Source organism: Nelumbo lutea, chromosome 3 (assembly GCF_056320005.1).
Source record: "Nelumbo lutea isolate HS-2025 chromosome 3, American lotus-T2T, whole genome shotgun sequence".
Lineage (NCBI taxonomy): Eukaryota > Viridiplantae > Streptophyta > Magnoliopsida > Proteales > Nelumbonaceae > Nelumbo > Nelumbo lutea.
Genome location: NC_142686.1, coordinates 111,024,489 through 111,168,667, shown reverse-complemented (window position 1 = coordinate 111,168,667; position 144,179 = coordinate 111,024,489). Strand labels below are relative to the sequence as shown.

At 36.3% G+C, this 144,179-nt stretch overlaps 6 protein-coding genes, 1 long non-coding RNA gene, 8 other non-coding genes and 3 pseudogenes across 23 annotated transcripts; 7 read left to right on the top strand and 11 right to left on the bottom strand.

Annotated features, from left to right (window-relative positions):
• The first annotated feature begins 26,089 nt into the window (after positions 1–26,089).
• LOC148867634 (kinesin-like protein KIN-14I) lies at positions 26,090–41,761 on the top strand. Its single transcript, XM_088979435.1, has 20 exons — positions 26,090–26,620; positions 30,436–30,602; positions 30,696–30,839; positions 31,031–31,279; positions 31,367–31,438; positions 32,170–32,238; positions 32,591–32,668; positions 32,871–33,011; positions 33,302–33,442; positions 33,585–33,666; positions 33,765–33,860; positions 33,953–34,129; positions 34,218–34,324; positions 35,012–35,192; positions 35,283–35,442; positions 35,532–35,785; positions 35,887–36,050; positions 36,167–36,346; positions 40,799–41,223; positions 41,375–41,761. The coding sequence occupies exons 1-20, from the start codon at positions 26,503–26,505 to the stop codon at positions 41,493–41,495; spliced, it is 3,126 nt and encodes a 1,041-aa protein (XP_088835561.1). The 5' UTR covers positions 26,090–26,502; the 3' UTR covers positions 41,496–41,761.
• Positions 41,762–53,900: 12,139 nt separating this feature from the next.
• On the top strand, positions 53,901–61,083 carry LOC148867633 (putative protein phosphatase 2C 5; annotated as a pseudogene). The gene is made up of 8 exons (XR_016109893.1): positions 53,901–54,240; positions 54,446–54,738; positions 54,846–55,017; positions 55,114–55,331; positions 55,453–55,560; positions 55,672–55,797; positions 55,898–56,130; positions 60,678–61,083. The product of XR_016109893.1 is annotated as a putative protein phosphatase 2C 5 (transcript).
• A 3,550-nt stretch (positions 61,084–64,633) lies between these two features.
• On the top strand, positions 64,634–65,888 carry LOC148867632 (uncharacterized). Its single transcript, XR_016108958.1, has 2 exons — positions 64,634–64,918; positions 65,072–65,888. It is a non-coding gene; the product is annotated as an uncharacterized LOC148867632 (long non-coding RNA).
• Positions 65,889–67,654: 1,766 nt separating this feature from the next.
• On the top strand, positions 67,655–68,869 carry LOC148867631 (uncharacterized; annotated as a pseudogene). The gene is made up of 5 exons (XR_016108957.1): positions 67,655–67,963; positions 68,099–68,186; positions 68,272–68,342; positions 68,423–68,479; positions 68,580–68,869. The product of XR_016108957.1 is annotated as an uncharacterized LOC148867631 (transcript).
• A 6,303-nt stretch (positions 68,870–75,172) lies between these two features.
• Positions 75,173–76,749, top strand: LOC148867630 (major allergen Pru ar 1-like). Its single transcript, XM_088979259.1, has 2 exons — positions 75,173–75,885; positions 76,208–76,749. Exons 1-2 carry the CDS (start codon positions 75,705–75,707, stop codon positions 76,504–76,506), a joined length of 480 nt encoding a protein of 159 aa, XP_088835385.1. The 5' UTR covers positions 75,173–75,704; the 3' UTR covers positions 76,507–76,749.
• A 1,383-nt stretch (positions 76,750–78,132) lies between these two features.
• Positions 78,133–85,506, top strand: LOC148867629 (ammonium transporter 3 member 1 pseudogene; annotated as a pseudogene). Its single transcript, XR_016109599.1, has 3 exons — positions 78,133–79,188; positions 79,282–79,414; positions 85,349–85,506. The product of XR_016109599.1 is annotated as an ammonium transporter 3 member 1 pseudogene (transcript).
• Positions 85,507–87,763: 2,257 nt separating this feature from the next.
• Positions 87,764–88,906, bottom strand: LOC148867628 (major strawberry allergen Fra a 1-2-like). The gene is made up of 2 exons (XM_088974179.1): positions 88,632–88,906; positions 87,764–88,270 (listed from the first exon to the last, which is right to left on the bottom strand). Exons 1-2 carry the CDS (start codon positions 88,813–88,815, stop codon positions 87,972–87,974), a joined length of 483 nt encoding a protein of 160 aa, XP_088830305.1. The 5' UTR covers positions 88,816–88,906; the 3' UTR covers positions 87,764–87,971.
• Positions 88,907–103,972: 15,066 nt separating this feature from the next.
• On the top strand, positions 103,973–106,284 carry LOC148867627 (uncharacterized). 3 transcript variants are annotated; one of them, XM_088974220.1, is made up of 4 exons: positions 103,973–104,236; positions 104,369–104,453; positions 104,577–105,283; positions 106,000–106,284. In XM_088974220.1, exons 1-3 carry the CDS (start codon positions 104,060–104,062, stop codon positions 105,257–105,259), a joined length of 945 nt encoding a protein of 314 aa, XP_088830346.1. In that variant the 5' UTR covers positions 103,973–104,059; the 3' UTR covers positions 105,260–105,283; positions 106,000–106,284. The 3 variants fall into 3 exon arrangements, with proteins under 3 accessions (XP_088830346.1, XP_088830345.1, XP_088830344.1); XM_088974219.1 differs by lacking the exon at positions 106,000–106,284 and adding an exon at positions 105,374–105,638; XM_088974218.1 differs by lacking the exon at positions 106,000–106,284 and having other exon boundaries at positions 104,577–105,638.
• Positions 106,285–110,251: 3,967 nt separating this feature from the next.
• Positions 110,252–115,703, bottom strand: LOC148867618 (pre-mRNA-processing factor 19-like). Of its 3 annotated transcripts, none has more exons than XM_088980648.1 (5): positions 114,326–115,703; positions 111,503–111,657; positions 111,251–111,304; positions 110,737–110,825; positions 110,252–110,633 (listed from the first exon to the last, which is right to left on the bottom strand). In XM_088980648.1, exons 2-5 carry the CDS (start codon positions 111,591–111,593, stop codon positions 110,502–110,504), a joined length of 366 nt encoding a protein of 121 aa, XP_088836774.1. In that variant the 5' UTR covers positions 111,594–111,657; positions 114,326–115,703; the 3' UTR covers positions 110,252–110,501. The 3 variants fall into 3 exon arrangements, with proteins under 3 accessions (XP_088836774.1, XP_088836775.1, XP_088836776.1); XM_088980649.1 differs by lacking the exon at positions 114,326–115,703 and adding an exon at positions 113,700–113,862; XM_088980650.1 differs by lacking the exon at positions 111,251–111,304 and having other exon boundaries at positions 114,326–115,583.
• Positions 111,900–111,996, bottom strand: LOC148867626 (small nucleolar RNA R64/Z200 family). The gene has a single exon (XR_016111749.1). It is a non-coding gene; the product is annotated as a small nucleolar RNA R64/Z200 family (small nucleolar RNA).
• Positions 112,069–112,165, bottom strand: LOC148867625 (small nucleolar RNA R64/Z200 family). Its single transcript, XR_016111751.1, has one exon. It is a non-coding gene; the product is annotated as a small nucleolar RNA R64/Z200 family (small nucleolar RNA).
• LOC148867624 (small nucleolar RNA U54) lies at positions 112,227–112,310 on the bottom strand. The gene has a single exon (XR_016111733.1). It is a non-coding gene; the product is annotated as a small nucleolar RNA U54 (small nucleolar RNA).
• On the bottom strand, positions 112,844–112,918 carry LOC148867623 (small nucleolar RNA SNORD18). The gene has a single exon (XR_016112061.1). It is a non-coding gene; the product is annotated as a small nucleolar RNA SNORD18 (small nucleolar RNA).
• Positions 112,983–113,052, bottom strand: LOC148867622 (small nucleolar RNA Z199). Its single transcript, XR_016111739.1, has one exon. It is a non-coding gene; the product is annotated as a small nucleolar RNA Z199 (small nucleolar RNA).
• On the bottom strand, positions 113,287–113,360 carry LOC148867621 (small nucleolar RNA U18). The gene has a single exon (XR_016111746.1). It is a non-coding gene; the product is annotated as a small nucleolar RNA U18 (small nucleolar RNA).
• On the bottom strand, positions 113,412–113,481 carry LOC148867620 (small nucleolar RNA Z199). The gene has a single exon (XR_016111738.1). It is a non-coding gene; the product is annotated as a small nucleolar RNA Z199 (small nucleolar RNA).
• Positions 113,802–113,871, bottom strand: LOC148867619 (small nucleolar RNA Z199). Its single transcript, XR_016111735.1, has one exon. It is a non-coding gene; the product is annotated as a small nucleolar RNA Z199 (small nucleolar RNA).
• Positions 115,704–125,365: 9,662 nt separating the features above from the next.
• On the bottom strand, positions 125,366–132,239 carry LOC148867617 (putative polygalacturonase). 2 transcript variants are annotated; one of them, XM_088980183.1, is made up of 7 exons: positions 131,938–132,239; positions 131,625–131,701; positions 130,114–130,431; positions 128,377–128,497; positions 128,111–128,285; positions 127,920–127,990; positions 125,366–126,556 (listed from the first exon to the last, which is right to left on the bottom strand). In XM_088980183.1, the coding sequence occupies exons 2-7, from the start codon at positions 131,634–131,636 to the stop codon at positions 125,877–125,879; spliced, it is 1,377 nt and encodes a 458-aa protein (XP_088836309.1). In that variant the 5' UTR covers positions 131,637–131,701; positions 131,938–132,239; the 3' UTR covers positions 125,366–125,876. The 2 variants fall into 2 exon arrangements, with proteins under 2 accessions (XP_088836309.1, XP_088836310.1); XM_088980184.1 differs by lacking the exon at positions 131,938–132,239 and having other exon boundaries at positions 131,625–131,770.
• Between the last annotated feature and the right edge of the window lie 11,940 nt (positions 132,240–144,179).

The following is a 144,179-nucleotide window of genomic DNA, read 5'->3' as shown; positions in this document are numbered from 1 at the left end:
TTAGGGAGGGTTTGGTTTGCCTAATACTATTCCTTACCTGTACCCGCAAGGGTTGTAGAATCCCAAAACCCATACCCGCCCCAAACCCGCCATTTAAGCAAAAAAACCCGCCTTGTCGGGGAGGGTGAAAATTGCCATCCGTAGTCATTTGATTGAACCAGTTTGGTTTGGTTCGACCGAACTAATCCAAATTCAAATGGTTCAACTACTCTTGAAGTGATTAGCTCAAAGACAAATTGAACCAGTTAGATAGTTCAAGTTGGTCCGACCAATTTGAACCTGAGTGGTTCATTCAAACCCAAAACCCTAACATAGTTAAATGACTTCAAGTGATTAATTGCCTTTTATTCTCCTTGTAAATATAATATGCATGCAATGTGATTTGAACCTTCACCACTTATATAAATAACAATTACTATTACCACCAAATTATAACCAACTCATTTGTTTAAAGGAAGTTAGTTTTTAGTTTTAATTACATATACAAGGTTTATTGGTTGGGTGGGTTGGATTGGGTCAAAGCAGATTTGGGTTGATCTCAGATAATTTTATATAACTGAGTCATTAATGGATTGGCGAGTTAGATGGGTTGGGTTGAAGCTCAACCCAAACCAAACCCAACTGAACCCACCCAATTGCCACTGCTACTAGAGGCCACAAATTTGCCTCCAACCAGCAACGAAGCCGACCATACTGGAGGGCTCCTCCAAACATCATCTAAACTAGATCTTCCTTTTTCTGCTAATTCATGAGCTGCACTATTTTCAGCTCTATTAAAAAGAGGACAACCTGGGAAACAAACCATCTAGGCTATACAAATCTTGCAACAACGGCCACATTGAAGGCGGACAAGGAAAGGATCTCTGATTAATAGCATTCACTATATTAGCAGAATCACAATCCAAGGAAATGAACTTGAAGCCCAAGTTTAAGCATAAATACAACACTCCAAAATAGCAGTAACTTCAGCATAGTTACCAGACACAGCCCTGCAAGGTCCACACTTTTACCAACAAAAAAAGACCATAGGAATTTGTAATCCAAAAAACATAACCACTATGAATTACAAAAGCCACCATATGTTTTCGCTTTATAAAAAGTTACATTTGCAGGAAATTCCTCAGAATTCTTAATAGCTAAAGGATTGGTCGGAGAACATTCGGTTGATTCTTGTATGGAAGCTTTCCTCACTTCTCTCATCCATTTGTTCACATAGAACACAGAGACAATGGGATTAGGCAATACCCCCTAAAAAATAAAGCCATTTCTGCCTTTCCAATTAGTCCACAAAACATAGGCATATAATTCAAAAACTGAATCAGCCATATCAGCAAAGGAGAAATCTTGGCTTAACCACCAAGACCACCAATCTGCAAAAGAATCAAAGGATTCAATATTAGAAAAAGTAAAACTCGAGCTATAGCCAAACCAAGTTGCCCTTGCATGGTCATAGGAGAACAGGGCATAGGGCATCAATGATACTTTCATCATCACTATCACATATGGGACAATTTGCATCTGCCTTAATTCCCCTCCTTTGCAGATTTTGATTCACTGCTATGCTTTTTATGAAGCATTTTCATATGAAAAGCTTCAACTTTGCAGGGACCCTGATTGCCTAGGTTTCTTCCAAAGATTGGAGGGCAGAAGGGATGTGCTAGCTTTGTTCAGATGAGCCACTTTTTCCTTTTTACAGATACCTGATAAGTAGGTTTAGGCTTAGTTTGGAAGGAGTACAAATATAAATATGTAGAGTGCAAATTCTTATATTTTATATGTATTTGTACTGTGCATATTTGTATTTATAATCCTTCCAAACTGAACTTTAACAGAAAATTTGCCATTTGAACCCGGAGTCCCAATCAGCTTGTCTTCACCCCTAGAAAGTAGGACTAGGACTAGGTCATGGGCCTATAGGCTTGAAATTTGGGAGACCCACTATCCAAGGATCATCCCAAATATCAACCTTATCCCCTTTTGCAATACTCCAACAAGACCCCTCTTTTAGTCAAGTCCCTACTTGCCAATCACAGTCGGTTATTGGTTAGGAATAATCAAAACCAATCCTAATCTACTGTAATTGGGATACATAATGCAAACAAAGACCATATACGTGTTCGAATCGAGTCTCTTGGATCTGTTGGATAGATTACCCCTAGATGCCCTTTAAAAGAACATGATATGACAATTTTTGGTGTCAATTTGGATTAAAGCTAAGGTCCATATTTAGAGTAGGGCACAAACTAGGTTTTGGTTGACAATTTTTGTTTTGTTTTGTTTTTTGTGTGTCAGTTTAGGATTAGGCTAAGGTCCATATTTAGAGTTGAGTAAAAGTTAGATTTTGGTTGGCAGATTTAGGTTTTTGGCATCAATTAGTATGGTGTTGTACATTTCAAATAGCCCCTATGGGGGATTTAGACAAAAGTTAGGTTTTGCGTTTTGGTTGGCAAATTTAGTTTTTTGTCATGAATTTTGCTTTAGGCTAAGGTCTAGAGTTGGGCACATATTAGGTTTTTGGCATCAATTTGAGTTTGGACTAAGGTTCATATTTAGAGTTGGTCATGGATTGGCCCTTAACTTGATTCAATCCATCTAATTAATGGAGAGCAAAAGGGGTTGAGAAGTGTGTGTGAGAGAGATAGAGTTAAGTATGATCTTATTGAAGAGAATCAATGATACCTAAAAGTCCGCAGCCCGATCCGACATCCAATCTGATTATCTTGGATTCAGATTTTGCAATTTTCATTTGATTAATAATCGGATTAATTTCAGATTTGAATCCATTTGATCCAATTAGAATCCGAATCCTATTATACTATAATATTTATTGATTTAAATATGTAATTTTATATAATTATATTTAAAAATAAAAATATTATATTATATATATATATAATAAATTCAGTATGTATATTTATATTAATTTATTATATAAAATTTGAAAAGTAATTGGGATTTTTAGTTTTTTGTAATTTAAAAAGTTAAAGCAGAATCAGATTAAGGTCGTGTTCGATAGCACTGAATACACCACCAAACACCGAAAAACTTTCTTTTGTAGCGCTCGATGGTGTTCAGCTGCACATCTGAATAGAGGAACCAAAATCTGAAAACTCCTCCAATTTATTTGGAGGTAGCACACGAAATTTTTGTTCTAGGGGTGCCCATGTAAAAACTCAAAAAACCCCAAATTACCCTGCACCTTAAATCATCCCAAACACACACAAACCCATCTTTCTTCTAAGGACCGTTCTCCCACTCCACAGCAGCAGCACCGACAATCTTCATCACACAGAGGTGAAGTTCGTTTGTTTATTTTTACACCACTGTTCTTCCTTCATTCTCCCATCCCTTTTTTTTGTTTTCGTTTTTCATTATTTCCCATGGTTATTGTTTTACAAATGATATTGGGCTGCGCTTGAAAGAGGTGTAAAACGTCATCAGTGTAAAAATACACTGATGACGTTTTACACTGAATCTTAAATATATATGACCATTATATTTTGAAAATGATGTAAAAAATGGTTTAAGTTTTACATCAATTTTATTGATATGGTTTTTACATCGATTATCGATATAAAACTTTAAATGTGATGAGATTTTACATTTATAATCGACATAAAACTATACTCCATCCAAACGCATGCAAAACTGAATCAGAGTATAGTTTTACATCGATAATGATTACACTTGTTTACCAAATGAGTACAAAAGTGAACCGATGTAAATTTTATATCGTTTTTCGATTTACATGACATCCAAATACAGCCTTGAAGACAAACACATTTTCTTCAACCTTATTGAACAAAGGTGTGTTCTTCCATGTACAATCTTGGCTTTTGATTTTGATTTTGTCACTTGTTCTTAGAAATCAGTGCTGGGTTTTTATGTTTACTACCATTATTGTTTTATTTTTTACATCTTATTGTATTTATAATAGTTTTTACTATTTTATCATTTTTACATTATTTTTCTTTTTTATTAATACTATTTATTGATTTTTATCATATTTTCTATTTTGTATTATTGTTGTAATATTTTTATAATATCCTATTACTTTAATCGCTTTCATTTACTTTTATTTACATAATGACTTTAAGGGGTAAATTTGTAAAATATAAACTTCTTAAACGTTACAGCATTCAAATTTCCGAACAACCTCGCTATATTTAGATGTCTGCAAAAGCAAAAAAGCGAAATTTCCTCTAAATGCTTTCAAAGTTTTTTTGGAGTTTTTTTTTTTTGTTTTTTTCAAACTTCAGACTCCAGGTTTACCGAACACCACCTAAATCCGAATACAATCCGAATTTGATCCGGTTACAACCCTACTAAGAGATTCTGTCCACTACACATCATCAAAAAAGGAACCCGCTGTATATACATTGAAAGCATTCATGATGAAACCTAAACCTATCCCTATGTAATCCTGATTTGCCCTGTATTAGAAACATCTCCCCATAAATGACAACATGCAATTATGCAAATACTAGATATGTTTTCAATGTGTGGCTGCAACATCTGCGTGGTTGATGTGAGGAACAAATCCAGTCTCATCCATATGCTTTAGAGTGAGATTTGTTATACTGTCAGCATACATCGTTGGCTTCTCTGTTACAATGACTGATTTTGGATGGGACTGTCAATTAGTAGGGTCTGGTTTGAGTTAGGATTTTCTCCTCACACCCACCTCACATGTGTTGCAGCCATACACTAGAAACATCTCCTGAATTTGTATGTTTTCATTCATGGGGTTAAGAGTGTCAGTGGACCATCCAGTCCAAAATCAATTTAGACGGATTGGATGAACCAATCCAGTCCAAAATATTTATTAGATTGGATTGCATCCGGTCCGTCCATAATAAATTTATATTGGATTGGGTTGGATTAAGCCAACATCAGGTCCATTGATATAACTTATAAGATAAGAATATAGGTGATGATGACAGATTTGGCTCTCTAGTGAAATTGTGACATGTGGCACCTCATGACAACTAGGCAAACACTCAGGCAACAACTTACCAAGTTGGTGTCCCACCTGGGCACCGGTCTGGTTGGCTTGGCGCGGCCTGGCGTGACCTACACGCGGCCTGGCGCGGCCTGGCGACCTAGCCGGATCAACCTGGCACATGATCCGACCTGGCCGACCTGGCAACCCATAAGATGCCCACCGATGAACCTCACGAGCTCTGTAGCTTACCAAGGAGCTCGCCAAGGAGCTCGATAGCTCACCAAAGAGCTTGCCAAGGAGCTAGGCAGCTCTCCAAGGAGCTCGCCACTAAGGAGCAGGCAACTTGGCAAAGCTCGCCACAAGCAGCTTGGCAAAGCTCGCCACAAGCAGCTCGGCATAGCCCAAGGGGCTTGGCATAGCTCCCCCGAGCAGCTCACCACTTGTAGGGTAGCTCGATACAGAAGAGTAGTTTGGCGTATTGCAGGAAGATCTCCTGCCTGACAACCTGGCCCAGACACTGACCCGCCGACTGACACAGGCGTCGGCCTAACAACCTGGCCCAGACACCGACCCATCGACTGACACAGGCGCCGACCTGACAACCTGGCCCAGACACTGACCCGCCGACTGACACAGTCGCCGACCTGACAACCTGGCCCAAACACTGACCCGCCGACTGACACAGGCGCCGACCTGACAACCTGGCCCAGGCGCCGACCTGGCTGCCTGACACAAGCGCCAGCCTGACAACCTCGAGGAGTTCACCACCAGTCCAAAATCAATTTAGACGGATTGGATGAACCAATCCAGTCCAAAATATTTATTAGATTGGATTGCATCCGGTCCGTCCATAATAAATTTATATTGGATTGGGTTGGATTAAGCCAACATCAGGTCCATTGATATAACTTATAAGATAAGAATATAGGTGATGATGACAGATTTGGCTCTCTAGTGAAATTGTGACATGTGGCACCTCATGACAACTAGGCAAACACTCAGGCAACAACTTACCAAGTTGGTGTCCCACCTGGGCACCGGTCTGGTTGGCTTGGCGCGGCCTGGCGTGACCTACACGCGGCCTGGCGCGGCCTGGCGACCTAGCCGGATCAACCTGGCACATGATCCGACCTGGCCGACCTGGCAACCCATAAGATGCCCACCGATGAACCTCACGAGCTCTGTAGCTTACCAAGGAGCTCGCCAAGGAGCTCGATAGCTCACCAAAGAGCTTGCCAAGGAGCTAGGCAGCTCTCCAAGGAGCTCGCCACTAAGGAGCAGGCAACTTGGCAAAGCTCGCCACAAGCAGCTTGGCAAAGCTCGCCACAAGCAGCTCGGCATAGCCCAAGGGGCTTGGCATAGCTCCCCCGAGCAGCTCACCACTTGTAGGGTAGCTCGATACAGAAGAGTAGTTTGGCGTATTGCAGGAAGATCTCCTGCCTGACAACCTGGCCCAGACACTGACCCGCCGACTGACACAGGCGTCGGCCTAACAACCTGGCCCAGACACCGACCCATCGACTGACACAGGCGCCGACCTGACAACCTGGCCCAGACACTGACCCGCCGACTGACACAGTCGCCGACCTGACAACCTGGCCCAAACACTGACCCGCCGACTGACACAGGCGCCGACCTGACAACCTGGCCCAGGCGCCGACCTGGCTGCCTGACACAAGCGCCAGCCTGACAACCTCGAGGAGTTCACCACCATACCTCGGTTCTGACGGGATATGACGAGTCTTACCGTTTGAAGGCTTTTCACCCACCTAACCCGTGAGGACACCACTATATAAGGACTCCGACCCCCAAAGCCAAGGAGAGGGAAAAAAGGATGGTAACCCCTGCTCTCTAGCTCTCTCATTTCTCTCCAAGCTCTTTGTAATCAGAATGCTAACTTAGGCATCAGAGAGTCCCTGCCGGGAAAATACCCCCGGGTCCTCTGATTCAATTCTCGTAGGTCCCTTAGCTCCCGCCGCCTACAAAGGAGAGGAAATCACCTCATGCAGAGGGCAGTTGGGTTGCGCTGCACCAGGGAGCTCCACCATCCTCTGAGTTGCAGGCCACCTAGGAGCAGGTCAAATGACGAGTCCACCAGGCAATTCACCACTAGGGAGTTTGCCCCCAGGCAGTTCACCACCAAGAAGTTCGCCACCAGGGAGTTCGACCCCAGGCAGTTCACCACCAGGCAGTTCTTCCCTAGGGAGTTCGCCACCAAGTAGCTCTCCACTAGGGATCTCGCCACCAGGTAGTTTGCCACCAGGGAGCTCGCCACCAAGCAGTTTGCCACCAGGGAGCTCGTCACCAGGCAGTTCTCCACCAGGGAGTTCGCCACCAAGCAGTTCGTCACCAAGTAGCTCTCCACCAAGGAGCTCACCACCTGGGAGTTCTCTGCCAGGGAGTTCGCCACCAAGTAGCTCATCACCAAGGCACGTCACCAGGGTCAAATAACGAGGTACTTAGCCAAAAAAATTTATACATCACAAAAAATTGGTATGTGACCAGAAACAGTTACATCAATTGGCGTCGTTTGTGGGAATACGCTACAAAAAGCTAAGTTCTCATCCTACAAAAGCTAAGTTCTCATCTTACCAAAGCTAAGTCCTCACTTTTTAGAAATTGAAGCTATCACTTTATAGTTTACATTTTTTATGAACTCAAAGACTATGCAAGGAGCTAACAGACTAAGTAGCTCTACCAACCTTACTTTCAATTCAGATAATGCCTCATCAGTCCTCTCCCAAGGTCCACCCTACAAAGATGAGCTCTTCGTGGCTTCCGCGGGAGTTGGCGGACAACAGACTACATAGGCGTCCTTACTGGTCGAGCCTTCCAAGGCTCCCGTGTGAGCTGGCAACCTAAAGTTAGTAGTGCTGCCCCCGAAGGTCGAGCTCCTAATAGCTTCTTGTAGGAGTGGGTGACCAGCATTACGAAGCTGATGCAGCACAATCATAGCTCGACACCTCACAGGCAAAGCCTACGGGCCACATTACTGCTTAAGACCCGGTCGCCTCTCCAGCACGGGCAAAGTAAAAAAAGAGTAGACTACGAGTCACTCCCAAAGCCAACGAGCCACACTACTGCTTAAGACCCGATCGCCTCTCTGGCACGGGCAAAGTAAAAAAAGAGTAGACTACGAGTCACTCCCAAAGCCTACGGGCCACATTACTGCTTAAGACCCGGTCGCCTCTTCGACACGGGCAAAAGTAAAAAAAGAGTAGACTACGAGTCACTCCCAAAGCCTACGGGCCACACTATTGCTAAATATCCAGTCGCTTCCTCAGCAGGAGCAAAATCAGCAAAAGTGAACTATAAGTTGCCCCAAAGCCTAAGGGCTACACTACTGAACTAGCGGAGACCCCCTCGCCTTACTGGCAGCTCGCCACATACAGACAGCTCCCGAAGCCTAAGGAATTGGATCAGAACTTACTATCTCGTTGACTTACGGGCCAAAAGAAATCTACTCCCTTCGTTGAGTTACTCTCATCTCGGGAGTGGGGGGCAATTGATGAGGGAAGATTTGGCCCTCCAGTTAAATTGCGACACGTGGCACCTCGTGACAACTAGGCAAACATCCAAGCAACAATTTACCAAGTTGGTGTCCCACCCGGGCACCGGTCTGGCTGGCCTGGCACGCGGCCTACACGCGGCCTGCACGTGGGCTGCGTGGTCTGGCGCGGCCTGTGTGCGACTTGGCACGGCCTGTGCGGTTTGGCGCGGCTTGGCGTGGCCTATGCGACTTGGCCAGATCAGCCTGGCACATGATCTGACCTGGCCAACATGGCAACCCATAAGACGCCCACCGATGAACCATAACGGCATACCCCACGAGCTCAGTAGCTCACCAAGGAGCTCGGTAGCTCGCCAAAGGGCTTGCCAAGGAGCTAGGCAGCTCTCCAAGGAGCTCGCCACAAGCAGCTCGGCATAGCTCCCCCAGGCAGCTCGCCACTTGTAGGGTAGCTCGATACAGAAGAGTAGTTTGGCATATCGTAGGAAGATCTCCTGCCTGACAACCTGGCCCAGACACCGACCCGCCGACTGACACAAGCGCTGACCTGACAACCTAGCCCAAACACCGACCCACTGACTGACACAGGCGCCGACCTGACAACCTGGCCCAGGCGCCGACCTGGCCGCCTGACACAAGCGCCAGCCTGACAACCTCGAGGAGTTCACCACCGCACCCCGGTTCTGACAGGATATGACGAGTCTTACCGTTTGAAGGCTTTTCACCCACCTAACCCGCGAGGACACCACTATATAAGGACTCTAACCCCCAAAGCCAAGGAGAGGGAAAAAAAGGATGGTAACCCCTGCTCTCTAGCTCTCTCATTTCTCTCCAAGCTCTCTGTAATCAGAATGCTAACTTAGGCATCGGAGAGTCCCCACCGGGAAAATACCCCTGAGTCCTCTGATTCAGTTCTCGTAGGTCTCTTAGCTCCTGTTGCCTACAAAGGAGAGGAAATCACCTCATGCAAAGGGCAGCCGGGTTGCGCTGCACCAGAGAGCTCCACCATCCTCTGAGTTGCAGGCCGCCTAGGAGCAGGTCAAATGACGAGTCCACCAGGCAGTTCTCCCCCAAGCAGTTCGCCACCAGGGAGTTCGCCCCCAGGCAGTTCGCCACCAGGGAGTTCGCCCCCAGGCAGTTCGCCACTAGGCAGTTCGCCACCAAGTAGTTCGCCACTAGGTAGTTCTCCCCCAGGGAGTTTGCCACCAAGTAGTTCTCCACCAGGGATCTCGCCACCAGGCAGTTCGCCATCAGGGAGCTCGCCACCAAGCAGTTCGCCACCAGGGAGCTCGCCACCAAGCAGTTCGCCACCAGGGAGCTCGCCACCAGGCAGTTCTCTACCAAGCAGTTCGTCACCAAGTAGCTCTCCACTAGGGAGCTCGCCACCAGGGAGTTCGCCACCAAGCAGTTCGCCACCAAGTAGCTCTCCACCAGGGAGCTCGCCACCAGGGAGTTCGCCACCAAGTAGCTCATCACCAAGGCACGTCACCACCGGGTCAAATAACTAGGTACTTAGCCAAAAAAATTATACATCACAAAAAATTGGTACGTGACCAGAAACTGTTACATCAATAGGTGTCAATGAACTGGGTTTGAATTGAAACCAATCTAAATTAAAACAAATTTGAACAGATTGAACGGTCCAGATACTGAATTGGACCGGTCCAAAATAATCATTGAATTGAATTAGACTTGGTCCATTTATAATGGACTCGCATTGGACTGGATTGGATTGGACCAAATCCAGTTCAATTAACACCTCTACATGGGGAGATGCTCCCATTGTGCGGCTACAAGGTGGTGTGAGGAAGATTCTGTGAGAAATCTGGATTTGTTTGGTTCATGACAGGGTGTATCAGTCTGAACTCATCATTAATTGGGTTAGACCCATTCAAATCAAAATCAATTTAAACGGATTACAACGGACCAATAAGATCAATTGAATTGAACCAGTTCAAACTTAACGGTACAAAGTATTTATTGGATTGGATTTGGTCCATCCGTAATGAATTTATATTAAATTAGGTTGGATTGAACCAATATCCATTAATAGTAAAGAAGAACACTGGTATCAATGGATCAGATTTGCATTAGAACCAATCTTAATTAAAACCAATTTGAATAGATTGAACAGTCTGAACAATGAATTAAACTGGTCCAAAATGGTTTGAAGTATTCATCAGATTGGACTAGACCTAGTCCACCTATAATGGATTCATATTGGATCGAATTGGATTGTACTAAATCCATTCCAATTGACACTCCTAATAAATACTAACAACAGGCGGCAGCTTGCTACCTTAAGTTGGTTTTGGTAGGATGCTGTTTGTGAAAAACTGGTCCTACTTGCAACATATACAGGTTCATGCATGCAATGATGGCTGCCCATGTGACCCTAAAACCGTATGGTTGCAATTGTTCCTATGTCCTATAGACCATTTTTCCCCGCCTCCCCTGACCATTATGAACTTGCGAGTAGACCTCCTCTGTTAGAATCCTCTAAAAAGAGGCATAAAAGTATCAATACCCATACTATTATTATTGAGTTTGGGTTCTACAGAAAAAAAAAAAAAAAACAGAAAAAAAAAATTGGATAGGGATCCATATGGAGAAAAAACTTAGAAAATAAACATTTTGGTCAAAATAATTGCATTAGTATTTAGGGCATTTTCTTGCCTCTAAATTCACGCCTCTTTTTAGAGAATTCTAACTAAGGGGGTCCACTTACAACTATTTCAGAAAGTTCTGAAGAGATGATTGCAATTACCAAACTTTAAGGGATAAAGTTTCATTAATTTATCCAAAAAATCCCTCTCCTTTTATGTTGATAATTAGATTCCTTTTGAGCTGGACGAGAGAAGCAGCAGAGTTCTGGGTTTTATACTGAACCCAGAAATTGATCTTTGGAAGAAACATATTCCTTTTGCCAATTCATAAAGGAAACCGTAATTTGTAATGAAAAAAATAAATAAAAGAATCGGTTTGTAAGGTTTCTGGTACTATTAGTATGTCTGGTTATTAATTACAGACTTGGGTTGTTGGTAAGGGTGTCAATGGACCGGTTTTAGATTGAACCCCATTCAGTCCAAAATCAATTTGGACGGACCAATAAGACATATTGAATTGGACTAATTCAGCCTAAAATATTTATTAGATTGGATTGGACCTGGTCCGTTTGTAACAAATTTATATTGAATTGAGTTGGATTAAGCCAATATCTGGTCCATTGATATAAGATAAGAATATGTGTCAATGGACTAGGTTGGGGTTAAAACCAATCTAAATCAAAATGAATTTGAACAGATTGGACAGTCCAGACATTGAATTGGACCAATCCAAATTTGTCCAAAAAAATAATTGGATTGGATTGGACCTGATCCATTTATAATGGACTCATATTGGACTGGATCGGATTGGACCAAATCTAGTCCAATTGACACCCCTGATTATTGGAACCTATTCAGGAATTGTCTCCCTGCATCACAAGATTTGAATGGCAATCATGGTTCACTTTTTTCTTCTATCTAAGTTTACCCAATAAAGGGCTTTTAAACACACAATTAGATTGGAGGAAGTATACATCTAATATATATATAAAAGGAAGGTTTTTGGGCTACAATTCCCACCATCATTCAAACACGTGGTTTTTTCAAATTTAAACACATGGCATTTTTTGAAAAATTGTTGTTAAAACTCACAACCCACTACCATGATTTAGACACATGGCGTTTTCATTTTTCTGGAAAGCTAGACACGTGGAGAAGTTGCTACTAAAGCCCACAACCCACTACCATCGTTTTCAATCTATTCCTAAAAAATGCAAAAAATGCAAAAGTGATTATCCACAACTAATTCTGCCTACATTCTATCAATCTCAATTAATCATTCTCTCTCTACATATTATAACAAAAGAAAACTGTCCATATTTTAATAATTATTGAAAATCTATTTTTTAAAATAAATATTTCTTAAAATTTTAATAATTATTTAAAACATTAATAAATATAAATTTAATATTACTAATTCCCCGTACTTAATACGGGCTCATTCACTAGTTTATTAATTAAAGCATGGTCTACTTGAGTGGGTTATCAAGAACCAAGATGGACAGGAACTAATGACATTATACATTTTTGATCCCTTTCCCTACAACCTTTTGCCTTTCTATTATAATTTGCCGAAGCAAGGTATTATTCTTACATCTATTCCAATTTCCACAATGTAGGAACCAGCCAGGCATGATGACCCTAAAATTTTAGAGTTTGAGAAGCAAGACAACTCATCAATGGCTTCTTTTAGTTTTAGACCCTATATGGCTTTCAAGTTTCAAGTGAGTTGAGTTGTTTAATTCAATGGTTTTGTTGTAAATTGGACAACCACACGTCTGATGACCACTCTCAAACTTTACTATAGTTTATATAGCATAATGGCCAAATTAAGGGACCATATTAAGGAAGAGATGGAATAATGTCGGTTTGTTTCCCTCCATAGAATAGGACCTGTGCCCTAAAAAGGACATCCCCTCTCAACTCTCAAAAGCTCCTGGGGCTTTATCTCCTTTGTTAGATTATCCTCTCCCTTTGTTTCCCTCTCAATGTTAGATTAAAGCCAACCACTAAAAGGAAAAAGACTTATCAAAGTTTTATTTTTTCATCAATAGATTAAGCTAGAGAGCCTTTAATTGAGCCAACTGAGACACACTAATGATTGTGGTCTGTGATTCTCTTCTTTTTCTACATTTCATTGGATCAGTGATCAGAAACTAAACCTTTAAACAGTAAGCCACCTGGTTCAAACTATAAACTCTATAGACACTTTTTTTTTTTTAATGCAAGGAATAGAATTCCCAACTTTTGTATTCCTCCTGTTCCTCTGTTCGACTCTGTCAAATGGACCATGTGAAGTATGTTAAATAACAAATTTATGTGTCAACCATGATAACAGAATCCTTAGCAAAAATCCAATCATTCCATATACAACCTGGGCTACCCAAACTTGAAAAAGAAAGCCTCTAACTTTCCAATCTACCCAATTAAGGGCCTGTTTGGGAGGGCCGGATTCAGTGTTGATTGATCTGCATTGACTGAGCCGCTTTGGATAAACTGCCAAAAATAACTTCACCAAGAAATTGATTTCTCTGCTCATGTAAGCATAATTTTGGCTTTCCGGGTTTTCACACTTCACTGATTTCACTGGACTTTCCTTATTTTTCACCAAACACTACTTTTAGACTTTTTGGCTGGGCCAAATCTCATAAAGACAGATATTGTGTGAAAGCCCTCCCAAGTGACCATTTGAGAGGGTTGTGGCTTCTGACCTTCTGAGGTAAGCCCTACAGTGACAACCTATAAAGGTGAAAAATATAAAGAGGCACAGGCTGGTAAGCGTCCATCCACAAATTCTAATTGGAAACTAAAAATTTGGTTAGCTCCAGCCATTTGTGGGACAAAGATGTTTGAGACCTGCAAAATGATTGTTGGTTGATAAAATGCATTAAGAAATTTCCCCCATTCTTAGTTATATCATGGTTCTTTAATTATCGTTGATGCAAATGGTTGGACTATTCAGACCAAAAACCATCCAGGCAACTGGTTCTGTTTCATCAATGAATTGGAATTTTATCAAAACTATTGATTTGGTTAGCAATTCGCAAACTCAGGTGGTTGAATCATTGACTCATTCAACCTGAACAACAATTTTTATCCATTTTAATTTTATTAATTTTTAAATTACAACAGGCCATCCATTTAGATTGGACGGTTGAACTCCTGACCCAGAAATCGGTGGTCAAAACGGTTTCAATTATGAACCAGTTTTTAAAATATTGAGTTACATGACCCTTAGATCTTCCAGTGGCAATGCAATGTATATCAAGTATTTGATCTCAACCCTAAATATCTTCCATACCATTTTTCTTTATTTTATATAAATTTGTTAAATTATTAGTTGATTTAGTTAAGGGGGTGCAACTGGACTGCTGGATAATGGCTAAAGTGACTTAACTGAATCGATAAGTTATGAAGGAAGCTATGATCTCCTTAGCTGAAGCTGAAATAGGGTTGATTACTATATCTTTAAATATTTTATTATTTAATTATTTTATTCATTAAAACTAGGGGTGATCATGAGCCGAGCTCGAGCCTAATAGAGCTCGACTCGCGAGGCTCGTGAGCCTATACATATATATATATAATAAAATTATAGAAAATAATATATATAATAAAAATATTATAATTCTTAATTATTTAAATATCAAATAAAAATATTTTATATATATAATTTTTTATTTTTATAAAACATTTTTTCTCAAGTCGAGCTCGAGCTCACTGTTCTAGCTCGAACTCGAGCCTTATACAAATACAACCTTGGTGAGCCGAGCTCGAACCTCGTACTATTGGGCTCAACTCGGCTTGAATCCACCCCTCATTAAAACAAAAGGATAATAAGTCAAATGGCTACACTCTTACCAAAAGATCAAGCCTTCTTTACAATACTCTATATGTGCCTTCTTTACAATACTCTATATGCACATAATAATTTTATAAAGTGAGTGTAAGTATGGTGGTTAGGTTATGTTTGAGGTCTCCTTAAAGGACAGAGGAAGATTGGGTGTCGAAGGTAAGTTTTGGGGATTAGGGAAAATGGAAGTGATAGAGTAGCAGGATAGGATGATTGAATGAATGAATTCGTTATGAGATGGTCTCTCATTTATAAGGAGGGATCCTGACGTTCCAAAAGGAAGGCACTGAAAGAATTTGATTCCCATTAGGAAAGGGAATATTAGATTCGTTGTCGGTCATTAAGGAGCACTACTAGGGTTTCGCCACGTGTCTTATGAGATCTCTTAAGGACTAACTTCCTTTCATCCGAGGATTCTCATAATCCGTGTGTGCTACTTCCTTTTGTTATCTACTTAACCGACGTGGCACTAGTGACATCATCATTTAGTAGGCACATTTTCATTAAACCTATGTGGCACTTCATCATGCACGTAACTTAAGTTGCACATGCAGTCAATATTTAAGTCCAACTCACAGTGATTTGCGATTCTGTAATAGTCTTGGGTTCATCGCAAATCTGCATGCGACCGAAGTTCATTGTGGAATTATGCGCATTCGAGGTTTATCGCAGAACCGCGTGCATCCAAGGTTTATTGCAGAACTGTGCATGCCTAAACTTCATCGCATGTTGACATTAGGCAAAGTTTATCCCGACATGTATCAAGTACAAGTTTATCGCTAACGTTCGATGAGTTATAAGCTCATCGCAAATGACTGATGAGTTATGAACTCATCACGAGTGTTCATGTGGCAATTAGAAAGATTTTCTTAAATAGATCTCAAATCAATTAGAGAGATTTTCTCTAATCAATTTTAGTGGGGCCCAATTGATTGACAACCATTAACAATTTGGTTAAAAGGAAAATTTTGTTGGTTGATTCAAGGAGGATTAGCTTAATTCAATTAATGGATTTTCTTCCTAATGTGGGCCCTAATTTCTTGACAAGTGGCAAACCTCTTCCAATCAACCTTATTTATACAAAGATCACCAATTTGGTAATTGGAGATCTCAAACCAACAAACTTTCCAAAATAATACAAATTATAATTAAGAGAACCCAATTAAATGGCAATCAAACTTGAATGAAAATCTTCAGGGGTTGGTACCCTAACGATATAGGCATACGATCAATGCGCTCAGTGTATGGCTTAGCACACACCGAGGATGACTGTGGAACAACTCCATACTGAGCACACATCATGTCAGCTATTATGTTTTGGAGTTGTTGTATTGAGAGGGAGGCAACCGAAGCATGTTGGGCGTCCCGTATGTTAGTACATTTTGGCAACTCCTCTCAGGGAGGGTCTACTTGCGGGGTGAACCATGGCAGGTGTGAAGGCCCATGGCAGGATGCCATTGTTTGTATTTGTTCCATTCGGTTTATGAGAGAAGTAATTTGAAGGTCCTTCTCTTCCATCGTCTTTGTTAACTTAGCGATGGCCGCAACCATTTCAACAAGTTGTTCTTCCACTGTAGTAGCTCCTGCCATCATGGCGGGTGTAACTGAAGTGTAGGAGTGAGTCAGCATGTAATCAGACTCTCTAGTCTTAGGAGAGTTGGGATGGGAGCCAGACCTTGAGCCCGTACTTGATTCCACGTCCGACATGGGTATTCCTCCACTTGGATGCTTTAGTGGATTTGTCACGATGAACTCTTTCATCGGGGCTACCCCGCTTCGTATTAGTGTCATTTGTCGTCGGCAACCTTGAAGGTCCCACTTTGGCATTTCGGACTTTTGAAGGAACCCCTTGAGTTCCATAGAAGGCGAGAGGTGCAACTAGTTGTGAATCCTCGGACCTTGTCATAAGGTGGGTGGTTGGTCTCTCGTAGTTGGAGGATAAAAATGCACTTGAGCCGGATGAGATTTAGCTATATGTGGCACTTTTCTTGTTTCCAACGGAGCTTGAAACGGTTTTCTTTGGAGCCATGTGTCCAAATCGCTTACAAAAATAAACTTGATGTGTTGATTTAAGAGATGAGAGGAAAGAGATGTCCCATCAGGCGTGCTAAAAATTTGTCGACACAAATTTTGTGTGTAAATTTAGAGCACAAAAATTAATGCGAACAAATTCAAAGAAATTTAATTTTTTTTGCAGAAATTTAAATGGGATACAAACTCTCTCTCTCTCTCTCTCTCTCTCTCTCTCTCTCTCTCTCTCTCTCTCTCTCTCTCTCTCTCTCTCTGCAATGCAAACCCTCTAATTCTCTTGTCTTGGGTGAAAGCCGAAATCGTGACTGAAACTTGCAATTATGAGAAGCAAGTAATGCCCAACCTATTGTTAACGAAGATTTACTCATGCTCAATCAATGATTAGAACGTAAATAACTAAAAGCGATGTCCTCGCTTGTAAAATTGACAGAAGTCTTTTGGATCACGGGAGTTTGAAGATCAGAACTTCACGGGTTGATGTTGTAGCAATTTTGGTGTTTCGGTAGTTGAATAGTTAGAGCCTTTCTTCTTTCTTCCTTGATCTTAGTGCAACCCATTTCTTCTCCTTTTTAAAAGACAAAGGAAGCGGTTGGAGACGGATGGAAATGGTCGGAGATGAACGGAAGTGGTGGCTGAAAGGGGGGAGCCTAATTGGAGAAAGACCGCCATCACTCTTCATATCTATGGCCAGCCATTTTACTTTTTCTATAGATTTTCATTCAAGTTTGATTGCCATTTAATTGGGATTCTCTTAATTATAATTTGTATTATTTTGGAAAGCTTGTTAGTTTGAGATCTCTAATTACCAAATTGGTGATCTTTGTATAAATAAGGTTGATTGGAAGAGGTTTGTCACTTGTCAATAATTTAGGGCCCACATAAGGAAGGAAATCCATTAATTGAATTAAGCTAATCCTCCTTGAATCAGCCAACAAAATTTTCCTTTTAACTAAATTGTTAATGGTTGTCAATCAATTGGGCCCCACTAAAATTGATTAGAGAAAACCTCTCTAATTGATTTGAGATATATTTAAGAAAATCTTTCTAATTGCCACTAATGGTGGGCTTTGTTTCAAAATTCAAACATCTACGTGGTAGGTATTCATTGTTCTTATTCAATTTGACTTGTAGTAGGCCCTACCCAATACACTCTTGGGTTTGGATTTAATGGTCCCTCTCCACCCAATTCTTTTTGTGGTAATACATTAGGGGGCCCGTTTTCTAATTATACTTCACATTGGATCCCATCCAAATCTTTCTTAGACCCAAATTTTGTTATTCAATTCCATTTCATATTGGGCCAAAATTTACATATCAGCAAGTGAGACCCAAATGCATAAAATCATTCACAATTATGAAATTATTATTTTGCTAAATTGCCCATTTCTTGGTAGTTAAGCTTCACTAATTAAATAATATGGGTTATTTAAAAAATAGATTTTCATGAATATAATCATGTTTATAGAGAGTGACATTTCTTATAAGAAAATGGGGTTTTACGTACTTAATTTTAACATAAATTACATATACTATCCTGTACTTTAGGGGTAGTGACAATTATCCTCTGAATTTTTAGATTCCAATAAAGACCCCCTCTCCTTTAAGTTGAGTGATTTATCAAAGCACCCATTCAAAAAAATTCTATAAAATGAAAATTTCAACAAAGGAACTTCTATAAAATTCCAAAATTGCAACCAACACAACACACAACAAACGAAATGAAAATAAAGAATAATTAAACTAAACCCCAACACTTGTTTTAAAAAACCCTTGGAAAAAAGGATAATTCGTATATTTTGAAAAATTTGAAGTCACATGAGAATCCTTTTCAAAATTAATGGAATGCTAACGATTAACGAAAGGGGTCTTTGACAAAATCTGGAAATTTAGGGCAATTTTTGTCACAAATGAAAGTTCAGGGGACTAATTGCCATTATCCAAAATACAGAATTATAATTCATAATTTACCCTTAATTTTATTACGAGTTACGACCTGAGTCACTGATTGTCTTGGGCTTGCTTTAGGCTAGGGCACTAGCGGGTCCTTGACGCGGGGATCATATTTTCCGTCCTAGACTTTTATTCTAAAATTAATCTCTATTTCCGTTTTCAATTCCTATTGGGGATGGGTTTTCCATGGAAACCTAAATCACCGAAATGTTTTCAGATAACAGTCTTTTTTTTAAATAAATTTATTTAAAATAAATAAAGATTTTGAATTATAAATAATGCTTTAAATATGCTTTCATATATATATATATATATATAATATAATAGTATATTTAATATAAATAACATTTAAAAAGAAAGGGCTGGGGATGAATTCTCCTTGGGGCAGGGCGGAGACCTCAATTCCCATCCCCAACCCCAACCCCAACCCCAACCCTGGCCGGGGATTCCTATTATTCCCGTCCCCATCCCTGCTCCGCCAAAACAATCTCCATCTCTGACCCGATGGGGTCAGGGAAGCCGGGTCTCTGTCGGGGATGGGGAAAATTGTCATCCCTATTCTTAACTGGGATAGTGGTCCAATGCGATGTAGCCCAAATCTGAAACCGACGGCTTTTAACTAATACTTGACGGTGTGAAACTGCTTCTTGTCCTACAGACTTATGTGACACGTTGAGTACCCTCCAACCTTGATTAGAGTTCAAATCAGCCCCCCACAATGTCCCACAACACATCCCCGTCATGTATTGAAAATATCTCCCAGTAATGGCATCATCATTTCTAATATTATCATCGGGAAATATTCCCAATATATGATGAAAATGTGTTGTCGTGTATTAGGAACATCTCCCATTGATAACATCATCATTTCTGATATTATCATTGGAAGGTGTTCCCAATACATGGCGAAAATGTACCGGGGGACGTTGTGGGGGGGGGGGCTGATTTAGTCTCCTTCCATGACCCTTTTATAAAAACTCGATTTGCCAAACCTGTTAGGTTCGGGTCCGGGCCATCGATTTGAACCTTTCGAATGTTGGAGGCCAGGTAGCTAAAAGCACAAATAGAGCCCTAGGCTTAAATTGGGTTAATTAGTTACCCGTTTTCGGAAACTACTTCAATATACGTTAAAACCGTTTATGTGTTCATTATTTTTATGTAATTCCAATTTTACCCTTTTATATTGTTCATCTAATATGTTTGATGGATGGATTATAATCACCCACTTATGCAACAAATGCCATGTTTGGTTTTCTATTATGCGGTTCATTCTTTCAAATTTTACTCATCTTTGAACAATAACGATAAATGTCCGAGTTTTTTATTACAAATTTCTTTTCATGGGCCTCATGAAAATTCAGCTCATAGTACAAAAATGGTGGCAATGTTATTCATTTTCATTCTTCAAAAAAGTTTTGTGATATGCTCAAAACCATCGGTTTAAGTCTGCAAAACCGCCAGCATAGATACTTATCAGTGGATTGCCATAAAAGCCATCCATGATAAACATCTATGTCGATGGTTTGTAACTGCTAGTATGATCTCTGTGTTTTTTAGAAGGTTTAAAGCATATTTCATTCATTCAAGAAATTGATATAAATAAAGAGAATTACTAATAAGGACAATTAAAACCAAGATACAATTTCTCAAAAAGAACAAAATATATAAATAAATGAAAGAAAACATAATGAAATTCTGCAATCAAACAAAGATGAATTTAAAATCACCAACAGTATATATCTCTTTTGGAGAATGAAAACAATCAACATGGTTGATTTGTGTTTTATATCACGAAAACTGAATTGGGTTTCATCAAAGGTGGCAAGGGGTTTATTAGAATAACTCATAAAATAAGACTCACATATTTCAGGATATGGGGTTTGGCTACAAGATGATGATATTGTCTGAGTTCACCACCCCAATGACTAAAGCAAGAGAAATAAATACACAGAACCCAACACAAGCTTATCCGCCATGGAGACTCTGCACATTTTCTAACTTCCAATGCTTGAAGAATACAAAGATTGAGTCCTTTTATAGGCAAAAGTTTGGCTCTGTGGGTAAGTTTCAGTAGTAGATACTTGAACGCGTATAAGGTTTTAAGCACACAGCCACGTCAAGGCTCACCATGCACATTGAAAACCAATCTCTCATTCTACCATCGGTATTGGGTAGAATTTTTGTTCCAATCTATTAGGCTTCGACCAAATGCCACGTCATACGGCCTCTCCTTTCCCCTTAACCCCACTCTGCTTTTATATCTTCATTCCTTTCTTAAATCTCATAAATTGCCACCTCAGAATTTTTTTTTGTTATCTCCTTTTCCCCATCCCTTTTATTAGGAAATTACTAACATACGAGAGTTACCGGTTTTTACTTTTTCTTCCCCGTTGACGTTTTATGTTCCATGAGACGTTATTTCTCCTTCCAAACTTGACTATCTCTCATTCCTAAATTACCTTTTTCTTATATATCAGATTCTAATGCTAATGACACGAGGCACCCATAACGGAGGCAACACCATCCTATAGAATGACTGAGACAAAGAAACAGGTCCCAAAAATAACCATTGTACGAGTTCACGTCAAGTCATTTGGAATTTCAGGGGCTGTTTTGTAGTGTGAATTAGAAATTGGTGGGTATTAAGTGGTCTATAATACATCTTGTGGTAGAAACCAATATATAGTTGTTCTGAACTCTGTATATATCATGTGGATTGAACCAGGGTGACTATAGACTGATCCACACCATACTTTTTGATTCCATGTATTTCATATACATTTTATGGGAGATCTACATAGTTGATCATAAATGTCTAATTTTTGTATTTTATATGGTAAATAAATTGAAAAAAAAAGCATCAATATGTAGACAACAATAGCATTTTTTAAATAATTTAAAAAATATTATTTTAAATATTAAAAAATAAAAAAAAATATTTTATTAATAAAAATATTAAAAAATTAATATTTAAATATTGAAAAAAGAGTTGAGAAGGAGAACTTTTGGACTTATGCTAAAATTAACATTAAAAATTTTTATTTTATTTATAAAATATTAAAAATTATTAAAAGATTAAATAAAATGAGAGTACTTGGACTAATGTAACACAGGTGTGTTACACTGAAACATTTTCACAAACTGTCCACACTATAGCGTGAACCATCCACGAGAAAATACTATGGACGATAAATTGGGGTGTGGCTTGTCCCTGTTGATACTATTTTTTGGACGAGGACCGTCTACACATAGCAGAATGCCATATCTTACTGTGGACAGGACCAAAACAGTTCCATCCACAATATATACACACTACCAAATGCCACCTAAATGTCTACTTGACGTAGTTCACTTGGAGAGAAAGCAGTTGTGCGGACGATGAAGGTGAAATTGTGAAAGTGGCCGAAGTTGAAAAAGGAAGGGAGGGAGAGAGAGAGGGTGGGGTGAGAACTATTCGGTTAAAATTAAGAAATCGAATTGAAAATTTTGGTTTCGATTTGTTCAGTTCGGTCTTTTTAGTTTTTGGTTAATTCGGTTTTTGACTAATTCGGTTTCGGTTTTTATTTTTAGAATTAAAAATTTGATTAATCAAACTTTCTATTATTATATGTAATATATAATATATAATATATAATATGTAAGATATGGTATATAATATGTTACATATAACACATAATATAATAAAGGGCAAATTACAAAGACCCCCCTGTACTTTGTCAAAGTACATGTGTAATTTCATGGGATTGCAACCCCTCTTAACCATGCAGTGCAGGTGTAATTTCATGCTCTTGTTAACTCGTCATCTGTTACGAGTTCCAATGATACTTGGTTGCTTTATTATCTTCTGTTTTTCTATAATTGTTCATTCTCTGATTTAACTATCTGGGTTCTTGAATAATTAGTAGATATTCCTCTCTCTCTCTCTCTCTCTCCCCTCCTCCTCCTCCTCTCCTCTTTGCTGGCCTCCGATAGGATGAAGAATTTATAAAAAAAAAATAAATAAATAAATAAAGGAGAAAAGAGAAATGAAAACAAGCATCATGAGGAAAAACTAAAATTTCCTTATCGAACCTATGGTAGATGTTAGAAACATGGTTACATGGTGAATGTAATTGATTTCTTTTTTTTCTTTCCAACGAGTTGTAGCGGTTATGGCCAAGAGGAATGGAAATAGAGGAAAGCAAGAAGAAGAAAGGGGAGGAGAAAAAGAGGAAGGGAGAAGAAGAGAAATCGTAGGAGAGAGAGAAATGTGAAGGAAAATAAGGTAGAAGGGATTACGACCGCTGTTGTTCATGTCGTGAGGTCAGGGAAGATGAACAGTTACAAGGGTAGTATGGGGATTAAAAAATATTATGATGGCAGATTTCAACAAAAAGCTAACGGAAGGGGGTCTTTGTCTCATAGTCATAGTACAAGGGGGTCTTTGTAATTTACTCTATAATAAAATTTGATTTCATAATATATATATATATATATATAATATTATATGTTATAATATATATAATAAATTATATGTTATTAAAATTCGGTTTTAATCAAAAAAAAAAAAAAAACAAACTGAAATTTTTAGTTTTGGTTATTTCCGTTTTTATATAATTCAGTTTCAATTCAGTTTTAATTTTTTTAGTTTCATTTTTTTAAATTTGATTTATTCAATTTGGTTTTTAACAAAAATAAACCGAATGATCACCATGAAGGCGGTCGGAAATTAACTTGCTTTTGCTTGACCTCCCTCTGCCAATTTTCTTAACTTTCTACCGGCAAGCCACCCAAATTAAAGCCTTCGTCTATTTCATCCAGGGAAGGGACACATTACTCTCCCTCTCTTCATCAGAAGGAGAATTCACAGCCCTTAACCTTTCCTCACAGATTTCTTCCTCTCGCGAAGCCCTCTCCTCCTAGTCCTAGGAAGAATAGGCCCAAAGTCTTTGCCACTCTCAAATCGCAATCCACTTGTGCATTTACCTCTTTGTCGCTTTCTTCTGAATATTTCAAAGTCCGGGGACCCTTCAGTCAACAAATCTGCAACATTTGTCTCCGATTCCACCTCATCTTCTTCATTATCAACGCTTACTGTTACAATGGCTTCTAATTCCTTCCTTTCCACTACTGGTGCATTTCCGAGATCTTCCAGCGTTTCTTCATTCCTTTCCTCTTCTATTTATTAAGTACATTAAGCTTTTTTTCTTCAAATTTTGTACATCAAAACCTTAATCCAGCTTTCTTATCGATCCCTTTGGAGAGAATTAAATTTTCGCGTTCAATTTGGATCTTCTCGGATCCACTACTAGGGATGAGAAAAAAAACGTAGGGTTTCTAATCGTTATGAGCAAATTTTTGTCCTTAATATCAATAAAAATAATATTTTTATATAATAATTAAAATGAAATATCTTTTTCTAAAAAAATATTATTTAAGTCATTTTTCTTCCTCATTGTATTTGGGTGTAGGGTTTCTAACCGTAATGAGCAAGTTTTTGCCCTTAATATCAATAAAAATAATATTTTTTATATAATAATCAAAATGAGATATCTTTCTCTGAAAAAATATCATTTAAGGGCATTCGTCTTCCTCCTTTGTATTTGGGTGGCTTTTCTGCTAACGTTTATCATCGATAACTCTAAGTCGAGTGACGACCTCTCAGTCGGACTAGGACCTTCAATCTATCGGCCATGTGTGCCATCAAGAGTAGAAGAAAAGCAAGCTCCTCCAAACCAACCGGTTTGAACTCAAACTGCTTCAGCAACGAGTCCATCACGTACTTCATATGAACAAAGGCCATCTCTTTCCTCAGTCACACCTTGCGTCCGGCTTGAAACACTGGGAACTTGAGGCGCTGCTCAGACCCAAGACACAATACTCATTTAATCTTCAATAGCGAAGACGGGAACGGATGCACGCCTGATGCTTATCTCAGAGGCTATGTTGAAAGCTCCGACCAGAACTGATACGTGAAGCAAAGAATCCAAGCAACCAGGATCCATTCAATTCCCAGTGACACCGTGCACACCATGTTGAAGGCGAACCTCCTTAACAAGTCCTATAGGTCTACTACTTGGCTGGTTTCCATTACAGATGCAAGTATTGGCGTCAAGCGATTTGTCACTACTTCCTCCAACGTCCTCTCGACGAATTCTCGCAGCGACATGGTACTGAACTCATGGCTTGCTAACTTGCGCTGAGTGCGCCAAATGAGAAAGTTGAATATACCGCAACCGAGCAAGTCTCTCAAGATGTCAGTGAAGGGTTCGCCATGACGACTGTCCATCTTGCATTGAAATGGCGTACCGCGATTGTCTGCATCAAGGATTCCATGTACCAATCTAAGAGACGATAACAGTTATTGTAGAAGGAGATCAAGCACCCAATTAGAGGGTGGGTTGGTAGGCCATCGCTTACAGAGAGGCAGAGGGAAGACGATCAATAGTGACATTGCCCTAATATTTTCCCAAAAAAAAGATACCCCATTTTAGTTATTATATAACAATAGTGTTTTTTTATTAAGCACAAAAAGTTGCCCTTATCTGCTATTAACCCAAAAAAGTATAAAAAGCCGATTTTGTGTTTTTGGGATTTTTATACTCTTAAAAAGCATAAAATTAGAAATACAAACTATATAATAAAAATACTATATCGTACTTTTCGTAATTTTATACTTTTATACTTTCAAATGAGAAATACAAAATAAACTAAGGATGATTTAATTTGATATGACTACACCATATTTTTGCAATTGGATATTGGATAGTATAAAAAAGTTAAATATTATATATTATTAATAAATGAATAAAAATAATTTTAATATTATATTTTGTGAACAAAATAAATTACAAATTATTTATATAAAATTTAAATACAACGTTCAAGTCTAACTTTACTAATATATAAAATATAAATTTTTAGTGTATGTGAACACTGAACATATATCGAATTTGAATAAGCTTAAATCTATATCTGATGTAATTATAAATGGATTGAACATATAAGATGTAACTTTAACCGTAAAAATAAAAAAATAATAAAAAATATTAATCGTGTTTTAACTAAAAAAGAAGGCAGTGCGGAACCATTTAGGCTTTGTTTTAATTTTTTTCGCACGGCTGGAGAATAGAAACCATTAGGTTGCCGAACCGGGAGGCTCGGAACGAGGGTTCGTGTTTCTTTGGAGAGCCATATTAGAATTAGAACGACAGAAAGCTGAGAGCTTCGAAAGGGAGAGAGAGAGAGAGAGAGAGAGGGGGAGGGAGGGACCGAGGGAGCAAGGGTGGAACTTATGGCGGAGGGAGTATAGAAAGAAAGGAAGAAAGAATCGAAATAACAACAACGGGCATTTCTATGCATTTTTCTTTCTCTTTCTTATCTCTCTCTGCCTTTCTCTTTTCTATCTCCGCAACTGCTTTCTTGACCTCTTTCTGTTGAATGACTTGGATTTCTCACTCCATTTCTGGGGAGGAGTTTTAATTCATAAGCATTTTGTTGCATTATTGTAAAAGCGAAACAAGAGTAGTTGGCGTTTGGCTGGACCTTTTATTTTTCCTGTAAAATCGGAGTGTTAATGGTATTCATTTGAATTTGGTTGTGAGAGGTATAGCTTGCTTCTGGTACTGCAATGGCGACAGAGGGCATCTTTCCATTTTCTGTGCATTCTGTGGTGGAGGACGTCCTCCGACAACATGGAACTCGACAGAGAGGCATTGATTTGGCTTCAAGGAAGGCTGAAGAAGCAGGTAGCATCGTTCTTATTATTGATCAATTTACCTTTTTGTATTGGTTTTCTAGGATTCACTCTCTTTTTCATTTTCGTGTACCATGCGCTTTTTACGTTTCCCAGGAAAGGTGTAAAGATTAATGCGTATATGCAGAAAACTCACACGATCATGATTTTCAATATGAATTCATGTTCTTTATGTTTTTTTAAAGGTTTATTGTTTGAAAGTTTAAAGTTATACAAGGCTTATTAAATATTTTTAGTTTTATTCCTGTGGAGGAATTTTTTTGCATTGTTTTGATATTTATCTAATTTCTTCGTCTTTTTTTTTTTTTTTTGTTGCTTTTCTCAACAAGGATCCCACGAATTTTTTCTGGTTTGAACTTCTAGTTACAGCTAAATGTGTATTTTCTTCACTTGTTTAAAATCGATATTACTTTGCCTCAAGGCTCAAGACTGACTTTGTGAAATAGAGGCGTAAGCCACGAGCCTCAAATGCATGAGCGCGCCCGAAAACGTATATACAAAATTGGGAATGCAATGTGAAACTTTTTTTTTTTTTGACTAAAATGCCCATAATTGTGTAATCTTTAATGTTAAGGGTTGAAAATGTAACTTCAATTATTATTTCTGACCTCATTTAATCCCCTCTCATTAAGTCTTATACCTAAATTATTAACTCTCATTTTCTCTTATTAAATCCTATATTTAAGTTATTTTTTACTAATATATGTCAATATTTTTAAAACATAAACCCATATATTTTAAACTGACTCAAAAAACAAAACCATTCTTTGTCCAAGTGGTGGCTAAGAAATTCAATCATCTAAATCAAATTGATCAACCTATAAAGTCATAGTTAGTTAATAATTTTTTTTTTAAATAGGAATAAATTTAGAAAATTACAAAAATGTAGAAAAAATTACACATTTATGACATTTTTATTTATCAAATTAAAACAATAACTGTAATAAACAATAATTATTTTTATTGATAATGAAAATGAAATACATAATTTAAAACTGACAAAAAATGAAATTATCTTATTGTTTGGCAAAAATCATTGATTCAATTTTTGGGTCAAATGTGTTAACATTTAATGTCATAAATAAATAGTAAAAGTTAATAAAATATAAAAATACATAAATTTTGCAAAAAGAAACAACATTCAAGCACATGTATAATATCATATTAAACAAAATGTAAGTGTGATATATCAAAATTATTTCTATACACAGAAATACAAAAAAAAAAAAAGAAAAAATTGAACACATCTATAATTCTATATTTACACTACTATTAAAAATATGAAAAAGATTGTGGAACTTTCTGTTGACTAAAATACTCATTTTTGGATTTAGTCCCTATATAATTGTGACATTTAAATTGTAAATTGAATTACTACTGTTCACATCATTCCCCTCTATTTAAATCTTACATTTTTTTGATAAATGAACAAAAAAAAAAAATGCCAAAAAGATAAAACATTACAAAAAGAATAATCTAGCGAAGCATGTAGGCCTATCAATGATACTTGAAACTTCACAACTCAGTCCAATTATCACATATTTTGATGAGGTGTTTATGTATTTAGATTTCGATTTTATAGTTTGCATCCAATTAACAATAAAAACAAAATAAAAAATTACATATATATAGATATAGATATATATAGTAGGAATGACCCCTCATATTGAATACGGGGCCACTAATATGAACTATTTCAAGTTTTTTAAATTGAAAATGCAAATGCACAATTACAAATGATCCCTACTCAAATGACCCCGTACTAAGTACGAGAAAATTGGCTTCAACAAAAAGTACGGGAAATTCACAGTGATGTATGAAATTTTACTAATTTTAGTGAATATCAATTGTTAGTTATTAATATAAATTATTAATAGTGAATGAGCTCTTACTGAGTATAGGGAAATTCATTGTATATGCCATTTTGTTTTTTTAATTTTATTTGATAATTATATCACTTTGAGAATTATATCTAATAGAGAATGACCCCCGTACTAAGTACGAGGCTAATATTGTGATTTTTTTTTATTTATGTATTCTAACAAATTTGACACCCATTTTCTATGTTCAAAATTTAGGTTAATATGTTATTTGTTTTTTTTATGTATATATGAAGCCATGTGTCTTTAAAGATAACTATTTTGAGAGTGGAGTTACCCACCTCACTTTTTTGATAGTGGATAGACTTTTATTTGAAAGTGGGAAGAACCACTTTTGAGATGTTGTTTCTTGAAAAATTAGGTTGCCAAGTGTCTAAGAGAAAAGCCCTTTATCTATTATCAGATGTCTATGTAGTCATGAATTTTGATAAGTACCACTTAATTTGTTACCACTTTTATGATACCAGTTTCATTGGCTACAAGTTTTACAAGTTTCTTAGTTGAACCCCATGTTTTTTTTTTTCATGGGAAAAATCTAGGTGCTAGAAAGACATGATAGTGGAAAGGTTTTGACCAATCAAAATATTCTCGCCGATTTTGATAAATACCACTTGATTGGTTACCACTCTTACAATACTAGTTGATTAGTTACAAGTTTTTCTGGTATCATACTCCTATCCTTTTTTTCTTAAGTTTAAAATGTATGGGAAGGGCACTTTGGTAATTATGAGCCAAATAAAAAGATTAAGGGTATGCTCTTTTTTTTGTAAGTGGAAGGGGTAGGTTGGTCAACAGGAAAATTGATCAACTTATTGGTAGTTGTAGGTCCCATGGTAAATTGATTTTCCACTGGGTATCGCTTACCCAAATAAATGCATTTACCCGTGTTTGGAACACTTACCCAGGTAAATGACTTATCGAACAATGAATATGCCCTAAATGAAAAGCTAATAGAGCAAATAGAATTCCTAGTTTCTCTTAGGGTTTTATAAGAGTGGGCCAAAAAAAAGCCTTCACTATTCTCTCTTCATTCTTGGTCAAATAAAGTGTTTTTTTTTTAATATTCTATGCTTTTGGGTGACTAGAAATATAACATAATAAGTTTGTCTTTTTTTTTTTTAATTTTCTCCACAAGAAAATACTATTTACATTCTAGTACTCAACTTTTGCCTCTCAAAAATCTAGTATCAAATATATGGATGATTCATTGGAAGATCTAGTTAGTGATAGAGACTTTGTTGGTGGTGATTTTTGATAACCTAAAACATATGATTGGTAATTTGAACAACTTGAAAAATTTGGATTTTATAAGTGAGCCAAAAACAGCCTTCATCATTCTCTCTTCATTCTTGGTTAAATAATTTTTTTTTAATATTCTATGCTTTTGGGTGACTAGAAATATAGCATCATAAATTTGTCATTTTTCTTTTATTTTCTCCACAAGAAAATACTATTTACATTCTAGTACTCAACTTTTGCCTCTCAAAAATCTAGTATCAATTATATGGATGATTCATTGGAAGATCTAATTAGTGATAGAAATTTTGTTGGTGGGGATTTTTGATAACCTAAAACATATTATTTGGTAATTTGAACAAATTGATAAATTTGGATTTTGAAACTTGAAATATAAAAGGTGTATGATTGTTATTTGATTAGTTATTATTTTTTTAAATGCTAAAAGCCTAGAATTTATTACACAATAGACTTCTATTTTATGAATGCTTTGTAAGTTCTGTCTTCTATCTTATTTTATCATACATTCTTTTCATTATTTATAAACTTCAAATTAGTCATTTAAAATTTGTTTTTGAGGCTTATATTTCACCTTCTGAGCCATTACACTTCAACTATTCTCTTATTATCCTTTTCAAACCTTGAATTAAATTAGAAAATCTGAAAATGGAAAACTTGGATACTTTTACAGCATTGAGAAGGTATGAGGCAGCTGGGTGGCTGCAAAAGACAGTTGGAGCAGTTGGGGGTAAAGATTTGCCAGCTGAACCATCGGAGGAAGAATTCAGGCTTGGATTGAGAAGTGGAATAATACTTTGCAATGCTCTCAATAAGGTTCAACCTGGTGCGGTGTCAAAGGTGGGGGATTTGATAAGAAGGTGTCTTTGGTTCCATCCTTTATGGATTGGAGTAATGTTCTTATCCATTCTGGTTTTCTAAGTATTTTTTCAGGTGGTTGAAAGTCCTTGTGATTTAGTTCTTATCCCTGATGGAGCAGCCTTATCAGCATTTCAATACTTCGAAAATGTGAGGAATTTCCTTGTTGCTGTGCAGGAGATGGGCCTTCCAACCTTTGAGGCATCTGATCTCAATCAAGTGAGTGTTGTAAAAATTGAAAATATGAGGGGAAACATAAATGATATATCATTATTTTTAATTTTTGTGTTTTAATTTTAATTTTTATTTATTTCATTATATAAACAAAATCACATCTTTACAACATGGAACGAAAGTGAGATATTTGTTTTGACATTCATTTTTTTCATTATTGTTCTTTTGAACTTTAGGGGGGGAAATCTGCAAGGATTGTGGACTGTATTCTAGCACTCAAATCCTACAGCGATTGGAAAGAAGCAGGTGGAAATGGTCAGTGGAAATATGGTGGAAATTCCACTACCTATGGAAAAAGTTTTCTAAGGAAAAATTCAGAACCTTTCACTAACTCATTTTCAAAGAACCTATCAATTAACGATAGGTCTCTGGATGGTCTCTCCACTGACCAAAATGGTGATCCAGCAAATGATCATACTGAAATGGTTGGTAAGCTAAGTTCATTCAATGCTTGATTTTATATGTAAATCAAAGTACTGATTGTAAATCACCATTTGTAATCTTGGTTACAGAATACAACACGCTCTTTAAATATGCTTGTACGTTCAGTTTTTTCAGATAAGAAGCCTGAAGAAGTTCCAATGGTAAGACTTGTGTTTGTCTTAATCAAACATTTTCTGTGCATTTGACATTCTTTGCACCACATCCAAGTTTTTTCAGATATTCTTATGTCATATGCACTGCGAGACTTGAGATTTTAGGAAATTTAGGAATATGAACACATGGCAGATTTTGATGTGATACACAATGCAAATTTATACACGTGTAGGATTCAATATCTACATTCTGTGCATCACATTTAGAAGTTATAGGACATTTGGAAAATTATGATTATAAGCATCTAATTTATTACATTCTTTTGGATGGTTGGGGTATAGATCAATTTGTTTTAAAAATATATATAAAGAACATGGGCCTACTAGATTGCCTCTTTGGGTGCCATGCCATGTATCCCAAATCCCAATCTTTCTATGGGGTGGGATCTGCTATAAACAAGAACTGTACAATAGACCATGTAACCAAATCAAGTGTGAACATACCAGTGATCCGTAGAGGTACCAGTTGTATGGATCACTGTTGTGTCCACTCTTGATTGGGTTACATATCCTAATTTTACATGCCTTGTTTGTAGCAGATCTGGAGTGTCTTCCTATGTGTATCCCAAGTTCACAATGCAGGTAAGGTTGGCTGCTTCCTATTGTTCTGTTTAGGCTTGATGTTTCTTTGGTCATCGTTACATTATTTTGTTTAATTCTTTTTTCTAGTTGTTTTGGTTAGTTTTGAAGAGTACATAATACTATTTTGTTCATTGAAGCTGGTGGAGTCCATGCTAAGCAAGGTTGTTGAGGAGTTTGAATGTCGTCTTGCAAGTCAAAATGAGCTGGTAAGCTTCATTTATTTGTCTGGTTTCTGGTATTATGTGACATGGTAGTTCATTTTGATGAATAAAGTAAAAGCCCTCAAAATCCTTTTCTCTATCTTCTATATATGATTGTAGAGGACAAAACTTCTGTTTATTTGTCCAGTATTACATCACATGGTATTCCAGTTTGCTGAATGAATTAAATTCCCATGAAAAATTTTATTCTTTCTCAAATTTGTAATTGTAGAGGATAAAGCATGACTGTTTTTATTGTGTATTTTTTTTGTTAGACTACCATTGACAACCATGGGTTTGACAGAATATTCAGAATCCTACATTGTCTTATCTGATTTTATATTTTATAATCCAACAGATGAAAACGACTCTTAAGGATGTGGCAAATTCTGATGACAGCAGGTCTCTTCTGAAAACTTCTTCTGGTGAAATGAAGGTATACCCTTAATCTTTATTTTACTCATCCTTGAAGTTTAAAATCCAAGAAAAAGGATTTCTACATGTTGATTTTTTTTAATCAGTATTTCTACATGTTGATTGTATTATATTTGGGATGTATTTGGCTAGAATTTTATAATTTCTATAACTTGCTGTGTAGATCTTGAATACAATTGTTTGACATCTTCTCTCATTGATAGAAGATGAAGCTGGAAGATGAAAGCATTATTAATATGATGAAAGACGAGTTTTCTGATGAAAAATCTGAAGATGACAAGGAATCGGAAAGTAGTATTGTGGAACAACAAGTTCTCCTTGACCAAAAAGAAAGAGACATTGAGGTATTTGTTTAGCAGCAATTAATTTCCTCTAGATTTTAATTTATTTGGTTATTTAATCTGTAACATGCAAGATAAGTGCACTGAATATAGTTCTGAATTTCTATGGGAGCTGGGAAGGTATACCCTTGATCCTAATTTTTTAAACCCATCCTTGAAGTTTAAAATCCAAGAAAAAGGACCCACATATTAATCATTTTGCAGTTTGGATGCAGTTGACTAAATTTTTATAATTTTAGAACTTGCTACATGGATCTTGAATACAATTGTTTGACATCTTTTCTTATTAATAGAAGATGAAGGTGGAAGACGAAAGTATTGTAAATTTGAAGAAAGACAAGTTCTCTAATGAAAAATACCAAGATGATGAGAAACCTAAAGGTAGGCTTGTGAAGCAACAAGTTCTCCTTGACCAACAACAAAGAGACATTAAGGTATTGCTTGACAGGAATTAATTTTATCTAGTTTTTGTTTATTTGGTTATTAATCTGTAACATACAGGATAAGTGCAATTCATCAAAGACACACACACACACAAGATAAGCGCATTAAAACATATAGTTTGAATTGCTACAGGAACTGAGGCAGACACTTGAAACTACAAGAGTGGGTATGCAGGTTATGCAGGTGAAATATAGTGAGGAGTTTACCAATCTTGGTAAGAACTCAAGGAATATTTTTAGGATTTGTTTAAGTGCCTTGGAAACTATAGATTTCCTTTTTCTACTCATCCCGAGCTATTGATTTCAATTATAGGTAAGTACATACACAATTTAGCTCATGCAGCTTCTCGATACCATAAAGTTCTTGAAGAAAACCGGAAGCTATATAATCAATTGCAAGATCTTAAAGGTAATGTTGCTCCTAGTAATTGTCTATTGATTTGTTTACATGTACACTGATCTTGTATTGAAATTTACCAATCTTGTTTCATTTATGATTAGGAAGCATTAGGGTCTATTGCCGAGTCAGACCCTTCTTACCCAGTCAGAATAATAGTATGAGCGTGGTGGATAACATAGAAGAAGGGAACATTACAATCATCACCCCTTCAAAATATGGGAAAGAAGGGCGTAGATCATTCAATTTCAACAAAGTTTTTGGTCCATCTGCATCCCAAGGTCGCTAAGGTTCTCATTCTTTTTATTTCTCTTAAAATATCCTGTTGGTGGAATTTCTCTTGATCACTACTTTTTTGCTTTATTGCAGAGGAGGTCTTTTCAGATACCCAGCCTTTGATTCGTTCTGTCCTTGATGGTTACAATGTCTGTATATTCGCATATGGTCAAACAGGATCTGGGAAAACTTACACTATGGTAACACATTCTAATCTCTCCCTCTCTCTCTCTCTCCACACACACACACAGACACTCTCTATGTGCATTTATGGAAAGGGATGCACAAAGTCACCACACACACATAGGCCAAAGCTCTTGTGAACACATCTTTCATATCTCTTTTAGCTTGACAAACCTCCATCTTTCTTCCAAATGGATGAATGATGTGGCAATACCAGACCATCCATCCAATCTGACAGCCTACAGATTGACAACACTTCCTAAGTAACACCAGATGTTCAAGTGCCACTTTTTTTTTTTTGTTTAAAACAACTGCCTGTGAATTATGTCTTTCTATTGTCATGTGGGAGTAGCACAGGACATTATTTTTTAAACTTTCCATATTAATTGCTGGTTATATTGTGAAATGTGAAGCACTTTTTTGTTTCCAACTGCCCATGTGTAACTCTATTTTCCAAACTAGTCTAGTAAACTGTTCTCTCCTTCAAATTAAGGATGCCACTTGGGCAGGCCTCGGTTGAGCATTTGTTAATTTTTTTAAAGGGCCTGAGTTAGGGCCCAATGCAGTAAAAATCTTCAATAAGCTAGCCAATTTGCATCTCTACTTGGGATAATAAATTATTTTTTCCCTTGTGTTATCAATGGATTTCATGGTTATGAGGAGTGTTTGATCACATTTGTTTCAACCTATTACGTATTATCCAGACTGGACCCAAAGAGCTTACAGAGGAAGGCAGAGGTGTAAACTATAGAGCATTAAATGATTTATTTCTTCTCTCAGAACAAAGAAAGGACAGTTTCTCTTATGCTATTTCTGTTCAAATGATGGAGATTTACAATGAACAAGTCAGAGACCTGCTTTCTACTGATGCTGTTAACAAAAAATATCCTTTTTAACATTAATTATTTCATTATTTTCTTTTCTCCTTTAATGAATCGTCTCCATTGCTGGAATTTCCTTTACCCTGGAACACATTAGAGATTCGTAAAAGTTCTCAAAATGGACTCAGTGTACCAGATGCAAATATTGTGCCTGTTGCATCAACAACTGATGTTATTGAACTGATGAATCTTGGACATAGGAATCGTGCAGTGAGTGCAACAGCCCTCAATGATCGTAGTAGCCGCTCTCATAGGTATGTTTAATTGTTTGCAACTCTCTTGGTTTGCTTGAAGGTCAAGGTTTATTTTTAGATACTGATTATTATTTCAAAATTACTTGAAGTTGCTTGACAGTTCATGTTCAAGGGACAGAACTGACATCTGGAACTACTATTCGAGGGTGCATGCATTTAGTTGATTTGGCAGGAAGTGAGAGGGTTGACAAAGCTGAGGTGATAGGAGATAGGCTAAAGGAGGCACAACATATCAACAAATCTCTTTCTGCTCTGGGAGATGTGATCGCTTCACTTGCCCAGAAGAATTCGCATGTCCCTTATAGGAATAGCAAACTCACACAACTTCTCCAAGATTCTCTTGGTATAATTCAACAGATATTCTGTATTGTCTGGCTTCCCTACTTTTATGTTTTCTTTTCTATATCTGTTCTGATTTTATTCTTGGGTCTTATCCCTAATTAGGTGGGCAAGCCAAGACGTTAATGTTTGTCCATATAAGTCCTGAGCCAGATGCCATCGGAGAAACAATTAGCACACTTAAATTTGCTGAACGGGTTGCCACGGTTGAGCTCGGTGCTGCACGAGTAAACAAAGATGGTGCAGATGTCAAAGAGCTCAAGCAACAGGTTTTATTCTCTCTTTTCTTGATTATTCTTGCATTATGCTTTCCAGAATACCTCTTTTTTTATTTCATATTTTCATCTTGAATCAGAGTTTTGTTCTATTTCAACTTTTATTACAGGTTGCTGGTCTTAAGGCTGCCTTAGCGAGGAAATCAGGGGAACCAGGGCGTCATCAACGTTCAATGTCAAGTAGCCCTGGGAGGCAGAGAACAAAGGCTGGCGGATCATCACCTGTAGGAGATACATCAGGTGGCCATAACAACCGCAGACAGCCCATGGAGGATGTAGGAAATATAGAGGTAAGTTCACCTTTTTAAAAGACTTGAGAAATGCATGAATTAAGTTTTTGAACAAAAAACATGGGCAATTGTACTTAACTTTCCTTGCAAATGTATCTTTACAATGGTTTTCAAACTAATGGCATCTATTAAAACTTAAGTGCAGCTAGAGTAGATGTTTAAACACAAATGAACCATTGAAGAAAAATAGAACTTTGGTAAAAGTTGTGTCATTGTCCAAGCAAGGGTAGCGTTTTCTTTTACACGTCCACGGAGTTATGAAAAAAGCAAACATCTCAGAGATGGATATAGTGGTAGGAATTTATTGGACAAACCACTCTTTTATATACATTGGGAGTAGGGGTGCATATGGATTGGATTTGGACACCCCCTATCCGATCTGATATATGTTATATATTTATTTATATAAATATATATAATACATATATATGTTATTTATTTATTTATAAATATATTATTTATATTGTATTTTTATAAATTTGTTATATTATTTTTTTATAAAAAACATGTATATATATGATGAAAATAATTAAAAAATACTTGTATTTTTTTTTAAATTGGTATATTTATTTTTCTTTTAATAATTTATTACTTCTTAAAGAAAACAAGTTGGGTCATATCAGATCCGAAGATCTGACTTACCAATAGGATTCAAATTCAGATATACCATGATTCAAGTCCAATCTGATCCGTTTGCATCCCTATTTGGGAGTCGATTGATATTTGAACCCAATTCCTACCGCAATGGGTATAAGAAAAATTGAAATTCTTGGGGAGTTGCACATTTATGTATTGATAAGACCATCCAGTATTGATAAAAATGGGTTTTATACAAAGAGTGCACATGAAGGACAGGATCACTTTGTTTATTTTATTCTTGTAACATTATCTTATTCTGAATCCTGTAACCTCTAATCCACTTGTAAAAAACATTGTTGTGCTTCAGAAAAGTTGCAAGGTTAAGATAATTTCATTGGTGTTATTCTGTTATGGGTTCTAGGTGGAAATCATTTAATTCTAAGTAGGGCTGATACTGGTTAGATGAGATCTGGAGCAGATTTGCCCTGATCCAGATACGGAAGCCATTGTCATATCTGATCTAGATCTATATCAGATCAAATAAAGAGCAATCTGAGATTCTGAGATTTATATACATTCAGATCAGATATGGGATACATCCTAAAGAAAATCCTGGGCTGGGACCCTTGCTTTGTTCAAGGGTAAAATCTCAGGCTGAGAAGCATGAGAGTGCAGGTTTGAGTCTGAGAGCAGTCACTTCATGCAAGAAAATGCCAAAGGTTAGTTCTGTATCCAGTCCACCCCTCTTAAGACCCTGGACAGCTGGGACCAACCTTGGGTTATGGCCCTTTAGAATTCTGCTGTGACCCCAAATTTTATTTAGATCTACATTTCAGGACAAATCTTCTCTTGTGCTTCTTTTCCTGTCCTGGGCATCTCCCTCTCCTCTCTGTTAGCTTTCTTGGTTAGATCCATTTGGCTGGGCCCAGTTGTCCCGAAGGTGTTAAAGTCTTTCTGCTGGAGGGTCACAAGTAACTTCAGCTGCATTTTTTGTAGCAGGTTGTCCCCTTCTAATGATGTGAAGAGTATTATTATTATTTTTTTTTACCTCCTTCCAGGTAAAAGAAAGGGAAAAATCCTTTGGAGATGCACCAGGGCTGCTATTCTTTTGACAATTTGGGAGGAGAGAAATACAAAAACATTTTATGAGAAGTAGCTATCTAAGGGAGCCATTATTGAAAGCATCACCATAAGAGTAGTACATTGAGTCAAGCCTTTGAAAAATTTTGAGCAATTCTCTATTGGAGGATAATACAAGAGGTTGACAGGTTGTTGTGTTCATCTTTGGCTAGATTCAGAATCTTAAGGAATGGTGCCGTTGAATGCAAGCCAAGTGAAGCTTGATTTTGATTGTTGCTCCTTGGGCAATCTTGGAAATTTGAGAATTGGAGTTATAATTAGAGATGGTTATGGGGCTGTATTGGTCCTTATTTTCAGGTACCATAAGCTTTAGGGGCTCTACAAGATCTGAGTCGATGGCTGTCCTACAAGGACTAAGGTTGTGCAAAAGGATACAATTGAGAAATATAGCAGTAGAGGGTGATTCTTAAGTTGTGGTTGGGTGGTTAAGGAATAATTGTCGAGGTACATGGTATTGTAGACATACTTTAAGAGGGATTAACAGCCTTGTAAGGACCATGGGGGCAACAGTTAAATGGGTTCTAAGATAGTCTAGTACTCTAGCTGATTCACTCGTATGACAAGGAATTAATAGGGAACAACTATTTGGGGGGTAACGAATTGTGATTGTATGTAAATATTTGTTATGGGAAGGGGTTAGGTAGTTACCTCTAGCCTAACATATCTATTAAATCCTTAAAATTTACTGAGTTAGGAGCAGGTTATTGAACTGCTCCCAGTCACAATTTATAAAGCCTTTATTTCCAAGCTAGTCTTTTAGGTCCAATCCTATAGGTGGGCTGAATTAGTTTATTTAATAAAGAAAGGGGCCTGCAATATATTTAAGTGATCAGAAGACCCTAAATCAATTTAAAAAGTTATTTGGGCCCTAATAATGATTCATTAGGGATTTACTGGGCCTGCTGTACAGCCTGCTTAAAGGAGTCGCAAACTCTAAAAGAATTAAATTTGTGTTATTTAATAAAGTCTTACTCTTGTGAGGTGTTCCACTTCTTTAAAGGGGATGCTGCCTCTCCTACCATAAAGAGAGGGTTCTTTTCCCTCCTTCAGATATTTTAAGTGTGGTGGCACCCCAAGAAGAGATGATTCTTTTCCTTTAGCCATTTTAAGTTAGGTGACACATGACACCCTAAGAAAAGAGGGCTCTTTTCCCTCCTTAAACCATTTTAAGTGGGGTGGCACATGTCACCATAAGAAAAAAGGGTTCTTTTCCCTCCTTAAGGCATTCTAAATTGGGTGACATATGGCTCCCTAAGAAGAGAGGGATGGAGAGTTACATAACCACCTCATGCTTCTATATAAATCCCTCTCCTTGTAAGAGAGAGGTCTATTAGCTTATACTATTTTGTTGACAGAATTTCCAGCAACAAGAGACAAACAAGAGGAGAAAGAGGAAAGTGGGGGTTGAAGTGTTTCCTCTTCCATTTCTTCACTTATGATATTTTTGCAGCCTCGTTTATGATGAGAACTAAGCCTTTCCTTCTACTTCTCCCACCCTTTCTTTTTCTATTCTATTTTTTCTTTTCCTCTTTGCCTCATATTTAATTATATTTAAGGAGGCAATCATCTTTAGCCTTGTTAATGAAACTTGGCTGATTATGGTTGCTTATACCATATTAACTCAAAAAATCACTACTTTGTGTGGGGAAAAAAACCTTTCACAGCCTTGTTTTACTTAATTTATTTTCTTCATTTACACTTCCAAACTGTAATCAATAGACACTCTTTGCCTCTAGCAAAAATGTAATTAAGGCTGTGTTTGGTTGCAATGCAAATAAATTTGCACTGATGCAAAACCATGTCAGTGCAAATGATTTGAGTGTAAATTCTGACCTATTTTTGTTTCAAATTTTAGCTTGTTTTGTTTTGTTGCAGTACAAATAAAGTAAATTAAGACATAAAACAGAGTAAAGTAAAATCCAAAACAAAATTAAACAAGAATTTGCATTTTTTTTACATTTGCACTCCCATGCATTTGTGCTGGTGCAAATAAATTTACACTGCAACCAAACACAGCCTAAAAGGAATATCTACATGATATCCTAAATATCATTGAGCCAATTATTAATCTAATTGGATGAATTATGTTATGTGAGAAATTATACTAAAATTTCCCACTAACATATGCAATCCTTATTGTACATAACATTCTTTAATCACAATTAATAAAGTTACATTGCTGCTATCGGTAAAAAAGAGGTGGAACTCAGATCTGACATGCTCCATTTCATGTCATGCTTGTGAGAGGGTTGCAAACAGTATTTGTTTGTTCAAAATTGAATTTGAATCCGATTACAATAATGCAACCATAATATTATCCGTTTATTTATTTTGAGAAGGCAGATACTATCCATTTATAACTGGATCAAATATGGGTCCACCCTGACTGCATCAAGAGCTGAAGTTGAACGCAAGTTATTTTTAAATCATTTTACTCATGACAATACCATATTAGAGTTATTTTTAGTTCATTTTAGTAATAGTTATAATATTAATTTATAAATGGTATATTCAATATCTAAATCTTATCCGAGTGTGTTCCAAATCCAATGGATAAGATTTGATTCAAATCTGAATATTATGAATTCGAATTTGGATCATCCAATTTGATGCATCCCTAACTTGTTGGTGCCTATCTTAGTTAATTTGGCTTGACTAAGGATTGCATTATAAATTATTCCCATATTAGTTACTGTTCAAGTCTTATAACTCCAATGCTTTGGTTTTGTGTAGGTACAGAACAATTTTGTGATGAAATCAAAGAGGGCGAGTTTTGATTTCCATGACATAAGTAATTCAGCTCCTTGGCAAGCTGTCAACAGTCCTATACCAAATTACCCAACAGATGATGAGAAAGAGGCAGGTTATAAAGATTGGGTTAGCAAACAGGAACCTGCAAATCAAAATGAAAATACATTAGGACAGTTGCCTGAACTTTTTCACCAGAGAGTCTCCCCAGATTCAAAAGTATTCCCAGAACAATCATGTAATAAACTAACTACAACTGATGATTCTGATGAGCCGGAAGCTGCAGCTTGTGACTACTCATCTGAACCAGATTTGCTTTGGCAAAGTAATCTTCCCAAAATCAGCATGACCAACAATGCTGGGTCAAAGATGAATAAATCTCCTAAGCTGGCAAAGAGCCCAGAACCAAGGTGATTGAAATGGCATGATTAACTCTCGGAGCTAATAAACAATCACCACCTTTACCATTGTTTAGTTTTTGCAAAAGATGCACTAGTTATCTTGGTTCACTCCTGCTAAATATCTGTTTCATTCTTCCTTCCAACTTTTTGTTGTATGTAGGAGTTCAATACCCATGCCTGGTCCCTCGCCATCGCGGAAGCTATCCAATGGTGCAGGCCCACCGCGTGGAAGGCAGTCAGTTTCTGCTGATGGAAAACGCCGAAAAGGAAATGGGAAGTGATACTCTCACTAGAGGTGGTTTTTCAGGTTTTCTTTTTAAATCTTGTTGAGGCTTGAGATGGTTGATAGTCAGATCTTTAAATATGGTCCATGGCAGCAATGATTCCAGTTGCTCGATTTATTTTGGGGTGATCTCCAAAGGAGTGGTTTCCCACCTGTGTTGTGTAATTTCCATTTGTTATCCATTTATTTGAAATTCTTTGTTGGTCAGCTCTATTCTTACCCAAAAAAGAAAGAAAGTAGAAAAAAGTTTTACAGTTCCATTTATTTGTATTTTATCCCACCTGATATTTTGGTTGTGGGTTCTAAATCCTCTCGCCCAAAACTTAATTCATGAGTGGAACGGATTGTCTGAAATTGCAATTATAACTGTTTAAGCTCTGAATCACCGATTATATACCTTACCAGGAGATTTAAAAGGAAAAGCAATTCACCTAAATTGGCTCAATGGAAAAGTGTATATGCAAGAGCGGGAGGATTGCTCGTTCTGTCGTTCACCAACTAATGGTGGCTCAGTTGGTAGGTTCTCTGACTCGTCTGAGTAGAGACCTGGGATCAAATCCCGCTTCTGCCATAATTTGGGGGTTTAGGGAGGGGAATAGCCCATTGTATAGCTCCATGAAGCAAAAAAGAAAAAAGGTAAATTGCTTAAACCTCCCCACATGTACACATACACTGTACATGTGGGGCGTGCTTTGTGGGGTGCAGATGTGAACTCTTTATGGGGAGATATTCCCAGTGTACAGCTGCAGTACCATGTGGACAGGCGTGGGTAGGATTTTTGTGGGCAGGAGATCCCATTTCCCACAACACATGGGTTTCATGTGTACAGTACACTTGGTGTGTTCACTCCTGATTGGTTATTTATACATGCATGAACACACCAGGGTTTGGGTCTCTCCTTTGCCCACTTGAGGAGCTATTGCTTCACATAGAACTGCTTTTGCTCTACCAAAAGATGCTTTACCTTTGTTTTTGAATCCCCCATCAACATTAACTCTCCCAAAACTTGTCCCCTGTTGGGTTCCAAAAGGTTTTAGCGGTTATGGATTTAGAATCAGCCTCTTATCTTGACAATTCCTGAAAGCTTTGGACAAAATTTTTTATCATCTATAATTTCTTGATTGAAAACATAATTATTATATGGAGTATTTTACTAAGTATTATACATTAATTCCTCAATCATAATACAAGGGTCCGTTTGGTTTATGGTTGGAATTAAAATTAAAATCCATCAGAATCAAAATTGGAAAGGTCTATTCCTCCTTTCCATTTGTTACAGACAGCAATTAGAATCTAAAATGGAATCAGCTGGAATGGTCTTAGGCGACTAAGCGTGTAATTGGGGAACCTATAACTTTCATTTTTCAATTTTAGATACAAAAGGATGAATCAGGAATCAGGACCTCCTGCCAATGTAAATCCTTCCAACACATTTGAATATGATCTGTGATGTGCGGACACAGATTAAAGTTGCAGCACTCAGAAAGCTTGTAATATAATACTGGGCCTAAGTGCCCTGAACCACCGAGCCATGGTTTTGAACAATGTTGCAACTTACAAGAACCATTCTGGACCTCGATTCTTCCCTTTTCATGCTGGGAGAGGTGATGATTGATAGATTATATACTACCAAGTTTCCGTACCTTTTTCTTTCATCACATCAGAAAAGCCGGGAGTCAGTTCTGTTGCTGCCAAATACGGAGCCGAGAGCAATAATGTAATCTCTGGTGTTCAAAGGCTGATGGATCCAAACCTATTAAGAGAAAGAATACGTAAGAGGTGCCGGGAGATATCCCAAGGGGAAAAGATTCCTATGGTCAAATTAATTAAGGACTATGACTGATCGGACTAAGCAAGAGAGGAAATTTAGAGCTTAAGTTTGTGTGTTCTTACATCAATGTGGGAATTCCTTTTATAGCCGAAGTTACCTTAGAAGAGGGGTAGTTGGAAGCAGCTGCTTGTGGTTGGTAGTGGTTGATGATGGATGTAGGCTACTTGCGTGCATCGCCTATGCCCCACACGGATGCTGACATCATCTATCGTAGGTCTATATATAGGATGGGCACTAGGGTTGACTAGTTGAGGCTATGCATGAGACTATATAGGAGGGGGGTCCGGTTCGATGCATTCTTGAGCTAGAGTCGACGAGCAAACTGGCCCCATCTCTTGGCATTGTTTCGTCTCCCGAGGTTGGTGCCACGTAGAGGCCATTGGTTTGAGTTGTTAGGCTGGTCGATTTGCAGTCATTGGATCAATTGAATATAGGTCGTATGTTTTCCTTTAAATAGGGAGGCTAGCTAAACGAGACTTCACCATTTGCTTGAAACCTTGAGTCTTGGAGCTAATGAGGACATCTCAGCTTTCCACAAGCAACTCCTTAGACTCTCTTTTGTTAACATATTTAGGTAAAGAACCTTTGTCTTTGACATGTTGTCCTTGAACTCTGGTTGTGAAGCCTACAACCTTCTTGACTGGAGTACTCCTAACAACACTTCTAGTAGCGATGGGAGCGACAGTAGTGATTCCGAGAGCTCCTCTCGGACGTCTAACGTCCAAGTATTGAGGGAGAGGGTTGAGTCTCGCGGGGTCCAGTGCGACCAGTAGAGTGTGAACACTACCAATGAGAATACTGGTTTCACGCAGTTGAGGGCCGATGCCACGGGGAAATGTTTTTGCGCTCCCTGAAGTGGTGGGTGCAGAAGAGGCTGAGGAACCCACCGTCGAGGAGCAGGCCGAGGCTGAGCATCGAGGTGTGACACTAGGGTGCTATCCCCACTCTGATCTAGACAACATTCTCAACAAGGAGTAAGTTAGAGCTTTGGCTAAGAAGTACTACATTCCAGGGGACTATAGGATTAGAGCCCTTTGCATTGATGACAGGTCGTGGCTCGCCCTTGAAGGGGAGGTGTGCGTCCACGAGCATTACCTTTACTTCATATTGAGGTTTCCCCTACACCCCCTAATTTCCGAGATCCTGAATCATTATAACCTCACCCTTAATTAGCTCGCTTCCAATGCCGTTATGACGATTGTGGTGGTGGTGGTGATGGCCTATCTCCAAGATTTATTCTAGGTGGTAGACAAACCGTCGGGAAGCATCCATGAGCATTGAGGAAGCATCCTGACGGGAAATGCTTGTAGTACTTTCAAGACCGACAGGGGAAGGTGGTGGACAACTCGTCGTCTGTTCACAATTGAAAGAAGAAATTCTTCATTGTTAATTACCCCCAAGGCTGGTCTTTTCAGTCTGATTAGGGAACCTAAATACATTAGCCGAAAGAATCACACCATGTAGCACTGATGAGGCCTAGGTGATGGCCAGGTATTGCATTTTAAAATTCAAAGTTATATATATGAATATGTATTATGAATGTTAAAACTTAAAACATTCCTAAATTTAGATATATTTAACGCCCGTATGGGAGTGGGAGGTCTGAAGTGCAACGAGTGATGGCTTATGAGGGTGGACAGCCTATAAGCTATGTCTGGCAAAGAATTAGAAGAGCCCAAATTGGATATCCATCACTCATTCACTCTATCAGTCATTTTAAGGATTATCCGCCTCAACTTCTTTCGATTGGTTATCCTTATCTGAAGCATTTCAAAGCACCTGAACATCTTATATATCAAATATGTTCTTCCAAACGAACCCTTAAGTTAAAAAGATACTAGCTCTGGTGGAGATGAGTAGAATTAGTGGGGGAGAGAAAGGCGTCTATAAACTATAATGGACCAAAATTTTTTGTATTGGTAGTGGCATGGTTTTCAAAACTGGAACGTATTGGATGGTTGAACCAAAAAACCGAGAATTAGTTAGGTGACCGGTTCCGTTTTACCATAGAACCATTATTTTGCCAAAAACCATTGTTTTGTTAGAAAATCGTTGACTCGGACAGTTGAATCATTCAAACTGTCCAACAGTTTGATCATTTTTTATATTTTATATTTTTTTGTTATAATGGGCCATTCGTTCGATTCAAACATTCGGACTATTCGACCTAGAAACCAGACCCCTGACCAGTTCATTCTTTGATTTGGTTTTAAAAACCTTGGGTAGTGGTATCACCACAAAGTACTGTCACAAACAACCCCTGCTACACCCACCAAGTGCAGGTGCAACTAATCCAGATTTGAGAGGCCAAAGTCTATTAAGGTTTTTAAAATCATAACCGATATGAAACCGTCCTGGGACTGGTTCTTGGGCCGAACGATTTAATTGTCTGATTTGAATAAACAGTCTGTATTAACTTAAAAATAAAAAAAAAAATGGCCAAAACCATTTTCTGTGTCGATGGATCATGGATCGATTGTCTAACCACCCAAGTCAACGAATCATTGATCAAATCAACGGTTTTATTGGCAAAAAAAAAAAAAGGGTGAAACAAAACTAGTTACCCCAACCGGTTTCTGGGTCAACCGATCCAACCTTCTGTTCTGATTCGATTTCCAAAACTATGCTATAAATAATTCATAAAAATTTCTTCTTCTGTTTATGTTTATATTTTCTGGAGGATTTTTTTATAACATTATTTACTTGAGGAATTTCATGAATGAAGTGTTCTTTTTATTATTATTATTTTTTTTGAAATCACTCGTAAGCATCATGTAAGACATGGATGAAGGAGATCTAAAGATCTTTTGCAAGTGAGAAAGCGATGAGGACAAATCACCAACAAAAGAAAATAAACACGTCTCCAATCCACCGAACCACCACAGAGTAGGAATGAAACTGAGAGAGGAGGAATCCAAAAGACTGTCATCACCAGAAACTCACTATGAGCAGCATCAACCAGATAACCGCGAACGAGACTTACCATCAACAGCAACCGCTAGAGAACAACGAATTGACAGAGGAGGAAACCAAAGACTGCCTTCGCCTGCGAACACAAGCTTGAGCGAGAACCTCAAACAGCATCAAACCACGAACAGAGAAAACAAAACCTTGAAAAAACTTAACAGAAAATCCTAAAAAAAACTTGAGAGGGAGGCGCTCCCTCTCTCATGAAGTGTTCGTCTACCTCTCCCTTCAACAATTAAGATATGCCTTTAATAATTGTGAATACACTTTGGGAAAAGAAGGAATCTCAATTTTCAAACAGCACATCCCCATTCCCCAAGATCATTTCTCCCTCTCTGATCCATGCAAATTTGGAGTTTAAAGCAGTAGTTGGCAAAAGATGTCGATTTATAATCCAAAATCAATTCATAATCTCCAGCATTCACTCTAAAACCACGCAATTTGTTGCGGAAATTGGATTAAACAGGAAGAAAGGTTACTGGGTTAGGTTTTTTCCTGAGTTTAATAGGAAAACAAACGCATACACCGCAGATAAACCCAGGACAGAGGATGTGAACAACAGAAGACCAAAATGACTTATCACTGTCAGTCTAGAGTCTAGAGTCTAGAGTCTACAGCAACAGCACCAACACAAAGTGTTGGTCACTCATCGTCATTGGCCATTTCCGAGTTTTAATACATTCTGACATTCAAGCAGAGCTGACGTTCGATGTATCAGTTTTCAGTAAACCATAAGCTTCCAGTGATAACGATGGAGATGGTTGCTGTATTCATTAATAAAACTCACACTGAACAGGGGAAAAAGACAAACAACGATAACGTGTCGGATTTATCCATCCCGATGCCCTGCTCTGAGGCTCTGCCGCCCTCTCTGCTCTGATTGCTCGCCATGTCCTTGTATTGAACCATCCTACAGTTGGGTTGGGTCCACTTGGACCACTCGAGACGATCCATATTACATGGCCTATTGGGCTTACAAGTTAGTACGAGAGAAAACAAAATTGAAGATGAATCCCTGTCCATGGATTAAAGCCTTTTACTGTTCAGAAAATTAAGACATCCTTAGACCTTACACTGAGCTTGAGCTTGTGACCTGTCATTCATTCTGTAGATAGCCTTCTATCTTAAATATTAAGCCCAAGTATCTCAAGCAGTTTTGTACGCTATTAAAGTCTGGAAATCGGGATTGGAAGATATTTATGAATATGTTAAGTGGAGAAACGAGATACACAACGAAATGCAAAAATGTAAGAGTGGGCTTTGCCATTTTCGCTTATAGCAAACCAGTAACTATAAGAGTAGAGATCTATGATCTTGAGGGAAATTTGTTTCATGATTTGCCCCTACTTAATATATTTAAAAAAAAAAATTTAACTAATGTTAATAATTATGTTAAAAATATTATTATTATTATTATTGATATTAGTACCCAAAAATTGCCCTTATCAGTTACAATCCCGTTTTTTTATTCTAAAGGATAAAAAACATGATCTTCAGCAAAATAAACCAGAAACATCCTCCCATAATATTAAGCCCCTTGTTGTTTACCCGTAGAATAAGTTGGTCAATCATTAAATTGACCATGACCCTTGCATTTATTTATTGCAATATTGGACCCCCATAATAACCGAAACAAACAGGACCTAAACAACATTGCATGCACCATCCTCTTATCAACCCCCCCACCTTCTACCTGCCCAATTCTGGTTTTACAAAGAGGAAGAAGAATAGAATAGCTTTACCCCAGGGGCTGAGGCATCATCAGATCACCCAACTCTAAGCCCTAAAGAGTGGATTTGGGGCCATTTCATGATTGAAAATAAGATAGATGTAAATAGATAGAGATAGATGAGAAGATATATTTGATTGATTCTCTTGCTCTTTGTCCAACAACACCCACATGGAGTTGGTTGATGGGGACCTTCTTTTCGGGGTTGCCTCGCCAGCTATGAAGCACCAGGCTACGGAATGACTGACCAAAATAAACATGGGTCCCACATCCACATGGCCACGTCATTACAAGCATTCGTCCCTCACTCAGTCAGATATACTCATCCTCCACTTTGTTTATCCAATCCTTCACCAAAAATATATAAAAATGAGTTCTGCTTTATTGTTTCTCTATTTTACTTTTATTTCCACAAACATGTTCTTTACCTTTTATATTAAAAAAAAAAAAAAGAAAATTGGTGAAGAATTAATTTCCCTTCATGGGGCTACAACAGAGGTTACCCCGGTTTTAGCCGGTCAAACTGATTATATTAGTTCTGGTTCGGCGATTTTATTCGATTAAAACCAGTTATTGCTGTTTTGAGATGATTATTAAGTTAATAATATATAAAAGTTTTCTAATTTCTATTATACTTTATGTCTAAAACGATAAATATGATAGATCATTTTAGACAAAAATACTTCGTTTATTTATATATAAATAATTTACTATTTTACTGTCAATTTTTATTAAGGGACCAGACCCGTTATCACAATTAATAATTAAATAATCGGATCAGAACGGGTACACCTTGTGCCGAACCAGGCCCGACCATTGACATTCCCTCGCAGAGACTTTACTATCTCATGTTTATTATGTGGATACCATTAAGGGGTGTCTGGATGGATATGTGGGATGAAATTATTTGGCTTTAGTAGTACAAATGGCCAAATTTTATGTGAAGCAGATTCATTCCGGTTGCTAACCCCTCTCCCCCAAATACACACACACAAGCAAAAGGAATATTATTTCATTGACAATATTCAAATCTGAAACATGCGATATCATGACCATTTGTTTATTTATTTTTTATTGTGTATTGTATTTTTGGCCAAATTTGGAGACAAGGATTACTATCATGGTTTTTAAAAATGAACCGGTGACCGAATTGGTCAGGGGTCCAGTTGTTGGTTCGAACGGTCTGACTGTTCAACCTGAATGACCAGCCTGTTCTGACAAAAGAATAAAAAAATTTTAAAAATTGGAAAACGGTCAAAACCATTTGAATGGTTTGAACGGTTAATCGGCCGGTTTAGCGATTTGTTGATCAAAATCAATGTTTTGGAGGAAAACGAAACCGGTCAGGTGACCGGTTCCCAGTTTTTCCAGTCTGACCGTCCGGTCCGGTTTTAAAAACAATGATTACTATCAAACAACAAAATCAAACCTTTATTGGGCCACAACAATTACATCTGTGGCCATGATTCTCATTTTTAATCCTGTGCAAATATCTTATAGGTTTTATTTACCAAAAATTAAAAGAAAAGAAAGGAAATTAATTAAAACCAATTGAACCGGGCTTCAAATCGGGCAAGGAATGGAAATATCACTTTTATTATGTTGTTACCAAATTTGAAATTGGGAGGAGGAAGTAGGAGAAATATTAAAATATTAAAGCAATAATGGAGACATTAGGCAATTGCAGGAAGTTAAACTTGCAAGTTTTAAAGGTTTAATATTGCAAGAATCACAATATATATATATAAAACAAGGTAGTGATTGGCGAACCATCTCAACCTCGATCAACATCGCTTCAACGTAAAGGAGTATTTCATTACAAATTTTTACTTTATTACACTCACAATAATATAAAGGGATAAGTGGACTGTAATTTACCTCAAAAATATGAAATTGCATCCATTTCTTAGTCTACCAGTAGCCTCCTTATAAATCGCACCGTGTCCATGAATTTAACATTAATCCACAGTCAGGATTCAGTCCATCCTTAGAAATCTTAGCTCCACTCTAGGGGTAGATTGAAGGGTTAAAACCCTTAATATAAAACTTTCATACACTCATTATATCATATCCTCTCTTATAGGGGTGTAAATGGATTGGATCGGAACCGAATCAGGCAATATCTGAATTCAAATCCGATTAGAAAATTTGATTTAGCATCTGACAGATATTAGAAATTAGTATTTGAATTCAAATTCAATTAAATATTTGGATATTTGATTCAATTCGAATTCGGCTAATTAATTATTTTAAGTGATTAATAAATATTATATGTATATAATTTAATTATCATATATATATATATATATACATATATATATATATATATATAAAATACTTAAATACTTAATATATTATATATAAGAATTAAATAATCGGTCGAATTTAGATATTTATCAAATCGAATCAGGTCATATACAAATTCAATATAAGATTATATAATAATCTTATATATTATATATAAGATTAAAATATCCAAATTTAACCGATTAGATATTTGAATCATCTGAATTCAATTCGATTATGTCGAATCTCAAATTTAAATTTTCGAATACCATTGCTCTCTTATATCAACATTAATTACCCAGGTATGATAATTAAAAATTTGTGGAATCAGAGGATAAATTAACAATCTCCAAAAAGAAAAGCGTTTGAAGATGTTATTTTAAGATCGATATAAACGATGGGCGTGTGGTAGAAAATCCCAAATTTCGAAGGAGACACCCAGAGACAGAGGAACAACTACCGTTGACAAATGGTGAGTGATGCACATGCCTAATCTATAATCACATACTATTCCTGGTACCATATCACATTAACACTCAAAAGAGTGTTGTTTGTTTATTTTCTTGTTCCTTGGATTCTTGACTTGGTGTTAGTTAATTGGTTTAGTTGGCGTGACTACTAATGCCACAATTAATGGGGTTAATTAATACCTCAATTTGACTACACTGGACTTACTTGGCCTCCACCCTGATTAGCCCGAGAAGTACAGCGGCTTTTAGTTAGCTGTCCATGTTTGTGGGGCCTACACAAACGGCTTATAAGCTATTTTTATTTTTGATGAAAACATTTGGAGAGCCAAATTAGTTGTTGATCAACCAGTTGAATACCTGGTTAAATAGTTTATCCAGAGCACCTTGTCAATATTATATATGGCCTCTTTTTTTTTTTTTTTTTTTTACTTTGTTAAGCAGCTAAGCCAATTGTCAATAGCTTATATTTTCATTTTTTTGTTTGGCTGAAGGAAGATTTAATCGTTGAAAGATTCTATTCTAAAAAAATGTGAAAAATCTGTTTTAAGCTATTTTCAGAAAACTCCAAATGGAAATTTTTTTCACTTTATTCGTCTTGTTTTTATGTAAAAAGGCGTGCTTCTAACCAAATGGTCTATAAATTGCCAAGATCTTTATGTAAAAGCCTATTATATTTTTTGATCGTCAAACAACACCTAAGTCTAAAACATATCTTTAGCTCACCCTCCAAACCAGGCCCTTAAGACAACAAACACAGCTTAACTCTGCCATGTATTATCACACGCAGCTGGTTCGGTTGGTATAGTTAAGTTCAAATGCTATTTTATATCTCGGCTTATATGATCTGACCTGGTTGTTTTCTAATTTCTATCCCCAAAATGCCCCTAATTGTTAGCTTGCTTCTATTTTATTATAAGGGCAAAAACGTAAGGTGTATTTGGTTTGTATTAATGTTATAACACACCTTCATAAATAATATATGGTATTTGGACTTAACTTTTATAAATTGCACTGGTATCGAGACAAAAAGCTGATTTATATAGTATAAATAATTGTTAAGTAATATGAAAAGAGCATTTTTTATATTTTGATAATCTATCCTTATTGTATGGTTGGGGCAAAGCCTTAATTAACTTGTCTCATTGAAGGAAACCGTCATTTCTTTATCAAGAAATCTCTAGTAGTTGCATTTTCATTTCGGCTCACTTTGGAAAGAGTACAAATGCAAATATGTACAGTATAAATATGACTCAGGATTTCCTACTCATTTTTCCTACCCGTCATGAATTGGAGCCACACATCTTTATTATGAATTAGGAGATTTGTGCTCTAATTCACGACAGATAGAGAGTGGGTAGGGAAAGTTTGTAGAAAATCTGGGCTCTGTATTTGCACTCTACATATTTACATTTGTATATGTAAGGTTTTGCACTCTACATATTTACATTTGTATTTCTTCTAAACTCAGCCTTAGGCTCTTCATTAAACACACTTTTTGCAACTAGTTGCTTATTAAATAGGTTGCATGACCTGTTGAGCTCTCAATTTTCTATTTTATAGTGTTTCAAGTGGTATTATACTACTAAAACTATTTGGTCCATTGGCCAAGTGGTTGATAATGGTCAAATGTGAATCTTCTACTAATTTTGAAGAGGATGATGGTTTAATGCTTTGCTGATTGGATTCTTTATAAATAAATAATAGTGAATGACAAAATTATATTTTTTCTACCTAATGTTTTCAAAATCAGACCAGAAAAACTAGGAACCGATCACTTGAATGGTTCAATTTCACCCCAAAATCGCTTTTTGGCCAAAAAATGTTGATTTAATCAGCAAACCTTTGATTCAGGCTGTTAAATCGTTGATATGAACCCCAGTTTTTGGCCTTTTTTGTTTTTATTTATTTTTGCATGAACAGGCCATCCATTTAGACCAGACAATCAGACCATTTAAAATATATTAATGTAAAATTTACCATATGAGAAAAAATAGAAACTGGTTTTAGCTTAGATAACGTCTCAAATTGAATTTGATTCTTGATGGATTATTGTGAAACAAGACAAATAAATTGTTGCTTTCTAATTTTCATATTATTATCCTTCATTTTATTTTATTTTTGAAATTATCACATATCTTTTCATTAATAATATAAAAAACTAAAAATACCTTAAATAAATAATGCACACGATAACCATAAAAAAGAAGAAACAGGACCTAATCAAAACAAAATTACAAAAAGCAGAGAGCATGTACATTAAGAAGAAATATGGGCTCTAAAATGAATGCCCCTCTACATATTGAATCGAGTCATATATAAGTAGATCTTATGTTCAAATTTGAATTGAATTGTATCCATAAGATATAATATGGATTTAGACCGGATTATAATCAGGTGTTAATTTATTAAAAATGATCAAAATGTTATATATAATAAATTAAAAATAACCTTAATAATATTATATTTTTATGAATAAAATGAATTGCATTTACTTGTATGAAACTTAAACATATAACAATTTAATTGTTATATAATGAAAATACAAATTTTAAGATGAATTCATATAAATCAGATGAAGTGGGATTATATCGGATAAGAAGATAGAGATGGATTCATATTTGATCCAATTATAAACAGACCGAAGTCGGACAATTGGATACCGTTTTGTAGGACTTGGAACCATTACCAGTTTACAACCCAACAATTCAAAGGTGGAAAATGCCGACTGATGAATAAGACAGGAGGGTTAACGGGCTTTTTCATGGTCCGTCAATTTCCCACGTTTGACCCGAACCCACCAACTCATCACCACCGCTTTTCCATTGGATTACAGATGGATCCATCCCAATCGTCTGATCTCATTTCGTTAGAATATAATTGCTTCCCGATCAAGAACACTAGCTGGAACCCATTATGAAGAGGTCGGCCGTTGCATGCGTTCCACGTGTGTCCTTTGATTGATGCTGAATCCTGATCATCCATCCACTCACCCCTCCTTCTTCTCTTAAGGGCATTTCCGTTATTAAGAAGATTTCCAGCCGGTAACCGAAAAGAGAAAAAAAAAAAAAAAAAGAGAGGATATGAATGTCATTATATCAAAGACGTCATTCTCCCCGCGTTTTTTCCTCTCGCTCTCTTTCTCCCCTCCTATTTTTACTACCAAATCAAATTGAAAAAGAGTTCTATCTCTCTTCTTGGCTTCTTGCTACAGCTGTGAAGCTTATAGATAGTTAAGCTCTTCCTTAGGGTTTTCTACTCTGATAAATTTTCTTTTATCTGGTTGTTGAAGACTTACTTGTCCATTGAGCAGAAGAGCATTTGCTCGAAGACTCGGGGGAGTTTTGATTTGTGTTCTGATTCCGAAATTCGTCTTCTATGCAAATGATTTCAGAGGCGAAACCATCTTTTCTTTCCAGCTTCGATTCATAGGTCGCGTAGGAGAGAAATGCCATGCTGAAAGGTTAGGGTTTCTAGAATTCATTGATTTTTTTTAGTCATTGTGCATTTTCTGTAATGGTTCTATGTGCTTTTCGCTATTCGGGCATCGTTGTTGTAGTGGAATGTAGATTATGGGTAGAGACATTTCGACTGTATAGTTTTATTGGGAGTATAATGGCGAAATCGTGTGAAAGGCCTTATCGGATCGGTGCATTTGGATTGAATAGGGGTTCGATACGGACGGTGCATTTTGGATGCACTAGGGCTTTGATACGAAGTTCTTAGGAATGTCGCGACGTAGATAAACATGAGCCGGACGGAAATTTCGAGAATGAGGCCTCCCCTGGTTCCTCTTGCAACTCTTATCGGTCGCGAGCTCAGGAACAGTGACAAGATTGAGAAACCTAGTATTAGATATGGGCAGGCTGCTTTGGCGAAGAAAGGGGAGGACTATTTTCTAATAAAGCCCGATTGCCAGAGGATTCCGGGAAATCCGGCGTCGTCCTTTTCTGTCTTTGCGGTACTCTCTTCGTAATTCCTTTTTTTTGCCATTATGGAATTTCGTTTAGTTTGTGATTGTCCTAAACGTATCCGTATGGAAGAAATTAACTCAGGGCTCGTTGGCAGATTTTTGATGGGCACAACGGCATATCGGCAGCTATATTTGCTAAGGAGAATCTATTGAATCATGTCATGAGTGCGATTCCTCAGGGCATTTCTAGGGAAGAGTGGCTTCAAGCTCTCCCACGGGCATTGGTTGCAGGTTTCGTCAAGACTGACATAGAATTTCAGCGGAAAGGCAAGCATCGCTTTCCTTCTTTTTATGCGATATTGTCATTTTCTTTTATACATTTAGCGCTTTTGTGATTAATATGTTGGTATCGTTTGATAACAGGAGAAACATCAGGGACAACAGTCACCTTTGTTGTAATTGATTGGTGGACTGTGACAGTTGCTTCTGTCGGAGATTCTCGATGCATATTGGATACGCAGGGAGGTGTAGTTTCTCTTTTGACAGTTGATCACAGGCTAGAAGAGAACGCAGAAGAGAGGGAACGTGTCACCAAAAGTGGGGGTGAGGTGGGAAGGCTTAATGTTTATGGCGGAACTGAGGTGAACAGAAAGTGAAAACTCTAACATGTTTACTCACAATTTTCATGGTTGGAAGATTTATTAGTATAATATATCTGTTCTACGTCCCTAGGAGTATTATAACTTATTATACCATTGATAGGTGGGCCCTCTCCGGTGCTGGCCTGGTGGTTTATGCCTTTCAAGATCCATTGGTGACACGGATGTTGGAGAGTTCATCGTCCCTATACCGCATGTTAAGCAAGTGAAGGTGAGCTCTTTGGGTAAAGCATAGTGATCTTTCTATTTTCCCCCTCAAATGGTTTGTTCCAATAATTGGTGTCAAATTCTTAATTTTGGAATCTATCTTTTGGCGGTTTAGCTTTCAAATGCTGGGGGAAGATTAATAATTGCTTCTGATGGAATCTGGGATGCATTGTCATCTGAAATGGCTGCTAAATCTTGCCGGGGATTACCTGCAGAGCTTGCTGCAAAGCTGGTTGTAAAGGTGATGCCAATTCCTTGCCCATTCTCCATTCTTGATTTGTGGTTCAAATATTTGTTCTTTTGTTCTATTTTTCTTGACATGTATTTGCTTGTTCATTCAGGAAGCCCTGAGGTCAAGGGGTCTGAAAGATGATACAACCTGCCTTGTGGTCGACATCATTCCACCTGAACATTCTGTGTTGCCATCAACCCCAAGGAAGAAACAAAATGTGATTAGTTCATTTATTTTTGGAAAGAGATCTCAGAAGTCGATCGATAAATTGACAAACAAGCTTTCCTCGGTTGGAGTTGTTGAGGAGCTGTTTGAAGAAGGTTCTGCAATGCTTTCTGAAAGGTATGCCCTTTTCTTTTGATGTTCAATTTTCATCAAATGGTAATTAGAGTAATTTTGTTGATGGTAAGTCTGCACAAAGTATCATTTATTTTGGATATCCTGTAATTATCTTGTACTTTATGTGCTAAATTTCGTATTTAATGTATCACAGAAAAGAAGGCATTTCTTTTACTGTATCTTGAGACATGAATACTGTTTCCTTTCTTGAGTATGAACAACATTCTTCTAGAGGGTTTAATCATCACTAATAGAATGTCTAACTGTGTTTGTACTCCTTGCTTCTGCACATTGCTTTAAGGGAGGTCTGTGCTTTTCTTTATTTTGTTATTATATTCTACTGGAAGTTTTCTTTTTTTGCATATAAGTTTTCATCTTTGTAAATTTGCTGGAGAGCTCATGAATCATGACCTTTACAATTGGAAAAGTTATCAGATGTCTTTCATTGAATTTATAGGGGGGAGAGTGGACCATATCAGCTCTTATTCTAACAATTATGGCCATTTTTATTTTACTTACTTATTTTCTTCTATTTTTTGTGGGATGCTACATAGGATCTGGGTCTATCATCAAGCATTATTAGTCATGTTCATTGTGATAAGGGTATTTTGGTCTTTCTGATAAGAAAGTTGAAACATTTATCAAAATTTGGTTCTCCACCTTGACTACCCTAGTAGGCTCCATATACAGTGAAAATATAGGTTTCTCTAAAGTATCCTTATTGATTTTGCTTCAAAATGTGGTGCTTTTGCCAATTTACTGATACAATTTATGGGGAGGTTCTAGCATCAACAGAAAGTATTGAACAGTTTCTCTTCTATTTACATCTTTTGAGGGGAGGGCAGAGGAAAAAGTGAAACTCTCATTGTGGTCTATAGCCCAGCAAAGCATGTTTTTAGATTGTTAACCTTTGCATCATTTAAGTTGGTCTTTGCAATGGAATTAGATCAGTGTAGTTAAAGCAATCTAGGTGTTGAGTTTGTTGACCAGGTGTTAATGGATGCATATCACCTAGGAGATAACTAGGCAGGCAGTATTGAAATACACATTTTATTGGGGGCAAATAGGTAATTTTGCTTCTTTTTATATATTGATACGAGCCTGTGATTCTGTAGTTGATTTTTGTGTTGATATGTGTGTATGCAGACCTTAAGTTGGGGATCCAAACCCTTGTTTATGTTTGCATTACTTTGTACTAGGGAATTCAAAATCTTTCTTTTTCTCCAGAAATAGATATGCCATACTTGTCATTTAATCATTTGGTGATTAAGTTTCTAGTATAATAGTTTACAGGTCACATATTGATAACCTAGTAGCTGAGATGGTCACTCAGCATCCCTCCGAGTATGGAGGTGCAGGATCAAACCCTTGTTACTTTAGGCTCTCTGTGGAAAGGTCAGTGGACCTCATGTGTACCCTGTTCTGTCCCCAGTCACCACCCTTAATCCCCTGTAATGTGTAATATGTAATACCCCCTAAAAAGAAAAGGTTTACAGGGAACATGTAATTACATAATGTCTATATGTAAGTTTTTATAGATTATACATTATATGTAGTACATTCTTTTTGTTGTCTAGCATCTACCTGATTTTCCAGGCCAAAATGTCCAAGTGGTGCCTGGCCACCATAAATTCGGTTGGTTAGATGTACTTTCCATTGAACTGTTTTGTTGTTATGTGGTTGATCCATTGTACTTGAGCAGCAATTTTATGAGGTCTGGGGGCTAGGAACTGCCAAGAATTTGAAAACAAGGACCAGAATGTCTAGAGGCTGCTAGAATTTATCATGGTTAGGATTTCTTGTTTGGGACTGTATAGTTATAGTGAGGAATTCAAAGTAATCTCTATGGTTGATCTACAAAGTGGCTGGCTGACTGGTAAGCAGCCGAGTAGGGAAAAATAAAATTAAAGTTTGATGGTTGCTACTTGTGCAACCCAGGTACTTTGTTCATAGGGGGAGCAATTAAAGAAATGGCAATAGATAAATTATTCTAAGCTTTTGGTGACAGGTTGGTTTTGGTTTCTTGAAAGTGGAGCTATTGGCTTTAAGGGCCTCAAATTTGCTGCATCAACATGCTAGACAGGAATACAAGTGGGGGGAGTATCCATCAAAAATAGAAGTGGAGGGAAAATGCTAAGTTGTATAAATTGCTTGAAATTGAGGGAAGACGTCCCTTCTCTGGGAATTTTTGTAAGGTATGCTGGAGCTTTAGAGGGTGTTTTGCACGTCTTTTCCATTGATCTTTTGGTCTGTGAAACTGAAAAGATAAAAAATGGTCTTTTAGCGTTTGATTTCTTGTAGCTGAGAAGACATAGAGATGAGCATGTGGTAAGATCAAATTAGCCAAAAATCAGGAAAGCTTCAAATGAAGCTTTTGGTCTTTCTGTGCTTTAAATAGCCTTCAATATGTTTTTAACAGCCCAGTGAACCAAGATGCCTACCAAACAGTCTTGGTCTTTGAAGACAAGACCCCAAAAGCTCAGTGTCTTCTGGTCTGCTGGGCTGTTGAAAGATCTACTTAGAAAGACTTGCCAAACAACACCTTAGTGAACAACTTGAATTTCTCAATCAGGTCAGTTCCTAGACCAGAAAATGGATTGGCAGATGCCCTATCAGGAGCAGGAGTTATGAGAGGAAACTTATGTTAGGATAACTGGGGATGGTGATTCAATGTAAAAAGTAGTGGTTAAAGAAGCTAAGTGGAATGCTTGGCTCTCTGCTGAATTCTGTGTATAATATCATCTGTCCTGCCTGATTCTCTTTTTCATTAATAAATAAACGGCTTACTGTTGCTTTTAGAAAACCAAGGTCGATCTGCTACCACTTAGCCAGATTCCTTTCCTACAGAAATTTATCTTCAGTGTCTCAACTGAAAAACCCACATAACTGGGTTTCTTTTGGTTCCTCCTTGAACATATGGTTTAGGTGATTTTGTAGTATTTGGGTGGAGATTTGAGTTTTGATGCTAATGTTATAAATCTGTCTCTACTAACATCTCAAAAATGAGAATCATGTTGAATAGTCTTGTAAGTCTCAGATCTATGATGTCTGTGAGGTTGGCTGTAGAATTATGAATTTGCAACATTATATTGCCAACCGAGAGTGTGTTAGGGTAAATTAGAAAACCTATTTTAATTTTTTTCCTTCACAGGTAAAGGTAAAAAATTTGTATTAATGGAGTATGAAGTGGTATAAAGCACTTACATGCATAAGTTTTGAGAGAACGTACAAATATATCATTCAAGAAACAATATATGATAGTTGTTGATTTTGATATTGTATGAAGACTATAGGTTATCTATAACTTAAAATTTCAAGGGAATTCATTCAAAGATGCTGGATGGCTATTTGGTAAGGGATTCTGTACCCTAGAGCTGTGATAAAAATCCCATTTTCACTGTTGACAGTTGAAGTGGTTGCTTATCAAGTGATTTTGTTGTTTCTGGACTCGCTATTTTGATTTTGTTTTTTGAAATGAAATTGTATTACATAAAAAAATTACTTGTATCTTGTATTTGTCATTGGTTAAAAGTGTACTGAATTAGTGATCATTGTCATAACTTAAAAGTGATAGAGATACAAACTCAAAAGCAGTGGATTTTGTCATGCAAATTGAAAATTATTTGAGGGGCATGTATCATACCTTCGTAGACAAATTTACAGAGCTGTTTATGACTTGAATCTCCACTTGTTTTGATCCATGTACACAACATGCCAGTCTTAGATTCACACTTTAAAATCTTGATCAGGTAAGAGCATGAGAACCAGGTTGGAATTGGAGAGTGACCTCTTCATGCAAGAAAACGCTGATGGTTAGGTCTGTCCATTACTCAGTCCCACCATCCAAGATCTCTTTTTGACCTTTTCGTTACCGTAGTCAAGAAAAGAACCTGAATTATTATGTGCTGTGATAACTTCCTAAAAGGAGCTTGCTACTTAATGGAGCAGTACCAGGGTCCCAGCCTATTCAATTAGGCCCAAATGACACATTAACATTATATGATGTCATCCTTTATCCTTTATGCTCTCATATTGGATCCTTATTGACCTTCAAAATCTATAAAATATAACAAATATTTAGAGTTGGTGATTCATCGATTTGATTAGCTTTGTTTTCCTAAAAGGAGCTTGCTACTTAATGGAGCAGTACCAGGGTCCCAGCCTATTCAATTAGGCCCAAATGACACATTAACATTATATGATGTCATCCTTTATCCTTTATGCTCTCATATTGGATCCTTATTGACCTTCAAAATCTATAAAATATAACAAATATTTAGAGTTGGTGATTCATCGATTTGATTAGCTTTGTTTCTGTTAGAATTATTTTACTCTAATCACGTTTCTTTATATATTTACTTGGATTTATGGTTTGTGTGTGTTGTCTGTACTAGTACCTAGATATTGATGCTTATAGCAATGGCGAGAATGTGCCTGTATCTTCCCTCTTCCTGTTTGACTCACTGTGTGATTCATTATCTGAAAGGGTTGGGAAATATATTATTGTTGATGTGGAATTGCCAACCTCACCGCCCCTCGTGGAATTGCAGGTTGGGTAAGGATTTCCCCCAGAAGAACAACTCTGGACAATTCAGATGTGCAATCTGCCAAGTTGATGAACCACCAACCGATGGTTCAGAAGTGCAATCTGCCAAATGTGCATACTCGGGGTCTTTCTACTCACCCACATCAAAACCATGGGAAGGTCCCTTCCTTTGCACGAGTTGTAGGACTAAGATGGATGCCATGGAAGGAAAACGGCCGAGCCAACCAAAGTGACAACATAGCAATATTCCCACTAATCATTATATACCATTACTTGCATATGCACTTGCTATCTGGCAGTCTGGTCGTGTTTCTGAGAAAAGTATCTAGGAATTGTTCACTATAGAGCTGATCACTCAAGAGTCAAGAATGGAGGGTCGGTCGGGGTGTCATTCCTGGTGAGGATTTACGTGAGTAAGAAGGAAAGATAGAAGATTGAATGGGTCCTATAGAAGTGAATTGTTGGTTTATGATGGGAGGACTAACCATTAACCACGGAAACAGCCATGCTTATATCATATTGGTGATTGTTTGGTTTCTAACATCTTGAATTTGTAAGTAACATTTGTGAAGACAATTATCATTTTCTTAGTACAGGTTGTTATGTCAGTTTGTCTTTTTCTCAACTGGAGGGGTTCGCTTGCCAGATTTGATGGTTGAAATTACTCGTCCTTAGCCTTCTACAGTGCTATTCTCATCATTCATCATGTGAGTACCAGAGGGAAAGGTTGCTTTTCTTGGCGATGCCACTTTATTTCTCTTTTTTATTATCCCCATGCACTGCTAGTCTGCTGGTGCCATATTATGTGTCTTTTGAAAAACGAAAGTTAAAGAAAAATATGAATTTGTTACTGTGGAAATGATGGATGAAATATTTGTTATGGATGGACTCATGCACAACGAAAACCAAGGTTTTAAAAACTGATTTGGAAACAGAACCGTTTTTGCCACCGGTTTCTGGGTCAGTGGTTTGACCGTCTGGGTCGAATGGTTTGGACGGTTTATATTAGGAAAGGCCAAATAGTATATGAGTCATGAGAAAGGACTGGAGGAGTGGAGAAGAGTACTTTGTTGGCTGAGAAAGAAGAGAAGAAGGAAAGAAAGGAGAAAGGAAAAAAAAAAGGGAAAAGAAGAGATGAAAGGAAAGAAAGAGGGAAGATGGAAGAGGAGAATGATTCAACGCTCACCGGCGATGGCGAGAGTGACGATGAGATGGTGATGATGATGGTGGTAATACAGCGTAGATGACAGATCTGATATGAGTTCTCAGATATCAGATTTGAGATTGATTTTTCATTTTTTTTCAGATCTAGATCTGAGATCTGCAACTTTTTCTTCTTCTTCTTTCCGGATATCAGATCTGAGTTTGTGTTTCAGATTTGCAATTTCTCAAACTGCGAATCGCTGTCTGGGTCAAACGAATTGATAGTTTGACCCCCCGGGTCAGTAGTTATCTGACCAAATCAATAGTTTTTGATCCAAGAGTGGGTCAGGGGTGAAATGGAACCGGTTGCTTGAACGGTTTCTGGGCCGAATGGTCTGACCATCCGAATCAACGGTGGTTCAAAAACATTGACAAAAACCATGCAAGGCAAATTCTTGTAAACAATCATAAAAATGCAGTCATTGCCAAACGCCCCCTTTTGATAAAAAAAACTTTTCTTTTTTTAATAATCATTCTGGGACTGGAGTACTATACTCTAAAAAAGTAATAGGTCAATAGGGCAATGGCTGACAAAGTGGATGTTGACATATCCATGGATAGTCAAATTCTGTAGGGCGAATCACGTGGTTACACTGGCATCGTTTCGGATTTTTTTATTTTAAATGAAATATGATAAAGAGACCTTGTATAATTAATTGTCTTTGGGACTATAAGGATGTGAATCGTCATCCAATCAAATAGCAGTTGTTAAATAAAGAAAGGGCTTTGTTTATTTGGGAACAAATTTTCTAGTGAGCTTTCGGAAATGGCACATGAATCTTGCACATGCGCAGCCAAGTTATATCATGATTCTGAAAAATTGAGAAAGTGTGCTATAATTGAGAAAACGTTTTAATGTATTTTTTAACAAGACAACAAGGAAGAGGCTATCCTATTCCTAGGTCATTTTGTAAATAATATGACTTCATGAGTATTGATTGCGCCATTCATAAGTTAATGTACTTTTATTATTTATTTTATGTTTAATAGTGTGGTTATTATCGAGCAAAACAAATTATGTCTGGAAGTTTCATTGGAACATGAGACACATCATGTAATTGCCACGTCATGTTTACATCAACAAACCATGATAAACCAGGGTTAAGATACAATGTAGGGGATGTTTGTTTAAATGTTTTTTATTTTTTTGAAAAACTGGTAAAAAACACCCATACTTTGTAAATTATATTTTTCTCGATGCATCAAACAGTAAATTTGACTTTTGCTACATCAGTGAGCTGTTGTTCCCAATGACACACTGATGTAGCGCTGATATGCACCAAACAGATTGTACATACAATAAAATAAAAATCACCTTACCAAATAACATAAATATAAAAAACGTTGCTTTATTGCCTACCTAAAAACAAAAGCAATACCAAACAAATTAACATGCACCATCTTGGCGTGGGCTTTTTTTTTTTTGGAAAATCAAGCCCAAAAAACGCCCATGTTACCAACCACTACCATAGTTATTATAAGGAGGTTTTGTTAATTTTGGAACAATGTAGTTATTAACTTATTATTGGTTCTAGGATCAGAATAATGTAGTTAGGAAAGCAAACAGATCGGATATATTTGAATTGGGGCATATCTGAATCCGATCAAATAGAAAATCCATATGATCCGATTTCAAAACGCAACATGGGGATTCAAATCTGTTTAAAGCGGATCGAATTCAAATTTAGATCCAATCTTATTCTGATTCATTTGCACCCCCAAATGTAGCTGAATGCATAAGTTTGGGCTTTGGGTTGGGGAGTCCAAGCCGAACTGAAATTTTGCACAGTTTGGGCTTTGATTTTTAAGCTTTGGGTTGTGTTTAGGCTTGAAAACTTGGGCTGGGCTTGGGTTAAGGCCTCAGATGGTCCAAATCTGACCTAAGCCTAATCCAATCCAATCTCAACCTATTTGACCTATGCTGTATTCCTTCCATGTATATTATATATTAACTTTGTATACTCTTTAGATTGTACATATTTAGAATATTTATATGTCTAATTTGGGTCCATGCTCATTTACAAATAGACCTGTTCATGGACTGGGCTTGGGCTTTGGCCCAAAGCCCAATGGATAGCATATACAAAAATACATATTATGTATTGATGCTATTCGAGCTAAGGCAGGCAGAAGCAAATAAGAGGTCTTTCTGAGCTGGATGAGGCCGAGCTTTGTCACCAACTGTTTTGGATGAGCTGTGATGGACAAAGTGAGCAAAATGGGGTGATGAAAATCGACGACCTGTGAAAAATCAAAGTCAGAGACCCTGAGGTGGTTTCACAGGGAGGAGGAATCTAATGCTCAAGTCAATAAGGCAGAGAGATAAGTCAGGTGAAGCTGTTTGGGACGAATTGGTCTTAGCTGAGTAGGGTTGAAGAATAAAACAGAAAGTAAGAGAGCTAAAATGCTAAGATTTATGTTTGCCACCAATCTAATGTGGCGGTGTTTCAAGCTCTTGACGTAATTGGGCTTGTGTCAGAATCTCTTTCCACGTTGGCTCTAAGGTGGTAGGCCAACCAGACTGGGGTAGGACCCTATCATGTATATTACATATAATGTATCGGTTTATAGAATATATTTATAATATATGAATATCTTTTTTATATATAAAATAAAAGTATGGGCAATTTTATTAAACTACCCTTAATGTTTTACTATTGTTTAATGATATCTTACTGTTTCTCACAATTGAATAAGCTCTACCCTTACTAATGTTAGCATCCCTTAATATTCGTCAAAACTTATACACACGTTATGTATATTTTTTTAAAATTCAATTTTACCCTTACCCTTTTCTTCCTTTCAACAACGCAAACCGAACTAGCTCGGTCCTTAACCGGCGGCGGCAGCCCCCTCCACCTTCTCTCTCGCCTTCTTCCCCTTCATTCTCTCTCCCTGTCTCCCCTGTTTCATCACCGCCCTGCAACGACAGACCCCTCTCTCCCCTGTTTCTCCTAGCTCAGGGCACAAGTTGTCGGAGTGATGGCAATCGAAGGACTATCGGAAGCCTGACGAACTCCTGAAGACGTGTTTCTCCAACAGGTCGGAATCACCATTTGCTTCGTTATTCATTTTTCATTATCGATGATCTACTTTTGGGGATTCGATTTATAGCCTTCCCTTCCCTGTTTTATTAAGCTTTCTGCTACTGTTTCTCTTTCGTTCTCACCGATTGCCTTCGTCCACCGCTGCCAGTTTCTTCCCCTGTCAATCATCTGCGCTGCCAGTCAAGGAGCATATATCCACAATAAAACCTCTGCTGGAGTAAATTGATTGTTGGATGATCAGGAAATTTGGGTTGAAATTGGAGAAAGCGATAGTGATAGGGACATAATGCTTCTGCAACTGGAACAAGAAAGCCTTGATGTCTACAGGAGAAAGGCAAATAAAGCTAACAATTGTTCTTTTGTATTGAACATTGTTGCAGTAAATAGAATAAGAGGAGAAAAGGAAGAAAGTTCCAGTTTATAGGGTTTCGTTCTTTTCTTTATTCGGTTGTTTCAGAGACGAGGTGGCTCTCTCTCTCTCTCTTCCCTTTTGTCTGTTATAGTATTTCACCACCGTCACGAAAATCACCGTAGCTGCCGCCACCACCACCATGGGTTGGGTATTGTAGGAGGGAGGGCAGCTCTATCATGAAACAAAGGTGTATGTCTGGTTATGTTCATCTACTTCCCATCTATCTTGACCAGGAAGAGGGGGGGGGGGTGGCTATTGCGGAAGTCCGACTTCCCGAAATGTCTCTTTTTTGGATTTTGGTTTTGTTCATTCACCGCGGCATGAAATCATGAAGAAGCTGGACTGCGATGTTGAGAGCGTTTAGTCTTTATAGAGAAACTGTACATGCTGCAGAGGGATCCGAACCAACTCTCGGGAATGAGAAAAAGAGAGAGAGAGGAGGAGGATCACCGCCGTTGGAAGTTGCAGCCGGAGCTTCAAATTTGATTTAAGGGCAAAACGAACATTTCAGCCATTCCATTATTATTTTAATGGTAATGATAATTTTCCAAAACAGTAAGGTATCATTAGACAATGGTATACTTAGTCAATTTGGCAAAAAGTAGAGATAGTTTAAAAATTGTTTCCATTAAACTTTACGAATCCAACCCAAGCCCAATTCAAATTGTGTTGTGTTGACCTTGGACATGAACCAATCCACCCAAGTTACACATATATAAATTAAAAAATATTATACATATCATATTATATAAAATACAATTAATTTTAGATTCTTTAAGAGATTTTGTTTTGTGTTTTTTTTTTGAAAATTTTTGGGATTTTGTTGGGTGATATTATGATCGAGAAATGGCGGGTGATTTTTTGAAAATATTTATGGATGATTTCTCGGTCTTTGGGGATTCCTTTGTATCATGTCTCGAACACTTACGAAAAGTTCTTCAACAATGTATTGAGACAAACTTGGTCCTCAGTTGGGAGAAGAGTCATTTTATGGTAAAAGAAGGCATTGTTTTTTGCCACATAGTTTCTGAATGGGGTATCAAGGTGGATAAAGCAAAAATTGGCCTAATCTCTAAACTTCCACCTCCCACTTCTATCAAGCAAATTCATTCTTTTCCTGTACATGTCGGATTCTATCAATGATTTATTAAGGACTTCTACCAAATTTTCAGACCATTGTGCAACCTCCTAGCAAAAGATGTCACATTCAGCTTTGATGATGCATGTCTTAAGACCTTCGAGTACTTGAAAGGGGCACTGACCAAGGCTCTAATTTTGCAACCTCCCAACTGTCTTTTCCCTTTGAAATCATGTGTAAATTCCTTAAGGCCATGTTTGATTGCAATATAAATTTATTTGCACCGATGCAAAACCATGGAAGTGCAAATGATTTCAATATAAATTATGATTTGTTTTTATTTTAAAAGTTACCTTATTTTGTTTTGATTGCAGTACAAATGAAGTAACGTTAGAGTTGAAGAAGAATTAAATAAAACCCAAAACAAAATTAAACCAGAATTAGAATTATTTTCATTTTTTCTCCTAAGCATTTGTACTAGTACAAACAAAATTGCACTGTAACCAAATAAAGCCTAAGACTCAATTTGAGAAGAGTGCAAATAGAAAGATACACAATACAAATACATAAAAAATAATACAAATTAGAAGGTTTTGAAGTCTACATATTTGTATTTGTATTCCTTCCAAACTGAGCCTTAGGCTGCATATGGTAAGATATAAAAAGTGAATGCATATTTGTTCTAATGACTCCCCCCCTATGACTTCAAAATTCCCACAAAACCCATTTAAATTCTATTTATATATATTTTAACCCCCTTATCCATGTTTCTAAACTTTTGGCCCCCCTATTCATGTTTCTAAGTTTTAGCCCCCCTTAACAAAAAAATTGTAACTCCGCCACAGTGCATATTTGTATTTGTACTCCTTCCAAACTGAGCCAATAGAACGATGCAAGTTTTGTTGTTGGGTGCAAAATTTTCCCATCTTCAACAATAGTCAATGGTGTGTGCACACTGCGTATTCATTCACCCATGTTGATGACGTAATCTGATACACACGCTTATGTTCGCAGACAAAACAGATCCCGACGCTTGTGTTAAATACAACGTTCTCATGATTCTACGATTCTCCCAACTCCTAAGTCCCAACATGAGTTGAGTTGATATCCACCATCAAAAGGAGAACTCGCTCCTTTTCATATGTACAAATCACGACAAAAACCAGCTAGGTACTGTGAGTGTGGAAATCTGGAACCTTCTCCCGCTTCAACTCTTAACGACTCCCAAAGGGCAGGTCACAATTAATCTTAACCGACGCCCACCAATCTGGTTTCTTTTTTTGTCGAGTTTTTTTCCGCCATTACCACTTCTCATCTTAATTATCAGGAATCAGGATCACCAGTCGTCGTCGTTATGTATCGTCACCATCACCATCGTATATAAAAAAACAATATCATCAACCAAATACCGTCCCTCGTCCTCTCCAAAAATGTCAGCTCGGCAGGTAGAATCCGATGATGCTGGTTGTTCATCTTACTACTCAGTCCTCGGCATATGTAGCAATGCCTCCGCTACTGAAATTCGCACTGCTTATCGGAAGCTCGCTTTGGTTAGTGATCTTTTCATTTGTTTTATTTACCCTGTAGGTCTCTGCACCATAATTTAGTGCCTGATTTCTTCATTTTTTTTTTTTATGCTTTTATCCCCATTGAAATTCTTCTGATGGTGATGGTGGTGGTGGTAGAAATGGCATCCAGATAAGTGGATGAGAAATCCCAAGGTCGCTGGAGAAGCCCAATACCGTTTCCAGAAAATCCAAGAAGCTTATTCTGGTAATACAACCAAAGAATACTTAATTTGGACACAGGTTGATTTCTGATCTTCTCGGCTTCAATTTCAAGGGCATATTTTCTGCAGTTTTGTCAGATAAAGGGTAGAGGTTAATGTACGACGCTGAATTGGTTCATCTCTTCCAAGATGAAGACGATGTCAGTATTTTTTTTTAATCCCTTCCCTTGCATTTTGTCAATTTTGCTTGTTTGCAGAACTTCTGAATTCTTTGAAACAGGGATTTTCGGATTTTGTGCAAGAATTACTGTCGATGATGGAGAAAGCAAGGCCCCAGGTACTGATTTTGTAAAACGCTTTTGATTTATTTAATCTGGTTTTATTTCTAACAAAGAAGAAACTCGACTGATGATCTTAATTTTGAGGGAATTAAATAGGGTGAAAGTTTGGAGGAGCTTCAAAAGATGTTGGTAGAAATGGCGAGAGAAGAAGGTATTACGTACGGGATCGACGGTGAAGCTGATCGCCAAGCCCATGACAGGAAAAGGATACGCATCTCACGTTCATAACTCTTCCAATACTTTTTTTTTTTTTGGAAAACAAATAATTATCAATAGCATGTAGTTTTTGCAGGTTCATTTCTGTGTCATCATTTTGTTTGTTGATTCAAAGGTTTTGAATCCTGATTCCTGAATGAATGGAAATTAATCTGTTTTTTTTTTTTTCATTTGGTCTTCTCTCACCTCTGTTTCTCTCGCATAATTAATGGAATTATGTATGCACTAAAATAAGAAATGACTCCTAAAAATACGAAATGCCCATTCCAAATGCAGCCTAACATTCAATAAGATGGTTAATTAACATTCCAAATGCACTAAAATATATAGGAAAAATTTCAATGCAAGCCACTTATTCTACAACCAAACAGGCTCGTCTTTTGAAACTTTGGAAGAACAACCATTAAGTTGAATTTTGGAACAAGACGGGCAACCATGGGGATGCAAATGACTCGAGAAGTTCAGGACAAGTACAGAATGTTTGAAATATTGGGCCACTAGGCCCTGATGCACAGGCCCAGGTAAAGGAAGGGCGTTCTGCAGCCTGCATGTGCCTGGACCGGTTCTGACAGGAAAACTTGAGCTCGAGTTCAAAGAAAACAGGCTCAGTATGGGCCTTTCTCGGAGTTTCCATTCACTAGTTATTCATGCCTAAGGTTACCTTTGTTTTCGGTGGAAAATACATCGATGTAAAATTCAGTTAATGGGTTTAAAATTTTAGTGGATTGTTGGAGCATTTTTTATGTGATAATCGATCTATTATTTACATCAATTATCGATAGAAAAGTCAATCAATGTGAAGGCTTACAACGATTTCCAATATACACCTTACACTAAAAACAACCGCATGAAAATACGAATCAGTTGTGAAATTTTACACCAATCCGTATTTACACTGAAAACAAACACGTGCAAATGCAAATCGACGATGGAGTTTTACATACAATATATTCCAGATTATTTCTCAAATACAGCAATATCACTAAATTATAGGGAGGGATTACTGCAGAGCAGTGTAAACCATATCAACCAACTACACTCTATAAAAAGCGAAGCAGTCGATAGGGCTTAGTTTGGAAGGTGTATAAATATAAATATGTAGGGTGCAAAACTTTATATTTTATATTATATTGTGTATTTGCACTGTACATATTTGTATTTGCATTTGCACTCTTTTCAAACTAAGCCTAGAAGAGTATTTGAATTTGATACAGTGGTGTTGTGTTATTATTGGATTTTATGTTGATAAATATAAATTATGAATACTATTGTTACATTATATATGACTAGTAAACATATACGATAGTATCTCCAAAACAAAACTATTTATAATTCATGGCAGTTTTTGGAGTGAGAATAAATGACATATATGCTCTTTTTTATGCTCGTTGTATATTACTTAGATAAGGGATAAAAATGTCTAATAAAAAATCTACAAAATGAGGTTATTCCTCTTTTATAAATAGTATAGATTATCATTTCAATTAAAAAAATACATGTATAAATATCAAATTTGATATTTTTAAATAAAAGTAGCAATTTATATTTATCAACTCAAAACATTTCAGTGAAAAAATTCTTTTCCACAAATTTATATTGATCAAGACAAGACCCAATGACAATACAACATAAATGCATCAAACACCCCTTAATTTTATGTTGTTTTGTTAGCATGTTGGATACGACAATAATATGACTGATTCCATAATCTTCAAATTACGAGTGCGGCCCACCAAACCCGGATAGCCCATCTACCTATAATATAATTAAGAAAACAGAGTCATGATCATGACAACTTTTCTAGAAGAAAGTAGTAGTGCACTCTTGCTATGATGTAATGCTTAATTAGAACAATTCCTACTTTTAAAAATCACAATAAAGAAAACTGTACATAATTTGTTCCATTGCATGTGACCTCTTATAGTTCCTTAAGGCATTCGATTTATTCGGTTAAAAACTTAACCGAATTAATCGAAATTTTAAAACTTGAAATAAAAAAATGAAAATGGAAATCAAAACTGAGTTACAAGAAAGCTGAAATAACCAAAACTGAAAATTTTGGTTATTTTGGTTAAAAACTGAATTTAATAAATATATAAAATATTATATATTATAACCTATAATGTATATTATAATATATATTATGAAATTAAATTTCATTATAATACATTATATATAATATATTAATATATAAATATATAGCATATTATATATTAAATGTTTTATATTGTATAATATATATTACATATTATATAATGAATTTTAGTTAATTCGGATTTTCAGTTAACTGAATTTATAACTCTAAAAAACCAAATCGAAAACCGAAATTGTTAAAAACCGAATTAACAGAATCGAATTACCAAAAAAAAAAAAAAACCGAAACCGAATTTTTCAGTTCGGTATTTCAGTTTTAACTGAATAATACTCACCCCTAGTTGCATTGCAAATTTATTTGCACTAGTACAAATGCATGAGAGTGTAAATGCATAAAATGCAAATTCTTGTTTAATTTTGTTTTGGATTTTATTTTATTCTGCTTCATGTTTTAATTTACTTCATTTGTACTGCAATCAAACAAAATGAGATAAAATTTGAAACAAAAAATAGACCAGAATTTACACTCAAATCATTTGCACTACCATGGTTTTGCATCAGTGCAAATTTATTTGCATTGAAACCAAACACAACCCAAGGGACAAAAGAAATATGGCTCCTCTCATTATTTGCATCAGCGCAAATTTATTAGGGAAAATCGTAATGATAGGGTTTTTAACAAAAGAAATGTGGCTCCTCCCATTATTATTGTGAGTATGCGAAATTCTTGGGATGAGATCCAAATTAGTGAGAAAAGGAAAGTGATTGATTAGAGGAGAAGAGAAATTATTCCTATTAGTTGGTCAAGTCCTGGATTTGTGGTCATTAAATTCAACTTTGATTCCTCTTGTATTAGTGGGAATTGTTCGATAGCTTGTATAGATAGAGACCATATAGGCCGAATATTGAACTTCAAGGCTTATAAATTAGGCATTTCTACTGTCAATGTGGCAGAAGCATGGGCTGCCTAGGAAGCCCATGATGTTGCTCTTAATTTTCCTAACAAATCCATTATCATTGAGGGTGATTCTAAGTTGGTGATCAACTGTCTAAAGAGTACTACCAACCCCGTGGAGAGTGAAGCTAATTATTGATGGCTGCAGGTTGTTGTTTGAGAGGCTTTAAGAAATGGTGGATTATTGGCATGTCTTCAGAGAGGGGAATGTGACTGTAGATTGGCTTTCTAATCATGCGCATTCTAATGAAGCCTGCAATAGTTCCATTTCTAGGGATTTAATTGATATCTGCTATTGTGATTTTTGGGGACCTGCTATTCCCCATTCTGTGTAACTCCTTAAAAAAAAAAAAAACAAACACAGGCTAAGAGACAAATAACGATATATAGGACAAGTTTCATCTAGAAGAATTAAAAAAAAAAAACATCCATGACAAATAACAAATAACAAATAACAATATATTTTGTTGGTTATAAAGCATATACAAAACTAATTTTATTTATGTAATTAGGGGTGGACACAAATAAAGTATTTTATAAGTTACTTAAGTTCTATTTGCGAAAAGCTTTATTCTCTTCAGTTTAATCAAGCTTCAAGTCAAGTTTGAGTCTAGTATATAAACTTGTTTGCTAATGAGTTAAGTTCAAGTCAAGCTTGAGCCCAAACTCAATCCTTGTGTTTTTTTTTTTGCCAAGCCAAGCTTAAATAGCTAGATATTCTGCTCGGTTCCACCTCTACATGTCATGGATGTTTTTCATATCAACTCTACGTCGGCTTCTTTTTTAATTTTTATTTTTTTTGAGGCCAAGATTTCATCTACAAAAAAAAAAAAAAAACATTCTAGAGTAATATAGTGTGTAATGTGCACCACTAAAAGTTTTTATAGATCAATCACATGAATCAATACAGTAAATAATTCACTACATAGATGATTGATCTTGGACCCAGTTACTTACTTAGGTAAAATGCTTTTACTTGGGTATATGTTACTTGGGAAAGTGTTTTTCAAGTACATTCACCCATGTTCTTTTTGTCAAAAAAAAAAAAAAATTGTTAATTGGATAGATGAGATAATTTTCTAAAAGACCCATAACTTTCATGTGTTGATAAGCGATTTTGGCGCCACATAGTTTAGCCAATTTTCGCCCTTATGGGCAATTAACTTATTCACTTGGGAGATAGGAAGACTTTCCCAGATAAGTTGTGCAACTTACCGTAAAACCTACACTTACTGAAAAGTGAATGCAGAAAAGCTGGTCAGCTTTCTTATTGAACTACGCATAGGGTTCACACTTCACACCCAACACACACTATTCCTCCATCTCAATCTATAAATACCTCTTCTTCAAATGCTCTTCATCTCCACCACCCGAATATTCGCCCAATCTATTTAGATTGTTTAAAGCCCATTCTTCTCCTTAATTCTGTAGTTCATTTTTCTTTGCAAGGAAACATGGTCTGGCCCAACACAAACCCATGTCGCAAGTCTTTTAGAACACTTATTAGTAAAGTTAGGTTAGGTTCGAGTTAGACTCTAAGCTGGGCTTAGGCTTAGACCAAAAAATTCAGCTTGACCTAAACTCCAATTGGGCTTGGTTGAGACCTGAATAGCTCAAGTCTGATCCAATCCAACCACATCAGGTTTGGATTAAGGTTCAAGCCACTGAAATTTTAACAAATTTCGATCCTAACTTAACCCTCAACCCAGTTCAATCTACCCAATTTAGGCATTTTCTTTGCAGACCCTTATGCTGTGTTTGGTTTGAAGGAAAAAATAGAGAAAGGAAGAAAAAGGTAGAGAAATCTTTACAAACCTTGTATAGGTTTTCCTTCTTTTTCCTACCTTTTCAGTTAAACCAAACATAGCATTAGGCTAATTCCATTAATCAATTTCGTATTATATCAGGTCTTTCAAGACAATTGAAGATAAAAAAAAAAAAAAAAATCATGAGGTAAATAGCATTTGACTATTCTCTGATAATTTATATGTCAAATTTGGCCAGCTTATGAGCTCCCCACTACCAAGATATCAGAAAAAAACTAGTTATGAGTCTTATGCAGTCAGATTTATTAAACCATATTAAATTCTAATCTCTTCATTCTCTTTCTCAATACCATTACAATGAGACAAAACACATTCATCACCGAGCGCAAAAAGTCTAGGTTAAGTTCACAAAACTAAAAGCACGATTGTGATCTCTCACCTAATCCATCGTATTTTGGCCATCTCCTGGCAATAATTTATTCCATGATTATTAAATAGACCAATACAAGATTTTTGTAGCAATCATTCTAATATTGAATACAGTCACAGGGAAACTGTTTTTGGATCAGGGTGGAATTGAGATTATGATAGAATTAATTTGATTGCCATTTCTACAGTTCGGAATTGATCAATAGAAATGTTCGAGAAACGTATCTTATCACATCATATAGAAAAATGCATACATGAAATTGATAATTGGGGTTTATAACCAGTTAGAAATTAATAACTAAAAAGAAAAAAAAAAAACTTTTCAACAATTTGTATTAACCAACCCCAAACATTTTTATAAGTAAAAATGACAATGATATCTACCAACCAAGGCTGCATTTGGCATTTCTTATTTGAGGGATTTATCTCCTTTTTATAGTTAAAATGTCCTTGTATATAAATACTAAATTTTTAACGATAAAAAAGAGATAAATCCTTAAAATAAAATATGTCAAATGCATAACAAGATGGAAAGGGTTATTGTCTATCAACATTCGAAAAGGATTAAAATAATCACTTATGTTCCAACCACGATGCGGACACATAGAATTTTTAGAGATTTGGTAGTTGTCGGCAGCACATGAAAACTATTATCTGAGCACATAGAATCAATTTGTTGAAATTCTCCAAAAGAAAAAAAAAAAAAAATCATGAAATGGCCTCGTTTCTATTAAGCCAACTGATAATTAATTGAGGAGTAGATCCAAACATGTCGAGCAGAGATCTACTATTAGTTAGGTGCGGGTTCAAACCCAGATATCATGTCGAGCAGAGAGATCCAAGAGCAAAGGACAGCACACAAGGGCCCCGGTATTTATTCATTGTACGTCCACATGGTGGGGATGATCTACTTCTCACATAAAGACGTGTCAATTATTATTGTTGTTGTTCATGTTTTAATGGGTTAAAGTATTGAAGACGTGTATTAGTGTATACAGATTGCGTGGAACTAAGTCTTTTCAAAAGATCTAAAACATTTGAGTGTCTTAATCAAATTCCCTGATCATTATAAAATATAAAAATTAAGAAAAAGATGAATATCAGACATATTAGTTAGTATACACTAATATCCATATTTGAGTGTCGGATGATCATGTTTTAATCTTAGGTTGTTGTATGATAAGTAAATACAATTTTAATATATAAGTAACATAAAATAAATTCAAATTGCTCATCTTTGGATATTGATCACTCTTATCTATTTGATCAAAATCTCTTTGTGAATATTATGTGCTTCATGTTCATGAAGTATGATAAAGGAAAACATATTTGCAAAAACAGATATTCAACAATGTATTAATTTCTAGATTCAGTCTTTCAAACAACAAGAATAAAACTAGACAACGAATCGAAGAACCTATGTTTCGGATCGGAATTTTACATTAAAAACAGTTCACGTTGGAGAAACTCTACAATCTTTTGCTTTTGACACATTGATAAACTTCCCCACATCTGAAAATGACTCTTTGGTTCGGCTCTTAACAGGTTACATTGAATTCAGAATATTTTTACATACCTACCATCTAATATTTCTTTTAAATAATGCACTACCAAAGAATGAAATTGGGTATACAGCAAACTTCACTCTTCATCTATAAATACTTGTAACGTTCTTTGCCACTCCATAATAGAAGCCCCCTACGTTTCTTAGTTCAGTGTTCCTTTTTTTTATCCCAAGTTCTTTTCTTAGTCTAGTTGAATATGGGTGTTGTGATATATACCCAGGAGTTCACATGTGCTATCCCTCCGGCCAGGATGTTCAAGGCTTTGATCCTTGACTCACACAACCTGTGCCCCAAGCTCATGCCTCAATCAATAAAGAGCATCGACATTCTCGGAGATGGAGGGGTTGGAACCATCAAACAGACTAACTTCACTGAAGGTTTGCCTTATAAACTTCACTTAATTTAGAGTTTAATGATAGTGGACAAGTTTTAATTTTTTATTATTTTTATTTTTATTTTTTGGTATTTGATGATACACCCGAATCCCCCATTAGGGCCGTTGAGTAGCGCAACACCACACTAATAATAACCCCACCGCCACCATCACCGAAGTTGGTGGCAGCGAGATTCGAATCCCTATCTCTATTAGAATTAATTAACCAACTAACGTACCAACTGAGCCACCCCTTAGTTGGGGAGATATTGGACAAGAAAGGAGCATATAACGATATATATTCTGTTTAATTTTGTCATCTGCAGCCAGTCCCTACAAATATGTGAAGCACCGAATAGATGCACTGGACAAAGAAAACTTCATCTGCAAGAACACTATGATAGAAGGTGATGCCTTAGGAGATAAGCTTACATCGGTTGTTTATGAGGTTAAATTTGAGGCATCGGCTGATGGAGGATACATTTGTAAGATGTCAAGTGAGTACCATACTGTTGGTGATGCGCAATTCACAGAAGAGGATGTCAAGGCTGGCAAAGAAGGAGCTCTGGGTATGTACAAGGCCGTGGAAGCTTACCTCTTACAAAATCCTGACGCCTATGCTTAATCAGTTACTTTAATTTAATTGTTGGGTTACATATTCAGTACCCATGCCAGTCTTTTCTTCTTATTTTGTTGCGTCTTGTGTGTGTTTTTCCCTTTGCCTTCAGCCTTCTTTCTCTTCCTTTTAGAGCCAAAATTGCTTTGCCTTTGGCTCGGCGTGATAATAAGAATTCTATGTTATAATGGAAAACCGAAGAAGTTGTTATTAATTAATCTACAGGTGATCCTCGCCTCTTTCATTTATCAATGTTATATGTTACATTACCCAAGAGATCAAGAGATCTGTATTTGGAATTCGGATTAGAGTGGAGCCCAGAGGTGTGGATCGGAAACCAAACAAGGAAAGGGTCCATAAAATTTGCAAAATTGAGTTTCTTGAATCCAATCAATCCAAGTCTAGCTAGTTAAATGCAAACACAAGTAGTTTAGTTTAGGGATTTATTATTTGGACTTACTGATGAGCACTTCTCTCACCTGTCATAAGTGTACATATGATGCCATGATTATGAGAAACAGTATAAATGGATAGAGCATCTTCATCTTCAAAATTGAGAAGCAAAGATTAAAACTAAGGGTCCATTTGATTGCACTTGGGATAGTCTATGAATTCATAGTTTGTTTGATTCAGACATGAATAAGAATAGAAATTGGAATAAACTGAAATAGGATTTCATTCCCAAACCCCTTAAATCTTTTCTACCAAAAATGAAAATGAGATTTTGATTCCACCCAACCAAATAATTGACCGATTCTAGACCCTTTTTCCCATGAACCGGATGGACCGAGCCCTAAATGTGTATATAGAGTACCACTGTCCAATGGAATGGATTGAACCGATTTGGAGGAGCAGAACATACATGGCCATGGGAGCTATGAAGTTCTAATTTCCTCTTACCACTGCGGATGGTTGAAAGGAACTCATTTTTGGCTTCTTACCACTACATTCTTTTTTGATGTGACTCATAAACTGCCTTAAATTTAACTTAATTAGAGGAATTGCTAAGCCAAACCCATGCTTTTCAAAACCGGATCAGAGGGTTGGACCAAAAAAATTGAAAATCGGTTAGGTGGTCGATTCCGTTTTACCCTTGAACTGTTTGACCGATTTTTTATTTTATTTTATCAGAACAGACCATTCATTCAATTCAAACGACTGAACCATTCGTCCCAGGATCCAGACCTTGACGGGATCTTTGTCCGGGTGGATTTTAAAAACCTTGTCAGAACCAATAAATTGCTACTACGTACGTACAATCATTGACTGTTGCTGCAAATATGGAGGTGTAATAATAAATAAAAGACCAAACTTGACTAGTCATATATAGGACCTTGTTATTTGACAGCTTGGCCTCCTTGAGTTCTTAAATAATGATATTTGGCCACAGCTTTTTCTTAAGGGAAATAACTTTGATATTATTTGGTACTTGATCACGGATGCACTGTTAGCAAGTGTGAATAATTCACGAATTATTTAGGTATAATAGAATTTAGTTAATTGGTGTTACGTTCAAACTTCAAACATTTATTAATGCACTATATTCCATAATATAGTATGAAAGATCCATCACTTGGCGATTTAAACAAATAAAACGCATATTATCCACATTCTTTAAAATTTGGTATAAAGAAAATGCATTTTGCTTAGTTCATGTTGAGGTATTAATTTTGAAGAGATAGGATCAGTAATGTTACAATAGTTTTCCGCAGTTTGGCACAAGATTTTTAAACCAAAGAGGAAACCCAACTTCAACCTATTGTTACATAATAATAATAATAATAATAAAAGAGATTATAGTTGATAAAGGACATATTTTTAAAATAAATTAACTTTTTTGAAAAATAAAATCAGTGTTCATCTTCTTCCTCTCAAAATCACTGAATAAATCTTTCTCCACCATAAATCTCTAAAAAGAAATACTGAATATCCATAACCTAGATGGCTTTCTAAATAAAACCCTGTTCTGAGGATGCACCAATAGCCTGCCAAAATAAATCTCTATAAACTTCGAGGCAGGGAGTGGGTGATTTCTGCTTCTGTTTCAGAAATGGCGGCCACTGTAGTGCCGATAGCCTACCAAAACAAAACATCGTCAGTGCCGGACTGGCTAAAGAAAGGAGACAACGCATGGCAGATGATATTGGAGACGCTGGTCGGGATGCAGAGCGTGCTGGGTCTCGTCATCCTCTATGGAAGCATAGTGAAAAAGAAATGGGCAATCAATTCAGCTTTCATGGCGCTTTACGCCTTCGCTGCCGTCTTAATCTGCTGGGTCACTTGGGCTTACATGATGTCTTTTGGTGATCGTCTCCTCCCGTTCTGGGGCAAGGTCGGCCCTGCTTTAGGCCAGAAGTTTCTGATCAGACAAGCGAGGTTGCCGGAGACGACGCTAATGGAACCGAGGAGACGGCTATGATTGCACCGTTTTATCCTATGGCGTCCATGGTTTAATTTCAGTTCGTGTTTGCTGCGATCACAGTGATTTTGCTAGCTGGGTCAGTCCTGGGTAGAATGAACATCAAGGCTTGGATGCTATTCGTCCCGCTCTGGCTCACCTTTTCTTACACAGTCGGTGCTTTCGGTCTCTGGGGTGGTGGATTCTTGTTCCACTGGGGCGTCATGGACTACTCCGGCGGCTACGTCATCCACCTCTCCTCCGGGATCGCCGGCTTCACGGTAGCTTATTGGGTTAGTATTTATTGCTGAATCTCATCGAATCATTAATTAAACGGTGGGGAGGGAATTGGTCGTCCGGACTTGATGACTTGAGTCTGTTTACAGGTGGGACCGAGATCGACAAAGGACAGGGAGAGGTTCCCACTGAACAACGTTTTACTGATGTTGGCCGGTGCAGGGTTGCCGTGGATGGGTTGGGTTGGATTCAATGGTGGACATAAGAGATTAAATCCAATGGGTTTGATTGGTCAATTACATGAGAAATTGCACCTACACACTTTATTTAAAAATCGGTTTTTCTCTTACAAAAACCCAGTTTTGAACATGTCACACATTGGAAAATTATAAGTTTTGTTTTCAGTATTTCAATAGAGTTGATTACACTCTTTAGAATTAGCAGAGGAGAGTATGGGGATTCGATACTGTGCAATGCGTGCACACACATGTGTGCGACGCTATAGAGGCGCACTTTGCTCGCACTTCGCGTTGATGACCGTTGATGTCAACGGTCACGATTCGATCGGGTGTGATCAAGAGGCACAATTCAAAATTAACAGTCACCAACTATTACCTACTTTTTAAACAATCACAATGTTTGAAATTGTGATTGTTCAAGGTGCATTCTCTAAACCAGCACCTACCTTTTCTTCATACCTCTTCATAAATTATTTAAGGAGTATGAATCAAACTCCAAATCACACAATTTCGAAATTCACTCTCTTTCTCTCTCTCAGTCCAGTCTGCTATAGTCTCACAGAAGGTTTTTTTGGAGACTCTTTAACTTTGCTGGTTGCAGATTCTCGCCCAAGGCTCTGTTGTATCATGGGAACGAATTTGCCTATAACCCAACAGCAAACTCAGTAAAACTGAGTGGGGGCAAATAACGTCCTAAAGACAGTGTCTTCAGACGCACCTCAGAGCTTCTCCTCCAAAGTTATAGTGACCCCATTCTTCCCCAACAATTTTAGAACGTTACTCTACAATGGAGGCGGAAGCAAGCATGACTTCGATCAAGATGATGAACCAAGATCTTGTTCGACTAGACCAATTCGATGGAACAAATTTCAGCCGATGGCAAGACAAGATGATATTCTTTCTGATCACACTGAAATTATACTATCTACTAGACCCAAATCTGCAATCACTTCCTGAACCCACTGACAAAGACTCAAAGAAACTAAAGAAGAAAAGAGCAAAACGAGAAGATGACTCACTTCTGTGCCGAGGACACATACTGAATGCTTTATCAGACCGTCTCTACAACTTCTACAAGGAACTTACATCTCCAAAAGAAATCTGAAAGGCCGCCCTATAATTCAAATGCAAGGTGCAAGAAGCAGATACGAATAAGTGTCTTATTGCAAAATACTTTGATTTCACCATGAACGACCATAAACCCATACTGGAGCAAATTCATGAACTACATGTGATAGTCAACAAAATTCAATCCCTTAACATCATCCTTCCTGAATCTTTCCAAGTGGGAGCAATCATTGCCAAACTTCCACTCTCTTGGAAGGATTACAAGAAGAAGCTTCTGCATAAGGCTGAAGAACTTACCTTGGAGCAAATTCAGCAATACCTTCATATTGAAGAAGAGTCTCAAATTAGAGATAGTAGGGATAAGACCCTGATCGGTATGCTGAACTCTAAGGTCAATTTTGTGGAAAACGGATCGAAGAAGACTAACCCTGCATTACAAGTAAAGAAGAAGGATGGGAACTTCAAGAAGAGCAACAATAAGAAAGGATCCTACTATGTTTGTGGAAAGAAGGGGCATTATGCCGAGTCTACCGACATCGGAAAAGCGGAACCAAGTCTACAAACATGGTAGAAGACAATCTCGTGGCCATGATTACTGAAGTCAATATGGCAGAATCGTCTTCTGGATGGTGGTTTGATTCAGGTGCCACAATTCATATTTGCAAGGACAAGTCCTTATTCAAGACATATGAAGAAGTGACTGATGGCCAGGAGGTACAGATGGGAAACCAAACATGTGCCAAAGTTGCTGGAAGAGGCAGCATAGAGTTGAAATTCACCTCCGGAAAGACACTGACTCTCCTAAATGTTCTTCATGTTCTTGACATTAGAAAGAACTTGGTCTCAGTAAATCTTGTTTGTAAGAAGGGATTCAAAGTTGTCTTTAAATCCGACAAACTAATCCTATCCAAGAATGGGATGTTTGTTGGAAAGGGATATGGTTGTAATGGTATGTTCAAATTAAGTATTAATGAAGGAAAATATTTTGCTTATATTGTTGATTATTTCTCTTTATGGCATGATAGATTAGCACACTTGAATTTTAAATCCATAAAGAACATGTGCAAACTTGGTATAATTGTTTACAATCATGAATCAACTGAAAAATTTGAAATATGTGTAAAATCTAAAATGGCTAAGAAACCTTTCCCTAGTGTTGATAGAAATTCTCAACTTCTAGAACTAATCCATTATGACATTTGTGAACTCAATGGTGTATTAACTAGAGAAGGTAAGAGATACTTCATAACCTTTATAGATGACTTTTTTAGGTACACCTATGTCTACCTTATGAGAACTAAGGATGAAGCCTTTGACATGTTTAAACTATATAAGACTGAAGTTGGAAATCAACTAGAAAAGAAAATTAAAATCCTTAGAAGTGATAGGGGTGTTGAATACCTTAAAAAAATGAGTTTAATTCTTTTTGTGAAAAATTTGGAATAATGCATCAGTATTCTGCTCCTTATACCCCTCAACAAAATGGTATGGCTAAAAGAAAAAATAGAACACTTACATAAATGATAAACTGCGTGTTGTTAAAAGCTAATGCACCCTTAAACCTATGGGGGGAAGCACTCCTAACAGCCTGCCATTTATATAACATAATTGTTTCTAGAGTTAATAACAAACGCCCATATGAATTATGGACAGAAAGAAAGCCTAATTTAGCATATCTAAAAGTGTGGGGGTGCTTAGCATATTATAGAGTTCCATATCCTAAAAGAACCAAATTAGGACTCAGAGCTAAGAAAAGTATGTTGGATATGTAGAACATAGCAAGGCCTATAGGCTTCTAGACTTAGAGTCCAACATAATAATTGAAACTAGAGATGTTGAATTCTTTGAAAATAAACTGTGCTCTGAACCTACAGAAAATGAATCCACAGAAAATGGCAGAGAAACTCAGATCTCAATACCTATTGATAATAATGAGATTAAAAGAAGAAATGACACAACTATAACACCTACAATAGGACTTAGAAGAAGTTAAAGACAAACAACAGAGAAACACTTAGGTTCAGATTTTATCTCTACTCAGTCAATTGTGTTTTTGGTTGAGACTGATAGAGAGAAGATTTTAAATAAGATACATATTGTCCTAAACATTGAAAATGATCCAAAAACCTATAGTGAGGCCATGACCTCTAAAGATGCTACCTTTTGGAAGGAAGTTATAAATGATGAAATGAATTCAATAATGTCAAATAACACATGGGTACTAGTAGACCTGCCTCCAATGTCAAAACCAATAAAATGTAAATGGGTGTTTAGAAGAAAATACAACACTGATGGAACTGTACAAACTTTTAAGGTTAAATTGGTAGCAAAAGGATTTAGTCAAAAGGAAGGGATTGATTACTTTGACACCTATGCACCAGTGGCTAGAACAACTTCCATTAGCACACTCATAGCATTAGCATCCATTTATCACTTATCTGTTCACCAAATGGATGTTAAAAGCGCTTTCTTAAATGGTGATTTAAATGAAAAAGTTTATATGGAATAGCCAGAAGGATTTGTTTTTCCTAAAAACGAGAAGAAAGTTTGTAAAATGGTTAAATCACTATATGGATTAAAACAAACACCTAAACAGTGGCATGAGAAATTTGATTCTTGCATCATAGCTTTTGGTTTTAAACATAATCGTGCTGATAAATGTATCTACTCTAAATTCACTGAAAATTATGGAGTAATTGTGTGTCTTTATGTTGATGATATGCTTATTGTGGGTACGAATATGGTTGGCATAAATGAAACTAAAAACTACTTATCATCTATCTTCAAGATGAAAGATTTAGGAGAAGTAGATACCATATTGGGAATAAAAGTTAAAAAGCATAGTAGGGGTTATGCATTAAGCCAATCACATTATATTGAGAAAGTACTTGAGAAATTTAAGCATTTAGGGTTTAAATAATATAGCACGCCATATGATTCTAATATAAAGCTAGTAGAAAATACTAGTAGAGCAATTGCACAACTTGAGTATGCTAGTGCAGTAGAGAGCTTGATGTATGCTATGCTTTGTACCAGACCTGATATTGCATTTGCAGTAAGTAAACTCAATCAGTTTACAAGTAATCCCAGTGCATAGCACTGGAAGGCAATTGAGAGAGTTCTTGAGCATCTCAAGAGAACCTTGGAACTTAGCTTGTTTTATTGTGATTATCCAACTGTACTAGAAGGGTACACTGATGCAAGTTGGATTACCGGTAATGGAGATAATAAGTCCACATCTGGATGTATTTTCGTCTTTGGTGGGGGTGCAATCTCTTGGGCATCCAAGAGACAAATTTGTATATCTCACTGGACCTAGAATCCGAATTCATAGCCTTAGCAGCTGCTAGAAAAGAGGTTGAATGAATTATGAATTTATTATTGGATATAAAAATTTGGCCTAGTCCTATGCCTCCAATTTTCATTTACTATGATAGTGAGACAACTTTGTTAATGGCCTACAATGGTACCTACAATGGTAAGCCCAGACATATAAGTCTGAGACATGAATTTGTTAGGCAACTGATTCAAGATGGTTTCATCACTATAACATGTGAGGTCAAGGGCTTGGCCAGAGAATTGGTAAGAATGACAACCAAAGAGATGAGATTAAAACCCTTTACTTAGTCACCTGTACTGGTAACCCAACCTGAACTGGAAAACCATCAGTATTGGGTTTAATGGGTAACAACAAGTTACAGCAATGTGACTGTTAGCATGAACATTGAGAAATTTCCCATCACAACATAAACAGTGTTGTCCGTTATGATGAGAGGTTGAGATAAACTCTTAATGAATTTCTGAAATGTGTCAAATAATGGAGCACATAGTGGAACTTCACCTATGTAAACATAGAAGTGGCGTCGCTTCTCATGAGGGTTTGGGTTTGCTCTCGAGATTGTTCATGAAACCAGGAAAGAAGCACATGGCCATAATAGTGCTGAGCAAAACTGGAAACTCTTGCAGAGACTAGACATTTTTGTATGTATAGGTGTCTCCGGTCTGTCTTGAGAGTAATTGGTTTAAGGTCTTACCACCAATAACTTTGACAAGGCTCTGAGATAACTATACTAACAAGAGGTTTAAGTTGATAAACACCTTTTGTATGCATAACTGTGTCATAGTAGTTTGGATTGAGAGATAACTAAGTAATTGATCAATCAATGTGGGGGATTGTTGGATTTTAATCTCATAAGGGATTAAATCCAATGGGTTTGATTGGTCAATTACATGAGAAATTGCACCTACACACTTGATTTAAAAATCAGTTTTTCTCTTACAAAAACGTAGTTTTGAACTTGTCCCACATTGGAAAATTATAAGTTTTGTTTTTAGTATTTCAATAGGAGCTGATTTACACTCATCAAAATTAGTAGTTGAGAGTATGGGGATTCGATACCGTGCAACGCACGCACTTTGCGTTGATGATCGTTGATGAGATCAACGGTCACGATTCGATCGGGTGTGATCAAGAGGCACAATTCAAAGTTAACAGTCACCAACTGTTAATTACTTTTTAAGCAGTCACAATATTTGAAATTGTGACTGTTCAATGTGCATTCTCTAAACCATCACCTACATTTTCTTCATACTTCTTCACAAATTATTTAAGGAGCATGAATCAAACTCCAAATCACACAATTTCGAAATTCACTCTCTTTTTCTCTCTCTCTCAGTCCGGTCTGCTACAGTCTCACAGAAGGTTTCTTTGGAGACTCTTCAACTTTGCTGGTTGTAGATTCTCGCCCAAGGCTCTGTTGTATCTTGGGAACGAATTTGCCTGTAACTCAACAGCAAACTCAGTAAAATTGAGTGGGGGCAAATAACGTTCTAAAGACAGTGTCTTCAGACGCACCTCAGAGCTTCTCCTCTAAAGTTACAGTGACCCCATTCTTCCCCAACAGTGAAGATCCTTACACGAAGAATATTGACTCGTCCATGGTCATACTGGACACGAACATTTGTGCAGCAACGAATTTGCTGGTCTAGATTTGCCTCGATGCCATCTTCTTTAACAAACCTTCGGTGATCGAGGCCGTCCGGGGAATGATTGCAAGACTTGTCTGAATCATGCCGAGTGCAGGTAATGTTGTTGTTTCTTTTTCTGGGTTACGGATATTAAATTAACGATCGATTGGTGCATCCTCCGAACAGGATTCTGCTATGCATATTCAGTATTTCTTTTTTACAAGGATGAACAAAAAAATAACAAAAAAGTAAAAATTTATGATTGAGAGATATTTATTCAATGGGAGTAAGACGCGGAACAATATTTTTGCCCAATTTTTGTATATTTAAAAAAGAATTAACTTATTTTAAAAATTATATTAAAACAATTAATTTTATTGATATTAGGGCCAGAACTGTGAAGTTTGACCTCTACAACAAGCTTTACGGCTTTACTTCTTGTGATATCGGCCGGCATTATAATTTCTTACATATCGACTTTATAGAATACAATGAGGTTGAAAGTTACAAACTTCCCTTGTTATCTCCACTAATTGGGCCGTTGGATAACTTACTGAAGTGGCTGAACTGAATGACATATTCCTTCGAATAAGTCATTAAAGTAAGTCATGAGCTCCTTAATGGCTGAAGGTAACGTTGGGTTGATTTGTATACCTCTACGATATTTTATTATCATTAATTTTTTAAAAGTAAAATTGGGTATAATATCTCAATTTTCATGCCTGTGCCGGTAGGCATGGTCAGATCAAAGCAGCTTTACCTAGAAGTTCTCAAACTTAAAAGACAACCAATCAACTGGGTCAAAAGTCTTTCTTGACCTTATTTATTTTCTACCAAGGTCATGTTTGCGAGTGGTTAAGTTAAAAATAAGTGTTTATTCGAGTGATTATTTGTTTTCTATGAAGGCCCACTTATTTGCATTTGGCACCCAATTTTTTCAAGTGATTATTTTTTAAAATAAGCACTTATTTTATATTGGGCATTTGATAATCTTTTTCTCTAATAAGCATTTATGATTATTTTGTCCTTCATTTTCTTTCAAATTTTCAAAGTATATCATTTGAAAGTACTTTTATTAAATTACTTTTATAAAAGCACTTTTATGAAAGCAATTTTAATAAAGTACTTTTACGAAAGAATTTTTACAAAAGTACTTTTACAAAAGTGCTTATAAAAGTAATTCTTAAAAGTAGTTTCATAAAAGTGCTTTCATAAAAGTACTTTTGTAAAAGTTCTTTTATAAATGTGTTTTTGTAAAAGTACTTTCATAAAAGTACTTTTATGAAATTCAACTAGGGATAATTTTGGAAGAAAAATTGAATAAGAGTTTACTATATAAGCACTTAAAAAAAGCTGGAAATTTGGACTTAAAAATAAGTCCTTATTTTTAAAAAGCACTTATTTTGGGCTTTATTTCCCAAATGCCAGTAAGTGCTTAATGGCCCAAAATAAGCATTTATTTTGAGTAAGCACTGATTTTTAAGCACTCTCAAACATGGCCTAACACTTATCCAGGTGGATCTAGTAGATATAGGGTCCTACTTTTAGGATGGGTCTTAGTCTCATGGTGAGATTTGCAGTGTTAAATCATGTTGGTAGAGGGTTAGAATATGCTTTATTGGCAGGAGATTTTCAACTAGTAAGTCTATTTACTTGTGTTCTTTTCTGTTCAAGTAAGTTTTTGCTATTTCCTTTTTATCTTTGTACCTTTTTGTTTTTAGCACTTATTTAATTGGTATTTTTGTCTTGTTAAATTTTAACATCTTTTTTTTTCAGGTGGAAAAGTAATTTACTAGAGAAAGTTAAGAATTTCTTGGGTAAGTGGCCAAAAAATTTACTTAGGTCCCATTTACATTTTAGGAAGTTACTTATCCAGGTAACTCCACTTACCCAAATAAGTATTTTCTAGGGTACACTCATCTAGGTAAGTGTATTTACCCATGTTCTTTTATTTCCTAAGTAAATAAGACAATAATTGTTTTAACCATAAAAAATTATAATTAAAATGAACAATTTTGTTCCATCCAAGTGTTGGAAACTTTCCCCTTAGGAGGAAAAATTACTTATCCACCTAGGAGTTGAAAAAAGAACATGGGTATTTTGGTCAATAGAAGCTAAAATTCCATTGACCAACTTTCCCCTCTCAAAAATCCAAAAAACGAATGGAATCTCAGAAAAAAAGTATTATTATCATATTTACCTAAAAAAGAACAACAAATAAATATAATTTTTTAAAGGCTAGTTACTTGTTTCTAAAATACATAAATAAACAATAGAACGAAAAAAAAAACTCACATGATTTTACTAGTATCAACAAATCAATATTGCAATCAAATACAAATAGCGTAAGAAATAGGGAACATCCCCATATAAAAGATACATCACAGTGAGGGATTCTTATTACTGATGAGCTGTGGAACAATATGGGATTAAGAATGCGAAAAAGAATTAAAAGAGAACAACAGAACAAGCATCTTCACTGGTTGCAGAAGATAGAGAGCTTAAGAAAAAATAACTCCAGAAAAGTTGAAAAATGTATGGATTATGAGTCTAAGAAAGAGATTCTAAGCATAGACATCAGGGTTTGCCAAGAGATAGTTCTCCACAAGCTTGTACATTCCCATAGCTTGGTCCTTGCCCTCCCTGATTTCCTCTTCTTTGATCTCTACATCACCTTTAGTATGGTACTGGCTTATCATCTTACACATGCATCCTCCGTCGCTGGAGGACATGAACTTAACCTCATAATCAATGTGATCAAGCTTGTCCTTCAATGGATCACCTTCAATCAAGCTGTACTTGCACACAAAGTTCTCTTTGTCCAGCTCATTCACTCGGTTCTTCACATATTTGAAGGGGATAGCTGCAAAACAAAACAATTTTTGAATTTTGTTAAACAAACAAAGCATTCTCCTAGTCCTAGTTTTCATGTTGTTTGGTTTAGTTTGGAATTAATAAACGGTTATGTGTGTTTGGTGAAAAAGAACTTCTTTCAAATGGGGTAATTAATATAGGTATTTTGGAAATCAGGTAGTGAGTCAAAACGGATAGAAAACGCAATTAGCACTTATTGAAAAAAGCACTTAAAATAAGCACATAAATGCTTATTGGTGTTATCCTAGCCTAAAATAAGTGCGTAAAATAAGAAGACCCCAATGGGTATAACTACTGGCAGAACATTTTGAAGAATACGATATAGATTGATCTTGTGAGTTGTGGCTAACCTTCAGTGAAGTTAACCTGTTCGATGCTTCCAACCTCTCCATCTCCTTGGATCAAGTCCACGCTTTTTATGGCTTGAGGCATGAGCTTGGGGATGAGGTTCCGAGAGTCAAGAATCAAAGCCTTGAACATCCTTGCCGGAGCTACCGGACTTGCAAACTCCTGCGTAAAGGTGGTGACACCCATGTTCGGCTGAGTGTGAGAAAATTATTAGAGAAAAGAAGTAGGAAGATGAAATCCAATCGGTCTCAGTGGAGGAGACTGAACTGGTTTACATGGTATATAATTAAGCAGAGGTGGTATTTATAGACGGAGGTCGTCTGAGGTTGGTTTGGTGTTGGTGAGAAAGTCTCCTGTTCAGGCTCTTCGAGTCTATGGCGGCCCAATTCAAATATAATTCGCAATAAAAGACCAGACTTGGATAAAGAGAGAAGAAAGAACATCATCAAAGTATCACACACAGGCGGCCCAAAAAGCAGGAAAATTTTGTTTTTCACGTTGAAACTAGGGGTCAGTCTCCGTTTTGTTACGACCGGATTTAGTCTGCCGGTCCAATAACCATATTGCATACACCTAACTTCTTTTGACGGGGCCCTGATAAAAGAATACTTTCTGGCCCATTCAGCTGGTTCATAACCATCCTCATCCTTAAGGGGTAGCCCATTCCTAAACCCATAACCCCCCAACCCTGGGAGGCTGGGATTGAATTTGAAATTGGACAAATGGACACTGTTTGCAGCCCTAGGTTTAATATTAGGGTTGTCAACGGGTTGGGTCTGGGTCGGGTATAGGTAAAACCAAAACTGACTTGATAAAAAATATTAAGAAATCAAAATAGAACCAGACCTTATAGGGCCTATAATTTAGACCCAAAACCTGATCGATCCTCGAAACAATTGGGCCTGACCTACATATATTTGGCTTGGATTGGGTTTGAATCGGTTTAGGACTCAGTAGGACTGGTTTCAAATCAATCAGATCGGACCCGACTCATTAACAGCCCATAATAATAATATAGCCAACAACCTCTGCCTTTTGATAATCACAACGACGTTATAACTGAAAATGGATGTTGAAGGTAATCAGAGACTAAAGTATGTAATCAAATATTCAGGGCGTTACGATGAATTTTGTTGTAGGAATGAATGAATTTTTTTCCATGCATTTGATCTGTATCTTTTTTCATAGATTTGGCATTGATGCTGCTGATGTGTGAGTTTGAAGTATCGTTTTTTGAGAATTTTTTTCTTTGAAAATGTTCCTGTCAGGTAGGATATTTCCTGGAGTAACAACACTTTATATTTAGTATCAGTGCTCTATATTTGTTTTCAGCACAGGTACCCATTATAGGAAGTCCATGTCACTGTTACATCACGTCCTCGTTGGCAGCAACAAACTCCATTATGAGAAAACGTCAAATTCAGCATTGCTCCAAACCACACCTTCTCGATTTGCATGACGTGGCTTAGAGCACCATATTTTATGAAAAAACGATTTCAAACATATTAACGTTTCCTACAACACCATTTTCTCCAACGTAGCACTGATGTCACTATTTTCTAGAACAGGCATGAATTCCAAACTACGCTTGTTTTGATTGGGATAGGGGGGACCGGAGTTCAGTTCTTTAAATCTTTTTTTTTTTTTCCTTTTTTTTTCCATCCTAGGTCACTGACCTCTTGAAGTCGGATGATATTTCGGGTTAGTATTCTTGCTTGGAAAAATTGAAGTTTTGATTGTATATGACTTATGACTTATGGCTTTAGTTAGATAGTTCATTAATTTTTTATGATGGAGTTTAACGTGGATATGGAACCAGACTTTGTTTTAAAGACTATGGTCTATGGGGCTCATATTATTTTTGGATTAAATTGACCGGAGACCTGGAAGTCTAATCTAGATTATATTATATGTAGGGATTCAATCCACGTGGCATCTTCCTCTTCAAATTTTGCTCTAAAATGGTGTTTGGCACTTCTCACAAGACCAGAATGTCAATGACAATATTAAATCCTTGGTGGTTAGTTATGACTTCAAATTAATGATTTTGATGACTGATTGATTTGGAAAGGAAATTCAGATGATAAGTTTTCAATAAAATAAGTTTGGGAAATTTCTAGAAAGAAAAACCAATCATTAAATTGGTACAAGTTTGTTTGAAAATCATGTTTGCCTTCTAAAATCTCAGTATTTATGTGGAGATTTCTCCATAAGGCTATAATTGTGGATGATAGTATCACATCTAAAGAAGCTTATCTTGCTTCGAAATGCATTTGTTGTGGTCAGAATAATACAAAAAATATTGATCACATTTTCAACAATGGTGTATTGGCTTCTAGGTGCTGGCAGTACTTTAGTGCTAATTTTGAGCTCCTAGTTTTTAGATCCCAACATATAAGGGATCGCATCTTTGATTGGGGGAGCCAATGCTCTATCGACTGTTAACAGAATCAAGTTTTATCAAGATTTCCTTCTCTTATTTTATGGAAAATCTGGGTTGAGCGCTGTAGGAGAACTTTAATTTGAATAAAAATACATGACTGCAATTCAAGTAATTCAACGCGTTAAATTCTAGCTAAGAGAGCTGAATAGACTTGCTCCTTCGCCGAAGCATGTTGATTGTAATACTAAATGACTAATTGACCTCTACATCCCAGTCAAAAGTACAGCCAGCAGAATAGTGCTTTAGATTAAATGGACAAAACCTCAAGATGGCCACAACAAATTAAACATTGGTGGAGCTTCAAGAGGAAATCACAGGCCTACTGGTGGATGAGGAATTATAAGAAATAGCATTGGAATGATCATAGGCACCTTCTCAAACTACGACTGGGTGAGCAGCTCTCTTCAAGCTGAATTCCTAGCAATTCTTGATGGTATACAACTTTGTGTGAATAAGTCTCTTTTCAATATAGAGGTGGAATGTAATAATCAGCTCTTCGTGAACATCATGAAATGTAATATTGCTGCTCCTTGGTCTGCCTATTATACACACAACAAAATAAAAGAAATCTCAGCTGGTCTCAACATTGAATTTCATCATGCTTTTAAGAAAGCCAACCAAACTGTTGATTGCCTTGCTAATGAGGGAGTGGATAAAGGTTCTATGACTATCTACAATCATCTTTCCGACTTAACGGACCACGTGAGAACTTTGATTGCTCAAGACAATCAAGGTTTAGTTATTCCAAGAGTCCATTTTGGTAATGAAGCTTATATTCCCCTTTATTTCTTGTTTATTCCTCTTGTAGGGGGGATTGAAGTTATGAGGGAGTGTTTGTATCTAGTTGGGTTAGGTTCAAGGGGCTATGTCCTCCCTAGTTCTTGTTTAGATTTTTTTTTTCTTTCTTTTTGGATGGGCCTAAGGTGGTAAGGGAGAGCTATGTATGCTTGGGTCATGGGGCAAAGCGGGCTAAGTCCTCCCCTGTTATTACAAATTTTCCTCTTGAAAATGATTAATAAAATTTAAGATGGTCGCCCCTCCACTTGGAGTAAAGTTTGGGGTTAAAAAATTATTATTTTATTATTATTTTAAATCCACGTAATTAGAGCATTCACGTCTCACATTTCTTCACTTGAATAACATCAAAATCATGAGAAGTGATGAAATGCAATGACAAAACGATTCTTGCATTACTGTTGAAGGGAGATTCAAAATTTCAAAAATCTCTCCTCCCTCCCGTACTTTTGAGTTTTGTCTTTTCCTCTTCCCTCTCTTGAATGCATGAGAAGATTCCTTATCCTTGCTTGGGAAAGAAATAGAATTGTTTCCTCTTAAGTTTGAAAAGGAAAGAGGATTGACCCAGCAGGTTTTGGCTTGGAAGGGAAAGAATTGTAGGAAAAATAGCAACCGGAACCAATTGCTTGACCAATTCCTGAGTCAATTGGTCCGACCATCCGGTTGCCTGATCAGTTCTTGGGACAATCTCATACATCCCAATGACTCAATCTTTGCCGGCTTCGATTTCTTTTCTCTGACCTCAACATTACCGATTGTGTTGTATTCACTCCACATCCTACAAATGCATCCTCCCCCGCCATAAGCCTCCAACTCAACTTCATAGGTATATAATTGATTCATGCTTTTGCCCTAGTGCATTGCCTTCAATCGATTTGTACTTGCACCCGAAATTCTTCATCCAGAGCGTCGATTTCATGCTTAATAGGGGTGAGCAAGAAAATTTGAAAAACCAAATCAGTTTGGTATTTAAAAAAAAAACTAAAGATATTGATTCAATTTCGACTAATCATTATAAAAAAAAAACCCGATGATTAGCCAAATCAACCGGTCATACATACATACATATGTGTCAATCCAGACAATGATTTTTTATTTTTTATTGTAATTATTTTTTTTTATTTTTTAATTCATTAAATCAGAATGGACCATCCGTTCAAACTAAATTGTTGGACTATTTGACCGGGAACCAATCCCCAAAATGGTTCCTTGTCCGGTCCGATTTTTAAAACTTTGTTATTCTCTGAGAGAATCTCCATCTTGGGGTTGTCCTCCAGTTCTTTTCTTCTTTCCATTTCAGTCGTTCATTTTCTTTCCACTCTCACCCTTTCTTCTTAGTTTTCTTCTTCCCTTCTCCCTTTCCCTCACTCCTCTCTCTTCTTTTTGATTAATTCAGTCCAATCCTCCACTCTCTTTCGTTTCTTCTCCTTTTTTTTCTTTTTCCTTGTTTTTTCTTTTGTTCTTTTTCGCGATGATTTTAGTACAAGAGGCAGAGTGTTGGGCAGTGGCTTTAATAACTACTTTGATTCACTGCTAGTGACTGTTTCCTTATTTTCCTTCACCGGCACTTACAATTCCATGTGGATTCAATTCTGATGATAACAAATTCCTCGATTACAATTCTGGGTGGTTAACATTCTAGTTGATTTCAGTTCTGCCAACAATGGTTCCAACAGTTTCAATTCCGAGTGGTTAAAGTTCTAATTGATTTCACTTCTGACGATAACAGTTCTGGTAGTCTCAGTTTCGGGTGATTAAAGTTCTAGTTGATTCTACTTCCGATAATAACAGTTACATTTTTCAGGTGGTTAAACTTCCAGTTGGTTTCAATTTTGATGATAATAGTTCTGGCAATTATGGTTCTAGACTTTTAAAGTTCTAGTTAGTTCCAATTCGTTAAAGTTCTGACTATTATACTTTCGGATGGTTAAAGTTATGACGAATCATTACAGTATTTGTCCCTCTCTTTTGGTGGTTGGGAATGTGTTCATTTATCTCTTTTGTTGATGATTCTACCTCAACTTTTTTTTTTTTTCAGAAATTTGTATTCTTGTTTGGTACTGTTATCACTATTTTATATTCATACAAATTTTATATTGAATGAAATATGATGTTTTGCCTTCAAAAAATATGTGCATTATATATTATAAATATGATGTATAATTTATTATTTATAAATATAATATTTAATATGTATTTCTAGTCTTTTAATATTTATTATATATAATATAATGAAGATTGAAAATTCCCAAACCAATAAACTATACCATCGAAACGATACTCATATAGACCGATTAACTCTGATCGGTTTCAGTTCGATCAGTTTCGATTAGCGATCTTCCAAAAACCCACTTCCACTGGTTGGATCTGAAAAAAAACCCCAGGATTCGGTGAGCACCGTACTGCTTAAGCTGCCTCATTCCCAAACCACATTATTAATATATGTTATACATTTTGCTGTTTATATTACAAACAACGTTAGTAACTGAAGGATTAATTCAAAGCCTTGTCATCTAATTAGGGGCTAACCTTCAGTGTAGCTGATCTGTTTGATGCTCCCGGCATCCCCATCTCCCCCTACAAATTCTATGCTTTTTATCGACGCAAACGTGAGCTTGGGACAGAGGTTGTGTGAGTCAAGGTTGAATATACCTTGAACATCCTAGATGGATTCACCTGTGTCGCAATATTTGGTTGATACGTAGGGGTGTCAGTTGGATTGGATTTGGTCCAATCCGATTTGGTCCGATGTGAGTCTATTATAAATGGACCAGGTCCAGTCTAATCCAATGAGTATTTTGGACCAGTCCAATTCAATATCTAGACCGTCTAATCTATTTAAATTTATTTTGATTTAGATTGGTTTTAACCCAAACCTCTCCATTGACACCTATATTTCTTATCTTAAATCAATGGATCAGATATTGACTTAATCCAATCCAATCTAATATAAATTTATTATGAACGGACCAAGTCCAATCCAATCTAATAAATATTTTTTATCGGATTGGTCCAATCCAATATGTCTTGTTGGTTCGTCTAATCCATCCAAATGGATTTTGGACTGGACGGGATCCAATCCAAAACCCGATCCATTGATACCCTTATTGATACGTATGATTCCCATCTTTCTTTTTGTCTGATAAAAAATGATTCAACCACAAAGAAGAGGAGGAGGGATGAAGACTAGTTGTATTATTTATATATGGATTGAATGTAAAAGGTGAGGAAGGAATCTTGAATTTTATAATATAAGAATAACTAAATCCTAATTTTCCTTTTATTTTGATTTTTATATGTAAAAAAAACTTTAGTGGTTTCTGTTTTCTCTATTCGAAATTGTAAATTACAATTTACCATGCAGCTGAAGAGTTGCAATGATTTGGTGGGTCTTATGGTAACGTAACATTCAAATCAGGTTCGTATTGAACCTTGTCTGTTGGTTTTAGAGTCACATTACAATTGGTTTTGTAATATTATTAATAATTAAACCAAAATTACTTTTTTCTTCAAACCAAATACAGCCTACCACACTAATATCTATCAACGAACTATAAGGCTCCGTTCAGTTTGTGGGAAGATTTGGGTGGGATGGGATAGGAAAGTATAAAAATTCAACTTTTTCGGTATTTGATTTTATTGGAATGGGAAGGGATGGAAAAGTGTAAAAGATGGCACTGTTCACCTTCCTCCTTCATTCGAGACGAACAAAGGCATGGCTACCCCTTCAAATAGAAGACACCACCATATCGAAAAACCCCTTCAAGAACTTCCGTTCGTCCTTCCTCAAGAACTTCACGAACAGAGGCACGACTATTCGTGGCTGTTTTAGTACAATGGGAAATATAATATATTCAATTGTGGCTATTTCAACCGATATCTCTCTAATTAAAACACAATGATACTATATCTTTTCTTCTGCTAATATTGTAATTCCTGCTTTATGAGAAATTTCTGTTCTTTGCATTCCCCAGTTCATCCTTCCTCAAAACATGCACACTCTCGCCATCTCCCGACCCCCTCCATCCGAGCCGAAACCTCCTGTTGAGCCCATCATAGTCTGAAGAGGAAGAAGAGAGAAGACGGAGGGAGAGAAGACAAGGGAGAAGAGAGAAGGGGAAGATAGAGTCGCACTGAGAAAGGGAGAAAGGGACAAAGAGAGGGGACGGAGAGAAGAGGAAGACGAACCCAGGGACAGAGATAGGGGACTACGTCTGTTCGTCGTCGCTAAAAAAGAGAGAAAGGGAGGAAGACGAAGTCGCACTGTTTCTCTCCTTCCTCTTCATCGTTGTTGGTTCACTTTTCTAGGCCTTCCCTCCTCTACTCATCGTGACCGTAAGTGGTAACAGTGATTTTCCAGTTTTTCCACCCAGGTCGTACTGTTTTGGTGCAACCCCAATTCCATGATTTTGGGATCTACCATCCCACGTCTTTCCCATCCTATCTCTAGAACCACTAATGACTTTTATATTATAAAAAGGTTTGACAATGCATTGGTATTATAATATCATTAATAAATCAAACCAAAAACAACCATACTAATATTTATCAAAGATCCATAAATTACTCCATGATTAATGAAGAAAATAGGAACTAAAACAGAAAAGAAAAAGAATATTGAATTCCACCCATAATTTTATAGTAAACGAGAGAATTTATACAAGTATAGAAGCCTACAAATTAGGAGAAAAATCAAAGAAAATACTGACCAACAACTAGCTAATTTACAGAGCATAATTACAGCCTAAATTCTAGAAATTTACAGTTAAGATTATGATATATAAGGTAACAGAAAAATATCTTCTAATATTCAAACGATTTCTTCAAGATCCCCCCTCAAGTTGGAGCATGGAGATCTTGAACGCCCAACTTGCGAAGAAGAAAATGAAAACCATCATGTCCCAAAGCTTTAGTTAAAATATCTGCCAGTTCGAGTTGAGTTGAAACATATTTTGTAGCAATGGTGCCAAATTGTAAGTGTTCACAAATGAAATGGCAGTCAATTTCAATGTGTTTAGTGCGATTAAGGGAAATTGTCAGTAAGTTTACGCTAAATAGACTAATAGATGTTGGTAGATTACCATTTTACCTTTTGCTCTATTGTAAATGTAAAATAAAGTAAAACTTTGATAAAAAAACAACAAACATCACTTTATCCCTTTTAATTTCAAACGCAACAAGAACCAAAATCAAGAAAATATCTATGGTCAAGAAGAGGACACATTGCCTACAACCTCCACTTCTATGAGATGTCAGTTAGAACAAAGGTGTATTGAATAAAAATTAGGTTGACATAAAAATATGTTTAAGAAGGCTGACATGCCATTCAGGGGCAGTTTGGTCATAAAAAATGAATTTATGCTTACGTATACAACTTCTATCAATGAACACTAATGGTGCTCTAACAGATGGTGAGTTTTGGAAAACCAAAATTCACTAACATGGGGTTCCCTGGATGTTTTGAAAATTTGTGGTGAATCTAAGAGAAATGCTGAAAAACCATAGTGAGTTTTAGACAATTTCCTTATTATTAATGAGCCGATATCATAAAAGTAATAAGCAACAGGTGGTATTTATCAAAATTCATGAGGATTTTGATTGATCAAAGCCCTTCTGATATCATATCTTTATCTTGTTGCGTTAGTTAGAATTGCAGGTCCCAAATTCTTTTTTGTCTTTTGTTAAATAAAAAGAAAATAAATATGGATCTCCTGAAATAAAAAATTGTGTGTACTTGTATGCTAAATTTATGAATAGGTATTCTGCATGCTCTAGGGATGTGTATACACAGAATTTTGCTGTGTATTGGGAACATCTCCCCACTCGCCATCTTAGTCCAAAGTTTTAGGCTGCATTTGGCATGCTTTTTTTAAGGACTATCTCCTTTTTGCATTTTAAATGGCCATGTGAGCACTGAATTTTTAACTACAAAAAAGAAACAAATCATTAAAATAAGAAATGCTAAATGCAACCTTAGTAGAGGTGTAAAAAGGGTCATGCTGGACTGGCACGACACAGCCTATAGGCAGCCCTTGGGCCATCCTGGGTTGTGCCGCCCTCCCCTGGGATAACTTGGGGGGGTCGGCCTGTCATAACCCACAGCCCAAGCCCGTGTAGGCCAGTGCCATGTCGTGGGCCGATTTGGTCAATGGGCCAAGTCTTGGGTCAGGTCGGGCCGTGGACCTGGCCAAAGCTACTTATTTAAAAAAGTTGAAAAAAAAAACAAAATTTTAATTTTATATGAATTTTGATGCATACATTGCTTATATATATAATAATTAAATAAAATTGAAAACAATTGTTTGCTTTATTAATATATTATGTATTATATATTATTATATAATTATGATTTATATAATATATAATATATTATATATACATATATAAAATATATAAATAATATATATGGGTCGTGTTGGGCCGAGCCGGGCCACGTGCGGCACAGCCCGCTCGGTCGTGTTGTTCCAGCCTAGCCCACGAACCTTAAACACCAGGCCTAGCATAGCCCACACGATTGTGTTGGGCCCTAGCACGGCCCACAGACCATCGTGTCGAGCCATGCCAAGCTAGTCTAAATTAGTGTCGGGCCGTGGACAGCACGACCTGATTTACACCTCTAAGCCTTGGAACCCTTTGCAAAGCCAATGGGGATTCATTTCTTAATTATTTCTATTTGGTAGGGATGCAAACAGATCGAATTGGATTCAAATCAGGGTATATTTGAATATGATCTAACACTATTCATGTTGGATCCAATCCATATATGATAGGATTCGATTTGAATTTGAGTCCTATCGGTAAGTTGGATCTTCGGATCTGATTTGATTTGACTTGTTTTTTTTTTATTTTATAAAGTATTAAAAGAAAATTAAAATATACTAATTTAAATAAAGTAAAAACAAAAAATACAAGTATTTTTAATTATTTTCATCATATATATATACATATTTTTATATAAAAATAAATAATATAACAAATTTATAAAAATATAATATAAAAAATTATTTATAAATAAATAACATATATATGTATTATAGATATTTATATTTATAAATATATAATATCGGATTGGATCTTCTCAGATCAGATGGGGGTGATCTGAATCCGATCCAATTTCTGATTGGATTCTATCGTTCGATCCAATCCAAAGATCCAAACAAGAAAGATCCAAATTCAACCAAATAAGATCGGATTGGATCATGATCTGATCCATTTGCACCCCTACTATGTGGGGCTCAGATCTCCTCCCATCCACAAACCGTTCTCACATCCGTATATACCAGAAGACACTACCATCATGTAATGAGATGTGAATAGGATATTCAGAATGAAAATGGACTCGGAACTCCCACCTACAAATTATTTTCACATCTATACCCACAGAACACTAATATGTGCAAATTGGGAATATCTCCTTTGTCATTAATTGATGGGGAGATGAACCCATGCACTATGAGAACTTAGAGAGGATCTGATTTGGTCCTCACAGCCATTTCCAGTCATGTATTGAAAATATGAAGGTTTTTAAAATTGAATCGGACAACAAACCGGTTAGGAGTGGCCAGTTCTAACAAAAATATAAAATAAAAAACAGCCAAAATGTTGGATAGTTCAAATGGTTTAAACGGTTCTGGGGTAAAACGGAACCAATTACCTGACTGATTCCCAGTTTTTTGGTTCAATCCGGTTTTGAAAGTCATGAGAAATATGTCCATAGTTTTTTTTTTTTTCATAAAAAAATATTCCTATAGACGGCTGCAAATGACTGTAGACGGTGTGAAGATGGTCCAGTGAGGACCAAATCTGATTTCACTTAGGAGACATGAGTTTCACATTCACCAGTTTTTAACAACGAATTTGCATGTCCGGTCCCCAGAGCTAAGGTGTTGGATAAGGAGTGTCTTGAGAGTGGACATGCACCTTGATATTTATGCTTTGGAAGTTCTTTCTCAAGTTTCTTGGTAGAGTACTACTTTGTCAAATGCCAGTATTTCTGGTTTAATTTTGTTCTATCATTTATAGGCCGGGGCGGATTAGCTGGAGATAAAAACATACACGGCTGAATCATCTATCACGGTTGGACGCGCCAGTATTTAGTACAGCTGAATCCCAGATAAGCCCACAGTGAGCACTGGTGTATTGAACCGTGACAGGCACTGTAGTACTGTATCGTTGGCTTGGTAATAAGTGGACCCTAGCTGCGACGTTTCTGCTCAATCATACAGTGATTGAAAAAAAATAATATCTAGGCCAGCTAGTTGATATATATTTTGTCATGTTAATAAATAACTACTATGACAAATAAAATAGGAAACTGTTCGTGAGATTGGTAATTGATTAAACCAACCAACGCCCCCTAATTAAGCTTCTTTTTTTTTCGTTTTTAGGAATCCAGACATCATGCAAAAGTTACTTCGATGGTTAATCGTGATTCATATGCTATAGAAGTTCTATACAACTGGGGCTTACAAATCTAAAACTAAGAAATGGCAACGGTGCAGCTCATTCCCGTTCCTGTGAAAATCCTCATCCTTATCTTCATTTTAGTTTTTGCCAATAAGAATAAAGTTATCCTCAATTTTTGTGATTTTTTATAATGTTAATTATTTTATTTCTATTTTTTATTTTATTTAAAATTTTAAAAATAAAATAATTAAAATTTACAATTCTATAATTCAACTATATTCAATAATATTTATTTATATAGATATATAGACCACTAGAATAAATTATCTAATCAATTTACGTACTTTTTCTCAGCATAATTAGTGATTGCCTGATTGGTTCGGTTATTAAAGCGAGATGGTCTTGGGTCTGAGGAATAAGGTCTATACATTTATTGGCTGGGTTTATTGGTGCCGCACCCATCACTAATAACCCTCCCTTTCCCAAAGCGGTGGTGGCAGAAATCAATTTTATGTTAATGCTGAAACGAATCAATTAACATTCCAACGAACCACCCGTTTGGGAGGGTACTAAGTCTCCTCCTAATAGCTGTGTGGCACCGAGTCTCCTCATAACACTGGTGTTTAGCATCAATATTGATTTTTGAGAAAACAGTACAACATAAGTGTTACAGCAGAGAAACAATGTCCTCTTGTTTGTTCGGTATAGTTTTTCTAGAAAAAAATGTTGCTCCAGATCATGTCATAGAAATTGAAAAAGAATGGTTTAGAACAACGTCAAATTCAACATTTTCTGAAAAAATGATGTTTTATTTATTGTTAATGGTATAATAATGTGACATCATCTTGAATGTTGAATAATATAGACCATATTGAAAATATTACTGTCACCACTAGTAATAAATAAAACTAACATTATTTTTGCAAAAAATAACGTATATGACAGATTTCAAACAAAAAATAAACACTAATGCTTACAATTTTATATATCCAACACGTCAAGCAGCTGAGTCTCAAAAGTGGTTCGGCTTTCTGAATTAAATTTTTTTGGCACTTTCTGAATTAAAATTGAGGATGCATGAAGAGTGAAAACATAGCAGGAGTGTGCCAAGCCAACACGTTTCCTCAGAGACGTAATCATGTGAAACAAACAATCTTACAACTAATGATTGTTCAACCAATAGAACCAGTCAACCGTAGAAACCGCTCGCAGTGAGTCGGGCTAGATATCATATTTTACAAGACCCACCAATCGAATCGGGTCGAGGCATTTTTGGGTTGGGCCGGTAAAAGTTAGAGCCTAACCCTAAATATTCAGGTTAGAGTTGATTCATAGGTCAGAGAGATCAATGGTTCAATTGCTTGGCTCAGCTGATCTTTGACCAAATCAACAGTTGTTTACCAAGAATATCGGTTTAATCATCCGGTTCAAATTATTTAAATTGTTTGATAATTCGGGTCAACATAGGCTCAATAGGATTCCCGTGACACAACCTAGACCGAATTCTTTCCGGTGGGGCATGTCTTCTGATTTGGGTCACTAGATAGTAGAATCATACCCTACTTTTCGATTTGGTGGGGTCAGGTTCGTGGGTTGGATCAACTTTTGACAGGTATTTTTTTGCCAGATTGACGATCGGTCTCGTCTCTGACCAGGATGACCCGGGAAATTGGATCTAACTTGGTCGAACAGACTTATATGGTGGTGGGGTTAGGTCCATGGAGTCAGAGGAGTACTTGGGCATGTTCCGCTCATAATGGAACAGAATTATTGAGAATTGTAGCGAGTAGCGACCACCGCGTAGGATGAATTAAATGGCTCACAGCTCATTAGTGGGTATCTTTCATCTCTCTGTGACCAAAGGACCTTGATCGGTTTGGACACTTTTTAACAATGAAAAGACGATTCAACACACTAGTTTTGTCCAAAATGGAAGTAGCAGTTTAGCTTACGTAAGTTGTTGGAGACTCAGCACTGCATGAACCCAGAACAGTGGTCTCAATAAATTAGGGGGTGTTTGGAATCGTGGCCATTTTTTAAAAAAACGTTGTTACGTCATATTTATATAGGTGTTTTAATAAATGTTTATATATCTTATTGTTTGGTTTAATCGATTATTAAAAACTCGGATATATCTTAAAAATTGGGACTCCACGGATGTATGCATCAGCGTACCGTTTCCCTTAACGGCTAATTAATGTGTATCCTATGTGGTGCTTATCTGTCAGCATATAATGAAAAACGGTGATAAAAATCACCTTACCAAACAGCATAATATTACTCACTGCCTAGGAAGCATTTTTTTTTGTGAAAAACGAGAAAAACGAGTCTTGAAAGCATGGACATTTTTTTTTTGAAAATCCGTTCAAAAAATGCTCACATTTCCAAACACAATAAAAGTGAAACAATGGGCGGGCTAGCTGGTTCTTCCGCAGAAGGTGGTTGAGAAGTGTTGACCTGTAAACTGGAAACTACACGACCCGACCCGATTTTAGATGTTCGGATTATTGATGATGGAGCCCTGTAGATCAAGTTTAAATTAGGATCCATGTCAGTCAGGTACAGGTAGAGCTGGAATAACTGCAACCCATGTTAGTTTCTTCAGCGGTTTCCCGTTTCAAATCAGCGTAGGATCAGAAGATCCAGAACCGATCCAACAAAAAATATTAAGGAACCAGAGTTAAACCAGACACTACCCAAAACTGAATTATTCTATTCTTGGAACAATGAATCTGATCCGATGGATCCAATTATAATAAACCTACTAAAAGTATTATATATTTAATATATATGTATGTCTCAAGTTCAATATGAATCAGCTCGATTAGATAAAACCGGTTTTAAGTGAATGATAGAGACAACAGATCAGGAAATGGAATCAACCCACGGTATCAGTTCCTGGAATCAAAGCTGGTCCAATTGGTTTGGATCCATTGGGTCGCTACCGACCCATTCACACCCGATCCGTTTTATAGGTATGGAAATGGGATACATTGGACTTTGCCGAATTTTCTCAGTAAACTCAGAAAGCCTGGTATCCTGATGACCAAAAAGCAAACCACGGCGAGTTTGCATGGTGAGTGTCATAGTTTGATTGATCACGACACGATCAATCATCGGTGGCACTATCACTCTTTTCCCTGATTACATCAGCTGGTGTGTAGTGACTGGTGAGCCCCCCTCTAAAAGTCTCAATTCTCTAACCCAGAGGCCGGCATCCAGGTCTCGTCAACCTTTTATGACAAAGAAAAAGAACTGAAAGAGGGTTATGTCCATTGAAACCCTGCAATGATATCTAACTCAGGGAACCCATTAGCCACATCTCTCTGGTTATCATGTCAAAAAATTCTTTCTTGTAAGGAAGGGATGCTCAGAGAGTGGATATCCTTGCACTAAAGCTACTTTGATTTTTTTGACCCAGATGAGAGATAAGCCATGATTTCTCTCACTTTAAGTTTTTATTTTTAATCTTTTGGTCGGCTTTTGGATATTCTGAGCCTCTGACCTCACACTCACATAAACCCATCTCAATTATAGAATGTAGATGGTAAGATGACCATCCATTGCAAAAGGGAGATTCCCTTTGGCTCAGTATTCCATAGTCCAAACAAATACACCGACCTCTTTTTAGCTTACTCCTCCCTCTGAGATATGACAAGGACACCTCCCCTCTTCCTAGCTTCCCTTCTTTCTGTCACTCTCTTCGTCCCTCCCCATTACCAATTAGATAGATTCCTTACATCACGTACACCTTTCGCCTTACAAATATTCCCCTCCCATGTACAAATGAATGCCACCCAGTCCTCTGATTCTTCACTCACACACTCCACCTTCCAATTCCCATACAAAATCCCATCTTCTTTCCTTCAAATCCCCTTCCTCCAAAGGAAAAACAATTTTGAAACGAAAGTCTCTCTCTCTCTCTTCTCTATTCATCCCCCACTCATGGTTCCTGAATTAGAGGTATGCCTCTCAATTCTTGTCTGCTCTACATTCTTCTACTAATTACTTAACGTAAATTCAATTTCTTCATATATAGCTAATTAATTAACCAGCCCAACTCGTCTCTAATTCATTGAGTTATTGGAAATGCAGAAACCTCGAATCATAGAGATACAGGTCCGTATGGACTGTAATGGGTGCATTCACAAGATCAAGAAGGCATTGCAGGGAATAAATGGTAAATGGTTTATGATGAAAGTATTGATATATTTGCTTTTTAGTTTTAATTCCTTTTTTTTTTTTCCTTAGTGCAGGTTGAATTCCAGCCTAGTCGTGAGTTCATGTTTTCAATTTTGTGCAGGTATATACGAGCACTACATTGATTTCCCTCAACAAAAAATTACAGTTGTAGGGTGGGCCGATCCCGAAAAGATTGTCAAAGCCATCAAGAAGACAAGAAAGATCGCCACCATCTGTGCACACTCAGAACCCACCGACCCACCTGCTCAACCCACGGAACCAGCACCGGCCGACGCCCAGAACCCTCCACCGGCAGATCAGTCCCCACCCACAGAAGCTGCCCCACCGACGGAGCCTCCCAAAGACTCACCACCGCCTGAGAATCCAACTCCAACTCCGGAGGTGGCACCATCAGCCGTAGCTACCGACGCTGCTGAAGCACAACAGCCGGTGCAAGTGCAACCTTCCGAGACCAAAGACGTAGAAGAGATCCATGTAATACACCACCATCCACGTGACTACGGGTATGGGTATGGATACGGTTATGATGGGCATTGGAACGGTTATCCTAATGGATATGGGTTTCGGCACGAGGCACCCGTTTATGTGACCCACAGCTATAACACCTACAAACCATCCCCTTACATCACTGAATACGAATACGTAAGGTCACCCCCTCGACACACCCGTTACAGTAGGGTCGAGCACTACGGTGAGGATTATCAGAGCCGAGGTAACACAGCGGGGAACAACATTACATCAATGTTTAGTGACGAGAACCCGAATGCATGCCGAATAGTGTAGACTCTAAGAGCAATGGAAACTGAGGTTAGTAGGAAATGGACTCTCTTTTCTTTTCTTTTATTTTCCTTTCCTTTCTTTTGCGTGTAAAGAGAGTCTATCTATGATGATGAGCAGGTGAGGTGAGGGAATCCGACTAGGCATACAATAATACTTAGTTATTAGTGTGGATGGCAGTAAGGTAATAAACGTATCAGAATGTCGCTTGAAAGTAGAATGAGATTCTTAGCTTGTAAATGCAGGAAGAATTGATCCTGCATTCCACTACTAAAATATGCTACCTGGTGTTCATTTATTAAGGGAGAATCTTATAAAGCTATGTATTATTATTGTACTTGTTTTGTACAATACAGACGACCTCAACTTCCACTTCTTTGGAAAATACCTCCTCTTCCTCTGTAGTCTGTCCTTGTTTTTCGTTGTTTTCATCATGTTCAGAACTTCAAAGAGGAAACAGGTAGCAGTAGAATTAGCTTCCAGATTGTATATATTCTTTATGTCGATGGCTCACAGTTTTGTGTAAGAAAGTAGAGGGCAAACAAGGGGCTACATCAGTACATACATGTTGCCAATAAAGATCAGAATATGGATTGATCCCCGTATGGGTTGCAGGGTTGGGTTGGAGAAGACAATTGAGATCTATTAAATGTTTTAAAAAATCTGTTATCTGTGTATAGGACCTGTATCCAATCCAATCATATCAGGATATGTTTTGATGTTTTAATCACTGCATATTATTGCAGAAAGCAAAGACCAGCATCAGATGGATACTGACGCTCCAGAATGGTGTGATCAGATCATCAGAGGAGTCTTATTGACCCTCGCGCTCAAGTATTCTTTTTTAAGAATTAAACAAGAGTTGTCTACCATGGAAATGTCATCCATCATGTTTAAGCTCAGTTATGGAAAGTTTTGGGGACACATGGCAAGTTATAAACTCAACCCTCACGTTCCACATAGACCCAAGACAAGTTTTTTATTTGACAAACAAACAATTAAGATGGGAGATAACAGTTTTTAGCTGTTCATTTCCATTTCACATGAGCTCGGATCTCCTACCTACCTACCTACTAACTGTTCCCACGTGGGTATACCCACAGAACACTACATGCATGGGAATTTCTTCTTCTTCTTCTGGTTCCCAGTATAAGGCATTATTGTCATGTGGGAACAGTGTTTGGATAGAAGATCCAGAGTCATTTTACACAGCCTGAACGAGTAGCAACCATTTTAATGGATCTTTACCTAAGAAGAAAATAGAAAAATTAAATGATCAGAACCAATGAGACAGTATATTAAAAATATGCTTTTAAAATTTCAGATTTCTCTTTTTCCGAGAAAAAAGCAAAGATGCCCAAAAATAAGTTAAGGCAACAATGAATAATAGCATTTTCTCGCACATTTACAAATTCTCACATAAATTACAAAAACTACCATTCAACTGATATCAATTTGTCCAAAAAAAAAAAAAACAAAACAAAAATATTTCCCACTTGATGACCAGAGAAATACCATTTGTAGCCCAAGACAGGAAAGCTTGAAAAATATTGCTTGACTAATATTAATAGATGATTGCTATAAGAAGTGAACCATACAGTGAGGGAGCTGATGAGAAAGTATTACTCTTCTCGAGTTCACTTCTGTGCAAAATGGGTTAATTTTGAACTGCAAATGGTCCAACTAATACAACCATTTGCAGAGTCATAATATTTTTTATTTTTTAATCAGTGCAAAGTTATACACCAGTTGGTGAAAGGGCAAAAGAATCCCCATATCACTGACAAGCAAAACTCAAAGTCCAGAGTGTATCGGACAAATACAGCATAAAAATGGCACTCAAGGGAGAATGAAGGAAAAAACTATTTTTCAATAACCTCTGCCTCTTCACAGACACAGAGCACCTCTAATCTAATGGGTTAGAACTTAGAACCAGTGTTTTAAAAGGCATGGGAGAGGTGCCCCCAAAACGCACAGATAGTCTCATCAGATATGGTTTCAGAAAAAATAAATAAATAAAACAATTAAACAAGTAAATAATTGCACACAACGCACAGATTAAGCTGTTAAGTGAGGTCCTTGAATAGGTTTTATTCTCTAACATGCTCCCTCACACGAAAGCACATTGGACTTGAAGCGTGGACAGCACAGGCCCACCCATACCTTGTGCTAAAACTTAATTTATTATAATGGGGGTGACGACTAGAGCACTGGTCAAAGTGGCTCTGATACCATCTCAAATAACCATTCAACCTAAAAGCTTAAGCTGTTAAACGAGGTCCTTAAATAGGTTTTATTCTCTAACAAAGCCCAACTATCATTGCATGCTTCATAAATGAGAAACTGTTTTAAATAGACTGCAAAGATATATTTAAAAAGAAAATGGAAGTCAAATATTAGAAGAAATCACACCAGGGAACCTACTATTTCTCATAATAAAGATTGTAAAGCTCCAGATAACCAGCAAGATAACAATTCGCACAGAAAAGGCAACTTAAAAGCTATGTTACATTTCATGGACAATAAGATTGTGAACCAGATGAAAGTAGCTAATGCCATCTACTCATCTGTTGGCTGCTCAGGTATGTTATTGAAATCAAAACATCAACAAGTTTGACATAATGAAAGAACACAGTGTAATATGGCATGGGAACAAAATCCTATAAGAAGCTTACTGGTCCAATGGCATAGTTTCTAGTTCAGAGTTTTATCTTTTCTTTTCATTACTCAAGTAGATTCTTGATTGGTTTTCTAGAATTGTATAAGACCTACTCAGTAATTGACAGGGTGTAAGTAGGAGTTGGAAAGGAAAACTATCTGCACCCTATTGGACTTCTTATGGTTATGTAGCAGGATCATGTAGAGGTTAGTCCATTATTTCTATTAGGACTGTGCAAGTTAGCCTCAATCATCTCCAAATATCAGATACACACCAAGAACCAAGCAAACATTATAATTTGACTACATCATGAGAAGGGAGTTTATTCCAGTAGGGATACAGCTCACAACTTCCCATAGCTCTTTATCCAGTAGGGATTTTTGAAGCAAGGTACAAAAATACAAAAATGAAAATGTTAAAAATAAAAAATTCAAAAAATGTCAAAACAATGTACATATATATGTATATGTACATTTGTAAATGAAAATTGTACATGTTTTCAATCAAATCTACTCTTAAACTGGGCCATAAAGCCCAATAAAAGATAACTATATAAAAATATATACATAAATTCTTCCAGACCCAACCAACCCGCCCAAGATCAACCAACTTGGCCTGGCCCAGCTCAAACCCGAGACCAACCCAAACCAACTTGGCCTGGCCCCGCCCAAGATCAACCAACTTGAGCCTGGATTGATAAACTTGGGCAAAACCTCAGGTTGGGCCAGGCCCAAGCCTTGCACCTTCAGGGTTGAGCTTCAACCAAACCCGCCCAAGTTGCACCCCTAGTGGACAGTAGACCCAGACTCAAACCAATAAGTAAATGTGCATAACCAGTTCTGAACCAGATCCCATAAGGTCTGCAATCGGCACTATCAGGTCTGACCCAATAACACCCTATTATAATTGATAGCTATTCATTGAACATGAAATTTGACAATAAACCTACTTATTTGTTAAATTGACACAATTGGAGATAATTATATGATAATATTTTTTGATGTCTTTTTTTATCAGAAACTTAAAGAGATTTACTAGAACTTAAAAAGAGAATAGTACAAGAAGAAGTTGTTAGAGATAACACCCAATACAACAGAGAGCCCCACTACCCAGCTAACACCGAGCCCAAAACAAATTATGTCTATTCACCCCTTGTTTAGTTAAGTCATCCGCCAAACCATTAGCAGACCTCCTCACCCATCTTAACTGGATTTGCATGTCTTGACAGCAATTCTTTTGATAAATCATTATATGATAATATCACAAGTATACAAGGAGAAAAATAGGTATCAGACTGGGGTATCTTTGTTATCCGCCAATATATACATATAATTATATATACAATTATATCTTTTTTTATCAATATATATATATATACACAATTATATCAATATATATGCAATTATATCTATAGCCAATTCGCGATGTAGATGTGCAAGCGAGGAAAGAATCCATGGAGAATTCAGTTTTCCAATTTCTTTTTCCGAGTGACCTCTCATTGCCATCTACCCTAATAGCAAGAGCTTTCTCTCATGTGATTCCTCGGTCATTCCTTGGTGGACAGCAAGCATTGTACTTGCTTTCCCATCCAGATTCTTCAATATTTAATCACCCACAGCCCCTCACCCCATAAACCCACAACCAGATCTTAAAATATTAGGACCCCCGCGCTGCTACATCAGTTAGGGTCTGTCATGTCTGCCTAACCCATTAACAGACCAACACCCATAGTTCATAGTCAAGCAGATTCTGGACCCACATTATTCAATAGTTCCAAAATAAAGACATCCTGGCTGAAAAGCCATCCCAGAATAACATTCAGATTTTTGCAACATCTGATTTATGGCATTACCTAGGTAGGTTAGATATAATTTGGGAAATAGTCCACAAGACAATAGAACTTAGATGGTTAGTGGTTGATGTCATCATCCAACTAGGCTTATTTAACTAGGACTTATTATGACTAAAAGGAGTATACCCACCACTGACCCCTTCTACACGAGATTGTTGGAGGGGTGGACTGGATAAGAACTTAGCTTTTGGCATTTTTTACACAAAGTGGCCTCTCAGACACAAGCCTGCATCCTCATGTTTATCAACCCAAAGGTTTACCATTGCAACAAAAAATGACCCTTCGCTAGGATTTCTTATGCCTGAGACCCAAAAAAAATGGGTGAAGAATCCGGAGTGGATATGGTGTTGTTCCTAAACCATTTTGAAGTGTTGTAGATGTATGATATAAGGATATAGCGAAGTTCCATATCCGAATAAACCAAGGCTTTCACACAGTAAACCTTAGTAGATCCCAAAGGACAGTAGGAGAAATTCTCAAGACAGTATTAGATGAATATGTTGCAACTACTCTCAATCAGATTGCACAAAGCATTGCTGTTACAGTGTTCACTTTCAAATTGTCAGAAGAAAAACATTCAAAAATGGCCATAAATAGTTGCGAAGACTTGGTTTGATGCCTAAAAGCATCATTGGCATAAGAACCACGTCTTGATAACTACTCAACTTTATGTCTACACCATGCTGCACCAAGATTTTCCCTGCACTTGCAATCAAGAAAAACAGCAGGATAGTCCATCACAAAAGCACACAGCTGGCAGACTTTTTTTTGCTTCCACCTAATCTCCATACTGCAAGATCTCTCTCACCAACAGAAGAAGAAAGGATGTACTTCCCATCTTCACTGAAGACCATACAACGAACAGCCCCCTATTCAGCAGAAGATAACTTGCTTAAATTGACAAGGAACAGGCAGTGAAAGAAATTTTGAAGCACGGAACAAAAGATTAAATAGCAACTACTTTACACTCACAGGGTGGCCAAAAAACTTGTGTATTTTATTATTGTCTGAGCAATTGAAAATCTTCAACTGACCAGCTGCAGTTGCTAGGGTTGTTCCATCTGGAAAAAATGAATAACCATCATGAGTGGCATAAGCATCTATATACCAACCAAAAAGCATCAAATAAACAAACGGGCTATTCACCGATATGCATGACATTGTTTTTCAAAACAGAAAAACATGGCAGTTGTTTTTGTTTCAAAAAGCAAAGTCATGCATAATGGCAAACAGCCCCAAAACATGCTCTTGCTAAAAGAGTGTCAGATAGAAGCATTAACAAAACAAAGCAACATGTATTGGATTTAGTCAAAGAACATATAGTGTGCTTAGTAATTGATTAGCAAGCAAATTGCTTTAGTAGGGGTCCAATTAGACAAAATATCTGGCATAATTTGATCAGATCTCAATTTCACTAAACTCAATGCACTATTTGACCAAATAACTGATGGACAGATGGAGTACCCCATCTTCCCAAGTTCCATACCATTTTTAGACTGATTTTTTAATTGGGACAGCTCTGGAAACATTGATACCTGATCTGCGAAAATTGTAGTTAGCATTAGAATGAAATCACTCAAAACAGAGAAGTTTCCTACTTCCACATCCTCAAAGCTCCATACTAGACGGCAACAGATGCACAACCAACTTTAAAAAAAAAAAAACATTTTCTCCGGTACAACATTCACTTCCTTAATCAATAAAACATTGTTACATTGAACTCATAAAAAATATATACCTGGCGAGATGGCAATTGAGGAAATTGTCTTTGTAGAAGCCTTAAACTTCCTTAATATGTTTCCTGTCATGGAATCAATTTGGCAAACCATACCATCAACTCCTGCAGTATATATACATAAAGCATGGGCAGAGAATGAAATGGCACTGACACCCCTGCTCATTATCAAGAAAAAGTGGTCACTGGTTAGAGAATGTATTTGACTTTGTGACTATTCAAGCCACTTTACATTAGCATATAACAATTTAGGAAAGTAATGCATTTTAGGACTTAATTGCATGATAGAAGATTGCAAAAAAAAAAACACAAAAGCAAAAGCAAAAGGATTAAGACACAAATCTCATATCAACCATGAGACGAGATGGATTTTCTTCTCTTCTCAGAAAATAGTGGTCAATCTCTGCTCAGAAAATGAATTCTCTTCTCATGGATTTTAGGGAAAAAATCTCTGAAGTCTGACATGCAAAGAATTTCATATTTCATCACCACAGAGGAAAATAATAAAAACATCTAAACAAAAAAAAGAAGATTAACATAACCCCTTAGAAGAAACTTTCCATTGTCAATCTCTGATCAGAAACTGCATTTTCTTCTCATGGATTTTTTGGCAAAAAAATCTCTTAAGTCTAACATGCTAAGAGTTTCATGTTTCATCACCAGAGGAAAATAACAAAAAATTAAAAATAACTAATCAAAAAAGGGAGATTAAATATCACACAGAAGCAGCTCTCATAATAATTAGTTCTCAGCCAATTGAAATACTCAGAATAGCGTATACTGCCAAATTGAGGCTTGCAATCATCGAGCCACATATATGTTCTCTTCAGTCCTCAATACTAAAAAGCAAGAAATTTTTCAGAAATAGGAAAAGTTTGTCTTAGATCTGCAGGAGATCAGAAGTTGGAATGGTTTCTCAGTCACAGTTAACTCAGAAACACGGACCAATAAGACTTCATCATCTCCTCCTGCAAATTTATTCGTTTAAAAATCAAATCAAAAAATAAATAAGTGTAAATCAAACACAAAGATCATCAAAGATAAAATACAACAAATAATGATATGTCATATTGTTGCAATTTTCTCGTCAGATGATCCTTGTAGCAGAATAAAAGGAAGATTACCATTGCACCTTCGAAGAAACCTTCCGTTAATAATATATCACATAGAAGCAGCTCACATAATAGTTAGTTCTCAGCCAACTGAGATACTCAGAATAGAATAGAATATATTGCCAAATTCAGTTTTGCAATCGTCAAAGCCACATTTATGTTCTCTTCAGTCTTCAATACTAAAAAGAAATAAATTTTTCAGAAATAAGAAATTTATTTCTTAGATCTGCTGGAGATCAGAAGTTGGAATGGTTTCTCAGTCACGGTAAATTCAGAAACACGGACCAATAAGAACTCATCATCTCCCCCCCCGCAAATTTATTCATTTAGAAATCAAATCATAGAATAAATAAAAGTAAATCAAACACAAAGATCATCAGGGACTTAAATACAACGAATCATGAGATGTCATATCGTTGCAGTTTTCTCATCAGATGACCCTTGTAGCAGAATAAAAGGAAGATTACCATGGCAACTTTGAAGAAACCTTCCATTAATAATATCACATATAAGCAAATCTAATAATAGTTAGTTCTCAGTCAATTGAGATACTCAGAATAGCATATATCGCCAAATTCAGGCTTGCAATTGCCGAGCCACATTTATGTTATCTTCAGTCTTCAATACAAAAAGAGAAATTTTTCAAAAATAGGAAAAGTTTGTCTTAGATCTGCTGGAGATCAGAAGTTGGAATGGTTTCTCGGTCACAGTTAATTCAGAAACACGGACCAATAACATTTCATCATCTCCGCCCACATATTTATTCGTTTAAAATCAAATATAACAGTAAATCAAACAGAGATCATCAGAGACTTAAATACAACAAATCATGAGATGTCATTTTGTTGCAGTTTTCTCATCAGATGATCCTTGTAGCAAAATAAAAGCATGTTAAGAGAAAAATAAAACAAGTAACATGTAAACAATTTTGGCCTGCGAGAGACATAATAGCAACCAAGGTTCACAAATCGGTGAAAGAAAGCACAAGATCATCAGAGACCTTGTGCTAAGGGGAAAGAAAGCACAAGGTTCCCAACACGAAGTAGGGAAATAATCTAAGGTATAAGATTAGGGAGAAGGTTCAATGCCTTATGCTAAGGGGATAAGTTGTGGTTATTCACTCCACAAAGAGTAAGCACGCATGGTTGCGTTCCACCAAAAGATTTCTCTAGTTGCAGTAAATCAAACAAGATCATCAGAGACTTAAATACAACGAATCATGAGATGTCATATTGTTGCAGTTTTCTCATCATATGATCCTTGTAGCAAAATAACAGCACTTAAGAGAAAAAGAAAGAGACAAAAATGAGAAACAAGTAGAAGGTAAACAATTTTGGCCGGCGAGAGACATGATGGCCACCGTGGTTCACGAAATGGTAAAAGAGAGCAATAATTTATAGACCAACAATGCAGAAACCTTAAAGAGCAGCACGAATTAGGGACCACCATTTGAAAAGCCATTAACTTGACAGTTAACTGTAAACTGTCAAAGTGCTATGAGTTAGGCAATACTTTGAGAACAATAGATAATAAAGACAGCACAGAAACACCAGTAAAGAGTTTTACGATCCAGAATACAGGAAGCCTTAAAATCTCATGGAAAAAAGCAATAAAGAGGAGAAAAAATGAAACAAACTTTGATTAGGAACAAAAAAATATAACAGAAAACATAACAAAAAAAGAAAACAATAGAACAAAATGAAAAATAACCGACCTTCGAAGTACATGTAGACACCATCCTTTGGGCGCAATGGCGGCATGACCTTTTTCCGGAGATCAGGTTTCCCCTTCTGCACGGTGGTCATGACCATGTCACTAACACAGGCCGACGGCAATCTGTTGAGACGACCCTTGATCCCCTTCACGGAGATGATGTACAGGTTCTTCGCACCTGTGTTGTCGGCGCAGTTCACCGTCGCCGCCACCGGAAGACCAAGCGACATCCGGAACTTGTTTCCGGCCGTTCCTCCACGACCGGCAATGGGAACAAAAACAAGTCAAGAATTCCATTGTTGGAAAAGCTCTGATCTCAACGGTAACCCTAACCCTAAAACATGGACGAAACATAAACACTATCTCGTGACGAGGGGTAATTTGGCCCGACTCATTAACATGTGGACACGTGTTACGACCGGCCAGGTCAGCTCAGATAACTCGAGCACCTCGGCAAGAATTAAGGTCTGAGCAGCTCATGGTACCCCAATTTGCCGAGGTGCCTGATAGCCCACTTCTAGAAATTAATCAGCTGTTTTCGATCTTTTCGAGATCATACCGCACGTATGTAAGTCTTATTCTTATCCCACTCGGATCGGACGAACTCAATAAACTTTATCAGTTCGACTAATCACATGAGCAAACCGACATCCGAACTGCCATTCAGTTAAGAGCGACCAGTTCGTGCACTATCACCTCGCTTTGACATTTTCATAGACTACAACTTGATTTCTGAAGGGAAGTGTCACAATGTTGGTTTGCGAAATTTATAGCTGGATAGGTAGGCTCTCCTTCGGACAGTAGCATCAATCAGATCTACACGAAGAGGAGACAACAAAATGAAAGAGACCTTCCTTTGAAGAGGAGACAGGCTCTCCTTCGGTAGCAACATAAACAGGGCCATCAAAGGTCGCATTACACTTCCCTCGAAGGTTGCTAGATCACATTACACTTCCCTCGAAGGTCACTGGAAAGTAAACAGCAAAACGGGAAGGCCTCTTCGTTCTCCCTTCGCAATGACTAGTAACTCGAAAGGCCAAAAATAGGGCCATCGATCAGATCTATGCAAAGAGGAGATAGCAAAACGAAAGAGACCTTCCTTCAAAGAGGAGACAACCTCTCCTTTAGACAGCAGCGTAAACAGGGCCATCGAAGGTTGCATTACACTTCCCTCAAAGGTCATCGGATCAAAAGTCGTCGGATCACATTACACTTCTCTCAAAGGTCGCCGGGAAGTAGACAAAAAAACAAGGAAACTTGAAAGGCCAAGGAGCTCTCTCAAAGGAGAAGACCCAAAACCCACGTGGGACTCTCGCACGATTGGGTTGCTCTGTTTAGCTTCCATCTACACGCATGAGTTGCATGCACGTGAGACCGCCAATCTACTCGCATGAATAGATTCTATATATATAGAATATATATATTGATGTGAAGTTTAACAAATTGAAAGTGGCCAAAGTCAATTTTGCGGCTTAAAAGAATCCGATGAAAAAATTTTAAGGGATTATGAGCAACTTTTGGGTCTAATATCAATAAAAGTAATATATTTAATAAAATTTAAAAAATAAATTAACTTTTTAAAAATAATATCAAAAGGGGCAACTTCTTCTTGTATATTATTCGTTAGAGCCGCCCGCCAACGCCTTTGGCATGCCTCCGCTCACCTCTGCCTCCGCCTCCGAAGGTTGCCGGAGCCCAACGAATGCCCAACGAAGACCATCTTATACAATGACCCATTATCAACCCACAACTTCTTTAACGTCTCAGATTCTTGATTCAACAACCAAATTGCCGATTTCAACAACCCGCCATCGAACATCTACATTCCCAATTTATCATCAAATAAGAGCTTGTAATCACTCTCCTTGACGAGATTCAGACCTCTAATGGCGAGAATGATTTCACAATGGTTGTGGCCGACGTAGATGAGGTAAGGCGGAGCATGGCCCTGGGTCTGCTCGTATGTGACGCGCTTCACGACCCAGTCCGGGTTCATACGACATCTGTCCCTGGGAAGGACTTTGGGATTGCGGAGGTCTTCCTCGTAGATGGCGAGAATGCAGTGGCACATACGAGGGACGGGTTCAAATTCTTCCGAGGTGGGCAGCGGCCAGGTGGAGCTGTCGTCATAGCCGACATAGGTGCAGCGTTTCCATACCTAGCGAGAGACACCTATGCAGACGACACACTCAGCTCCACACCAAAGAGACATATTCTTCCTCTGTTAGGGAAGGAGAGAAGCTTCTATCCTGGTCTTTGACGAACCCCAAACAAACCAAAGGCCCAAAAGAAGAAAAGTGTGTCCGAGTGTTCTAGAGAGAGCAGGTGAGAGAGAGAAAGCGGAGGTTGCTGGAGACGAAGGTTGCCGAAGGTCGGTGGAGGCATGCCGGAGGTGGTGGCAGGGGTATGATGAATAATATCTAAGAAGAAGAAGATGAATAGTAACTTTGCCCCTTTTTATATTATTTTTAAAAAAGTTAATTTTTTTATGAAATTTTATTAAATATATTATTTTTGTTGATATCAGAAATGTTAATAGTGGCACGCCATGGAACCTCTCATTTCAAAATTCTTAGGGTAAATTTCTTAAATTATCCTTATGGTTTAGTTAATTGACTAAGTGTACTCTTACTTACTATTTAAAAATTAACAAATACTACCCCTACTTTTCTAACAATTGATTAATACTTCCCTTATCATTAATGTTCCGTCATTTGCCATTCAAATGTGTATCAGGTAACTGTTAACTTCCAAAAATATCCAATTTACCCTTATTATAACTTCCAAAAATACCCAACTCACCATCAACAAGTTTATCCCCAGCTAAACAGCTCATTCTTTTTTAATCAAACTCCTAAAACAACCTCCCAATAGACTCAAACGAAACCTTTGAAACTACATGGGATCGATCAAGCATATTCTTCCCAATCCTTCCCAATGCACTTATGTTGAGGAATAGAGATGGACACTAGGTTGCACAAAACCTAGGATACTTGGGTATATACATTAGGTTAATTTTGTTTTTGTTTTTTTTTTTTCTTTTTCTTTTTCTTTTTAAGATTCTGATCAAGAGATGCATCCCAAAGTTGATGCCATTATTTATGTTCTTCTAAGAGTCTGAGTTCTACAGTATTACATTCTCATGAGAGATAAGACGAACCATTATTTCTTAAACTATAGTGCACCAGCTCTGATGCACTGGCACTGGCATCTATTACTTGCAGTTAGAAATGGACGGCCAGTGTTTTTTAAGCTTTATAAAGCTTGTTAGAAAGTGTTTTATGTTTTCTTGGTTCTTTGCTCTCTGGTATCCATTTCTTCATAGACACTCCTTGTTCGGTATCCTCAGGTTCTTTAGTTTTAGTTTTGGCTTTGTCTTTGGTTTTCAGGGGTTTTTGCCTTGAGGAGATGGGCTTCTATCTTGAAATGGAGTTTGTGCAAGATGAAACCCCATGCCGATTAATAGCAGATTTTTTGAGAGGAGAAAGATGAGGAGCTTCTGAAGGTTTTGGATCTCCTCTAGGCAGAGGTGTAGAGATGTGAGACCCATTGGAGTTCGAATCAGATTCCATTGTTGTTTTGGGGAGAGATGGGAGGTACAAAGAGCAGCGAGAGGCTTTTCCCGCCAAATGATGTGCACGAAGATGGAATTCAATTTCAAGCCTCACGTAGCTCTTCTAACCATTTTGGTCCAGAACTTGAAATGGTTCCAAAGCAAATCCGTCTCACAGATGCAAAGGCAATAGATGGAGATGTGTTTACAGGATCTATTTTTTTTTTCACTTCCCCCTTTCGAGTTCTCTCCCTTTCCCTACCTTCTTTACCTATGAAGAAAGATTTAGCGACAAGTGATCTGCAAAGATTTATGCAATGGGGTGCTGCTCCACACCACCCTTTATTCTTCTTTTTGATTCACCACAGAGTGGAGCTTTGGGTTTGAAAGGTTAGGGTTTGAAGAACCAGCATCTCTTTCCCCTTGGGTTGTGTTGGATCTAGTTGAGGTCAAAAACCAAGCCAAACCCAAGGGAAAGGTACCTCAGGTCCTTAACAACTCAACCATAACCCTACCAACCCGATCCTAAACTCAAAGAAACCCTAGCACAACCCAATCTTTGGATATCTATAAAAAAAAAAAACCTTTGGATTAAACCGATTTATCATGATGGTTAGGGTTTGAAGAATAAATACTAGGCCATGTTTGGGAATGCTTAAAAATAAGAGTTTATTCAAAATAAGTGCTTATTTGTGCCATTAAGCATTTATTGGTATTTGGGAAATAAGCCTGAAATAAGTGCTTATTTTAAAAAATAAGGGGTTATTTTTTAAGCTCAAATTTACAACTTTTTTTCAAGTACTTATACAATAAGCACTTATTCAATTTTTTCTTCCAAAATTATTCCTAGTTGAATTTTAAAATACCACTTATAAAATTATCCCTAGTTGAATTTTATAAAAATACTTTTATGAAAATACTTTTACGAAAACACTTTTATAAATGTAATTTTAGAAAAGTACTTTTACTAAAAGTGCTTTCATAAAAGTATTTTTACAAATGTAATTTAATAAAAGTGCTTTCAAAGGGTATATTTTGAAATTTTGAAAGAAAATGAATGACAAAATAGTCATAAATGCTAATGTAAGTGCTTATTAGAGAAAAAGTCTACCAAACGTCAGATATAAAATAAGTGCTTATTTTAAAAAATAAGCACTTGAAAAAGTTGGGCTATATACAAAATAGATATGGAGAAGGCTTATGACAAGGTTGATTGGAATTGCCTCCGAAGGATCATAGAACTCAAATGCTTCGGGGAAGTTTGGATTGAGTGGACGAAAGGGTGCATTAGATCGATTTGGCTCTCAATTCTAATAAATGGTTCCTCGATTGATTACCAAAACTTCCAAAGGCTTAAGGCAAGGTTGCCCGCTCTCCCCTCTCCTTTTTACTTTAGTAGTAGACATTCTAGATGCCTTTATGAAAAATGCTTTAGAATGTGATCTTATAAAAGGTTTTTGGGTGGGGCAAGAGAATATCCAAATTTCTCACCATCAATATGCAGATGATACCATTTTCTTTATTGAAGCAAAAAAAAAAAAAAAAAAAGATTTTCTCTTAAACTTTAAGAGGATCTTGAAATGTTTTGAAGTAGTAACAAGGCTGAAGCGAAATTATCTCTTAAACTTTGGGTTGCAGGGTGGAGTTCCTCCCTTTCTCATCCTCCTTGGGGGAAACCCGAGATCTACAAGTTTTTGGGATGCTATCATTGAGAAATGTGAGAGACGATTGAGCACTTGAAAGCGAAATTATCTCTCCAAAGGTGGTAAACTAACCCTCATCAAGGCCACACTTTCAAATCTCCCCACCTACTTCCTCTCCCTCTTCAAAATTCCTGCTAAGATCAGAAATAGATTGGAAAAAAATACAAAGAGATTTCCTATGGGAGAGAGGAGGAGAGAAAGGCTACCACCTAGTAAATTGGAAAGTTGTGTGCAAGGCAAGGAAAGAAGGAGGATTAGGGTTGGGTCACATCTTAGAAAGAAATCAGGCTCTCCTTGGGAAGTGGCTTTGGAGGTTCAAAACGAAACAAAACTCTCTGTGGGCCTCTGTAATTTGCAGTAAATATGGTAGAAGCAATTGGAGATGGGGCGACTCTTTCCCCTTACCAACTCATTCCTCCCAAAATCCTTTTTCTACCCTAATTAGATTGGAAGTAGGAAATGGAAACATTATAAAATTCTAGACAGACCTATGGTGGGGAAAATCCTCTCTGTGAAGCCTTCCCTTCTCTCTTCAAGCTAGTGCGTGACAAACAAGTTCTCATTTCTGCTACCTTAATAAAAGGGTCATGCGGCCTCGCTTTTAATTTCAACTTTCATAGACAACTGAGAGACTCAAAAGTACCGAAGATCACCTCCTCACTCTCCCCTCTCTCAGAAGTTTTCATCTCCCCCTCCACTAAGGACAAGCTTATTTGGTCCTTAACCCCACATGGTTCCTTCACTACCTCTTCCTTCTTTCATCACTTAACCACCACCCCATCCCCCACATTTTCCGGGAAAAAAGATTTGGCTCCCCACAATTCTCTCTTGAGTCTCTTTTATGGTCTGGGAGGCTTCTTGCTCAAAGTTGAATACCTGTAACAACCTTCAAAAGAGATTTCAAGGAAACCGCTATATCTCTCATTCAATCTGTCCGATGTGCTATAAGGATGGAGAATCTATTGGACACCTTTTCTTTAACTGTATTATTGCCAGAAGTCTTTGGCAGTTCTTCCTCAATTCGGTAGCCAAGGGTCGGCTTAACTAGACTCCCCAAACTCTGCCATAGAGTTTATCAACTCTTGACAAGGTCTAAAGTTGACTTCGGGCAAGAGAGGAAACTGTTTCTGGAAAGTAATTGTACATGCCGTCTTGTGGAATTTATAGGAGGAAAGAAATATGAGATTATTTGAAGAGAGTTACTCCTCCTTGAAGACTCTTAGAGATCGTATCCTAGCTGGCATTAGCAGCTAGATGGTAAATGGTAAAGTGTTTGAGGGTATCAGTTGGAATGACATTCAAAGAGATTGGACAGTCCTTCTGTCAACTTCTCCTTTTCATCCTCATCCTCCCCTGAAAATCACCCCAAGACAAGATCGTGAGCTCATTCTGAATTTTGATGGCAGCTTTAAGAGGTCTGCAAAGAACAACCCAAATGCTGGAATATGAGGCTTGGTCAGAAGAGTGAATGGAGATGTGGCTTGGGCCTTTAGTGGCCCTGCAAAGGCAGCTGATGCATTAGAAGCATAGGCTAGGGCCCTCTTGGAGGGCCTCATAATTGCCAAATCTCATTAGTTATGCCTCATTGCAGTCGAAGGAGATTCAAGGAATGTTATAAGCTGGGCTTTAGGACAGACTTTGGACCCGTAGAAACTATCTAATTTGCTGTTAGAAATCAGGGAGTTGGACTCCTACTTACAATGCAGCTTCGAATGGATTCCTAGAGAATTAAATCATGTGACTGATAATCTAGATAAATATGGGCTGGGAAGGGCATTTTTGTATAGTCATTATACTTTTTCTTTCTAGTGGGCTTTGTCTTTTGTTTTGGTGACAAGGCTTTGTACATCTCCTCATGTACATCCCTCCCCTTTTTTGATCTAACGAAATCTGTTATCTTTTCTAAAAAAAAGTTGAGTGCCAAATACAAATAAGTGCTTATTCGAATAAATACTTGTTTTTAAGTACTTATTTTTAATTTAAGTACTCCCAAACATGGCCTTAATTCTATTTACCTATTTCGCATTTTCATGTATTTTTCGGCGAGAGGAGTGTTTCTGCTTTCTAGAAGTGAAATTTTATTGTCTAAAAATCACCTTAAGCTTTTTGTTACATTATTAACAAAAATTGTCTATATAAGCATTTTTAATATTTTATATGACCAAACTACCCCTGAATGATAAGTCAAGTTTATTAAAATGGGAAAATCAATGATACCGAAAATGTATGGTACCAGAAGAGCTTTGACCAATCAAAGCACTTCGTTGTGAATTTAGTTCCCAGGGTAAGGGGGCACTCGATGAGAACTTCCCGATCCACGCTCTTATTGACCAGCTAGTTAGCAACTGCATTTCCTTCTGTGTGTACGAGTAAGAGATTTGACCTGCTATCCTTTGGCCTATCAGCTTGCACTCCTTCACTAGCTTGAAACACCACACCGCCACGAGATTCTCGAGCAACCTTGAAGAATGTTGATGACAAGAAGGGAATCTCCTTAAATGGTGATGGACTCTCTCTAGACCAAGAAGAGCTAACTTGTGGGTTTTAAGGGTTGCCCACATTTCTGCCACCCATAACAACTAAAGAGTTACTTATCTTTCCGAAATTGAGTGTCAAAACCTTGCCCCCTGAATCCTTCATAATGCAGCCAAAGCAACCAGTCCCATATGCCTTTCACTGAGGTGTCAAAATTTATCTTTAAGGCAACCCAAATAATGGAATAAGGGGCTATCCATCTTATCCAACGTAAACTTTTTGGCTGGTTTGGTAGTTGAGAGTTAGAAGGGGTATTTGTTGCTTTGGCTGCATTAAGGTGGAAGTTATTCTTTCCCAAAACCACTGGGTTCTTCTATCTAGCCCCTTAACGATTTGGCTGCATTAAGGACATGCTTTTCTTTCTACCCTTCCAATTTGTTTTTAATTTTCTCAAGCGCTCCATAAGGTGCTTTTTGTCACCCTTTGAGTGATAACAGGGGCTCCCATTTCTTCCATATTTGACCTTGTGATACCCGAAGCTTTGGCTAAGATTCTTTGGAACCTTGATGGGACATTTTTGGAAAAAAAATCATTGTCGATTTTGAAATTTTGGTTTTTAACATGAAGCTTTTGCAATCTAATTCAAAACATTCGTGATATTATGACAAGGTTAACAATTGTGACACACTCCATTATTCATCTAATCCATTTTTCATTTTTCATGGAATCTCATTTTTTAGAGAGCGGTTTTTAAGTAGTCCCATTCCAATCTGTCAAAAGTTTTTTCTATATCAATTTTGTAAGCTACTACCCCTGTTTTCCCCTTTTTCTTACTCATTGTGTGGAAGATATCATGAGATATTAGTACATTGTCAGCAATTTTTGATGACTGAAGAGGAGAGACAATTTTACTTAGAAAAGGCTTCAATTGTTGACCAAATTTTTTTTTATTATTTTATTTATAACATTGCAGAGATTAATTGGCTTGAACTGAAATGGTTTCTCAGGGTTTTTTTTTTGTGGGTGGGGGGGGGGGGGGGGGACTTAGTGCTAAGAAGGCTTTGTTTAGCTCTTTAATCATTTTTCCTGAATGGAAAAAAAGCTTGAACCGCCACCGAATCATTGATAATGTGCCGATATTTCTTAAAGAAACCTGCATTTAAGCCATTTGGGCATGTGGCCTTTAAATCCCCAATTTAAGCCATTGGGCCTCTAAATCTCTAATGAGCATGTTGTTGTACTCACCTTGGAAATTAAGAACGTCTTTTATTTTCTTATTGAATATCATCTTACGAGGAAATCAATTGTTTTTACTTTTTATCTCATTTTACGAGCAATTAAACACAACTTATAAATGTATTATTTGCATGTTTACAAGATGGAATGTTTAGGGGTGTAAATGGATCATATACGATCCGATCCTATTTTGTCGGATTTTTTTTGGATCAAATAATAGGACTCGATTGAATTGGATCGAATTTGGATCACCCTTATCTAATTCGACCCGACCTATATTTGTATATATTTGTAACTATATTTACTTATAAAAAGGCATATATATATATATATATATATTGTTTTTATATAAACTGTTATGCCTTTTCTTTTAATAATTTATTAAATTGTTCAGAATTTAAATCAGATCATATCATATTTGAATATCCAACATCTTTAATGACTTTGGATTCAAATCATCATTTTTGAGATTCGATCGGACTAAGTCAAGAATATATGCTATCAGATCGGATTCCGGATATACCCTGATTCGAATATGATCTGAACCATTTGCAGTCATAAGAATGTCCTTTTATTTTTTATTTAGTGAACCGAATTGGTGAGGTAGAATGCATTTGCAATTAATATTCTTTTAATAAAATAAATAAATAAATAAACAAGCAGGGAAATATGTATGTACAGAATACTCCCAAACGGCCTATATATAAATAACTTTCTTCCACTAAGCCCGTTCGTTTTTTGAAATTTGGTAAGTAGGAAAGTGGTTGATTTTATTGTTGTCTTTATGGTAAAATTATCTTTTCTATATATCTAAATTATTTTTTCTTCCAAAAGTGATACCCATCTTCATATGAATAAATAACTTTCCTACACATACAGTCGGGGAAAAATATTTAATTTACCTTTGAATCAAAATAACATAACTAAATACATTCCTGGTTCCTGGAAAAAACAAACGTGACTAAAAGGCATGATTGAAAGCTGTTTCATCCTTTGATGCCGCATCGCATCAATTTTTGTTTACATCTCACTGGAGAAATGCTCACGGTAGATATGATAGAGCCACGTCAAACATGACCCGGACAGCATTTTCATCCATCATCAACCGTCAAAAGGAGAAAGGATGGATTTTTTATTTTTTTTATTTTTTATTTTTCTTTTCAATGCTAGCTCATCTCAAACAAATAATCCACCCGGTGGTCATCATGGGTGGTGGTGTGGATGTGGTATTGACCCAATAGAAAATGAACTTGTAACAAGGAAAAGAGAACAAGACAAAAAGGACAACGGAAATGTTGGGCCCTGGACATGTGTTTGTGCAGTTGATGACTTTTCAGCCATAGACCACAAGCTATCCACACCAGTAATTTATACTTTAAAACTAGAACACGACAACCAACAGGTGCTGCTCGTGGGTGTCCGGTGGCCCTTCAAGAAGTTGCCAACTCCCGGCTTCCCCAGGTGGCCTACAATGGCAGAATTCATTATTACAGGGCCACATGAAGATGAAGGATCACATCCTTCTCAGCCTGATAATATATATACTTTTACTGATCTTCAGGATTTATTCGTTATTGTACTACCCCTATTGACCACAACACCCAATGGTGAACATTAGTGCTCTTATCATCTGTAAAGTATAAACGGAATTGTTTATATTTTGATTTACGCATTTAGCTGTCTGTAATAAAACCTGAAGGTACAAAAACTTTTTCAGTACAATGTCAATTGCTTTTCATATTTTCATCCGAAAGGGGTGAAAAAGAGAAGAAAAGAAAGGGCCAATAGTTTTGTTGTTAGTGAGTCCCATGGGCCATGGCTTTAATCATAGACGCCATTGGAAAGATGAATATGGTTGTCTCTATTGGAAGCATAATAACAACCATATCACCAGCCAGCATTTGCCAAGTGACAATGATGCCTACTAAACTCAGAGTTTGGCAAATTATTCTACTAGTGCCAAGCTGAAATTGAGAATTGAACATATCGAGAGTAGACAGTAGGAGCTCTTGTCCAGACAAAACACAATATGAAATGGTGACACAAGAGAGAGCGGACAAAAGAAGCAGGATAATTGATCAAGAAAACTCAAGCTCCTTCAACAAATTTTCCTTTTTTCCATCTCTAAATTTGAATAACAATCAATACTTTATTCAAATAACATGCTCCCTGTGGACGCCTCCATCTCCTCTGTCCATCCACCCATCCTCCAATGTGGCAAATTTACAATATAATGACAATATGATAACATATATTAAAATCAAATTTAAAAAGTAACTCTATTCCTAGAAATCTCACATAACTTGGGTACCAACTACCAAAAATTTCATTACACATAAATGAAGAAATGAAACTGTACATTGATGATATAAACTGCCAGCTGGGCCTAAAAAGCTTCTTCAGAGTGTGTATGGCCGAAACTTGGAGAATATAACAAATGAAAACTGAGGAATTGAAGATTCAACATCTGCATTTTATTGGAAAAGAATTAGGACAATTTTGAGATGGACATGTAAGAAGAGTTTAATTTCTCTCAATTGTACAAGGGGCTGAAACAACTAATGGTGGTGAAAGAAGAGGTGATCTCACAAAGCTCCAGCCCTAGCTTGACCAGTGAAATATAGGAGAGAAAAGCAGGCCAATGAAGAATTTGAATGTGAGCTTTGGAGGTCAGAACATGGCTCAGGGGATACTGAATCAGAGAATCCTGAAACACTCGAACAAATCCAAGGGGAATAGGCATGAGAAGTGATTGAGAGGGATATATTTGAAAGACAAATAGAGGTAAAGGGTGATTCTTGAATTCCAGAAAATTCTCCAGCTATAGTGATATTTGTGCCCGTAATGTCCTTCAAGGTAATCCCATCGACAACAGGGAGTGCATTGGGATCAAAATTGTCATCTGGATGGGACCCCCATTGCCCAGTAGCCCAAATTGCTATGTAGATGTCTCTCATCTCCAAATCTGACATGAAAACATCTTTTATATAACCACCTCTGCCTGTAGCAGTCCTAAGACCGATACCAGTAAATGAGTTTTGTAGGTTGAGGTGCTCCACAACAATGTTGGAAATGCCACCAGACATCTCACTGCCAAATGCAAGACCAGAACCCCTATAAGCTCGGAGGTGAACCTTCCTAATGTGGACATCTTTTGTAGGTTTTCCATAAGCAATGCCATACTCATCCCAACCACTCTTGAGCACTATGGCATCATAGCCAACGCTAATGTTGCAATCCTCAATGCACACATTGTCTGAAGAATCTGAAAATATCATTTGTGTAATATGCAATACTTTAGACTTCATATAACTTTCCAAAGAAGAAAAACAAGATATATAACTTCTATGAATATGTAGATTTGATACAATTGCATTTAAAAATCAAATTATAACATATAATCAGGTAGCCATATTTGAACATAAGTCCACTCATTTAAAAAGTTTGGTGGCAGGTGAACCGTTTAAATTAAAAAACATGTGAAAGTTGTCATGTTATTATTCACCAAACAGCTCAGAAGACCTACAATAAAGTTATAAAATAGCTTTTCTATCACTTATGGTAATCTGATGATTTAGACACAAAAATCAGATCTTTAAAACCTGAAAACAAGATCTTAACGAGAGTGACACGCTAAATTAAAAACTCATGCTGGAGAAAGATTGGTAATAAAGTCTGAAAAGAAGTTACAGAAATATTGCATGTATACTAGATACTTCAGTCTTAAGTAGTAATGAATTTTTCATCTTATTGTTCCCTATCAAATTATATCATAGTTGAAAGGTGTATAGGTTAAGCATGTTTAAAACCTATTTATTTATTTATTTATTTGTAAAGGGAGGGTCTGTGTTTAGATGATGGTCTCATTGTTCATTTTTCCAGGGTAGTATCAAAACAATGTATTCATAGGTTAATGATAACATGCAAGTATATGTTTGCATACATGGAGTGATTGTTTCCATCCTTTTTTTTGTCTAATTTACCAATACAAAAAACTGTCTTAAAAATCATCCAAACGTTGTATGCATAAATTACAACACCTAGTTATCCAATTTCTAAGTCTGAAACTTTACCACAAAAGTTTGCCAATTTGCATTCACAACAACGATCAGTTCTTCCAATTTTAGTGTGTACTAATAAATTCAAACTTCCAACCACAATAGTATACTTGGTTCAAAGATGAAATTATATTTCATGAATCTAGAAAGGAGTTTGAGTGAACTCAAAAAGATTTCAAAATTTGTCTACCCAATCATCTCATTATATGTATCAGTTTAAAAATAGCATCTCAAAAGGCAAAAACACGCATGTCTACTTTAACTGTTGTTTGGAAATTTAAAAGAAAAACTAGCAGTCATTTATGCACTCAATGAATTATAATTGAAGCAAAACATATGGTTGGCATGGCTAAAGTTGATTATGTTTTACCCATCAAAGAAGTTGATTATATTCTCTCCCCATGAAAAAATCAGGGGGGTACAAGAAATAAACACACATAAACGGGGATGGGGGAGTCAAGACTCTAACTCTAAGATATGATAATACCACTACCAAAAAAATATGATATGATAATACAAATTTTACGATATAAATAACCTTTTTCAGATTTAATAGTAATAACCACAAACCTGGGACTATACCACTGGTGTAAGGAGATTCAGGTGGAGCATGGATTGTTATATTTTGAACTTGCACATTACTGCATGGTATCCACCAAATAAATATAAAATTATTCCATATGCTCAATATTTTATTTAAAACAATGAAGATTTCTGGAATAAGATAGACAGTTAACTCACAAGAATGGATGGACAAATACCTGCAATAGACTGGATGGATGCTCCAAGCAGGGGAATTCAGGAAGGTAATATTTGATACTATGACATCATTGCAGCCAATAAATTCCACAAGATGAGGACGACTGTAATTTAAGGAATGAGAATTGAACCATTCCCACCAGATGGAACCCTGACCATCAATGGTTCCATTATCACCTGGTTAATTATGAAAGAAGCATGTTATATCATAGAAACAAGCAGGATGATCAAACAAAAACCAAGAGAAATTCCTAAGAAGTATATTTGCCTGTTATCACCACATCTGTCAACCTATATCCTGTTATCAAGCTGTGGTATCTTCCACCTGGGAGTTCAATACCACGACCATATGAAGGTAATGGTTCAACAACTTCCCAGTGAGATGAATCCTACAAGAACAAGAAAAATGGAGGTTAGAGATAAAGAAAATACTCTAATGAAATTGTATTGGTAGCATATCTGGAGTACCATTACTAATTTACTGCCTCTTTGTGTGGATACAAGAGACAAATTTGGCATTCATGATAAATAGAAATGTCGATAATCATCATCAATTACTTTTAAGGAAGCCTAAATACCAACTATTTGGGACGTCTATGAATCTCATTATGCCAATCGGTGATATCTAGGGTCATGATTTTTGTTAAACTTTATTCTTCAACTATATCTTGCCACATCAAAACAGTCTACTTTCAGCTTTCCTGGTTTCCCCTATCTTCCTAACATAGTAAGTTTGCACCAAACCACTAGTCCACTGGTTCCATAGTTAATCTAGTTGCACATGACAAGCATTTCAATCTTCACACAGCAGATGGTGGAAGCATTAGAAAATTTTAAAATAAAATTGTTGTTAAACATAAGTTTCTTCCTTCTTTTCTCTTTTGTGAGGTTGTGATATAACTCAACTGAGTTCCTAGGAAGAAATCTCTGAGGAGTGCAAATTCAGTGCCTACTAGGAAGGCCCACAAATATATGCACTACCAGGAAAGGGTTTAGTACCTACTAGTAAGGTAAACAGTTTATGAATTATCAAGCCCTCAAATGATGTAAAGGAAAGCCTAAGAGTAGAATATAGGCAGAGTGACTTCCAAGAAATTCAGGATGAAAATTTTGACAAATTGGCACAATTGCCTTATCTAGAAGTCCATATAGCTAAATTTTATTCAAAGAATGAGGGTTTGTCTTGCCAAACTAATGGTCTAAAATCTCACAAAATATAAATCAAAGATATTTACCATCTGCAAGGAAGTTACTGCCTTATCTTTACCACATGAAAGAAGCAAGAGAATTTTCAACATCAACTCTCAAGGTGAAAAACCTGTTTTTCCAAAAGATCATATTCTAGATCCCTCCCCCTATCATTTTGCAGCAGAGGTTGTCCAATAGTCCTTAGTGTGATCCTCAACAATCTTGTATATTACTCTTACCAGAACTCCCATTCACTTGTGTTCATTGGGTTGGGTTTTTATGGAGAACTCAGGTATAATGCTTACTGGAGTCAATAAAAAATGTCAATAGAGAATCTTTGTTTATGGTGCAGCTGCATGCTACTGCAGACCATCAAGAATGTGAGGGAGCATATTCTTCAACATGAGGATCGACTGCATTCACAGCTGAAAGTTGGGTCTTTTGAAAGTAAGGACCTCAGCCATCAAAAACATGAAGCCTTAGGACTGCTTTGGAGTTAAATTGGTCATAGGAAATTTATTTCTTCCAATATTTCCATCTAAATGTAATGCTTTTGTTTATCCCGATACACACCTCTGTGAATTGAGTTTTTTATTGATATATCTGAAATTGTAAACGTAGATGGTTGCAATTGTTTTGGTGCTCTAAAGATCAGGTTGGGGTTTGCATATTCCAAGCTAACTCACCAAAAGGGAAAACGTCTAGTTTTCTAGTACAAGGAATCTCCTTCTTTTATATAATAAATTTCTTCGCCAACTGAAAGAAAGGGATAACGACCAAGAAAAGAAAAGTGCCAAGCTAGAGATGAGATAAAGACCTGGGATCCAAGAATGAGGGCACCTTTCTCCAAGAATAGTGTGAGGTGGCTGGTGAGGTTGAAACTTCCAGTAAGCCATCTACCTGGAGGCACATAGAGCTGAGCACCTCCTTTGTCAGAAAAAGATTTTAGATAAAAGATGGCATTCTGAAAGGCAATTGTGTTCAGTGTTTTCCCATCCCCAACCGCACCAAATTCCAAGATAGATACACTGTGAGGTCTGGGGTCCAAAGCCTTCTTTAATCTGCATTTTCCCTCACTATCTTCTCCATCAATTTCAACAGCATTGCACAGAGAGAGAAGCAAGAAAAGTGTCACCTGAGAAAGGAATAAAAGTAAGATGAGTTAAAACAAAAGAGATACCCTGCGGACACAACTCTCAGCACATTTTCTACCTTCTCACATCCATAAGGATGCTAAAATAATCAGAAGCAATATAAATTAACAAGGAAGACAAACAGTGAAAGATATTCCTAGAAGGGAACTATAACAGACAAAGAAACAAGGAAGACAAGAAACTTGAACGAAGTTTTGGGTTCAGTTACTACTGCGACAATGAGAAAAGAGGTCCACTCAGAGAAACAAGTATAAATAAAGCATGTTCAAAAAAATAAAAAAGTGACTGAAATCCATAACGACGAATTGATATAGATGAGTTGAGGAAATTCGATCAATTTGAATGAGTAAACTGAGTAGCAGAACAATCACTACTCGATAGCACTGAACAACTTCAGCTAAAACTTCCTGGTAACCAGATCCAGAATTGGGAAGTCAGCTAGAAAACTCTATAAAGCAGAAATTTTTATCCGCAACTGATCGCGCAACAGAACATGAAACTTAAAAGGCTAGAAAAAAATAAAAGCAGGGAATAGGATTAATGAAGAACTAGACAGTAATGAACTTGTAACCTAAGTGAAAATAAAATGAAGACTAATAGATACGTGTGATTGCAGCAACACTAAGACAATGTCATAGACAAAAATAAACCACCAAAAGTATCATTCTGATTGCCAGTATTCATGAACAAGAAAACAAAACCTAGCACGACATCAGATTCCAAAACAAAGCAACAAGAAAGAGAAACAAGTGAATAGTGGAAAACAACAAAAAAGGAGAAAAAAATAGAACATAGACAAACTCGATTAAAGCCAGAAATGACGATATCTAGACTCTACACCGATTAACTAAACATTGCAGAGTATACATCCATTACAAACAGGGGAAAACTCTTAAAATCCAGCATCCGTTTGTTACCGAAATAACGAAAAAATCCGGACAGCACACATGATTTAGAACTCAGTAACCGCCTCGAAACCACTCTAAATCCTAAAAATAGATTTAGGACACCCAGAAGAAAAGTATCAGTGTATCACTTTCGAAAGTCACTCCTGCCAGCAAATTACACACTACCGAAACAAAAACCTCGGGACAACCAAGGCTTGAAAAACTTCTTGATCAGACAAAAACATTCTAATTCAGAAAAATAAAGGAAACTAAAACAACGTACTTACTAGCCTCTTCATGAGCTTCTGCTCCTTCCGTGAACACCAACCCAGAAAAAAGGCAACAAGAACAATAGCAACAGACACTGCAACGCAAAGAAGCAGCAACAAAATAAAGGAAACAAGAAGTACATAAGCATTAACTAATATGGAATTCAGAAAAAAAAAATGAAATATAAGAATGGTAAGAAGAAAAATACTGAACAATATTGTATATAGTAAGAAAAAAACCGATTATTCATCTTCGATAAACAAATCAATCAAAATACAGAATTACTAAAAGTGCAAGGAAAAATAATAATTAAAATTTAAAATTAATTACCAGTAATTACACTCTCCCACGTATACAAATTATTACTACTTAAATTCACTTAGAAACGGCTGCATCACATCCGCAGTTTCACAGACGTACAGACATGAAAATGACACCAGCACCATCTCTCCCACATGAAACATACACAGACAAGAGAGAGAGAGAGAGAGAGAGAGAGAGAGAGGAGAAGATGGTAGGTTTTGGTCAGTGTAAACTCTAAACTCGTCAATGGTTAATATAATTATATTAATTAGATGGATGATAGTATTAATATATTAGGAGAAATAAGAAAAAAAATCAAAAATAAAAAATAGTGGAAATATGTAGGAAAATAAAAAAAAAAATGGAAGAGTGTATAGAGACTAGAGTGTGCATGGGTTTCGGGTCGCATGTGGATGCCAGGACGGCCTGACGGGTGTGGGTCTCACATCAATCATGTCCCCAATGCTAGGCTGGCATTACTCACCGTGACAGACCACAACTCGTTTTGCCGTCATTCATGACCCCACTGGGCCACCCATCCACAATAGGAGGTCACATCAGCGCCCCCGTTTAGCGCGCCCCACACATACATCTCAGCATGCATTAGGGATATTTTTCGAAATTGTTATTGACATATGTTCTACATACACGGTTGGAATGCGTTGTGGGACGCCTGTGAGACGCGTTGTGGGGCGATAATGTAAATTCCCACCAAAATAAAGAAAACACAACACTGTTGGATCGCCCTTTCCTTGCTGCCTTGCTGGCTGGAGCTTACTGGACTGGACAATGGACATCTTAGGTCTTCAACAACTCTTAGCTGGACTGGACGACCTTCGCAATGACTATAATACCCCCGCCTCTCCTCACAATCAACCTTTGACCGGTAAGCCCCACTGCAGCGCTGCAGCCCATGAGGCATGAACCCATTTATTGACCGCAGAACACTGTCTCTGCAATCATTCAAAAAGGATTTCACATCTGCGCCCCTCAAAAGGGCACTCCACAACGTCTCACAACATATCTCCGCCGTGTATTAAGAATATCTCGCGATTATGATATTATCAATTTGATACTATCATCGGAAGATGTTTTCATGAGGGGGATGTGCTGCTAGACATTATGGGGCACAGATCTGAACTCTCAAGAAAGGAAATGACAAGTTTTTTGTTTAGGTCATTTATTATAATGCCCTTCATATCTTTACAATTTTATTAAAACCTATCCTTTATAATTTTTTTTATTTTCGTAAAACACCCTTTTCTATAATAAGTATTTGTTTTACCATCGAAAAATAGTAACATGATTACCTAAATCGAATGTAAAATATTAGGATATAAGCGCAATAAAATGGTTGCGGGCAAAAATAATATTAATTATTTTTGTTTTTATTAAAATTATTCAAATGAACATTAAGATCAAAATTATCATCATTTACTGTCATCTAATACATTAAGATAGAATAAGTAGATCCATTGCGAGTTGCTTTAGTAAATAGCCATTTTTGTTTTTAATATTGCCGAGGGGAATTAAATGGCGAAAATACCCTTAAGAGAAATAATAGATGGGTCTCTGTCTGAATAGGGGATGATAGTGGTGGTGGTGGTGGGCCTAAATGTAATGGGCACATCTCTCTCCTGAGTCCTCAAGAAGAAGATGTGTCTGTGTGATGTGATGATAATAATGAAGAGGAGGAATAATAATGCAGGCAAAACGCGGTGGTGGGGGTGGGCTGCTGGGTATCACAGTATCACTGTACGAGAATGAGACATCTCCAGAGGCTCGTTGAAATTGAAGGCTTAGATGGTTTCAGTGTTTACCGAATTGGATTACAGTTGGACTGTCTGAGATCGGCCTGCGGTGTATTAAATAATGTGGGGTTAGATGATTCCGTGGGCCGTACATCTTCCATTCCATGTGCCAGCATCTGTGGGTCCGCCGCTCTTCTAATGTGCAACACCCGCGGACTCACTTTATTGGTCCAACTCGAATCAACACCGAAAAGTCTTCCACATTACCCTAAACCTAGTCCACCTACACCGCCAAGAATCGAGATGTGTTGACTGTTAAGTAACAATGGTTTTACTTCAATATTCAAAAATTTTACAGCTTTAGTCTTTAGGCCTTTAGCTTGTCGTCGAGGGATGGGGAATGCAGCAGCATCGGAAGTTCATCCAATATTGTAGGGTGAAGTGCAGGTGATATGATCGGCTGCCACACAGCGTGCCCCACAGGTCCACAGCCCATCCCCTCCGTGCACAAGGTGTAAACTCGGTATGATCATATGTATCATGTTGAACCTGTGGTTTTACGTCTATGGGTCGGGTCGGCATAGTATTATCAAGCAAGCCATGCAGTCTACGGCCCGGTTATATATATATATATTAAAAAAACAAACAATTGTTTTTAATTTTATTATATTAATTTAATTAATTATTGTATGTATAAGTAATTGTATATATTAAAATTCATATAAAATTAAAAAATTAAGTTTTTTTTCAAAATTTTTAAATAAATAGTTTTAGCCTAGTCCACGACCCGGCCCACACAGGCTTGGGTTGTGGGGCCATGCCAAGCCGACCCCCCAAGTTATCCTAGGGGAGGGCAACATGGCTCAGGATAGCCCACACTTTACACTGGCCGCCTACGGGCCATGCCATGCTGGCCCGATTTATACCTTTATCCGTGCACAAGGACATCTCTCGTGCTTGTCATGAGGAGATATTCTCAATGCGCAGAGGGGATGGTGGTGAGACGCCTATGGGGCATGTGCTATTTGGGTAGTCGATCTCGTCACGAAGTGTTTGTTCTATTTTAGTTTTTAAACATTTGAATTTAGTTCTTTTTTTTAATATTTTAAAGGGAAAATTCTCCATCACTACCATGTACTTTGGCTTGAATGACAATTTGGTCCCCGAACTTTACAATGCAACTATCCAATACCCAAACTTTTAAAATGTGATAATCTATTACTGTCATTAAGCAATCCGTTAATCAATCGTTAAGTGACATTTGAAAAGTCAAAAATGTCTTAAGAATGCCATCTAATTCTCTTTATCAACCATCCAAACAGTGACAATAAAATGAATAGTCCCAAATTCTAGATTCTTCTAAACAATCACCAACTTTTTTGAATAATTGATAAAGTGAATTATTATATGACATTCTTAAGACATTTTTGACTTTTCAAATATCACTTAACGGCTGATTAACGAACTGGTTAACAACATGTACTGGATTGTCACACTTTAAAAATTCAAATATTGGATTATCACATTTTGAAAATTTGAATATTGGATTGTCACATTTTAAAAGTTCAGATATTGAATTATCACATTTTAAAATTCGAGAACCAAATTATCACTTAAACCAAAATACAATATACTAATCCGAAATTTTCGCTATTTTAAATTCTTCAGTAGAGATACCTGATAGGGTTAATGATTTTGGGTCGCCTTTTTCTATCTAATAGCCAGCCTAACTAGCTTTGGGACGGTTTTGATAAAATTTGGCCAGAGATGAATGCTCAATACCAAAGAAACTCGAGTTGAGACTTGAGATAAAGTTTTTTTTTTTTTATTTCCAATTCAATTCCTGGGGTGGGGTAGTAATTCCGGGCCCTTTAAACTTATTTCATGACTCAAGTTACTCGTTAAGCCCCACTAGTTTGCACTAACCTTAATCCTGGGCGATGGTGATGGCTGTTTCTGTCGAATAATGTTTTTGGTCATTTATTCGAATAATTCTTTCTCTGTTCTTAAGTGAATAAGTAATTTTTTAGCTGGAAAAAAAATGTTAAAATTTAACGAGACAAAAATGTCCATTAAATAAATAATAAAAAATATATTTAATAGGGAAAACTTGATTGAATTAAAAAGAAGACAGATTCACTTACCTAGGTAAAAGACTAAAAGACTCGGGTGGTAAACACAAGGCCTTAGTGTTTCCATCAAAACTCCCAAGTGTTTTACTACACATTGTGCTTTGTAATTTCACATATTGTTTTCTTTGTCCCACATTTGGTAGGAACAAGAAGTTTGCTCCATTTAGGAGAGACCGGGAAATAAGTGTCTATACATTTTCGATGGTCTCATCTCTCAAGTAATATTAAAAAGTAATTAACCTCTTCAAAATTAAAATGTATTGCTTCATCTACAAAAGCCCCACCACGTTTCAAATCATAATCTATTCGTGCGAATAGATTCCCATGCGAGAGCAACCTATTTCTTAATTGTTATATAAATATATAATAGTTATTATATATAATTATAAATATTGTTATTATAATTATCTAATTATATAAATATATAATAGTTATTATATATAATTATAATTATCTAATTATATAAATATATAATAGTTATTATATTGAATCATTCGGATAGTTTTGCCAGAACGGCCACTTGTTCGACCGGGTAACCAGACCCCTGACCGGTTCGGTCTCCGGGTCGGTTTTAAAAACCATGATGTTATGTCATTTGAGCATGTGATTCATACGACCCGAAAATGAAACCGTTCTAGCCACCGGTTTTTGGGTCGATAGTTCGACCGTCCAGTTCGAATGATCGGACGGTTCAACTCGATAACTGGACCCTGACCGGTTCAGTCTCTAGGCCAGTTTTAAAAACCATGATGTTATATCATTCGAGCGTGTGATTCATACGACCCGAAAATGGAACCATTCTGGCCACCAGTTTTCGAGTCGATGGTTTGACTATCCAGTTCGAATGGACGGCCCATTCTGACAACAAAAATTAAAAAATTAAAAACGACCAAAAACCATTGAATAGGTGGACAGCCGATTCAATGGTTTTTTTCCAAGGACCAGGATTAGGGTAAAATGGAACTGGTTGCCTGGACGGTTCCCAATTAAAAAAAAATGACAACCCATTTTGATAAAAAAAAATTACAAGCAAAAAAATTGAGTGTTTGAGGTCCATTAAGCAATACCATACGAGTTATGTTATTCGAGCGTGTGACTCATACGACCTGAAAACAAAATCATTCTGGGCACCAATTTTCAAGTCAACGATTCAACTATTCGATTCGAACGGATGGCCCATTTTGACAACAAAAATTAAAAGATAAAAAAAATGACTAAAAACCATTGAACGGGTCAATGGTTCGATCGCCTGGGTTAATGGGTCGTTGACCAATTCAACAATTTTTGGCCAAGGACCGAGATTAGGATAAAACCGAACTAGTTGCCTAGATGGTTCCCAATTAAAAATAAATAAAAAACAGCCAAAAACCATTTTATGGGTCAACGGGTCGATGGTTCAACCAAGGTTCAAAGTATCGAAAACATAAGGTGTATCGAAAACATAATTTTAAGAGATGTATTGGGATACGCTTTGGATACGTATGGATACGAACGAAAAATCAAGATACACATAAATATGCTAAAAAGCTTAAATAAATTCTAAAAAATATATTAATAACGATAGTTACAAGTTTTAAATGATTGTAAATAAGTTATTTAAAAGTAAAAAAACTATAATTTAATGGTCTACTAGTGGGGACCCATGCATAAGCGAAAGATAAATAATAGAAAGGGTCATTTACTAAAATATCGTTATAGTTTTATGCATTTACTAAAATCTACCCTATGGTTAGCATTTTACTAAAACACCACTTATAATTTGCAACGGATTTAATCAATCTTCTATTAGATGATAATGAAAAATGATAGTGTTGACCCTAATAGTCATTTAAATAAATTTAATCAAAAGAAAATAGAAATAAAAATACCATTTTTGCCCTTAATAAGACATGGGCAACCACTCTATTGGCTATATTTGGCGAATTTTGTTTTCTATATAAAAAGTGTTAAGAGTATTTTTTGAATAAAAAATCATGGGCCTAATGGCAAAACAAACACTCCTTCATGAAAGGTTGATTAAGTAAATAAGTTGTAAAATATATGGGATATTTTAGTAAAATAAAAATTATAAGGTAAGTTTAAGTAAATATGTAAAACTATAAGGTGTGTTCTAGTAATGACCTTAATAGAAACACATAAGTGTATACAATTGTTTTATATTTTCAACTTTTTAAATAATTAATAATTATTCATATTTTATATAATACTTTTAATAAATTTTTTATAATACAAAAATAACAATAATTAATTTCAGTTAGGTTTATTCATCAAACTTATGAAACCAACCAACCCGATCAATTCAACCCGAGTTGGTCTTCTAGTATTTTATGCCCGCTTTGGTTCAAAAAACTCCCAATTCGACTAGGTTGGATCAATTTCACTTTGGTCATTTGTAAACCAACAAAAATCGAATGACCTAACCATGGATATATTAATATTTTATATTTTAAATAATTTTTAATATGAAAAAGTGAGAAATTTCCCATATTTCATAGTCTAAAATGTTTTATTTCATAAATATAATATTTAAATTTATTTTTTAATACTTACACTGTAATTTTTAAAATTTAATTTAACTTTTAAGTTTAAATCTTTTGAACTTACTTACCTTTTGTGAAAGCCAACCCAAACCAATACAACTTCAATGGGTCGGTTTTCACAAGAGGTCAGTCAGTTTCAACTGACCAACTCCCCAACCAAACTAGCTCAATTTGGTTGGCCAAATAGCCTATGGCTGGACTGAAATAACTCATGAATATTCATAATTTAGCTAAATTAATAGTCTTATCTCCAATAAATAACAATAGTTTAATCTCTAATAATTTTTGAAAATTTATAGCAAAAATATATAATTATTGAAAATATATTGATAATGAAAAAAATACAATAAGTACTAAAAATATATTAACTTAGTCAACAAATAGTATAATCTCACATAATAGTTTAATCTCTAAAAAATATTAATTAATCAAAAAATTATAACAAAAATACAATAAGTACAATTAATTAAATTAAAAAAAAAATCAATAATAGTAGTTTAATCTACAATAATTATTGAAAGTTTTCTCTTAAATAACAAAACAAATTAAATTTCTATATAATCATTGAAAATACATTTATTTTAAAACAATAAATAATTACTGAAATATAACAAATATTAATTTCAGTATATATAATTATATAATAAATGCAGATTAAGAGTTTAAAATTATTATTAATAAATATTAATTTTTTTGAATTTTATTTTCTCGAATTATTACTTGATATAAGTGAAATTAGTTATTTACAATATTATGTAAAAATACTTTATTATTAATTTCAATAATATGTTATAATTATTTTTCTACTTTTCATTTTTTTAATTTATTACATAATTTCTTTAATTTAACTATTTAAAATCTAGTTATGTTAAATATTTTTTTATTTAAAATATTTAGTTATTTAAATACTTAAATAATATGTAAAATTTTTAAGTTTTCAAATATTAATTATTTATTCAATTTAATTATCCATAAAATCATAATTTATACTATTATTACATAATTTCATTATTATTTTTGTAATATATTAAATTATTATTAATGTTGTAATATATTAAATTATTATTAATTTCAATATTATGTTATAACTAATTTTATACTTTGAAGAAACTTTTTAAATTTATTTCATAATTCTGTTATTTTAACTATTTAAAATCTAATTATGATAAATATTTAAATAATCTACAAAAAAAAATCAAAATTTTTTGCTATTTTAATTTTATTTATTTAAAGCTATTACATATTACTAAATATTTGAAAAACATTTAAATTAATAATCCAAAAAAACATAATTTATATTGTTAGTACACAATTTTGTGATATATTTTGTAAAAATATAAAATTATTTTTTGTGATTTTAATAAATATTTTAAAGTTATTATATAATTTTTTTAAAATATTTAAATAATTCTTAATTTTTTTAATCAAAACTTTCTTTAGATAAACATAGATAAAATGTAGGGGAGAGGATAAATAGGAAATAGAGATAATTTTGGAGAGAAATTCTCTACTAAATTAGAGATAATTGTGGAGATAAATAAGAATTAGAGATAATTTAGAAGATAAATAGGAATTTGAGATAATTCTGGAAAAAGTGGGGAGGTAGTTTAGGATAAACTTTAGGAGAAAATATTATTTAGGTTATTGGGAAAGTGCATCTCATTGGTTGTTTCAAAAATGACGTGGAGTAAACAAACAAAAAATTCAAAAAAAATGAGAAAAATTCTTGACCGCTTTGTTTTAATATATATATATATATATATATATACTAGCGGGGACCTGTGCGATGCACGGGATTTATTAAGCAAAAGCTAAATAATAGAAAATGTCATTTACTAAATACCTTTTATAGTTTCATGGATTTACTAAAATCTACCCTATAGTTAGCATTTTACTAAAACACCACTTATAATTTGCAATGGATTTAATCAATCTTCTATTAGATGACAGTGGAAAACGATAGTGTTGACCCTAATGCTCATTTAAAGAGATTTAATAAAAATAAGAATACCATTTTTGCCCTTAATAAGACATAGGCAACCACTCTATTGGCTATATTTGGTCAATTTTGTTTTTTATAAAAAAAAAAGTGTTAAGAGTATTTTTGGAATAAAAACTAATGAGCCTAATGGCAAAACAAATACTCCTTAATGAAATGTTGATTAAGTAAATAAGTTGTAAAATATATGGGATGTTTTAGTAAAATGAAAATTATATGGTATGTTTAAATATGTAAAACTATAAAGTGTGTAGAAATGGCAACCGGACGGGGATCATATTCCCCATCCCCGACCCTGATTCTAAGATTAACCCCCATCCCCGATCCTCGATAGGAATGGGTTCCTTGTGGGGACCCGAATCTCCAAAATGTATTCAAAGAATAGTATTTTCTATTAAACAAAAACTTTAAATTAGAAATAACGTTTTAAATATTTTTTGATATATATTATATAAATAGTATAATATCATATTTAATATAAATAACATGCAATATATATATAATTGGGGTCGAGACAGGGTGGGGTCCTCAATCCTTATCCCTGACCCCGGCCCTGATCGGGGATTCCTATTAATCCCCATCCCCAGCCCCATTGGGCCGGGGAAGTCAAGTCCCCATTGGGGATGAGGATATTGCCATTCCTAAAGGTGTGTTCTAGTAAATGACCCAAATAGAAACACATAAGAGTATACAATTGTTTTATATTTTCAACTTTTTAAGTAATTAATAATTAATCATTTTTATATACTACTTTTAATATAATTTTTATCATACAAAAATAACAACAATTAATTTCAGTTAAGTTTATTCATCTAACTGATGAAACCAACTAACCCAATTAACTCGATCCGAGTTGGTCAGCTTTTCTAGTATTTGAGGTTGGCTTTGGATAAAAAATTTCCCAATTTGACCAAGTTGGATCAGTTTCACTTTGACCATTTATAAACTGACCAAAATTGAATGACCTAACCATGGATATATATTAATATTCTATATTTTAAATATAATTTTTATTTTGGAAATGTGGAAATTTTCTCATGTTTCTTAGTCTAAAATGTTTTATATCATAAATCTAAATTTTTAATTTATTTTTTAATAATTACACTATAATTTTTTAAATCTAATTTAATTTTCAAGTTTAAATCTTTTGAACTGACTGATCAAACCAAAAAATTGACCCAAACCGATACAAATTGAGTGGGTTAGTTTTCACAAAAAGTTAGTCTATTTCAGTCGATCAACTCCCTAACCTAACCAGTTCAATTTGGTTGGCCAAATAGCTTATGACTGAACCAAACCAACACATGAACACTCATAATTCCAGCTAAATTAATAATCTTATATCTGATAAGTAACAATAGTTTAATCTCCAATAACCAAGGTTCAAAACATCGATACGTTGATAGGGGCGTATTGGGCATTTCGAATCTTTTTTTTTTCAAAATTGGTTTAGGGGATCCGGTCTAGGACCCCTCCATCCTCTTAATCGGTCAAACCCCTAATACACCCACTGAAGGGGCATATCGGAAGGGTCTCGAAATGATACGCATCAGCCGGTACGGGCCGATACATAATGATACTTTGAACCTTGCCAATAACTATTGAATATTTATAGCAAAAATATACAATTATTGAAATTATATTGATAATGAAAAATACAATTAACTATAGAAATTACAAAAATACAATAAGTACTAATAATATATTAACTTATTCAATAAATGGTATAATTTCAAATAATACTTTAATATCTAATAAGTAATAATCAATAACTTACAACAAAAATACAATTAAGTACAATAAATTAAATTTAAGAATTTCAATAATAGTAATTTAATCTCCAATAATTATTGAAAGTAATCTTTTAAATAACAAAATAAAATAAATTTATACATAATCGTTAAAAATACATTTATCACAAAAAACAATAAATATTAATTTTAGTATATGTATTATATAATAAATACAGATTAAGAGTTTAAAATTATTATTAATAAATACTATTTTTTTTGAGTTATTTTCCCAAATTATTACTTGATATAAGTGAAATTAATTATTTACAACATGATGTAAAAATATTAAATTATTATTCATTTCAATATATTGTTATAATTATTTTTCTACTTTTTAGAATTTTTTAAAATTTATTACATAAATTCTTTATTTTAACTATTTAAAATCTAGTTATGTTAATAATTTTGTTATTCAAAATATTTAGTTATTTAAATACTTATATAATATGTAAAATATTGAAATTTTAAGATATTAATTATTTATTGAATTTAATTATCCATAAAATCATAAATTATTCTATTATTACATAATTCATTATTAACTTTGTAATATATTAAATTGTTATTAATTTCAATATTATGTCATAATTATTTTTCTACTTTGAAGATTTTTTTAAAATTTATTACATAAATTCGTTATTTTAACTATTCAAAACTAGTTATGATAAATATTTAGTTATTTAAATATTTAAATAATCTATAAAATGTTTAAACTTTTTTGTTATTTGAATTTTATTTATTTAAAGCTATTGCATGTTATTAAATATTTAAAACACATTTAAATTGATAATCCGGAAAAACATAATTTAAATTGTTAGTACATAAATTCGTGATATATTTGTAAAAATATAAAATTATTTTTGTGTCTTTAATAAATATTTTAAAGTTATTATATAATTTTGTTATAATATTTAAATGATTCTTAAATTTTTTAATCCAAACTTTCTTTAGATAAACATAGATAAAAATTAGGGGAAAGGATAAATAGGAATTTTAGATAATTTAAGAGAAAAAATCTCTACTAAATTAGGGATAATTTTGGAGATAAATAGGAATTAGAGATAAGTTAGAAGATAAATAGGAATTAGAGATAATTTTGGAGAAAGTGGGGGAGGTAGTTTAGGAGAAATTTTGGAGAAAAGATTATTGAGGTTATTGGGAAAGTGCATCTCATTGGTTGTTTCAAAAATGACATGGAATAAAAAATTAAAAATTAAAAAAAAAAGGAGAAAATTTCTTGATATAAGATTCAAGATATCGAGACACACTTAGTAACTATTGACAAATGATGGAATAACTAAAACATGAAAATACAAAAAAAAAACTAAAATAGTAAAATGTATATCGATATACATTAGTTTTAAAATAATCATTATAATTTATCTTAATATTTATTAATACATACATTTTAATAATTAATTCTAACATTTATTGATAAGCATGCACTAAGAAAAAGAGAAAAATTACTTAAAAATAAAAATGCACAAACAAATAACAAGTAAATGGGTGTGGTTTAGTGGTGAACCTTTACTTCTTAAAGCCTAATGAGAAAGAGGGTTATTAATTAACGAAATTAATGAAAAGAGAATTCCAATTAGGCGCTAAAACTGAAATTCAAATTTAAAATTATGCATTAATTATAGGAGTAATTAACTAATTAATGAGAGAGAAATTCATTTAAATATAGGAGTAAATATATAATTAATGAGAGGTAATTCGGCCTTAAATATAATTTAATGAAATTAATGAGAGAGAAGGGGACTTGTATCAGACTGTATTTCAGAACTGTATCGGCCACAGTCCAATATAGACCAATACATATGAAAAGGAACACTACAAATAATTTCTCTGTGTTTCGTGTATCAAACTTGTAACGGAACGATATGTATCGACCAATACGGTTCGATACGTTGCAAAATTTTGAACCTTGGGTTCGACTACTTGGGTCCATGGGTCGTTGACCAATTCAATGATTTTTTGCCAGGGACTGGATCAATGGATCAATAGATCGACGGTTCCATTCCAGCCCCTTCGAAGCAGGCCCCTCCGCTAGT

What these genes read in the sequence shown, in the direction of transcription:
- LOC148867634 (XM_088979435.1), top strand. Translation starts at nt 26,503, where the DNA reads ATGGCGACAGAGGGCATCTTTCCATTTTCTGTGCATTCTGTGGTGGAG. An exon ending in AAGGAAGGCTGAAGAAGCAG is followed by an intron (nt 26,621 to 30,435) that starts GTAGCATCGTTC and finishes ATACTTTTACAG; the next exon opens with CATTGAGAAGGTATGAGGCA. An exon ending in TGAGGAGTTTACCAATCTTG is followed by an intron (nt 33,667 to 33,764) that starts GTAAGAACTCAA and finishes TTTCAATTATAG; the next exon opens with GTAAGTACATACACAATTTA.
- LOC148867630 (XM_088979259.1), top strand. Translation starts at nt 75,705, where the DNA reads ATGGGTGTTGTGATATATACCCAGGAGTTCACATGTGCTATCCCTCCG. An exon ending in ACAGACTAACTTCACTGAAG is followed by an intron (nt 75,886 to 76,207) that starts GTTTGCCTTATA and finishes TGTCATCTGCAG; the next exon opens with CCAGTCCCTACAAATATGTG.
- LOC148867628 (XM_088974179.1), bottom strand. Translation starts at nt 88,815, where the DNA reads ATGGGTGTCACCACCTTTACGCAGGAGTTTGCAAGTCCGGTAGCTCCG. An exon ending in ACAGGTTAACTTCACTGAAG is followed by an intron (nt 88,271 to 88,631) that starts GTTAGCCACAAC and finishes TTTGTTTTGCAG; the next exon opens with CTATCCCCTTCAAATATGTG.
- LOC148867627 (XM_088974220.1), top strand. Translation starts at nt 104,060, where the DNA reads ATGAATGCCACCCAGTCCTCTGATTCTTCACTCACACACTCCACCTTC. An exon ending in TCATGGTTCCTGAATTAGAG is followed by an intron (nt 104,237 to 104,368) that starts GTATGCCTCTCA and finishes TTGGAAATGCAG; the next exon opens with AAACCTCGAATCATAGAGAT. An exon ending in GGCATTGCAGGGAATAAATG is followed by an intron (nt 104,454 to 104,576) that starts GTAAATGGTTTA and finishes AATTTTGTGCAG; the next exon opens with GTATATACGAGCACTACATT.
- LOC148867618 (XM_088980648.1), bottom strand. Translation starts at nt 111,593, where the DNA reads ATGGTTTGCCAAATTGATTCCATGACAGGAAACATATTAAGGAAGTTT. An exon ending in CTCAATTGCCATCTCGCCAG is followed by an intron (nt 111,305 to 111,502) that starts GTATATATTTTT and finishes CAATTTTCGCAG; the next exon opens with ATCAGGTATCAATGTTTCCA. An exon ending in AAAAAATCAGTCTAAAAATG is followed by an intron (nt 110,826 to 111,250) that starts GTATGGAACTTG and finishes CATTTTTTCCAG; the next exon opens with ATGGAACAACCCTAGCAACT.
- LOC148867617 (XM_088980183.1), bottom strand. An exon ending in GACAGATGTGGTGATAACAG is followed by an intron (nt 128,286 to 128,376) that starts GCAAATATACTT and finishes ATAATTAACCAG; the next exon opens with GTGATAATGGAACCATTGAT. An exon ending in ATCCATCCAGTCTATTGCAG is followed by an intron (nt 127,991 to 128,110) that starts GTATTTGTCCAT and finishes GATACCATGCAG; the next exon opens with TAATGTGCAAGTTCAAAATA.